Below are 142,455 nucleotides of genomic sequence, written 5' to 3' on the forward strand. Positions count from 1 at the left end.
AGGACACTTTATTTTGCACGTCTGAGTGGCTGGCTTTGGTTTCCAGGTAGGAGAACAGAGAGTAGATTTCTTAACTCAATCAACTGTATAAGCAGGTGCAAATTGTTCTGGCCTTACAGCACAGCAAAAAATGTATAGAGCTTTTAATGTCATGATGCCCAGAATGGAGCTGGAACTAGGAAGTATTGTAGGAGCACCTATGCAATGTCAGGGATTAGAAAGGAATGTTAGGGAATAGGATTCAAATCAGTCGAGACAAAGGTGATAGATTTAATCTTCTGAGAAATCAGAAAGCTGGGGAAACGTGCGTTTCTGGTTGTGAGAGGCTTCACACTTCATTTTTTCCTGGAAAGGGTGGTCAGGGTTTGGAAGGGGCTGCCCAGTGAAGTCCCCGTCCCTGATCTCTGGAGGTGTCCAAGGAACAACTGGACGTGGCACTCAGTGCTCTGGGCTGGGTGACAAGATGGGGATGGGGCACAGGTTGGACTCGATGGTCTTGGAGGTCTTTTCCAACCTCAGTGATCCTGTGGTTCTGTACAAGTCTATAGGGTCTTGCTTGGACTCTGTTTTACTGAAGAAGGCATTTATTTCCTTCCTTCAGGAAAGAAATGTGGAACAGGTAATAGTCTGAGCTTTATCAGAGCATCACACAGTTTAAACATGATCAGAAAGGAAGAATAATGTCAATATTGTCTTCTTCTCTGGCAGTTCTTTGACAACAGGCCTTAAAATCTCATTGTCCAGGCTCTCAACCTCCTTAACTGCTCTGATTCAGTAACATAATTTTGTCCTGCTGTATCCCTTCACCTGAGTCTTACATCCTGTTTTTCCCCTACAGTCATGATTTCCTTCTGGCACAGAAGTCCTAAATACTGCAGGGCTGGAGTGACCGTGTGTAACAGCTACACAGGGAGTAGCTCCCAGCAGCCCCTGCACCAAAAGGAGTCCAATAAAAAAGTACTTTGTTTGGCCCCAGCCACTGCTGCATCACAAAAAGGAGTGGAAGGAACGTGTGTCCTTGTAAAGCAACAAGAGCAAGAGCACAGCTCTCCTCTCCAGGCTGTCCTCTGTGTGCAGCCTCCCAGGCAAAGCACAAAAGCACGGGAGGTCAAAGCTATTTGTAGTTATTATAGTGTTAATTTAGAGACATCAATAAGTCAGAGAAATGCTTTCTGAATGAATCCATTTAGAGCACACGTGGTCTGAAAAGATGAAACCTCTATTACGGGAAATGCATGCAGCAAGAACAAAACCTCTCCAATCAGCTTTTAAACATAGTATTTTAGGGAAGACTTTTTTGGCCACGTGTTACAAAGAACAGAAAACAACCTTTGTGGTTCACACTGGACCATTATATTCTGTTACCTGTCCTTCAGAAAACTACAATCAGCTTCAGCAGCTGGGCTGAAGCTACATCATAACGGTCTGAGTGACTAAGAATTCAAATTCAAAAGGAGATGCAAGGAAAAAAATATCATCAAAAGGCATAAGTTCACAAATAAGTAAAAAACAGGCAAGTAAGAGAGATAATGTATATTCTGCTAAAGAACAGATTTCAGGCACCATAAAATGAAAGACAAATGGAAGATTCTGGTGGTAAAATGATTGCCCTAATGGCACATAACAAATCATTATGAAGTGTGTAAATCAGAGCAACTAATAGTTGATCCTAGAGAACATTTTTCAAAAAAACCCCTTAGCATTCAGGATCCCACTTGGCTACTTAAAACTTGCACAAATATAATTGCAAGTGAAACCATGAAGTTACCATTTCAATATTCTCTCTCCTTCCTTCAAAAGCACTTGCTTCCTTCAGCAACACTGGAGGACTAGAAAATACAATATGGATAAAATCCAGAAATATATCACCACAGAAGCATGAAATCTTTCAGATATTTGGTGTGGTACAGGTTAAATATATTAATTATTCAGTAGCTAAGGGGTGATCTCAGGGAATAAGCCACACTCTTGTTGGTTACAAGTGGCAGCAGATGCAGTTACCATCCAGTTGTTTTGTTTAATATTAATGAAAACAGAGCTGAAATGGGAACTGATGCAAAGGGGAAAGATCAAGGTCTGTCTTCTGGCTGAGTCTTACTACTGACCTGGGAGAAAAACCTGAATTTTGACCCTTCCTTCAAGTTTCATGGGGAGCTCAATTAATCTTATAGGTTTTGTTTCTGGTCTGTGGGGCCACCTCAGAAGGGCAGGGTATGATATGTCTCCGTGTGAGGTTACTCAAAACTTAACCTTAAATGCTTAAAAGTAATGTGTTTTTCTGCCTTTTTCCTCCTAATTTGGAAGAACCACACTTATATTCCACAACTGCTCTCTCAAGAATCAGAGAATCACGGAATCCCACAATGGTTTGGGTTGGAAGGGACCTCAGAGATCATCCAGTTCCAACCCCTGCCATGGGCAGGGACACCTCCCACCAGCCTAAGTTGCTCCAACCTGGCCTTGGACACTGCCAGGGATCCAGGGGCAGCCACAGCTTCTCTGGGCAACCTGTGCCAGGGCCTCCCCCCCCTCACAGGGAACAATTTCTTCCTAATAGCTACTCTAATAACTAATCTAACTTATCTAACTGTGTCAGTTTGAAGCCACTCCCTCATGTCCTGTCTTTGCAAGGAACGCATTTCTAATTATTTATTATACACATCTATAAATCTTTAAGAAAATTTATGGTGTCTGTTTGGCTTTTTATTAGAAAGATCTGGCAGTTGTATGTAAATGGGTTATTCAGTGTCCAGTGAAGTCACTGAGAGTCATGCACAGAATCAGGTTTAGTTTTGGAGGAGTTTCCTAGATGTTTTGTCTTGAATCTGTTCTCTGTTATGATACACTTGTTCTTTCCAAGGTAAATTTTCATTGCCACCACAGTAGAAATTTATAAAACTTGGAGGAATTTTCCATGCTCTGCCCCATCCCCTGATATGTTGGCGAAGGTGATCTGTCATTCAAGGATCGTATCATTTGTCTCCAGCAGCATTAAAAGGAGATTTCCCATTAGACTCCAAGACTCTGCCTGGCACACACAAATCTTTTCTTTATTTGTTTTTAGAGAAAACAAAAATCCTTTACATTTCATTATTGGAAGATTAGGACATTCAAGATTGTTTTTGTGGATTTCTTCTGCCTTTAAACGAGCTCGTATTCTGTTGGCACATCAATCAATTCTATGAAGAAAATATATAAAGGACAAAATTATCGAGCTTATATAAAGATTGAAAGGCTGGAAGCTGAAAAATGTAAATTCAAAGCCATTTAGCTCAGTGACATCAGCTGACTGTAAGTTAAATCTTTTATATATAGCCTGCATCTTACATATATACAATATATATATCTCCAGTAATATTCATCACTCCTCCTAGTTCTTCCTTATCCTAAAGGAGAAGGAAACTTTTCGTGCCTTTATATCAAAATTAGTAATAAGCAAGTGATTAGTGTTTCATTATTGTCTGTTTCAGAGTGAAATACTGGATGAAAAATCGCCTCTTAAATTTAAATATTTCTTCATTTCTTCCCCCAAACAGCATTTTTCAGTGTTTCTATGCAGTGTTTTTGTATTAAATACTTTATTTTGTGGTACTTTATTTTGTAAGTGATGCATTGCAGGCTGCCCCAAGCCAGGATTGGTTTTTCCCTCACCATTTTCTCTCTCTTTTCCATCCTCAAGTTCTGTTAAAAGTCAGCCAAGCCACCCTCTATTTTTGAAAGCTGGGCACAGAACTGAAACGTCCCTTTTTTTTTTTCCCACCTGTAGTAAATGTTCACTCTGGAAAACTAAGCTGGAGCTGCAGAAAAATGGGTTCGTTAAAGGTTATTTGCACAACAACGCACCACGAACGACTTTATTATTCTCTATTTAAATTACTGTAAGTTAGAGAAGAAACTGGATTGAAATATTCAGAACAGCTGACTGCAATGGTTTCGGCTCTGTATTGAGGGTGACAAAATGAGATGTTCGACTCGAGGGTTTGGGCCGGTCTGTGTGACACCAGTACCATCTTCAGGCGAGTCAGAGCACGACAGATGAATTCCTCAAAGCCAAAAGGCCAGAGGTAAATCGGTCTGAAAATCATTCCTTTCACCTTGTTCGGGTCTGGCGCTACGTTACAGTAAAAAATTTTGTATTTTCGCCCACTCTCGAACCTAGAAATGCTCGCACAATAATAGCAGGTTTTTAAATACGTGCACAGATGTACAGCCTTAATATTCGGGGGGCGAAAAAAGTGGATTAATTTTCGTTTTTTCAAATACAGGCTGAACGCAGACAGACTGAGGGGACAGAGGTGAAAATTAGTAGTCAGTACTCATGTATTAATTTAAAATGTCATAAAATTTGCCATTGACCTTGTTAAGCACTGAAAACCCCCTCTGCAGCTGAGAATTTATTTGGATTTTTATGTGGCTCAAAATTATGGAGAAGAAATCCACTAAGAACTGTGAAGTAAAACCACACCTGGCTGAGGAAACCCCTCGGTGTAAATTGCTGAGAGAGAACTTTGCAGCTACTTGTCCTTCCTTGATACTCTTTCCTAAACAACTGGTTGGAACTCTGAGAGCTGAACAACTAAAGTAAAGGGGGCTTTCACCTGAGCCAGCCCAGATGTTCTCATTTATGTTGGAAGTGTTGTTGGTAACCAGGTTTTTGGACAGCACTTAGTTAATATGGTGATTTATGCATTTTTAGAAGATTAATTGGACAGTGCACTAATATTGGAAAACCATCCTACCTCATTTTCCCCAGGACACACCAGGTTTAATTCCATCAATTCAAATATTTCAGATCGATTGCAGAATCAATTTTGTTTTCATGCTCCCTGAGAGAAAACCTTCTTCCACTTAAGTCTTTTTTTTCTTTCTTAATACTTTGTTGTCCCTTGACTTAGTAATTTTTTTTAAGTTTCACTAAAATCAGTGTTTAAATGCTGCTTCTAGAAACAATCTGACCTTGCCAATCACTTCTTTGCTGTTGGATAACGTGTGGTACCTTCCAACTTCTACCTATGACATGCCTTTGAAATGGTCACTGGGGAGTGTTACTTCAGATTTTTATCCTTCACCCCTCAAATTCAATATTTATTATCAATGTGTCGTATGTTTAGGGCATTTAGTACTCTGTATATTAAAATGCCATAGAGTAATTTTAAAATGTCGTTTTTTGAAGATTACAGTAACGGTAAAAAAGGTTGCACATAAAACGTGTTCTATTTTATCTGGCTAAGGCTGTATTTTAATGAAGAATTATGGGTATGATGGCTGTTATTGCTGTATAAAACTGCACTGTGGTTCCCAGGAGATTTAGGGAACCTTTTCAACAGTTGGATCTTGAAGTTTTATTTTCTGTTTCAGAAAGGGAAAACTCATTCGAGGCTTTCAGGGTTCAGTGATTTTGAAATTAAGCTGCTATACAGAGCTATCACAGCACTCCTTATCCGTGTGGAAGCCCAAGCCAGACGATCCAAGCTAGAATTGTGTGTCTATAGGTCTCATTTCTCAAGCTACTGGTATGTGGATTAACATGTCAGAGAGAAACTGTAGCACAGTATGAAATGCCTTTGTAAAAGTATTTGCCAGCCCTTCCCACTGTCCACTGCAAAGCAGGCTGGTTCCTGAAATCCTCATTCATTTTTCCTTGGCACCTGGGAACGTTCTGAAGCAACTCCATGCAAGCAGACTGGGAGTGCTTCTGAAAAGTTTTCAGGAGTCAGAGCTCTGCTGGGGGCAGATCCTGCTTGCCTTTGCTTACTCAACTTTGTATTTGAGCTCTGCTGAGGAAGAGGAGAAAGTTTGCTGTCTCTGTGATGCTTTGGCATTTGTTGGGTTTGGCACAGCCTGGTAACCTGCTCTTCCCTGCTGGAACTGCTCCTCCTTCAGTAGGAATTTGATACAAATATTTTTAACTGGGAAAATATTAAGGATGACTATATTCTATTCATAGTCCAAATCCAGTTCTTCAGTCACTCTGCAGCAGCAATTAAATGCAGTGCAGGGCAATTTTCTCTGAAATAAATTTCACAGAGAAGTCTTGAATACAGCAGAACTGCACTTCTAGCTCTGCACTGTGATCCAAACCTGTGTCAGTATTAGAAAGGGTAAGAAAAGCCTGTCCTTTGCTTTGGGTCAGTAGAAATGAGTGCCCAGTGCTGGCTGTGCTCCAGAGCTCGTGGGAAATACATGGATGACAGTGGGAATAGCTGTACAGCAAGGGCTGTCAGAATTTATTTGCCAGCAACATTTCCTATTGCCCTGGATCAGTAAGACAGCAGAGGACACATTACAGCTCTAAGTGGCATTCTGGTTTAAACAGGGCTATAAACATGACCCTTTACCACAGATCTACAAAAGTATTGCCTTTGGTCTAATAAAAAGGCCTAATTTGGGTAAGAAGCCTTCTTAGATGGAAACCAGCAAAAAGAATGAAGGTGTGGGCTGATGCAAACCAGGAATTTTTCTTTGCTGCTGTACATTTAAGTTTATCCAAGTTACCCTAATTCTGGGGGATGTTTATTCATTCAACAAGGATGGGAACAGGCAGTAACTTGATTCAGGGTGTCCCCAAGTGCCATCAGTGTCACACAGTTGTCTCTGGGACTCCTGGACTCAAGCCTTGGCTTCATGTTCTGAACAGGGAGAGACCATTAAACTCCTGGAAAGGCTCAGGTGAACAATCCAGTTTAATTATCAGATCTGCTTTTATCATGAACACTGGTTTTAAGGGTAATAGCTGGAGTTTAAATTTGTTGATCTGATGCTCAGTATCTTCTTTATGGCAAGTTTGTCTTCCATGATCTAAAATGATCTGCAAAGCTCTTTGAAGTCACTGGAGTTTTCTGTAGATGTCAAGAACCTTTGGGCCGAGCACTGAGAGTCAAACACACTTGCACTCATTTGTGTAAAGGCACAATAAATCTGTGTTAATGGATAAGCAGAAGAACAGATTGTGTGATAATTCTGTGGGCTTTATATTAATATATAAATGACTTTACATGTCTTTGCATTAATCTAAATCTTCCTTAACACCACTGCTAATCTAGTCATCAGGAGTTACAGCAATGCCCAAAGACAGAGAAAAAGCAGTCAGGTATCTCACTGTGTTAGTTGTATGCTTATTGCAGTCCTTGAACATGAAGGTATCTTAATTAAAACCAACCCTAATTCAAACAAATATTCTGTGGATGTATTATGAAAGCTCTGATTAATCTAGCAATGCAATGTTTGTTTAATCAAGATATTGCAGAGATACTTTTATAAAGCCTGATAAATTACACTGCAATCCAAGGTGGCAGCAGATATAGCTGATAGCTACCTAAATATTCAAATCCTTTTAGGAGAGATGTGTATACAGAAAATAGGCAGAATTGTTTACTTTTTAAAGTCACTAAAGCTGTCATTTAATGCAAATGAAATAAAGTTCCCAAATGTGAAACTAAATTATTTTATGACTACATATTTTTAATCATGAGAAAAAAACTGTCTAGACTAAAGTTCATTGTGATGAATATTATGATGATACAGAGAACAGAAGTGATGACACTTGCTATGAGTGCTCACTAAATATGCACAGAATTATTTTGTGTTATATGTGTGAATGCCTTTGAAGAAATGCTGAAATTCAAACTTTTAGTGTCATGTGCCAGAGTAGTGATTTTTTTTTTCAGATTTTTAAAATGCAGACTTGCTCTTGAACTTCATTATGTGAAATTTTGAGGGTTTCTGATGCAAATATTCTACTTTCTTTGCAGCCTGTACAATGCAGCTGTATGGTAATTATTGCTCTTGCCCTGCTTTTTCTAACAACCCTATTGCACTTCTGCAAAGTAAACTTACAATAAGTAAAGACTCCTCAGGAGAGTTAAGGAAAATAATTTTGCCAAGTAGCTCAAGATTCTGTCAATCACACAACTTTTCCAGGCTCACTTTGGAACAAGAAGTGCATATTCCTGTTGTTATCTACCAAGATCATTCCTGCCTGTTCTTACAGAAGAGGAGGAAGGAACATGGAACTGCTGGAGCAAGCCCAGAGGAGGCACCAAGAGGATCAGAGGGCTGGAGCAGCTCTGCTGGGAGGGAAGGCTGGGAGAGCTGGGATTGTTCAGCCTGGAGAAGAGAAGCTTTGGGGTGACCCTGTTGTGGTCTTGCAGGACCTGAAGGGAACTACAAGAAAGATGGAGAGAAACTCTTGACAAGGGCCTGGAGGGCCAGGACAAGGGGGAATGGCTTCACACTGCCAGAGGGCAGGGTTAGATGGGATAGTGGGAAGGAATCCTTCCCTGGGAGGGTGGGGAGGCCCTGGCCCAGGTTGCCCAGAGAAGCTGTGGCTGCCCCTGGATCCCTAGAAGTGTCCAAGACCAGGCTGGATGGGGCTTGGAGCAACCTGGGCTGGTGGAAGGTGTCCCTGCCCATGGCTGGGGGTGGGATGAGATGAGCTTTAAGGTCCCTTCCAACCCAAACCATTCTGTGATTCTATGACAGGAGGTTGAAAATGGAAAATGAAGCCAAAACCCATAAGTGATAATGGTCTTGGTACCATCTCAGAAAAAAAGTCCCTTCCAGCCTTATCCAGAGTGTGATTCTGTGGTGACACCTCCAGTAGGTGCTCTCCTACCCATAAATCGCAGCTCAGAAATTAAAGTAAATGTAGTGCCTCCAATTAATGCAGGGCAATGCCACTAATGTCCATAAAAAGCCATCTGAAACTGCCTGAAATGATGGCTTTTGAAAACAACTTGCACTCCAATCACCCAGCTGCAGACAATTTTAGTAAAAACATAGCTGAGCTGAGCTGTGGGTTGATGGTGTTTCCATTGGCTGTGGTTTGCAAACCTCCTATTAATTTCCCAACTGAAGCTGCACAGTCATTCATCTTCAGAACAGCTATTCCGAGGATTTATGAAAGCATAATATGAAAATAAGACTAATGTATTATCTGAAAAGGGCATTAATATTCGTGGTACTGCCAGCATAAATCACAGGTCAAATGGTCATTCACATCAGAATGGGGAAGATTCCCTCAAGCCCACTAGAATGCAATTTATGTTACCTGTATTAAGAACTGAGCCAAAGTACAAAATCCTGTGGCCTGAACCTAAGAATATAATCCAATATAACACCTCACAGAAAGACTGGAACTTGGGAAAGGCAAATATACTCAAAAGAGAATACCTCCAGTCTTCCTGTGGGTTTGATCATTTGGAGTCAAATGCTTTTCTTGTACACTACAGAGCTGGGTTAAGAACTAAGAAATGCTTTTTGTTCTGAGACAGTGGAGCAGCAAGAGTTTTTACGTAGTGGCTACTAGGAATGCTTTGCATTCCTTGGAGGTACCTAAAATAAAGAACATAGCTGATAGGAGTGCCATGGTTGTAGAAATGGGATAAAGCACTCCAAATCCCAGCTAGGTGAATCACAGGAAACTCCTGAAGCAGAGTTTATTCCAGGTCTGCTGTACATTAACCAATTGTAATTATGCTGGGTTCATGCTTTGTAGAATGATAAGAATGAAAACATTCTGAGGACATATTTTACAGAGGTGAAAAACCACCTTCTAATTTTATGTCTCTTTTCCTTTGAACATTTTGAGGTTTATTTTTGCTTTGTGAGTGCACCAAGGGAAAACTGTTCCCAGCATCACAGAAATCAAGGTGAAATGCAGCCACTAGAAGAGTGGCCAGCAAAGCTACAGAATGATTGTTGATAGGGATGTTAAGAGTATCATTAAAAAATTGTAGGTATGAAATGGCACTTGGTAGTAGATACTTCAACTGGAATGAGAGCCAAGAAGGTAAGAAACTTACTGAGCAGGCTTCAGTTTTCATATTATCTGTGAGAAAAAAAGCCTTTATAAAGAATCTTTTAGGTGTGGGACATCCAGGGTGAGAAGTGTCAGGTTTACACAGCATGGTACAACTCCCCCTGTGCACAAGAGTCAACCCCTTTCCATGAGAAATGCTGGGATCCTTTAGTGCTTGCAGAGACCATTCCTGCCCACATCCAGGTCAGGAATTCTCTCTCTTAAGAGCTTCACAAGCAGCTCTTCATGGCCCTTGTATTTAAACTGAGCTATTAGTTTGCTTCTTGGAAAATAAACAGTGAGTAAACATTAGTTATTTCTATTACCAGAAATTTCCTCAGAGATCTCATATTAATGTTCTTGAAGTTTCCAACTGACTTTGTTCATTAGATATAAACCCACACACACATCCAGAGCTGTCCTAACTTCAGGAGTGGTTTGTTCTAAAACCAGGACCAGTACTTGGCCAGAGTGAACTCAGCTGATTATTCTTTTGACTGTCACATGGAGATGCATTCAATTTTGGAGTCAAGGAGTGATGCTGGGAGCACTGGGAGGGAACTGGGAGCACTAGGGTGGAGCTGGGAGCACTGGGGAGAGTGAAGAAGTGATGCTAGGAGCAGTGGGAAGGAACTGGGAGCACTGGAGGGAGTCAAGGAGTGATACTGGGAGCAGTGGGAGGGAACTGGGAGCACTGGAGAGAGTCAAGGAGTGATACTGGGAGCAGTGGGAGGGAACTGGGAGCACTGGAGAGAGTCAAGGAGTGATACTGGGAGCAGTGGGAGGGAACTGGGAGCACTGGAGAGAGTCAAGGAGTGATACTGGGAGAAGTGGGAGGGAAGTGGGAACACTGAGGGGAGTTAAGGAGTGATACTGGGAGAGGTGGGAGGAAACTGGGAGCTCTGGGAGTGATACTGGGAGCGCTGGAGGGAACTGGGAGCACTGAGACAGTCAAGGAGTGATACTGGGAGCGCTGGAGGGAACTGGGAGCTCTGGGAGAGATACTGGGAGCAGTGGGAGGGAACTGGGAGCACTGGAGAGAGTCTAGGAGTGATACTGGGAGTGGTGGGAGGGAACTGGGAGCACTGAGACAGTCAAGGAGTGATGCTGGGAGCAGTGGGAGGGAAGTGGGAGCACTGAGGGGAGTTAAGGAGTGATACTGGGAGCAGTGGGAGGGAACTGGGAGCACTGGAGAGAGTCAAGGAGTGATACTGGGAGCAGTGGGAGGGAACTGGGAGCACTGGCAGAGTCACCCATCACACGGGGCAGCCCCAGGAGTGAACAATGAGGGAGATGAGGGGGCGGGGCCCCTCCGGGATCACCTGGGCTCAGGTGCCGGGGGGAGTGGCCGGGGGACCATCCCGGGGTCTGTCGAGGAACGACGGTGAGAGGGCCGGGGGAGCAGCGGGATGCAGCTGGAGAGGGAGCTCTGCCCAGGAAGGTGCCGGGGCCAGCGCAGGAGAGGGGACCCGCATCTGAGCGGGTGGGGCAGGGTGTGGGGGTGCAGGGAAGGGCTTCCTGCCTTCCAACTCCTCTTCCCGGTTCCTCCCCAGTAACCACAAAAAAAAAAAAAAAAAGCGGGGGGTTGGAAGGAAAAGAGTTTTAAATTGTGGGGGAAACCTCCTCTGCCATCACTGTATGTGTTTAAATTGAGGGGGAACCCCCTTCAGCTGAGATTTCAAATGAAGGAAAAGTTGCCTTTTGTAGGGTTTTAGGGGATTCGTTCAATTGACGGGGATTTCCCAATTTTCTGTTATTTTCAGGTTTAAATGGAAGGAGAAAACGCTCGTGGTGTCATTTTCTGGCTTTGAACTGAGGGCAAAAATCCCCATTTTTATCATCTTAAGGTTCAAGTTGAAGAGGACTCCCTGTTGTCCCACATTTTTAAGGGTTTAAATGGAGAGGAACCTGGTTATGTGCCATTTGGGACAGAGGGGATGGGGGTGATGGGGAATCAGGAGGCAATGAGGCTTCTTGGGGGCGACTTGGAACCCTGCTAGTGAAGGACAGCCCTGTCCCCCAGGGAAGAAAGGCTGTAGCCTCGGGGTTTCAGGTGCAGATGATGGGCAGCTCAGGGCACTCCTCGGGCAGCAAGACCTTTCTGTCCTGGCACCTTTTCTTACGGAGCAATCCCTTGATGTAATCAATTTTGGAGGTGGAAGGGAAATTTCTGATGTGGTCTCTTGACAGGGAATTACAGTCCTTTCCCATGGGAAGGAAAGCTCACAGCCCCAGTGTTTCAGTGGCAGATGATGGGCTGCCCAGGGCAGAAATAACCAGCCAAACCTTCCTGCCCTGGGAGCAAGCCTGGGATATATTCCATTTTGGAGATGGAAACCAAGTTTTGGTGGTGGTTTGTCAAAAGTGAATTTATGGTTCTTTCCCTTGAGAAGGAAAGCACACTGCCCCATGACAGTGTTCTAGCATCAATCCTTGGTTATTTTCTATTTTTTTTGGGGGGGGGGGAGGGGTGTTTCATATTTCTTTTGAGATGTAGTGTCATAGTTCCTCTCTGTGGCATGGAAACCAGTTTTAGATCCACACACTGGGTGATCTTGGTGTACTTAAGTTTTTTTTTCCTAGTTTACAATGCTATTGGTTAGAGCTTTTGATCCACTACAGGGGGAATGCAAAAACCAAGCTGTTGAGCTTTTTGTCCTGTTTTTTTACTCTCTGATCTGTTAGTGGTGGGATTTGGCTTAGGATCCTGACTCTGTGAGACTGAAGTATTATGATGGAATGTGGAGTTGAAAAGGAAATGCAGATCCCAGGGTGTGTGGTGCTCTTCAGTGGGTGCACTTGAAGGTGACCCAGCAACAGTTTGCTCCCCTGGCACTTCTGTGAGCTGTATGTTTTTCAGGATGTTTTTAATTTCGTAATCGGACTCTGTGAGAGGGAAAAAAATTATTAGTACATATAATTAATTGGGAAGGAGTTCGCGTTTCCGTTTGAGTGCGGTGCAAATAAGAGTTCGCACATGAAAGGGGAAGGTCAGCCAAACCTTTCTGTCCTGCCGCACGTCGTTTGAGAGCGGTGACTAAACCTTTGGATCCGCACTTCGGGGGTTGTTTTCTGTGCTTGCAGCGCCGTGCGGTGGAACTGTTGGAGGCTGGCACTGGGCAAGGTCCACTAGATAGCGCTGTGTGCTTGAGAAAGACGAAAATACATCAGGGTTCCCTCCAAACCACCGAACGTGACGATCCAAAGCTGAAAACGTCCTCCACTGCTCTCCGAGGAAATGTACGGGCACAGAAGGTTTCGCTGCCTTCCCCTTGGAGCGTGTAAACCACCGCGAACACCGTTTGCTTCTCAGCTCTATCTACCGTGACATTCTTTCGATCTCACAGAGTCCAGAGTTTAACCAAACACTTTCCAGCTACAACTGCCTCAGAGAAATGTGCCAGGACAGAGAAATGTGCCAGGACAGAGAGTTTTCACTGACCTTCCCCCTGGTCTGTGCAAACTCGTACTCGCAGCTCAGTCCCTGTCCCACACGTTCAGCGTCGCAGGGTTCAAAGTGTCCATCTACATCCCACAGAGAAAAAAGTGTCGGGACAGAAGGAGTTCCTAGATTACCCCTTCTCCTTCCCTAAATATATATATATATATATATATATATATATATATATAAAGAGGTCCTAGAACAAAAAAGACAATGCTGGGCACACTCTCCCCGTGCAGCCTTAGACTGCACAACATCCACTGGTGGTGTGCTTTTTTTTCCAGCTGTGTGCATTGTTACATTTTGGCTCTCTCGCTGAGCCCAGCTCCATAATTTTAATCTGAAAGCCAAAGGGGAGAAAACAGTTACTGGGTTTCACAGGCACATCGAAGGGTGTCAACATCACCACGTGCACCGGGGCTACGAGCTTTCCTTTCAAGCTCTAAGTACCACCGCAGTCCTTCAATCTGGCAGAGATCCTCTCCCTGAACTAACTGTATCAAGTGTAAATAGGTGCCTGCTGAGCCAGCTGTTGTTGTCTCCATATTTAGCTCGCATCCTTTGAAAAGAAGCTCACCCCCTGGAGCTGAGCACTTTCCTGCTCAGTTGCAGGTACCATCACCATCGTATTCTTTTCCTGTTGCAGAGCCCAGCTTCAAACCTTAATACATCCAGCAATTGCTCCCATACCAAAAGTCCTGGAACAAAAAGTCAGCTCTTGCCTTCACCTTCCCTTTGTAGTGTAGGTGTAGACCCACCCCGGTCTATGTGCTCAGCTCTGTGTACTCTCAAACACTTTCAGTCTCACAGAGCCCAGTTACAAAACTAAGAACGTCCCTCAGAAAAGGTTCTGGAAGAAAGAACCAAGTGCTGGAAATCTTTTGCAGCCTATAAACCGCACAGCAACCATGAGACGACTCGCCTTCCTTCCCGGCTGTGTGCAGGATCACATCCTTTCAGTCTGGAAAAGCCGGGATCCAAAACTGAACCCTTACGCTGCTCCCACACTGTGGGACAAAAAGCTTTTACCTGAGCACTTTTACCTCTCATAGAAACACCACACGATGGCAGTGTGGACTTGCATAAATTGAGCCTCGGAGCCTCCCTGTTATCTCGGGACTGTGCTGTCCCTCTTGTGGCTGCTTGGTCGTGCCAAAGAGGAGGACCAACAGTAAGTTACTCCCGTGCTTTGGAATGCATCGTGCTGTTTTCCATCTGACCATTCGGTCAGCTGAAAAATTAAGTGGAAAGAGAAAATGTTCTGGAAGCCGTTCTCTTCAGCAGCTTCGTTTCCCGAATGGTCTGTCTCAACCTTTCGCCGATTTCTAGGCTTTTGTTTTTCTTACCGTGCCTCCCCCCCAGCAGTTTCATTGTCGTTTGGAAGTCGGAGTTAATCTAATGATGTGATGTGTGTTTTGGCTGTCACTTGCATGAGCAGGGCAAGGATTGTGTTACTTCATTGCCATCTTGGTTCTGTTAGACTGGACGAGCTACTAATTGCTTGAGCAATTACCCTGTTTGAAAAAGCAGAGAAAACTAATTGCCTACGAATAAATGGGGATAGGGCTGGGTGTAAATAAGTAGGGCTGTGTTTAAAGTGTTACTTAAAGAACAGCTTTGAGTTGGAGAGAGAGCATTTGAGAACTGTGGTTTCCATTTATCGCGTTGTGTAATTCAAGGTCGGGGTTACCAGCCTTTCTAGGATGAAGGTGTGGATCAATGAGATTTTGCCCACGGGTCTGGGAACTATCCAGAATATTTAGCAGAAATTCAAAAGTTGTGCTGACATGTGCAAGTATCGCTTTTGTGAGTGCTTGCAATTTTTTTTAAGCGTATACTTTAGTAAGACAAGAAAAATTATTTCATTTTGATTGAATATTTCTATGATTGCTGGCAGAGAAAAGAGTGTTTGTGGCGTGTCTGCTTTCCTGTAACTATTCTTTAGCCACTAAACTGTTGAGGAACACACTTGGTCCGGGCAGCTCGGCTTGCAAACTGCAGATTGAACTGCAGATAGAGATGCAGATTGAACTGTGGGTGGGAGCCCGAGACAAGGGGCCACTTAGTGCCAACCTTTGGGATAATAAAGGGCATGAGGATGGGTGATGCCAACCAGGTGAGGGGCCACAGAGGCACAGCAGGAGCCCGGAATTGATGAGCTTTTGGATAACAAAGGAGATGAAGACCTGTTACCCAGCGAGGTGGATGGAGGAGAAAGAGCCAAAGATTCGGAAGGAAGTGCATAAAATCTGCTTACATATATATGTTAATGTAGGATCTGTTTCTTGTATTTTATTTTCATCAGCTACCAGGTGGGGGGTTTCTACAATGATCATTACCTCACATTCGTGCTAAGGGTAAATTCTGTGGCATTTAATTGTTCCGTAGCTCGGATGGCGTTGAGAAAACACACCTGAGAAATGAAGCTTTAGTTGATTTATCTTGTTTGAATGTAACTAAAAACAAACAAACCCATGAATCTGTGCTTCTGACAACTGTGCTTTACATTTTTACTTGATTCCCACTTTCCCAGCCTTTAACTTTTTGACAGCTGGTCTGAGAACCTGAGGACAGAGCAGCTCTGATGTGATATCTGTGCTTTCTGTGATGCTGTTAATAAGAGCTGTGTTGGTTTTTTCATAGTGTCATCAAAAGCATCTCGACACTGTTGCTGCTAAGTTTTGCCACCTTCATAATTGAAAAGTTCCGCTTGTGTATTTTGAGTAATTTTCATGCAGAAAACAAGACACTATAACATACTAGCAAACAATGGAAACAGCTTTGCTGGACACTGTAACCTGTCTTAGAAATCTTTTTTTATTATATATATTTAATGTTTTCAAGTACTAAAGGGTTGCAAAAATAACACACCAGTATGAACATAACAACTTAGCAAGTATATATACATATATATATATATATATATATATATCTGCCAAACTAAATCAAATCTACTTCAACCAGTACAGCACTTAAAAGCAACCTGGTAGGAAGAAAATATTTCATGTGGCAACTTCCTCTGGTGGAACAACTTCCAAAAGCATCTGGAGGTGCATAGTGATGGGATCTGAGGAAAAAAGTTATTGTTAGAGGCTTTATGAGAGAGAACAATATCTCAATTCAGACTACTGAGTGAGAAAATTATCCTTCCAAGCAGTTGTCCTTTTTCATTCCTATTTCAAACTTAAAAAATAACAGCTGGGGAATAAAAATAGTCTTAAGATCCAAACTACAGCATTCCAGGTTTCCAAACTTGCTCTTACTAGAGTACAATGCTTCTAATTGCATAAGTGCATTATAATTAGTAATCCCAGGGGAGGGGAGAGACAGCTGATGGGTTTTTTTGAATGTCTGTAGAACTACTAATCCTGTTCTATTCAGTCAGTTCCAGTTAACCTCTTACCTGTGTATCCTGGTTTCCCTGAAATAATTACAAGGAGTTTTTCTGGAGACTAAGCAAAATCAGTTTATAACAGTCACTGGGTTCTTGCAGCTTTCACTGTACTCAGCACTGTGATTATTCTTTTATCTTAATGCTGTTAACATTTACTTCAGTAAGTATAATAAAAACTCTCTTTGGCAGCATCAGAATTTGTGTCTGCTAATCTCTAGCTCATGGCTAAAGCAATGTTTTGAAACACAGATAACCAGAAAACCAACTTCACAGACAGAATAGTTCTGTTAACTTTAAAATTCAGTTTCTTTGTGCTACTACAGTGCTGTGTTGCCTTTTTGTGAATTAAATTTAATTTCTCCTCAAGTCAGACATCCCTTTTCTTTCACAGGAAGGAGTAAAATAGAGTCTTCAGTAAAGCTCAATACACATTTGGGAAATTCCTTCCCTTCCCAGGACCAGACAAGGAGCTTCATCACAGTAATTAACCTCGAGCTTAGCAGATGTACTCTTGAGTTTGGAGCTGCCTACCTGAGGTATGTACTTACTTGATATTTTCTGGGCCCAGCTGAATTTAAAATGAACAAAAAGTGCATAAACTATGAGTCCACTGAGTATAAATAAAATACAGTACAAATAGGCCAGTTCAGGTGCACTGATGATTGGTGCCAACACCAGGACAATGGAGACCAGAGTCACTATGACAGGAATGATGATGGGCACCTGCAAGGCACAGAACACACAGTCACTTCTCCACTCTTTGGCTGGTCTGACAGAAGCTGCCTGTATGACAGAATATTTTGATTGCCTTTTTTTTTAACTTTTAAAATTTCTAGAATCAGATGGGGCAGTTGAAAGAGTAGCAAGAATATGGATGGAGAAAACGCTTCTGCTAAATCACTCGCTAAGATCTCTTTGTCAATATTGCCAATTGCAGTGTAAAAATTTGCATTTTAATGAATCTGGGACCAAACTCCAGTGGAATGACCCAAGCTCTTATTTGGGATACTCTTGCAGTGTAGTCTGCAGACTGCAGGTTCCCATTCCTGGAAATTTGGCTTGTGCCCCGTGGTTTGTGCAAGTGAAAATCAACATAATGCACTCTTTCCTCAGCTCTTATGAGCTTTGTCCTGATGAATAACTACAAATAAATGGCTGTGTTTCAGGTGAGGGGATAAAAAGACAAGGAGTCTGCCCAAGGGTGCTGTTTAAATATATTAGAATGAGTTCATCTACAGCATTTATGGGAGTGGAGGAAAAGCCACGTGGAATGATGAACTTACCCTGATAGGCCTTTCAAGTTCCTTCCTTGTAAACCTCATGACAATGAGTGCAAACACTGTTAAACCATAAAATATCCAGACTGCAAAGCTAAAATAATTGATGAGCGTGTTAATGTCCCCGGGAATGATATAAATAATAGCAATGGCCCCCTAAAAATGAAAACAGAAATTAGTGCAGTCTATTACAGAACCAGGCTGAATTTTACTTACATGTCACTACAGGTGCTTAGTGTTCCAAAGTGTGAACTGGGAATGCTTTTGCTCGGCCATTGGAGTGTGAGTGTGTTGCAGCACCTTTAAAGGCTGTGCTCACATCCTGCCAGCACGTGCTTGCTTTTGTGTGCAATCCTATTCCATTTTAAGTCAAAAGACTCATAATTTCTACGCATTAATCTGTTTTATTGTTGACTGCTTCTCTTGAAGATACTAAATGTGTTTTTAGGTTTTTATTGTTCCTGGGGTTGAATGTATCTTGTTATGCCCTGAAGATAAAATAAAAAACCCCAAGATGCTCTAGATTTATTTTTAAACATACTTACAGACTAGAATTTTTTTTAGTGAGATGTAAGTGTATTCTTACATGGAGGAAACAGGGTAGTGAGAGCTTGCTTTTGAGCATCCTGGGAAAGGATTGCCTTATGGTAATCATACATTTAACTTTTTGGTTTCATGCTGTTGAATCTTAAACATTTTGATTTTTCAAATCCGGTTCTGGAATGAATATATTCAAATGGAGAAGCTGGGAGGGGGTAATATAGTCTTTTTTCCAATTTGCTTGCCTGGATACTCATGGATGTGTGTCAGGACTGCTTGTAAGAAACTGTGTTGCTGGAGAATTTCTGTTGGTAGTTTCTCTGCACTCAGAATTTCTACTTACATAAAACATGATGGCAGGGGCTGGTGTTAAACGTTTCACACTGATGTAAGACAACACCTTCAGCGTGTGCCCCTCACGGCCTGCAACATAAACAAGTCTGCCAAAAGAAAAGCAAGGAGGAGTGGTTAGTTTGGCACTTAAAATCAGATTTTACGTGGCATTACTGAACAATGGATGAGTACCATTCATTTTCAGGTTTGTTTTATTGTGTGGCTATACAATCTGATTATAATTTTGTCAGTATTTTCTTTTTAAATATGTTTGCAGTGGATTGTAAGAAGGGAAATGGCCAGTATTAAAGCAGTGAACTAGAAACTGAATCTTAACCAGTATTAAAATAGGAAATTTGAAATTAATTTCAGAATCATTGGTTCGCACATTTAATAGAAGATTATTTTGGAGAAATGGAAACTGCTGTGTCCCTTTTAATTAACTAATTCCTTTTTCATTTGCTTCTTATCAAATAGCTACCTTGACAACTTTTTGTCACCAAATGATTTTTACAGCCCTGTTGCATTCAGTTGGATTTGAAATTTTAAAATATTTGAAATAGTAAATGGAAGCATTGAATAACTGATAGAAAGGAATAGCTTCTCTTTCCAGTTTCCTTTATCTTTACTGGTGTAGTCGTGTTCTTACTGGTAATTTTTCACTGTTTAATTCTTTAAAATTGATCAGAGGTGACAAAACCCTTCTGTACTATACCTGCTTTGAATTAAGAATGTGACCTTATTTTCTAATTTGTCAAACCTGAATAGCCACTGTTTCTTTTTGAAAACTAAACAACATAGCTAGATTTACAGGTATTTTCAAATTACATTTTGTATAATGTGGATGGGAAGAATGTCTTTATGTGTGTGGGTACATAAATGTGAGTATAACTTTTTACACCCTTCAAAAACTGTCCTTTGGAGATATTTAGAACAGGAACTTACCTGCCTGCAGTAAAACAGGTCCCATTGGCAGATCCAATTGTAGAAAATGCCACAAAGAGAGGAACTATCCACGAGGCTGGATAAAGGACTCTGTCTCCAAATGTCTGGGATATGGGATTAAAATGAGCCATTTTTGTCATTTTAACAACTTATACTGAGGTATCTTTTATTTATATATGTATATATAGAGTGTATATATATATACATATATAGTGTGTATATATATAGTATATATATATATATAGTGTATATATATGTAGTGTGTGTATATATATATAAAATATATATATACTTGGTATATGGTTTACTATATACATGGTTTACTATATAAAAACGAGCCATTAAAATTATTAAAATGAGCCATTTTTATCATTGTAACAACTTATACTGAGGTATATTTTATTTTTATATATATATATAGTGTATATATATATAGTGTATATATATGTAGTGTGTGTATATATATATAAAATATATATATACTTGATATATGGTTTACTATATATATGGTTTACTATAAATAAAAACGAGCCATTAAAATTATTAAAATGAGCCATTTTTGTCATTGTAACACCTTATACTGAGGTATATTTTATTTATATATATATATAGCGTGTGTATATATATATAGTGTATATATATATATATATAAAAAATATATATTTATACTTGATATATGGTTTACCATATATATGGTTTACTATATATATACACCTATACTTTAGGTATATTCAGTAATGCTGGAGCCTCTTTGTGAGTGAAGTAAATGGGTATCTTAGACATTCTAATAAAAACAGGTTGTATATTTTGTGCAGTTCCTAAGGAATGCTTTGCCAAATGAAGACCTGGATTAATTCATGGACCACTCAATAAAATGGAGTGGAGTGCTGTTGTTATGATGTTTAAGGTGCAGCACCTGCAGGAAACACTGGAAGACAGATGTAAAAAGTGTACAGAAATGAAATGCTGTGAGGGACACCTGCTTTGGGCTGTGTCTGCCAAAACCAAAAAGGGCAGATGGCATTGCTACAGAGCACTGTCCATCCAACAAGGTGTTTGCAGCCCCTCCAGAGGGAGGAACAGCAGCAGTGACAGCCCCAGCCTGGGGGGGAGCAGCGAGGGACAAACTCCCTGTGGTCCTTCAGTGCATCGAGTTGTCACCTGTGCCGTGGGATGGGAGTTGTTGCTGCAGGATAGATTAGATCTCATGTAGGCACGTTGCTCTACTGCAAATTAATTTGAATTTAAATGCTTTTGACAGGAAGTTTTTGAGTTTTTAGGTGGGGGGTGGTTAACTTTTTTTTTTTTTAGTAAGTCAGGCATAAAAAGAGCTTTGTTTTTGCCCAGCTCTGACATCAGTGCTGTTCCAAAGGGTACTCACAGCTGTGCAGACCTCTCTGTCCTTTTGCTCAGTGCCAGGTCTGAGATACTGTCAGTTTAATCTGATGAGTTCAGTGCTAGATGTTTGTTCAGATTGTAAATTTAATGGTGTGCTGAAGAGGACTGGTTCTTAAACAAGATATCATTGCTGTACCCCCTGGTGCAAACAAGATACTGAAGATCTGAATTAGAAAAGCTTTCATTTTTAAACATTTCTAAGTATTTCAACATTAGTGTACTTCACTCTGCCACGCTGTGTTTTGCATGCTTGTCACATACTGTTTGTTTTCCCCAAAAACTAACATCATGAAAAATTGCTGCATGACCTCAACAGCTGCTTCAGAGACAGGTGTCCCACGGAAAATTTACTGAGTGGAAGTGAGGGGACAGGTGTATTTTTTTTTTTAGGATTTCAGAAATCTACGTCATCTTTAATTTTACCTATAACAGTATGTCTTGCAATAAGGTAAAAATTGTATCTTTCAGATTTGTTAAGGGAAAAAAAAAACAAAAACAAACAAACAAAAACAACAACAAAAAGAATAAGGTGAAAGTGAATTATGGACTATTTGCTGTTATCTCCAGAACAACAAACTTTGATCTACTGTCATTTGGCATGTGCTTCTTTCTCAGAAATCCTGAAAACGCTGAAAAGGGCAAAGCAACTGTCAGATGTTATTTCTCTTTCCATTCTTTGATGCCTGTGCAAAGCCCTCTGAGCTGCACTGTTTACAAAACCTTAGCTGAACACTGCAGTATTTTGCTGCCTCTTTTTTTTTTCCCCCGTTGGGATATGACAGAACTACTGTAGAAATTAAGCATTACTGAAATGTTAAGAGTAAGAAATGACAGTAAATAAGGGATGGGGGGGAAGGTGACACTGATAGCTCAGACTGAAATTAAGTGTAGCTTAAGAAGAATTCCAGGTTCCTAAGGAGGAGCTTCATGATTTGCAGGAGCTTCATGATGCACACCAGCCCTCTTGAGATGCTCTGTCACAAAATAAAGTGGCTTACCACAGCAACTGCCTGGGACTGCAGCAGTTCTGTTGAAGTCATGACGGTGAAATAGGAAATGTTGATCAGAACGTAACAAACTGTCACCAAGGGGATCCCAATAATTATAGAGAGCGGTAGATTTCTAAAGAATGCAAAAGTAAGACCCCATCAGCATTGCTGTATCATTTCTAGAGTTGTCATAGTACACTGTGGACTCTGCCATATATGCTCTTTAGGTGTATTTACATTTATTTTTTTTTTACTGCAGAGCTACGGAAATCAGGGTTATAAAAATATAAATTTATGCAGAAATACAAAGCCTGAAATACGTGCAAATTAGCTTTGTCTGTTTGTGCTCAAACCTTGAATAATTGCTGCTTTTTTAAAAAACAACCCAAGGTATATGCTTGCTTGTAGAAAAATATTAAGTGTTTGAATTTTGCCAATAGAAACAGTGCTCTCCTACCTGTAAGGATTTTGAAGTTCTTCTGTGATGTAATTGAGTTGATTCCTGGAAGGAAAAACATTCATATCTTAGCAGTTTGTTGTTTAAATACTTCTATACTCTGAGGTCAGGTGTTAATTTATGTTATTGCTTTTTACCTTTTCGGTTAAAAAAAAAATCCCGAACCACTATAACCAATCTTTTTAAGTGGGAAAACTGCAGGACAAAACCTATGTGAGCTTCTCATCCAAATGCCAGCCTCTTGGTTCACCATGTCTGTCTCCATTATCTCCGAGATTTTGAGATATTGGATAAAATATCCCCAAATAATGAAAGGAAAATTTGGCAGAAATCTCAGATTTACAAGGTTGCCTTTTAACTTCAAGCTTTGCAGTACCTGAGTCTTTTCAAATAAAACCACAAGGGTGCTGAGGGCAAGGGGTGAAGCAAATCTGCTGATATTTCATCATCCTGTCTTTAGAAAACTGGCTTTAAGGAAAACCTCTTTAAGGATCACACCTATCTGAATTTTAATTTCCAAATAGTCATTTTTGCCACAGCATGTAGACCAGATTGAAACAAGATTTTTACTCCTCTACTCTAAAAATGTGAAGAAATGGTTTTTACGGTTCAAAAGGTAGATTTTCAAATGTTAGTGCCATGCAAATCATTATTTAGGCACCAGCTTCTTTCCTCCTCAAAAAGTCCACATGAATGTCTGAATTAGGAGACTTAAACGCCTGAGTTGAGACACTCAAGTTTGGAAATAGAACCCAAAAGAGTCATCTATTTAAAAATAAATTCAGTTTTAAAAGCTTTTAAGTGGGACTCGTTTAGGTGTAAGTCAAGATACATATATATATATATATATAAAAGTCAATAGTATAATATATATATTAAAATATATCTTATATATATAAGATATATTATATATATATATATTCCTTCCAAACTACAGACCTATATGCAGATTTTTGCAGTTTGAACATTTAAGAATAGCATTAATGGATTTGTGCCAACAGAGCCCTGGGCCAACTGACATTCCCTAAGAAAAGATCTGCAAGTTGAGCCTTATGACTTCTGATACAATGTTCTTTTCTATGTGCTCTTGTACTAATCAAACACCACCAGATATTTCCCAAGAAATGGAATTTGGTGGGGTAACCTGTAGGGAAAGCTATTTTGCCCGAGACAATGGAACTAAATTGGGTTATATTTCTCTCATTACTAAAGTATGAAGTATAAAGCAGTAGGTCCTTTCAGGAATAATTTCAGAATAATTTCTTTCCCTAATAAAAGGGGGTGGAGGTTTTGATGGTTTGTAACCAGTGGTGTTGTTTTTCCAAAATTCACCATGAGCTTCTTAATAACAAGTCAGATGTTAACTTTTCCAGAGTTCAATGGGGAGAGAGTGAACTGGTTAAAGGCTGGTAAGCTGTAACTGTCAAGGCTGGTAAAGATTCCTCACCATCCATCATATGCCCAGAGTCCATTGTAAAATGCCAGACTGATAGAGCTGACAGAAATTTTACTGTCCTTGAAAGAATCTTTGAAGTTTTCAGTTTTTCCTGCAAATAAGATGTAGATTATGGGTCAGTGTTGAAACTAATTCTTGTAATCCCCATCAGATGAAGAAATATTCCATTATCTTTCTCATGTTTTTAAACTTCTCACTGTTAGAATACCAGAAGGTGTTAATTGATCTGTAGTGTGGCATTTCCCACCCAACCCCCTTCTCTAAGAGAAATTACCAAGAGATGCAGAACTAAAACCCTGAGTAAAGAGATTCAGGGCTGTGCCTTATTACTGTGCCACTTCCACTAGTGGGGAATTTATTAATGCTCACAGCAGAAGCTAAATTAATTTTTTCAAGGAATGTATATTTGATTACCTTGTGCAAGGAGAACAATGCCACTTACAATAATGATTGTGACAATGATCATTTTAGCAGCCGTGAGAAAATTCTGGAGGTAACTTCCCAGCTTCACACTCAGTGAATTCACAATTGTAATCACCACTAAAAGAAATAAAATGAGGAATTTTTGCATTAAATATGTCAAAATTGAAAGGAAGGTTGCCTCTTTAACCCAAAACACACCCCCCTCCTTCAATACTGTACTGCTTTTTCCTCACACTCTGACTATATTATATAGAGTTTTTAACATACTGTGTTTGGATAACTTGTAAAATAGTGAGGAAAAACACTTTTCTGAATTAGATTTTGAGAGTACCCTTAACAAAAAAATACATTGAAGCTGCACAGCATTCTGATAAGTACAGAAATAGCTTATTATTTCTTCCTTTTCTGCTACAGGTAAGCATTCATTATACAGCTGTATCTATCTTTAAAAAAGAATAAAAAAACCCTTGTACTGGGAGCAAACCATTTTTAAACCTACCCTTTTTATATGTTGTTGAATCAGTTATTATGGAAAGGACTGACTATACTGTGCCTTAAAGATTTCTGGTGTCTCTGTGAAGGTGAAGCTCAGGAGGTCTCAGGGCGCTGATGTGCAAACACAAGTCATTGTGCAATTTTGGGTCTGATATGTCTTTAAAAGACATATCATATGTCTTTAAAGACATATCTATATGTCTTTAAAAGACATATCATACTAAGACCTTAAACCACCTTGTCCAGGAGCTGCTTTATGCTGATGACGCCGCCCTTGTTGCCCACACAGAAGCAGCTCTGCAGCATTTAACATCCTTCTTTGCTGAGGCTGCTGAGCTCTTTGGGCTGGAAGTCAGCTTAAAGAAGACAGAAGTTCTCCATCAACCTGCACCTCAGGAAGTCTTCCATCATCCCCATATCACCATTGGCCACTCAGAGCTCAAATCAGTTCAGCAGTTTAATTCCCTAGGCAGCCTCATCTCCTCGGATGGTGAGATTGACAGAGAGACAGACAACAGGTTAGCAAAGGCATACAGTGCCTTTGGAAAGCTTCATAAAAGAGTTTGGTGAAATAAACACTTGAAGAAAAGCACCAAGATCAGTGTTTACAGAGCCATAGTGCTGTCTACTCTCTTATATGGATCTGAATCATGGGTCATCTACCACCACCACCTGCGACTCCCAGAACGCTCCATCAACGCTGCCTCTGTACAATCCTAAACATCCACTGGTCAGATGATGTGACCAATAGAACAGACTATGTGTCTGTTCTAGAACAAGCAGCAGTCACAAGTATTGAGGCCATGTTGATGAGAACACAGCTGTGCTGGGCAGGGCATGTCTCCAGGATGAAGGACCAACCACCCCCTCCCTAAGATCCTGCTCTATGGGGAACTTGCCACCGGCTGCCCCAAGAGAGGAGCCCCAAAGAGGAGATACAAGGACTGCCTGAAACAACATCTCAGCCTTGGCCATATTGATCACCAGAACTGGTCTACTCTGGCCTCCAATGGGGAGGTCTGCAGACACCCCATCTATAACGCTGCTGTCTCCTTTGAGAATGCAGCAGGATCACCCTGGAGGAGAAAAGACAACACAGAAAGAATCGTGTCTTGCAGAATTTACCACCTGAGGAGTCTTTCTGCTGTGCCTTTTGCAACCAGACGGGTCTATCTCATATTGGCCTTTTGAGCCACACACGTGCTTGTAACAAATATGGATAGAGCCCTTCCCAAATCTTCATTTGCAAAGCCTGGCCATGATGATGATTGATGATGATGTCTTTAAACAGTGGGACTCTTACCAATGGCTGCTGCTGCAAGACACTTGACGACAGCCTGGGGCGGATCACAGCCTGGGTAAAAAGGAGTTGAGGCATATTCTGCAAAGCTGAGACAAATGATGGCAAAGGAGCTGGGTTTGGTGACCAGTAAACTCGTCCAGGAAAACAGGAATGCTGGAATGGGGCCAAATGCCTCCATAAGGTAAGGATATTCCCCTCCAGATTTTGTGATCATGGTTCCGAGCTCCGCATAGCAAAGTGCACCTGAGCAAGGAGAAGAGCAGGTTGAGGTCGTGCCCTTTGTAACCTGTGACTGGCTAGATCAGATGATCACTTTTTAACAGCTAGAAAAGTTAAGGAAATTGATATCTACAGTGCATCATTACCCTCTTCATGTTTCTGTATATTTTACTGTATGTGCAAAAATCAAATTTTAATTACTTGTGAGCAATTGGAAAAAATACCCTGAAATTAATAAGATACAGTCAAAAAATTCCTACTACTGGTGTTTAAGACTTGGCCAAAACCAGCACAAACGTTCTCATTTCATATTAGATTTCATATTAGATTTCTGTTTAAGAAACCAACACTGCAAGAAGCATTTAAGTGAGAACAGCACTTGCTGACATTCCTTTTGGAAACCTGAAAAAAACAGACTTGCTGCACAGTTTTGAAGCAACACGTCTGCTAAGCTCATCATTAAAGTACAGGGACACTTCCAGATCTATTGCTGTATCTGGCATCCTGCATTAAGGTTTTTATCTGTGCTGTGTCCCCTGATACATTGCTCAATGTTTTACTTCTTGAAATATTTGGAGGTGCTTAGTCTAAATTTCCAGATAATAGAATTAGAATTACACAAGTAGAAAACCAGCAGAAGCACCCAGGTGACTGCCAGGAAATGTCACATTTTGACAGTGATTTAAGTAGAAGAGTATTCTCTGTATTACAGTCAGTGGATGGAGCCAGCAAAATTAAAAGTTGATTTCAAAATAAACTGAGAGTGCAATTTGCAATTTTAAAAACTTAATTTATCTTTTATAAACAGCACATTTTAAATTTATGGCCCAGTGCTGCTATGCATATATACATCAGTATTTCATTGATTTTAGCTAATTTGTGAAATGACAGTAGTCTGCAGAAGCAGTAGACATAAAGATTTAGGCAAAGATTCAGATTCTCTGTTGACTCCTTTACCTAATGTTGCCAGAACTCCACAGGCTGCCCAGACGGTCAAACAAGGACCCACAGCGTCAACATTGGCAAGGACTGATTTGGGAGAAACAAAGATACCTGACCCGATAATTGTCCCCACAATCATACAGATCCCGCTGATGAGGCCCACCTGGAAATGAAACCAGACGTTTTCTGTAAGTCATTTCTAGTTCAGTAGCAGAGAACTACAGTAATTGTCATTACTGACTTATTTTTATCAGTTTTTAACATGTAAGTTCTAGAAAGAAATTTATTAAACTATTTTGTGAAGTTTCACTCTTCCTTCCAAGATGCCCATGTGGCCTACCCCTGCTGTTTTCAAAAGAACACCTCTTTGTATTTTGCCTGCCTGTGTATTTCCTTTATTAAACTGTCTTTTGCATTGGGTCTCAAATCAAACCTTGTACAGGTGAACTTCCCCTTTCCTCTCTGATTAAACACCGAAATTCTTTTATGAGCAGTTGAGGAATTCTGAATTTTCTAAGCTTCAGAAATTGTCTTTTATGGATGGAGTCCCTTTTTTGTCGTTTAGCAGTTGTTCTCTTCTCCTTGCTTTAGGTATTTTTGCACAGGAGTTATCTCCATACTGATAGGTGGTGATAAGACCATGTTCTGATTTTGTTTCACGTTACATGAAACCACTGAAACCTGAGGCATGTTCTGCTAAAACAAGTGCCACAGGCTACTTATTTTTTTCCTGATATTATGGCTACTCTAATAACATCAGTATTTTTTCCAGTCTTGGCACCAATACTTAAATTTAAAGAGGAATTCCACCCCCTCCTGAGAGCAAGTGACACAACTATTGTCTAAAGCATCTCTAATTTTTTGGAGGAGACAGATTTTCACTTGTCTTTGAGTACCAGTGCCTATTTCTGAATGTTTCTTAGTATACACCAAGAAATGTTCAGAAACAATGAGCTGAGCAACCCACTGCAACCCCTGAGAACTACGCGGGGGAAAAAAATAAAAGTTTATGAAGTGCCTCAGTTGACCAGCTTCGAATTGTTATTCTATCTGATAACTTCAAAGACTTAAAAACATATTGTTAGTTTTCTATTGGTTTATATCACGGCTTTTTAACTACAGTAATTAGCAGTTTCTGGAAATGTAAACCAACCAGTTGAGATATTAGCACATCGTTGCTAAACTGGGACATAGTTGTGGTTTTTGTGCACAAATACCCACTTCTGCCTCCCTCTGCCAGCCCCTCATACGCGGACCAAAGAGGGAAAAGAAAAAGTTTTGCCTGTTTTTGTAGGTTCGTCCTTTGGGGTTCATGACTCTGAATGGATTGTTTGTCCCCTTTGTCCTCTCCTTTTCTTTTCCTCAAGCCTTCTTCACCCATTTGGTTTTTCTTGTTGAAATCTCTAAGGAAATAAAACCAAAATTCTCAACTCCAGCACATTGTTTGCTTGAGTTTTGCTGATACATCTGGGTCCAAAATACTGGAGGTAAAATATTGCCGGAAAATTAAAATAAAAAAAAAGCACACACTCAGAGGCAAAAGGACTTCCATCCAACGATGGAATCCAGTGAGGATTTTCCTCACACTCACCTGGCAGGGAATATCTGTGTCAGGTTACATCCAGTTTCCAGGAATGATCCTCACTGGAATGATCTCGCTTTTATAGCCAGTCCTTCCTTGAATTCCTCCAGCGGTCCAGTCAGATTTTATCTTTCTCCCAAAAGCTGGTGTGCTTCTTATCTAGGAGCTCTTCTTTCTGATCTTCATTAAATTAGGCCTTGTCTCGGTTCCTTGGAGATGCAAGGATCTGCTAAACCAAGTGTGGGCTGCTGTAATTCTCTAATTAGCAGCTCTTTGCACTCAGTGTTTTGTCCTGTATAGAATTAGAATTAGAATTTGTCCTGTATAGAATTAGAATGCAATGTTTGTTAGAACGAACTTTTCAAATTTAAATTTGTGATTTTTTTTTTCGCTGAGGGTTTTGCTTGTTTGTCCTTGTATTTGTCTGAAATACAACCGGAGATAGTGAAGGAAATGCATCAGGTCAGGTCCTGAGTCTCCAAAGTGGATTCAGTCAAAAGTCTCTTCTCTCCTAAGACATTACAACTATATTTGCTAGAATGTGAATGTTGAAGATCATTTAGCAGTTATACAGACAGTAATTCAGAAAAAATTAGGCAACTTAAGCTGGAGTGGTTTTGGAAATAAAGTAGTAATTGGCTACAAAAACTGTAGCATTTTAAATTGACAGAACACCTATCTCATTATTGTTGGTCCTCAGGAAAATTTGGGCTATAAAGACATCGAGTTTATGTTTTGAATCAAAGATTTAAAAAAAAATAATAATAAATCTAACTTTAAGACTAAACCTATGATAGAAAATTGCCCACATGAGGAATGCAGGGCTTGGGTCACTGAACTTCTTTACAGCTTTGTGCCCAAATTCCCTCTTTAAAGTCATGTTTCAATGATCACCTTTAGCAATTCTTGGGTTTGCTTACCTTATTTATTTATATTTGTTTGCTGTTACTCGGGTCCAGGAATCTTTGTCTTAGGATGTTTCTCCCATCAGATTTCCCAGGCAGTTACACAGCAAGGCACGGCCGAGTCTGAAGCCAGAATCTGCAGAAGCAGCAGCAGATTAAGTACAAAGGTTATAAAAGACAATCATTAAACCCATTCTCGGACAAAAAGCTTTGAGATAGGAACCCCAGGTAAACCCACAGCCCAATTAGTTTATCTTTAAAAAAAAGAAAAACCATCTTTGTTCCGTTTGTGAGAATGTTTATCCAGTGCCTGGTGTGTCACAGAGTGAGAGTGAACATTTGGAGGGTCTATTTTGATAATCCTTATACCAAGCAGTTGCTAATTTAGAAATGCTTTGGAAAGGCGATCTTGAAGCAATTGTCCTTTTATGGGTGTATTAAAACCATCTGTCCAGATGTTGGTTGCATCCTATAAAAATAGTTGACGTTTTTATCTTGAGACAGTAGAGAAGTGTGAGCAGAAATGTTTTTCATTAACCTGAGGCAGCTGAGTGGGCACCTTGTGTTCCCTTTGCTTGCAGTTACAATTATTTTCCATTTCTGTAAATATTTTAAAACCTTGCTTTAATGAAAAATGCCATTCTCTATTTCTATACAGTTGTATATCCAGGAAAAAAAGTGCTGTTATCCTGCATTCTGGAATAAGGTAACTTCTTCGAGCTAATCATCCCTAAAATATTTGCAAAACCACCCCTTAATTGTGTTAATCATTTGTTTTTAGCAACGTAGTTGTACAGACAGCTCCTTTGCTGTGTGACATTCAAATCACTAAGTCCTGATCCACCCCCTGGAACCGCAGCTGACTCTTTTCAATTAACATCAAGTGTTAAAAGCTAAGAGATGTTGTGGTATTGATCGCTGATGTTAACATTTGTTATAGTACAGGGCTGGAAACAAGACCAAACAAAACTATCCCGAGCACGGTTTGACAGTTGTTTTGCTCACTTTTTTTTTTTTGTTTAGCCTGTTTAAGCACACAGGCTTGATCACCAGGAATTCCCTCTGCAGTGATGATGTAAATCTGTGACTAAAAATGGACTCTGAGAACATGTGAAACACTTGTTTATGTTTGCTGTGTTTTGGGGTGGCTGAGTCAGACTGCACTGGGAATGTCTTTCTCCAAGGCTGAGGCTGCAGAGTAAAGCCAGGACTGAAAAAAAACCCAGAGGTGTATTTTTTAGTCACTGTCTTTTTCTCGTCTTTGGGGTTTTTTTTGTTTAATTCTCACAAGAATAGGGTTAAGCTACAAGAGAAGCTCTTCCATCTTAAATAACTTCTTGTTGAAAAATTACCACACGAAAAATGGTCAGATAAAAGTTCTTTTTTTTTTTCCCCCCTGCAGGTAAAGATAATAAAACATGTTAAAATTATAGTCTTAGTACAAGCATATGAAAAGGCAGGTATTTATTTCTTTTTTTGCATCTTTTACAAGGACTTTGACAATATTTTTCATTGCAATTCTGACATAGGGTTAAATAAGATAATGTTTTCATATCCTTCAACTTCAGCTCCCTCGTTTGGGGTTGGATATTATGTCATGTACTTCTGTGTTCTCTACAGCTGATAATTTTGAAATGAAGATTTATAATCTGTTTATCATTCCTGAAATGCCACACAGAGACTATTGAAATAGTTAATGTCAAAAAAGAAAAAAAGAAGGGGGGGGTCATATTATGGGGCTGACTTTGACCTCAAAATGAAGCATCACATTAAGTCTACCCTGGAATTTCCAGGCCAACAAAAAGAGGAAAAAACACATATGTAATTTTGATGAAAAGATAATGGAATATGTCATCTTTAATGCTGTGTTAAGTAAAGTTTTGCTTAGGATTTTTTTTTTTATTTGGTGTAACGATCTTTGGGTTTTTTGTGCAGATGTTTTGCTTGCCTTTTCTTTCTGCATCAGATCTTTATTCCACTTTTGTATCTTCAGAGACAATAGGGGCAACATTGAAAATATGGTGTTTGAGTTTTTGCCTAAGCAGTTGGCTTCTTTAGTTAACCTGGAATGTGGATCTGGAGAGTTCCCACCTGTTCAAGAGGTGACCAAAGTCTCTGCAGTGACTTGACCTTAACTAGTCTGTGTTTCCTTATAAAATAGGAAAGCATTTTCATTTATGGTCTAATTTTAAGGGTTAATCTTTTTGGAATGCCTTGGTAAACTTATTAAAGGAGTTGCAATTCTACCAGCAATCCTTCTTTTCCTCAGCCACTGAAGGAAAAAATAAACATTGATTTCAAGGATTCCAATGTTATTTTCTTCAAGGACAAGAGAAATGGCATTTTACAGCCGTGGGAAAAGACTCCTTCCCTCTCAAATAGGGATGGAGAGATAAGGATCTCACACAGATGAAGTGATAAGGAGTTCAAATTCCAAGGGACCAGAGAGGCAAACACTGTGCAGGCTGCTCCTATTTAAACACTGCAGTTTGAACCTTTTCAAATGCTATTTACCAATTAAATCGTAAAAAGTAATTTTCAACTTTAATTCAGGAAATGGCAACGGCACAGTGTATAAATAAACCTTTTATTATCACTAGCCACTAATAATAAAGGTTAATATTTGTCAGGGTTGGTATTTATTGCTTTAAAGCACATTCTGCTTTGACCAATACTAAAGCAAATGAGGATCATCCTAACCAGCAGCTTTTAATTGCAGCTTAGCAGTATCTCAGAGGGGATACTTTCCATTCTAACCTCGCTGCTCACAGGTTACTTCATCAGAGCACCAGGCTGTTCCCTTGCATTTGCTCTTCTTTGAATCCCACCGTTCACAGATGTGCCCCAAGATGTGATCTCACTCCTGTCGTCCTTAAAAGCATTTTTTTTTCCGAGTAATTGCAGGAATGCTGCAAGTGGAATTTAAGAAAACAGTCTTTTTTAATAGCTGTGGTGATGCCACTGGCTTGCAAGATTTTTGCATCTTGTAGGAGTCAACAGAAAATATTAGATGACTGTAGTTCCTAATGCCCACAGAGCAGATGGGATCTAAATACCCTTATTTTTTCCCTACTCAGTTCTTGGTTACAGTGTAGTTGCTTTTGTCTCCGTGACAAATAAGCTTTTGAAAAGCTTTTCAGGTTTGCTAAAGGTTTTGTACTGGACCTGCACAGTCCTTAGTCTAAAGACAGATTTTTGTTTGTCTCATGTATTTTTTAAGCACAGCTGTTCAGAGACTCTTGATAAACTTCTAAAGGCTGGGTATGGTTTTCTATTCAAAAGGTCACAAAAAATCAAGGAGTCTCTTCTTAAGGATGTTCTGAAGGAATTTTAATGGCCTCTGAAGAAAATTAGCTTGAGTATGTCATGCTGGTTTTCTTCAATTTCAGTTTTTCCCAGTGTCTCAAAGCCTGATCAGAGTCAGCAATTCCTCTCACGCACAGCCAGCTCCTCACCTTTTTCCCTTTGAGGAACCAGGCCTGGCTTTGATCTCCTTTTTGAGTCCAAAACTCAGGTTGCATTCCACTGGCCTTTCACTAAGGAGGGATTTCCAGATAACACTGGCTTTGGAAGAGCATCTGCCCACCTCCAGCTGAGGAAGGAAGCAGTGAATACTCAAGAGGTTGTGATGTTCTGTGCTACTTTTGAAGCTTCATTTTATTTTTACCAAATCCAGACATTTGAGGTATAAAACAATTTTAATTGCTAAAATATCTCTCTCTGTTATATATCTGAACATGTGCTTATATAGGTATGTTGAAATAAATCTAGTACAGGAAAAAAAACATTCAGGGCTAAAAAAAAATCTGGAGAGCTCACTCACTGAGAAACCATATTTTTAAAGGTAAAGAAGCCTTCCAAGTGCATCTGCTTTTCTAAATTCAAGCAGGTTAACACTGTGGAATTTTTACCATACCGATTTACATTAAATTTGTGGAGTAGGATGAGTGCTTAGAGCTCTCCTAAAATGGAAGAGTTAGGCCTGGCCAACCAAGGATTTGTAGTCCCAGGAGAAAAGCCCTTAGAACTCCTGATGTAATATAATGTGCCAGGATGAATTTCTCAGGGTGAAGAAGTCTTAGGAGGTTCTCTCTTCTGAGCTGCTGAAAGGCAGTTTTCTGGCCTGGAAGAGAACAGCACCTTTCTGGCTTGAAATTAAAGAGGTAGGGAGAAAGAACACAGCTGGGTTTAAATGACTTGTTAATGGACAGGGTGAAGTTACCTGGAAACTGGAAATGATAAGGATGCCCCAATTCCCTGCCAGTTCACAGGACATTAGAACACACCTTAATTTGACTGCTGAGTATCTGACTCTCCCTCATATTTACACAACAACTGAAGCACAGAAAATGAGATGCTCTGCTCTGCCAGTGGAGTAAGAAGTAATGCTGATATATTTTAGCAGTAGTTGGCAAATGCACTGGAAGTACTGAGCTTTACTGCAGACTCTCCTGTGGTTTTGCTTTTGGAAAGGTGGTAGCAATGCTTGTTTTTTGAATATATAATCACATTATTTAATCATTTAGTCCAAATGTTTTTCTAGGGAAAATTATGGTCAGTTATCATGGACGGAACACACTCTGTCCATTCAGCAACAAAACCTCAACGTGACATCCAGAAATCCTGAATTGTTTTCTCAGTTTCTTGGTAGGAATGGAAGAATGCTGCTGCATGTTTTTATGTTGCCTTGTGAAAAGAAGCTGGAACTATTTCATGGGCTCAATTTACAGACTGGAAGATGCTGTAATTGGAAGGCAGGTGGAACACATGGGAATCAGGATGCTCTGTCATGGGTAGTCAAGGGAAAACAGCAAGTTGCTGATGTTGGGTAACAGAAAATGATAATCTGGCATGGGTAGAGTTTTTGTAGTAGAATAAAACAGTCACATCATTTCTTTAGTGTAGTATCTATGAAACAAGGCAAAGCTATGATTTAAAAATCTCGTTATGTTCTGGGGGTTTAAGGTAGAGTTCTCTTCAATACCTATTTAGCAACCAAGCAAAATTCCAACACGTTCACACTTGAATGGGTTTTGAAAGTCTTGCTTCTAGTTCTGAGGAATTACCAGTATGATAGTTTTTCCTCATGAAGCTGCTTATTTTTACAAACTCTTGAGACATATTCAAAAGGGCAATTAAAACCATGAGAATATGTAAATAATCTATATGTGCAGTTCGGAATTTGTATTTTCATACTCAGAGATGCTTATATTAAAAAACATGGTATGAGAGGCTTCATTTTCAAAATCTGCCTTCAAAAACATGACAAACTGTGGGTCCAGCCATGCTGGATGGTCTTTCAGGGTCCCTGCAAGGACACCTGCAGACTGGAGCTTGTGTGGAAAGCAGGGAGTGTATTGCCTGTGTTTGTGTTGCCTGTGTCTGACTTGTCTGAAGAGGTATTTCACACCTGACATTTCAAATCAGTTTTTAAAAAATTCAAGGAAGACAGGAGACAGAACTAGTTTAGCAACAGACCATTCCCCTGACAACTTCACATATTAACAAAGGGATTTAAGGCCATGTTTAAAAACAGTTTCTGGGTGCTATTTTGAGGCACAGAGTCCTAAAACAATCAAGTTGAAAAAGCCAGGGGAATAAAGGATTTGAAGGTGGAGTTCTTGTTAAGTCTCTGCATGGACACCTTGAGATAGTGGTGCTGTGAGATTGTGGTTCTGATAGTGCCTGAGTGACCTTGGGTGCTGAAGTTCTCTCTTGATGAGCCAGTAAGGTTGTTGCACTTGTTTTATTCCTGTCAAAGAAACAGGGCTTTAAAAGCCCTACATCCACCCATCCCATCAAGGTGGGATAGATATGAGAGATAGATATGAGAGATATGAGATATGAGAGATAGATAGATATGAGAGATAGAGAGATAGATATGAGAGATAGATATGAGAGATAGATATGAGAGATAGATATGAGAGAAGGTGCTCTCTCCACCCTGCCCTGAATAATGCTATTCTGCTGAGTCATGGCCTTATCCTGAAGGAAAATACCACATGAACCTTTCTGGACACAAACAGTATGTATTCCTTTTGGTATTTAACTTGGTTTTCTGCTCTTTTCCTTAACTTTGGTCAAAGCCAATGAAATTCTTCGTTATTTTTAATATTACACAACTATGAGAGTTATAGGTTTTTTGTACTGCTACAGTTTCCTGGTACCATTTAGGTTTTGTCATGAAAATGAAGCAAAAGCAAAAAGCTGATCCAGCAAGTCATAAGTAAATCCAAAATAAAGTTATTTCATACTAATAGATAGTACTACAAAGCTGATGTGCAAAATTGTGAAAAATCAGCATTTATGAAAGCTCGGACAAATAGGCATCAATAATCTAAAGGCTGTCACTGCTGCAGAGAATGCTCTGGAAAAAAGGTGGCTTTTGAAGCAGAAGGAACAAGACAATCTGGAGAACTGCACCCTGTGCTGGCAACTCATCCCCTTGGTAGAACTCCAGCAGGAGCTTCCCAACACCTGGGCTCCTGTAAACCTGTGGAGTGGACAGTTGTGCATTCAGGCACCACCAGTTATCAGGAGGATGCTTCAGTCCTGGCTGCTCCACAGTCAAATTTTATCCTGTTAACTGGTTACTTGTCTTTTCATGTTAACTTAAAGCTGTATCACATTTTGTCTTAACAAGGAATAGCCTTTTCTTCAAGTATTAAAGTCATATTTCAGGCTAGATTTACCCTGTTGATGGCACAGCTGGAGAATATGCTGTTGTCACTGGTATGACCTTAAAAATCCAGTCATTTTGAAGGGGGGAAATGTTCCATCATATCTTGTGTCACTGAGAAAGTCAAATTAAGGCACTGAGTTCTCTTTTTTGGATGAGATGCAGATCCTTATCACTGAGACTCTTCTTGAAATTCATTCTTAGTAGGGGATGAAGTCTTCACATCACAATAGCTAAAATCATCTCTGTAAACTAGGTCCTTCTGAGAGCTTTCATCAAAGTGTGGCTCATGAGCTGTGCCAGCATTCCACATGGTGTTCTTCCTCAGGGATTTATGTAAGAGTTCTCTCATTCTCCTGTTTTCTTTGGTTGTGGCTTCCCAAATGATTTCAAGTTCCCCTTCTGTTTTCCTAGGGGAAAAAAACGAAGAGAAATCCTAATTTTAACAACGTTTCAGCAGAAGAGAATTACAGTATGTGGATAAGCAAATTAGAAATGGCCTGTATTTAAGTGCTTGAAATTACCTGATTAAAATTCATGCCTATTTTGCTTTTGAAAAAGCCCACTAAATGTAATGCTAGAGAGGATATGACCAGAAAAGAAACACTTGGACCCATGCAACAACTTGGATCAAGTCTCAGCTAATGCCTCTTTGTGGCAGCCAAACAAAGGTGGGGTAAACTAGGAGGGGAGACAAAGCTAGAGGACAGTCCTTAAAGCATTACAACCTCACAGATTCATTTCTCTGATGCCCAAGCATAAATGAATGAATTGTTTAGCATCTTTCTCAAGAATAGGTTATTTTTTAAGCATGGAAGTCAACATGATTTAATAATACAGTGTATTCCAGCACAGGCTTTTTATTTTAGTAAGTTATGTTAGATCAAGGTTAAGCTCTTGGGTTTCCCCTGACTTATTTCTAGTATGTATCAAAGTACAAAAAAATAAGGATATCAAGATAATTGAGGTGGAAAGCAAAGCTGTTGCATGGAAAATGAGCACACAAATTTGAATGCTATATAGACTAATACAGTCCCTTCAGGGCACTACCTGAAGCACTGGACAGAGCTACCCTTCTACACAAATTCTCCCCAATACCAGGCTCTAAAAATGAGAAACAAATCAATGCACAACATAAATGTGTTGAGAGCCCTTTGTGACTGATCACCCTGAGAATGAAGTGGTGAAAAGTGGCCCAGCCATAGTCCCTGCCCACTCTGTGTTTCACCTTATGACTTGATATACAGATGGAAGAAGAAAAAAAACCTCGTAGAGAAGGGCTTTAGATTATTCTTGCATATATTGCTTGGAATGAACTTTTGGTGGTGGAGGAGATCAGTAACCATTGAAAATGGAATTAAAGCAAAAGGCAGCAGGTGAAAGCAGTACAAGTGCTAAAAGTAGTCTAAGACTCTGCCCAAGAATGTGAGAGGCCACAGTTAATTAGTTGGACCTTTCCATTTCTGCCAAGTTGCTAAAAAGCTATTGAGAAGCAATCTCTCATTTTTAAAACACCAAAACTGTAGATGACTTTGCTCTCAGGAAGTATATTTCTCCTTGAGACAGGATGAGAGTGTCTAATATTTACCAGTGCTTGGAATATGCTTCAAAATGCTTTACAAAGGCAATTATCATTCTCCTCAGCCTACATCTGGGGAAGATGTGAGGCACAAAGACTGAATTTGCTCCCCCAACTAGCAGGTCTCAGTGTCACCCATTGGTTGACCCTGGCTCTCTGTATTGTGATTTTGGAATGTTTTCAAATGAACTTTTATATCTTGATAGGTCAAGCTCCTGTTCCCTGTTGCCCCTGGTCTCCAACTGGAGTCTGCAGGCACCGTGCACAGCACCCTCATGGTCAACAATTAATACACAAGAGCTTAATCTGGTTTACTGTTACTGTAGTGCAGAACACAACCCAAGCTTTAGTTCATCCTCTAATTTCTAAAACCAAGACTTTTTTGAAGATGACGAAACTAAAGATCAGCAAGTTCTGAATTGTAGTTTAATGCTGTCAGCATGCCTGACCAACAGGGTGCTCATCTTCAGTTCAACTGATTTTAGAAAAAACATTAGTTCAAAAAAACTGGTTTTAAAAGTGTCCACATGGTTCAAATTACTTGAGTAGCAAGGAAAACAGATGCCTTTAGAGACAGTGGGGTATCTGAACTCTTCTTGGAGGATTAGTTTTTAAAGAGATCTGAGAGATGCAGAGCCAGAGAGCACTCACTGACTTTGCTCTGGAGTGAGCAGTCACAGCATATTGTTGTTCAGGAAGCACACACAGCACTCCACAGTCACAGGTGAGGCTTCTCAGTGTGGCTCAATATCCTGCTTCATAGTTCAGCTGGTTTTCAGGTGAGCTGAGGAGAAGCAGCTGCATCCCAAGTGCAGGTTTTGTCTCTGCATGGTTTTCACCCGAAAATTCTGACCCCACCAAAACCTAAAAATGCATCCAGCAGAATGGGCTAGGGAGGGGGTGTCTTCATTCTTATTAGTCACAGCCTCCCTTCCCTTACAAACTTGGATTACAGAGCAATTTGGTTACTACAGCTGCTGATGGTCTGGGCTTTTTTCTTGACACTAATATTTCCCTGCCCATACAGCCAGTTCACCTCTTCAAACACAAGTCCTCACCACTTGGCATTTAAAACTAGATACATGCTCAGTTTAGATACATGTGCTGTTTCCAGATGTCTTCAGGCAAAAAGCATTAAGTTTGTTTGTTATTAATGTAGGCTGTTATTACTTAAATACGTAAAAATAAAAATTCCATTCAACTCCAACCTAGCCAAAATGTAAGGCTCTATACCTTGTTGAGAGTAAACAAAATGCCAATGCTGTACTGATTGATGTTTGAGGATGAAAGTTAACAGAAACAGCTTCTGAAAGCAGATTCTTCTTTACAAAAGACAGAGCTTTCTGCCCTTACTAAACCAAATTAATTCAGCCTTAATCTTATATTTGGGCTGCCGACTCAAGAACTAATTTTCATCTCTCCTGTGAGAGTTTATTTAAATATTCCTTATAACAAAGATCAACAATTTTTATCATGGTTACAACGTTATATGTCACCCCCCAGGTAAGACAGCTCCTCTCCCTTGCCTGTGCACAGCTGCAGAGGTTTTTTGCTGTTGACCCTCTCCCGAGGACAGTCTGAGGCACTTTCACACCCGCGTTCTCCAGCCAAAGCACAGCAGCTGTAACTATCTCCAAGGGCTGTTTCTCTGCAGAACACTTAGGCAATAAACTCTGACCTAGTAAACTCATAATAGAAGTGTCCTGTGAAATAAGACTGGAAGTATTTATGACCCTGTTTTTTTTACTCAAGGACCACATCATCAGCTTTTATATCTCAAACATGCAGCGTAGCTTATTTAAGGGAAGGTACGTGAGACTGATGACTCTGAGGATTACTCAGCAAGACAGATGCAAAAGGAAACAAAAATCTTATGTGTAATCACGAGATTCCTTTCATTTCCTACTATTCTGAAAACTGGTGAGGAGTGTGGATGGGCAAGTGTTCAGCCTTTAGCAGAAGACTTTAGTTTATTTATAAACTAACACATATCTTGATTTATAGAAGCCCCTCAAATCATCAAAGATTAGGCTCAGGTTGATACTCTTCTTAAGAAGAAGTCTTAAGAACAGCAGTTCCCCCCTGTGCCTCACTCACCTCTTCTGCTCCAGCACTTCATCCAGGGTTTCCTGCTTGTCTTGCAGCAGACGCTGGAGGTGCTTCATTTCCTGCTCATACCAAGCAGTCTTCCCAGCAAATTCCTTCTCCTGCTCAGTCATCTTCAGATTGATATCTCCAAGCTTCCCAGCTGCTTTCTTTTTATACACCTGTAAGGGGTAAAGATAATAGGGGAAATGGGATTGTGGGAGAAATAAGGACAAGTCACTACCAACAGAAGAAAGAGCTGGAGACACTGATTTGGAGTTTAATTTTACATCAGTCCTGCCCTGCTTAAATCTGTCAGGTGGGTTGCATTATGGATTTTTTTTAACCTGTTTGTTAATTCAAAGGTACTAAACTTCATTTTGTTCAGTATATAAAACTGGTGTGTACAGTGAATACCATGCTGCATGTTTGTCTTAGGAGTGAACAGAATTAGCTGCAAGAAAGGGTTTATTTTCCAAGATGCAAAGCTACACATTACAGCACCTGTTGCTTAGCACTTGTCCAACAGTCATATTTAGCAGTACATACCAAGAAAAAGTGCTTATGTTTTGTTAGTTGTTCAATATGAATACTAAGAGGAAGGAAAAGAATAGCTTTGTGTTTTAAACTAGCTTCCCGTCGTGGAGTTTATTTTTCTAGAGCTCATAGGACAATAATAAATAATAATATTTACCTAGAACATTAGTAATTCAATATTTAAGGATGACTTACACAGGGGGTTTTCCCTAGCTTTTCCCTGTCAGATCCAAGAAAAGAATTAGAAGCCTGCAAGTCAACCAGTCACATCATTCAACTTTTTAGATTCCCAGAGAAGAGTCCAAATTGCAGAGTCAGGTGCTTGCACTGTAATGCCGTGGGAGGCTAAAGGAAAATAAGTTCCTTCTGAGCAGCAGGTTGCTCAGAGCCAGCAGAGGAAGTGCAGAGCACAGGGAAACAGCGGAACTTTCCCCTCTGCCAAGAAATTCTCCAGCTTTACTCAGGTCCAAGAGGGCCCTGAAATGCTCTCTCCAGGGTAGGTGCCCATAATTAATAATTTCAGAGAACTAGAGAGACCTTCTTATCACAGCAAAGGCTGATAAAGCAGCCAGCAATGTTGGTGAAACCCATTTTTCATCTCGCGGTCATTGACCTCCCAGCTGCAGAGAGCTCTGGTTTAAGGTGAGTGTTGTGTTTTCAGCTGCACTCTGCCTGAGATGGTTCAAGCCTCTGGCTCCTGGAGAAGAGGAGGCTCAGGGAAGACCTCATCTCTCTCTACAGCTCCCTGACAGGAGGTTGTAGCCAGGTGGGGGTTGGTCTCTTTTCCCAGGCAACTATCAGCAAGACAAGAGGGCTGAGTCTGCAGCTGTGCCAGGGGAGGTTTAGGTTGGATATTAGGAAGAATTTCTTTGCAGAGAGGGTGCTCAGCCATTGGAATGGGCTGCCCAGGGAGGGGGTGGATTCTCCATCCCTGGAGGTGTTTAAGATGAGACTGGATGTGGCATCAGTGCCATGGGCTGGGAACCACAGCGGGGTTGGATCAAGGGTTGGACTTGATGATCTCGGAGGTCCCTTCCAACCCAGCTGATTCTATTCTGTGATTCCTCATCTCCCATGGCTGCCTCTTTTGGCTCTGCTCCTCCTTTGCCAACTGAAGCCGTGTGTAGAATGGTTGCAAAATCTGTGGGGCACAAAGGGCAAAAATGCACCATTTTCTTATTGCCTGAAACCAGATATGAGGGATACACAGCTCTGATCCTGCTCCTCTGGATGGATTATAACAACATCTACGGAAAATGCAGCCTGTGCAGGTCAGGGTGGTTCTGGGCACACTGACAGACGTGGCTGCTGGCACACACAGATCCTTTGAATTGTCCAAGATAAGCTATTAATGTTCCTGGAAGTGAAGCAGGGAGCAGTAAACAGACTGGTGGAGATATCACCACCAGGAAGAGGCTGATAACACACAGAGCTAGAAGTCGTAATATTTTCCTCTAGAGCTAGAAAGGCCCAAGGTCATGGCATCAAGTATAGAGTAAGCAAGGTGAGGAATGATCATGGATGCAGCTCTGGTACTGAAGAGGACATAATTTACACTCTTCTAAGTCATTTGGGGAAGGTGTACTCCTGGGCACCACAGCTCTGTTTCACCTCGAGTACTGAACTACAAACTGGCAGAGAATTCTGACTGCAGAGCCCACAAAACATTATTTGTACAAACAGAGGCTGCTGGCTATGGTACATGTAATGATCTGATCATTTGTTGAGGCAATAAAGTTATTTTCTGTCAATCACGTGTTGTTTTTCTCCAATCCTTTAACAGTAAAATTGGTATTGTCCATTCCAAAAGAGAGCAAAGGACCATCTGAATGAAATCTTCTCACTGCTCTTATAAGAAGTGCTATAATTCTCACAGAATAGCCCTGTAATGGGAACACTGATGGAATTTTTATTGTGTGCTACAGAACATTGCCAACTGTCTCCCATGGCACCTAAAAATACTTTCATTAAGATCACTGATAATTATCTTCAAGGCTGTGTAAAAAAATCAGTTTAAAATATGTAATAAAGCTGTGTGTATTATTGACATGGGTTTGGGGCTTATTTTAGCAATAACCTGTTATTTAGCTTTAAAGATTTTCACTGTGATTTTGTCTTTAATAAGAGATCTGCCAGACCTTGACTTAATTTGAGACTTCTCAATGAAAAAGAAAAACTACAGGATTTTATTAATTTTCTTTCTTCAAAAGAATTAATGAAAAAGTCTTCTGGACCAGAAGACCAGATCTATTTTATGTGCAAGGCACAGATGACCTGAGTTCAGAGGGAAGTGATCCAAAGGGAATGGAACTGCCAGCTTTTGGAACAACCTCTATCCATAGGGTGTCTGATGTGTTTCCAGTGGAGAAGGGTTGTCCCACATAACCTTCCTTCTTTCCTCCCCTCAAATAACAATTGTAGTGATGTAAAAGAAGCCCCAGAAAATCTTTTGAGACGCACATGGTGCATCTGTCCTGTAAGTTTGGGATGAGCTGCTTCCTGATGCAACATGAGGCAACAAACTCAGCAAAAGGGAAACCTAAGTAAACCTGGCTGTGTCTAAGAAGTAGAAAAAGAGTCTAGTTGTGTCCAAAAAGTAGATTCACACTGTAGGCACTTGGAAGTAACTCAGAGCTGTAGGCAGGAAACTTTTCTCTCCCCATACCCTGAGGACTCCATGCTCCGGTTCATATAATTTGTATTTCTTATCTTGTATCTTGAGGAAATAGCTGCAGGTGGCTAAAAGCCAAGGCCCAGTAACCTTTTGTGAGATAAGAAATAGCTAACACTCCCATTATCAATGGCTGTGTCACCCTGGCGGGAAAACGAATGTGTTTTAAGGACTGTTATCACTGGAGACAGATTACACCTAAATACCTCAGGAGAGGTTTATCCTGAAACTCAAGATACAGGGCAGTTACCAAACTGATTTCCCGAAGCAGCAAAGAAATAAATTATACCAGCTTTTAGCAAAGTTTATTTAATACAATAACCAAAGAGAATATGGCATTTGTAGGTGTTGTGTGACTGTTTAAGCCCTCTGCTTTACTGACAATAATAATGAAAAGGTTTTGCAAGTAGATTAGTCTTACTTCTGTTAAATTGAAACAGCTGTGTTTAAGAACTTTATTTACAGGCTTTTTTTCTGATTTCCATTAATAGTTGATGGGTTAAGGATTTTTTTAAATTTGGTTTTGCACTTAAAATTCGCTACAAGTAAATGTTCTTAATCTTATGCAAACCTCTTCTCTATCCCTTAGATACAGATCTATTAAATTGCATAAAATGTGTATTTAACACGAATATAAGCCACTGTCTTGGTAGGAAAGATAGACATGAATGAGGGTGAAAAGTGTTAAAAACATTTTATGGCTGTATTAGTATAATTAGACAATTCTTTTAGGGCGGTGTTTCATGTATTTAGATATTTTATGAAGTGAAACTTTTGAAACATAAGTGTTTCAAATTTATATAATGCTGTTATACTGCAATTCCACACTGTGCTTTGCATTTGTTTAGAGAGTTGTAAAGATAACCTAGAATGTATTCTCTACCTGGGCTGCATGTTTGAACATCCCCTGAGTTTCTAAACCTCCCACCCTTTGGCCACATGAAAGCACCTGATGGTAACTGTACACCTGAGATATGTTTTTCATTCTTCTGATTGGAATTGGAATGGACTTCAAGCTGAAGCATTAGTACAGCCTCAAAAAAGTGGGACTTGGGTCACAGTACAAAGCAAAACCGAAATACAAATAATCTTTAAGTATTTTTACAACTAGTCCTAGGTTCTCCAGGTGTAAATGCTGTGATCTGGCAGACATGCAATGTATGAACACAATGGTGAAAACTATATTGAGGATCTATTTTGCTTTTTAGAAACATTTTAAGATAATCTATAAGTCTTTCATAAAAACACTGACACAACTGTTGACTTTTCTCACCAGAAAACCCAAAAAACAATAAATATTTAGCTTAGAAACACTGCTTACCTTAACTTTCTCTTCCAGTCTCCCTAAGCGTAGACTGCCTTCTATCATTTTATTGAGAACACCCTGCTTCTCATTTTCCAAACATCTGGCCTGCAACCACACAGTATATACATAACTAAATGTAATCATTATGTTAGAGCAGACAAAACACTGACACTGAGCAAGACACAGCAATTCCATTTTGAGCTCCCATAGTCTGAAGAACCAACACGGAAAACAAGTCCTGAAAATTATTCTTTAATGGCTGGTTATTTAATAATTTTTCAACTGACTGTGAATACTGTGAAACAGTATTATTCTGAAAGGATACTAATACTGTAAACTCAACCTATTCTGTGTATTTTTCTACAGGTATATGTTTGTAGGGATCCCATTTTTCACTGTTTCATAGGCACTACATTCCCAGATGTAAAAAGTAAACCAAACGAAAATGCATAAGCTATGAACAGTGAAATAACTTTAAAGCTGTAAGAGGCTTCAATTGTTAAATCCACTGAAAGCATTCAAAAGAGAAGTAGCTTTTAGAATCAAAAATGTCTGACCACCTTGAACTACCCATATCACTGCAGAGACACATCTCCTTTCCCAGAAGTCAAAATTACCTGGCCCTGCTGGAGTCTGTGAACTTTGTGCTCAGTAAGTGATAGTTTGATTTACTGAGAGGCAGCTGAATCATACAGTACAATACAAGGACAATTTTGACAGCTGCTACCTCAGGATTACAGTTCATCATCACTGTTCCACTATCAGAATTGATTTAAACAAGTTTGTTGCTGCTCTGTTTTAGGCCGTCACTGTTCCTGGAAATAGTAAGTTTAATAATATCCCTTTATTTTTGTGGAGATGTGATTACTACAGATTTTATTTTAACCCTCAATAAGTAAGAATATAGGCTAATTTTTTAGTGCTGTACCATTCTGCTGACCCTCTTCTTCTGGATGAAATCTGCATGAAATGCATTTCAATGATTTAATTCAATGAATGAATTAAAAAAGAGTAAGGCAAGGATTAACAGCTGTAGCTGAACTGAGTAAATAAACTAGACATTACTGAATTTTGAGGTGGGGAATGATACTACATTTTAAACTTTGTCATAACCAGTAGTGATTCTTCAGAATCATTAGGGTCTACCTCTAACTTTTTGTTTGTTTGCTTGTTTTCTAGGTCTTCCCACTAGAAAACCTTATTGGAGTACCTGCTAAAAGAAACCTGTAGTCTAACTTTCTGCTAAGATTTAGCAATTAAAAGTAGGAACGGGTTATTTTGATACAGCTTTATGAGGCACCAAAGTAAACTGGGTATTTTGAAGTTTTTTTCTATTTCAGTAGAAAATTTAGTCTGAATATCTCTCTGCTGTTGGCAGACACAAATCAAGATCTAAGAATCAATTCCCCTAATTCCTAAGAGACATTTGTGCCCAGTTGTAAAATCCTGAAGCCTAATTTGTACTGGACAAGGATTTGAGTTGGGTCACCATAGTCCCTCTTGTAGAATTAGGAATGAACTGCTCTTTTGTACCCAATACTGATGACAACCTTTGTGTACAACTTGAACAACAGAAGACAAAAAAGCTTTGACAAAGTTTTGTGAAACAGTTTCAGGACCAATTTGAAGACAGAGGACCAATATGTCAAATTGAAATTGTTTCCAAGATCTTGTAAAGGAAAGAAAATGTGCTTATGAAAAGCCCAATAACCATGCCAGACACTTCCACTAAAGAGAAGTTGTTCCAAAACTCTCAATTAGCCTGTTAAAATGACTGCTAACCAGTAAAATGCAATACCACCAAGTGTATCCACAGGAGAAGGTCCATAGAGACCATTTCAAAGATAATGCCTTACCTTTAGATTAAGAGACCTGTATTAAAATCTGAAGATTGCAAGCTACTTTTACATACATGTAGCTCAACACCACTCTCTAAAATTAAGTTTAAAAAGTCTTACAAGCTTGATATATAACACTGCCATCCCTAATGCTCATGTGAATTAAGGCTGAATTATGTTAACTCCAGAAATAAGGGTAGTTGCTTTTAGTCACTCTTCTAGAAAAAATCTTTTGCTGTTCCCATCCTATTTGCTAAAGTCCACTCAAATAGCTAAATCCTTAAACTGAAATTATAGTTTTCTTTTTTGATAATTCAGATTAACAGCAAGTTGTGCCAGTAGGATGATAATGGTGTGAAATATCAATTAATATTAATTATTTCAAGGTAATTACCAAAGATACAAGGTGATCACGTTCCTGAGCCATCTTCTCCACCAGACCAGTAAGGTTTGTTAGATAATAATGGGCTACAACTTCTTTTTCCATCATTTCCTCCAGCTGCAGTTGTAAAACACGTATTTTCTTCTTTAGTCGCCTATAAAATGAACAGATTGGGAATTAATAATGGCATTAAAAACTTGCATCACATGTGCAAATCAACATGCACAAGTCTCAAACAATCAAACATGCTGCTAAAAAAGCACTGGCTCACAATATTTGCAGTGCCAAAAGTACCATGTCCCACTTTTGGGGCTGTTTTTCTTTACAATATGTTGTCTGAATAACAGTAACAATGATTCAAAAGAACAGTTTGTGCAATGGCTACAAGCTCATAATCCTTAAGAAATACAACAATAATATTGTTTTTATTTTTTAAAGTATTGTGACCCCATCTCTGAACCAACTGGGTGCATGAGAAGGTTTGCAAATAGTGTAAGGCCTTATTTCCAGTTCACGAATGATTCATTGCTATAGCTAACTGTTACTCACACTACTAACTACTACAGTAAAGAAATATTCTCAATGTGCATGTAGTCACAGAAAAGTGAGCATGAAAACATACAAAGATATGTTTAGGAAACATGTTTTTTCTGCAGTAGGTAGAAAACACTCACTATGGGAAGCCAGACAATTTTACAGATATTTCTGCTGTTATTGTTAGAAATACAAGTATTTCTGTACAAGAAAATGAGACTGTGGTGTGACCTGTTTGTCTTCTGTGTCACTTCCATTTCAGTTTGCAGGGCCTTGTTGTCAGCCAGGCAGCTGTTTTTCTCCTGGAGCAGTTTCTGGTTCTCAGCTCTCAGTGATGTGACCCTTCCCATCACATCTTCCACCTCACAGCGCTTCTTCTGCTGCTCCTCCTGCAACCGCCTGCAAAATCCAACAGCACAGGACAGGGGTCATGGACAGACCTTCCTCACTAAAAAGCTAAATTACAGGAAGATCACCCTGTTAAAGGTGTGAAAGATACACTGAGAATGCTTAATGTTCAGTGGTGACATCAGACAGGTATGACATTCTCAAATCATGAATTATTTAAATAATTCATTCTGACTGCACTTCATTTAAATTATAAAAATATGCAGCCAAATGTATTCCTTTTTTTTTTTTTTTCAAAGATGTTACTAGCAATGCCAAAATACAAAGTCTGAGAACTTCCCAGGACACAAAACAGTAACTTGCACTATCCAAAGGCTTGGAAGCAAATAAATTTACAGAATGCCTTCAGGGAAACAGTACTCTGCAGGCAGTGCATGGCAGCACTTTGGAGTTGTGCTGTTTCCTCTTATTTCTATATTGTAAAGACTGCAGAAACTCAGAACTCCTGGTTTAGAGTTTCAGGATCCTTTAGACATGTTCCCAAAGATGGGAACGAAAGAATGAAAACATTTAATTTATAGCATTGATAGAAATAAATAGATTTGACAAAAATGATATTTTTAATACCTCCTCTTCTACTATTTAATACAGTACAATTAGCAGTATGTACTCTATGGTAGGAACACTCCTACCCATGTTTCTAGATCTGGGATATCCTTGTTAAATTTAAATGTCCCTAAAAACCAAGAGATTATTTTTTAAATACTTCTTTCCCTTTCTTTGTACTTTGGTAATTGCCTTCCTGGATTACCAGCAGAAGTTTCCACTGGCCTCCTACCTCCAGAGTGCAGCTCTGTTCATGTCCATGCTTTGCAGAACTGTTTCTCCATGCACATGTAAATTCATACCTGTTTAAATCATTCACCAAAGCCAGGTGCTCCTCTGCTGCTATTCTGCTCTTCACTCTGGCTTTCAGCTCTTCACAAGTAGAACATAAAGCTTCTAATTGCTTCTGGTACTCTGCTATCTCTTCTTCTTGGCTTTGTTTCTTCCCTTCTAAGATTACTATCTGTTTGGTCAACTTTGAAGCTTTAGGGAGGGGAAAAAAAAAAACCCAACTGGGTATAACAGAACTAATTCAATCACCTAGTGAAACTCCAACTAAACCATTAATATGTTAATTCCTAGTTGTTCATAGCATTATAGAACAGCAGATTTGTCAGTTTGTTTGTATTTTATTTTTTGTTGTCTCAAGCAACTTGTTTTGGTAAAATGCTGAAACTTCAAGACTGCTGCTTTTCTGAGCTGTGGGATCATTGAAACGTCATTTTACACTGAAAAATTCTCATTCAGTTTAAAGTGCTCTTAAATTACAAAAATGAATGCTTTGATATTAACAGCTCTTGCCACTTTTTCAGAAGAAGTCAAAATGTTATTTAGTGGCAATAGGTGACACTGGCATTCTTTTCAGGATCAGTTGACATCCAGAGCTTGATCTCATATTAATGTCACCAACATTCAGCAATGTCTTTTAGGCACATATAAAGTTGCAAAAAAATCCCAACCAAACAAAAGCAAGACCTCCCAAAAATGACAACAATAGAAAATAAACAAAAAAACCCCACAAAAAAACCCCAAACCTGTAGTACCATCTTTAGTGTAGTTCAAATGACTGGCAACTCAAGCACTTTACCTTCTTGCACATGCTGCCTGTGACTATCTTTTGCTTTAGCTTGTTGGATTTTGAGCTGCTCCATCAACAATCCATTTTCTTCCAAGACCAGCTTGGCCTGAGTTTGTAGCTGCTGCCTGCAAAGATAACCAGCTTGTAAATAAAATATAACTCAAATGTTAGCTTTTGTCTCCATTGACATTCAACAGTGTTAAAAATCATATTTGCACCTCATTAAAGAACAAAGTGAAAACCCTTATTGGAAGCAATGTCAGGACCTATGGTAAGCTTACTGGAGACAGGAACTCACAACCATCAAAATGTAATTTATTTTACATAGTGTTTAAAACCTTTGAGTAACAAAAGCAAAAAATCCGTACAGAAAGAAGGAAAAATCAGTATGTGTGCATTAGGAGTGTAGCATCCTAGAATGGATAAGGTTTGAAGGGATTTCCAACTTTGGGAGGTCATCCTGGAGACAGCATCATAACTAGTAACTGAAGCAGATTTGTTATCAAAACGTGATAAAATCTTGGATAGCATTTGGATTTACTTGGCTTTGACCTCTAGAAAAATACTGCCAGTGAGCTTTATGAGCCTGTGAGGAAGATGGGCATTTAAAATGAACTCTCCTGAGAAGAGAACTCAACTCTCTGCTTTTTAACTTGTACTAATTCAGCCTTTAAGAAAAACAATACCAGTCTTTCTGATGTTAAAAAAAAGCTTAAGAAAGTATTTGCTGTTCTAGTAAGAGTTTAAAAAGTTGAGAAGTATTAGCCAAAGTGTTTTGCAATTTGTGGACAGTATATAAGCAGCCAAGGACACATAAAATATCCACAGTATTTTATTAAAGCACCTGTGCAACACTTTGACCCCTTAATAACAACCTCCTTAGCAAGATCTATGCAGAACTAACACCTGTAATTCTGCCTCGAGCAGGTGCTCATTGAAAGTCAGTCTGTGCTATTGGGTCAATCTGCAGAAAGACTTCACAGTGGAAGAGACAGCTGGAGTCAAAATGCTCCTCAGGTAGACACTGAGCCACCTGAGCCCTTCCACAACTACCACCTGTGCCATGGGTGCAGGAAGAGTTTTTATGTTCACTCACAGGGGATGCTGTTCCAAAAACTGTTACTCTGGTTAGGAACTATCTTCCAATTTCCACTTCGAGTTTGTTCATGGAGAATGAATACCCAGTTATTGTTCTAGTAACACTGCCCTGAGTCCCATAACAAAGTTCTTTGTACACTCCATGTCTCCTGTTCCTGCTGCTCCCAGAGAGCAACACTGTCCTTCCTCAGCCTTAGTTCTGGAGTGAGAAAGGCCCATGTGCCTAAGCTCCAAATAAAGGAGGCTCTCCACCCTTTCAGCTTTGATAGTCTGCACCTAAACCTGTGACCAGGACTCTCCAGAGATTTCCATACAGTTGTGTTGTTCCTGCCCAACCTCTACTGGGAGGACTTATTCTAAAATAGCCCAGGACTGTTCTACCTTTCTTTTTCTTTATAGCTGTTGCCTTAAAAAGCTCACAATCATCTTGCAATGAACCAGTACAAACAGTCTCTTCTCCATCTCAGCTATGAATGTCTCACTTAGGTAAATTGTTCTTAAGTCTCAAGTATTTTCTACTACTTAACTTCATTACATTTGCATTGTTTCATTTCTCAAGAATATTGAATTCTTCTAACGCCACACTCTGTTGCCATTTTATATTAACAGAAACCTGATGTCACTGGCACACTGTACAAGTATGTAACCTTCAAAATCTGGGACAGAATTACATGGGCTTCAGGTGCAGAACTGCACATTCATATTGAACCTTTACTCCAAAATGATTCCAGGCATTGCACATCAGCACTGTTCCATCAAGGCAATTGTGACCCTATTACCCCCTCAGCAAAACAATTTGCTTGAAGGGAAAAAAATTTTTCCTTAGAATCTGTAATCTTCAAAGTTTGCATGCAATAAGCAAAATAATGAGTAACTTTTAAATTAATTTCCAGTAATATAACTTGCCATTCTGTAGAGGTAATGAAGTTATTTTTATTTAATCGCTCATGCAGGTCTTCATTCTCCTTCACCAACTCTTCAACTCGTGCTTTAAAATTCTTCATATCCTCCTGGAAGACAAAGGATTTCACATAAAATTCTTTAGAGGTAAGTATTTTGTTTTAATTTTTACATCAAAAAAATCTTTACAAACATATATGTTTCTAGTTCCTGACTTAATAGCATATTATTTCACAACTCACTCATCTCTAATTCAGATGTGCATATTTTATTTCTAAATTGTTTCATCAATCCAGTAATAGCTGATTAAAAAGAATGTTGATATTTGATTTGTGCCACATTTTTGCAAGTCGTAGATCCTTAAAATACGTATTTAAAAAACAGAATTCTGGAAATTACTGGATGACACTAAACATTTTTAGAAGGAATGACATGGATTTGAATATGGTAGGACAAGACAGAGAATTTACAGTAATAAAATCCTTGGTGTTTTCTGCTCATTTTATGGCTTAATTTTTTGAAGGAAATAAATCTATTTTTAAAGCCTATGGAAAGCCTATGAAAGCCTATGCTTTCATACCCACAAGCAGGTGGAAGAGCAGCTCTATAGAGCACTGAATCCCCATTATGGATGACAGCAGTAAATTCTTTCTACCACTGTGTTTATGATTTAGTCTGTTCTTAGAGCCCATCTTCCACCTCTCAGTGTAGTGCCCACTTCTGAAGCTGAACAGGCTGACAAAAACAAGCAAGTCAAGAAGGATGAGACACAAGAACTATGCATGGAAAAGTAAAACAAAGTCACTTCAAATTTTAAGCAGAAAAGAGCATTGACAAATCCCTTCAAAAAATTTCAGTCATATATTTCCACTTCAGTGTGTATTTTAAATGGCAACTTGCCTCATGTTCAAGAATAAAATCTTCCTTTTCTCTTATTCTGTCTTCATAAGCCAACAGAAGAGGTGACAAATACTTCATATCCAACTTAAAAGAAAATTAAAAAAAAAATCAATAAATAGAAATTAATTACAAAAACTAATCTCCTCTGTATTTTTTACTTCTCCTGCTATAGATTGTTAGTTTTAAAAGCTGTGAACAGTTTTTGTATATGACTTGCTGACAAAAGGGCAGCTGGACACTATATTGGCACACTTCACTAAAAAGCAGCTCTAACAGCAGAATGTGGCTGCAAATGAATACAAACCAAAACTGAAACACTACAGTGATTATCACTAATTAAAAAATTATCCCAGATTCATTAGTAAGTGGGAAAGAAATTTCTGCTTTCTCAAACCTGCATTTTTAAAACTAAATAGTACATGATTACTGGCTATTATGGCTAGAAAGACAGAGCAGGAGGATTTTCCTGTACAATAGAGTTCTGAAAAACAATGAGGAAGGGAAATGTAAGATCTGATCAGCATTTCAAGGAGAAATTCTTTTACCTATTACAAATGCATAGAATCTCACAGACTATTTGCCTTCTCCTTGCCAGAAATTCATAGGCTACCATCAGAATGACTGAAACATTCTATTTTCTTTTAGTATCATCTTAAAAATAATAACAGCAGAAGATTGATAGTTAAGGAGATTAACAATTAAGCAGTAGAACTTGGGAGACCTTGAAGCAAACTATATGCTAGACAATGGTAAGTGAAGAAGGTATTTATATAGAATATATAGAATATTTAGAATATTCTATTAATTTATGATAGTTCAGCAAATTAGGTAAATAATATCCTGAATGTTTTGTTTCCAGTAAAGAAATTCTACAGCTTTATTTAGAAAGGAATAAACAGAGAAGTGAAAATACTATTTGACTTACCAGCCATGGTGGTGGTGGTCCTTTCATGGGTAAGTTTTTCAGCTTTACATGCTAGAGCAGATTTTTAAAAAGATACTGATATTATTTCCTGCTTTTTGAAGCACCAACTGCAGTCACAACAAAGCTTATGTTTCTAATTACATGTGTTGCACATCTTATACACACTCAAAGTCAACAAAACTGGAAGTTCAGTATCTTACTGATACAGGAGAATACTACTGGCTTCTTGAAGTTAGACTTAATGATAAAGGCTTATTTTAAATTTCAGGAAAAGCCTGTGCAATTTGTAGACTTTGTAATAAACTCGGAGAAAATAAAAAAACTCAAAAAATAAATAACAATGGGACAATTTAGTAGAAACTGCCTTTATAACCAAGACTCTCACCTCTTCTTGGGACAGTGACCTGAATTTAGTTTGATAGCGACTTAATTCTACATTTAAACGATGGACCACCATTTTCAAAGCATCATTTTCATCTACCAGTTCTTGTGCTTGTTGTCTGAGAGAAAGTAATTCTGTTGCCTCCTCTGTTAAAACAAATATCCAACAAGAAAGTTCAATCAACACTCATGAAATGTTCACAACAATTTGCTAATTGTAATGAAAAAAAATTTATTTCAATAAACTAGAATCATAAGAGAACTTATCTCAAAATACAGTTATGGAATAATCCCATGAAAAATTATAATAAAAAACCCAACCACCAAGTATTTTTTTTTCATGGTTATCTAAGTATTCCTTGACAAAATTTCTACAAATGTAGAAAACTTTCCAAAAGTTTGGAAACTACTTCTGCACAGATACTTGCCTAAATCAATGACTTGAAAGCTCCTACTACAGGAACAGGTTGTAAGAAATCAGAAGAATCACACCAGATAGCTACAGAATGGCTTGTGTGTTTCTCCCACCTTCTCTGTGTGAGTCCTCTGCAGCTTCTTTAAGCCTTCTGTTTTCTTGTTCTAGTTTCTTCAGCTTCAACTGCTGTTCTTCCACTTGCTGTTTTGTTCCCTCCAGCTGCTGCACCACAGCCTGGTATGCCTTGCTCAGAGACCAGTTCTCTTGTTTTAGTTCTCTGAACTTTTCTTTAGTCATATTTTCCCTTGCTTGCCTTGTCCGAACAGACACATCTGCAATGGCACAGCCCAAGGCATTCAAATGGTGTTCAGACCAGAATATGAGTTTCAGCAAATTACAATCAGTTTTTTCCAATATCAGCATGATGTATGAGTGATACTTTATAAATATAAATCAGCTCATGGCTCCCAAAAGATCAGATCAGAAAGAATTAAAAAAAGGAGGTTTGGAGAGAGCTGTGGAGTGGCTGCAAGCTCCCACCTTTTCTCTCAGACACTGAAAACATTCCTTCTTTAATTGGGAAAGAAAGTGTCAGCAGATCTCTCTCTCCCAAGCATCAGTGACCAGAGAGATGAGACAAAAATGTTCACTGCATGGACTAGTCAGTCTTCTTGATCCCTTCTTATTTTAATCACCTATACAATGAAAGCTTTACCTTCCTTCCCACAGTTTCAATGACCTGTCACTGAAAAGAAGTTACTTAACAATCCTTACAAAAGTAAAATGTTAGATTATCTGCAAAACCGTGGATATATTGTTGCATCAGTAATAATGGCTCACACTTCCAAGTTTTCCTTTCCATCTGTATGGGATAAAGAGGTGACCTATTAAAATGAATTTTAGCCTTGCCAGTATAACCTTATAGCACACAGGCATCAGTGTAACTCAGCACAGGACAGCTCCTTAGAATAAGATTTATCTGAAGCCAAATAAAGAGCTATCCCTTGTTATTGAGGAAGGCAGCCCATGGATCTTGTGTGTGTTCACCAGTTCAGCTGCAATGACACACTTAATAATGGTGACACCCTCCAGTGTAGATTAAATTTAAGGTATTGGAGAGGTCCAGCATGACTTTATTACATCATTTCACAATCATTTACTTTAGACTTCAAAAGTCACTCAGATTGGAAAATAAAAAAAAACAAGTCTAAGCCACCTAACACAAAAAGCCTGGGACTGTTGTTTTGATACATATTACAGAGCACTCAGCACTTTCTCATCTCCTGTACAGGGAAAATACTTTCACACGCACACAAACACAAGCAGAAAAATGTATTTTTATATAAAAATGCCTATTATTAAGTGAAGAGGTGTAGTAAAGGCATAGAAAAATCCAAAGTACCTGGGGATGGTGGAGGTTTTTCACTTATCAGATTTTCAGCTACTGGTTTTTCCTCCTAGTAGAGAAATAAAATATGAGATAATTTGCTTTAACAGTCACCCTTCCTGTAGTTCTCTGAACAGCATCACTGTTGGAGAACTTAAGAAACAAAACTTGAGAAGGAGTTTCTCTTATATCAACAAAATTTAAGGCTGGATTCACTGCTGATAATACACAAACTTCTCACTCATCTTGGCATCATTTTGTCACTTATCACTGCCTTCAGTCACTTGTGGACATTTGAAACTGTCACTATTATTTTTAGTTATAAGAAATGTACACTTCTCAAAATATTTTTTTTTATGGCTGACATAAAAGTCCCATAAACATAAGGCTTCTTGACCAAACAGGATGGATATTGTTCCCACTAAAATAAGACTTTAGACTAATCAATTATGATATGAACTTGAACTGCCAGTCCCTAACTGGGTATCAGCAAATAAATCAAAATGGAAAATGTTCTTTAAAGTTGAAGAATTTTGTTCTTGCTTTGCTGTAAAAAAAATAAAAGTACCTATTTTTACATTTCTGGAAGGTTCTTTCACCAGGAAAGAAATCCAGGCTCATTTAACCAATGTATTTACTTGAGGTGAACATGATTATATAGAGACTTTCTCCATGTTCCTGTAAAACAGCAGTGAGGTTTTGTAAGGATGTGATGCCATGAAATTTAACACAGTGATGACACTGAGTGACATTGATGACTAAGTGAGTCAAAACTTATGAACAATTTCAAAAGAAAACATATGTGCTCAAGAACTTGAAGGGAAAAGTTATGATAACCATGGAAGAATTGACCATTTCTGTAAATAATATTCCAGCAAGTTGAAACTGAGAAACTAAACTTTTGGGTATTCTTTTTCTTTTATGAAAGCAGCCAGACGGGCCCAGTTGGAAAACTGTAGAAAAATGTGGTGAAATCAGGCTCAGAATTTGAAAATTATCAGTAAGAGCCATGTCTTGCTGTAGTGTGATGTGTCCCATTCTCAGTTTCTTTCTTTCACATGAGAAATAACAGAAGACAAGAAAAAAACAATCCAACTTTTGTATGTATATTTACCTATATAGCTGTATTTCTTCAAAAGGAATGGTTAGCCATTCTTGTACTCTAAAAGAAAAAGATTCCCTAGTGGCAATAAATTAATTTTCTTTTAAGTGACTGCAAACTAACAGCTCTTTATGACACCCTATTTTCCAAAATACATCATAAATCAACCTTTATCTAAGTCTTACCTTTAAGTTCAAGCCAAGATGTTGGTCTTCTGCTAAAGAAAAACAGATCTTTCAGTCAACTGAAATAAAAACTGTTTGTAACTACAAAAATTATTTGTAAACTATAAGGGTTCATAAGGATATGTATGCACACATATGTACACTGCAAATACATGTAAGAAAGTCCTCCCCAACCCACACATTAGCTCACTAATTTTCCACTATCCCTTTCATGGGGTGTTAGGACACTGATGTGAGACCTTCCTTTCCCTCACTCTATAGATGCAAGTGGGGAAGAAATGATGCTGCACTGTTGGCTCCTGTTATCATTTTAGAATTTGACTAAAGGACAAGTGAAGTATTTTCATTGATTTCACTGGGCTTGAATCCTGTTGCATCTCTGAACAAAGCAAGTGCAGTTCTGGCAGCTTCCAAGACCTGCAGCACGTACTGTGTAGAAGAGGGATTAGAAATGGTGTATATATCCTGTTCTTTTCAGTTCAATGCCTTCATTTTCCAAATGGTTTTATGAAAGGAACTCATTCTTTCTGGATATTATTCTCTATAAAACTTCTCAAATATCTCACTGATACAATACTGAAAAAACACTGGGATCTAAAATAATAAAACTTATAAAGACAATATTTTTTAAAACAGACTCAGTTCTGCTTTCTCTTTCCTGTTCAATAGCTACAGAGTGCTGCCATCCACTGTAAAAACTGCATTTTCCAGCTCTGAAACTAATTATTTCCCATTTTCCTGATTTTAAAAGAACAGACGAGACAATTATGCAATAAAACTGTGACACAAGTAGATCGGTCTCGTTGTATTGTTTTAATTTTTTCTCCACAATATTGTATTGCTACAAGAAAACAGCTTAACAACAGGTCCAGTTACAAACCAAATGTCTCTGATCTAATGAAATTACTTATTGAAAAAAAGTTATTTGTGAAGCTTAACAATTCAGAGCTTAGGGTGATAACCTGAGCCTGACGATCAGGGTAATTTCTTGATTCTCTAGAAACATCCTCTGTGACCTGATGTAGAGTTTTAAGGCCTAGACCTTAAAAGACAGCAATAATGATTCAACTTCTATAGAAAGGATAAGCAACACTACTATCATGTCATTTGATTATTAAAAAACCCAGAAGTTCTTACTGATGGTTTTCTGTCATGACATTTTTTCATACAAGGAACATGACTGATTAAAAATGTTCTCCTCTATCTGCAGCTTTTTTTTTTTAACATTGGTAGTTTCTATAGTTCCTAATTTTTTCCAGTTTTTGAGCACAGTAACACTCCAGATTTCCAGAGCATAAATTGAACTGATTCACTGGATTTATAGTAGAGAATGACTGTACTGGACAAGACAGAGTTCACAAAACCTTTTTTTTCCCCTCTCTCTGAGGGGAGATATCCACCGGCTGATAGTGGATATTTAGGAAGTCATTCCACAGTGAATATAGACCAATCTTCCCTCTTTATGCATCTTTTCAATGTTCTATAATTACTTAAAATTATTGTTAAGTAAATAGTAGCATTTTTAATTGCTCTTTTAAAAAAGGGATATACCATTATCACATAGTATTACATTTATTTTATTCAAAAATTACTTTCCCCATGGTATATGGCATTTTGAAGTAACAGTAAGTTTATTTACCTTCTATTTGCAAAGTTGATTTATCCACCACCACCTGAGACTCAGCTTCATGGGAAGGAACCTCTTTCTTGTCAGTGTTAGAGGTGGGAGATGGTAGAAACTCTTCCTATGAAAAAACAAAACAAGCCTATTTTAATCATGGTATCAGTGTTAAAACAGCCCTTGTGCTTTGATATCTCTCTGAAATCTGTAGCCTACTACTGCCTCTTCACCTAGGGGTGTTTTTTGGTTTCTTACAATACAAACCACAAATCCAAAATGTGAAAGACTGATGGTTCCACTTCACCAGTGTTGGTTTTTTTGAAGAGGCATTTTTTTGAGAGGCATTTTATTGCCTCTCTCCTACTCAGGTACCTCTTCCTGTTTGTTAAATTTTTGTATCATTTTGGACTGAACTTTAAATATGCCTTAGGAGTATTAAGTTGTGCATTGCTGGTTAAGACAATTCAAAATTATAACACAGAAAAAGTTCCTGATCTTCAAGGTAATTTATTTCATTTGATTCCCAATCTCCCTGTCCCTATAAGGTCTGTGCTCATTAGCACAATACTGAAACATTAACTAAGCTTTCACCATTTAAGAGTAAAGTGCTCTTAACAAATCATCTACTATGTAAGTACCATGGCAACATAAATTATTGGGCATTTTACAAGAATAAATGATGCATTATAATTATATAAAATACCAGTGTTTTCCCAGTAAGAAAAGGCTCCCAATAATCAGAGAGAGGGAATCTGTGAGAACCAACAAACCTAACTCATGTAAGAGTAAATGAATCACGAAAATAAGCATGGGAAATAAACACTGAATAAATGTCTGAAGAATAAGAAGAAAACATTAAGCATCAGAAATATTTAACATGTGCATTAATATATTAAAACATGGTAAAGTAATTAACACACTTAAAAATCCTACCTTTTTATTTTTGCAGGGAACAGCATAAACAGCATTTGTGCTAAAGCTTTCTTCCCTCTTCTCATTACTCTGACAGCTGGACTCTGCCTCTTTATCAGCATCTGAGACATAGGTATCCATGTCCTCATCTTCACCATAGTGGCCTGATGTTTCCAGGGACTGTACAGGAGATTTGTCACAACCATCAGGTTTCCAGGTGGACCTGCAGGTAAAAAGCAACTTAATGCCACTTTTCTGCTGCTCACTCTTCAAAAAAACCAACATAGTAAAGTAGAACCATCAGTCTTACAATGTACACCACAAGTCCACACAGCTGACAGAGGCAAATGTCTGATCTAGGAATCTAGCCTATGTGTGTGCTCTAAAACAGACAATTAATACTGGAACTACCTTGTCCTCTCCATCTTAAAGAAAATGCCACATTAGAGATAGAAGGTTGCTAATTCTACCTAAAGAAATATCTGTCATGTAACTGTAATATCTGCCATGTGTCACTTAGCTCAGTTAATCACACTTGGCAGAAATAATATATGATTTTATTTCTGACTGCTGTACAATCCAAGTCTGCCTCTCTGAAGACTTCACAAGAAACAGCATAAAGATTGTAGACACTTCAGACTGAATTTATGATGTGGTGAGAAAAAAAGCAAGAGTGTGCTGTAACTCTTTGGTAAAATTGTATCACTGGCAGGTTCTATTTCTAACCTGAGACAGTAAACCAGAAGTGTACAGTACCCTATTCTGAGCTGGGTCACTGTTGCATATGGTTCAAACCCTTCCTGCTCCAAAGAGGTGGAATCACTCTCAGAAAGGGATCTCTGCCGAGGCTGAGGAATAGCAACAGTGCGCCCTGTGAGTGCTGTGGCAAGGATTGCTGCTGCCAGAGCAGACCTGCAAGAGAACAGAGAAAAACCAAGGAAGCAATGCTGCTGGCCTCTTGTGCTCTCCACATTTGATATATTTTCCTTTGCAAAACGTCTTCAATATTTAAGCAAAGCAAAGTGTTCACAGTTCAGAAGCATAAATCCCACTGAATGCCCACAGGACTGGTTATAAACTATTAACTCCCAAAGGAAAGCACAAAATGGGGCAAGCCATTGTAATGCAGCTTTCCAAGAGGAAAGCAGAATACCTACTGGTTTTCCCAAATCACATGCATGAAAATCATGACATATTCTGAGTTACTTTCCTAAAATTCACATCAACCACTTACAGCATTTAGCATTCACTTTAGTCATAACAATACTACCTGGCATTGTGTAGAAAAAGTGTTCCAAGTCCTGCTATTTTGCCTCCTAGTTTCCATTATTCCCTACTCTGAACCTTTTACTGATGACTCTGAAGTTGTTAATAAATGTTGGCACACTGCAAACCAGGACAAGTAAACAGAAGTGCCTATTTGTGGGACACTGTGGAGTATGGGAAAGGATATGATGAAGAGGAAAAACTAGTAGGAACTAAGATTAAAGCAAAGAAATGGCAAGGACTCTAAAAGGAAAGAAAACAACTGGAAGTCAAAAAGGAAGAAGAAATGAACTAGGATTAAGTAGGAATGTTATAGACATTAGAAAGGCCATGGAAAACAACTGGAACTGAACTAAACATGGAGAAAATATAGACTAAAAACTGTAAGAAACTACAACTTAGAAGAAAAACAGATTTGTGTTTTTTTCTATGTGACTTGCCTATATTGCTACATCCAATCCAATGGATTATGCCAGTTTTTTAAGTCCCTGTCATGGGACTTAAAAAAAAAATCCATAACATTTAATTTACGATTTTCTAGTGTGCTAAAATTTCCTGACTCACAGCACTAGTGCTGCTGCAGCTCTACAGTCTACTGTGGCAGCCAAATTAAAAATTGCTCTAACTTTAAACAGTCCATTTGTCTTTCATTGACTCAGACAAGTTCCATATTCCTAATGGTTATTACCCTAAATATGTAGCACACTTAGGAGTGGGAGAAAAATCTGAAAAGAGGGGAAGCGACCCACTTAAAAATATATTGGTTTTGTGAAAAGCTTTATGCAAATACTGCAGCAAGGACACGTGATTCTTTTAATCATGCATTTCTAGTAAGTTATAGTACTTGAGGAAGGGGAAAAAAAAAAAATCAGAACATACCTGGGCCTTTCTGGAGAAGGGTTTGGACTACGAGGGGGAGGGGTGCGGGGAACTGCAGGTTTAGGAGCTATGGTGGCAGCAGGGACCAGGCCATGAGCTATATGTTTCTAAACAATTTAAAATAAAATTAGTTGACAATGACTTTTAAGGATTACAATGAAAAAAAAAAACAACAAACCACAGAACTGAAAACGCACAAAAACTGACAATGCGAAATAATGTAAAAAGGAAGAACAATGACATGCAATTGATGCAAACTGAGGACTTGAAATGGTTCCAATTTAACTTTTTACATGTATGAACAGCTGCTAATGGAGGTTAGAAAGTAATTTACATGAGAACCATGAATGGAGGTTTTCTACCCACTATATGGCACAATCTGCAAAAACAGAATTTTAACATAATCATTTTTTCCTGTATATATATACAAGAAAAACAGGACTAGAAAATAACTTCTTTCAAAATATTCAAATGCTGCTTCAGAGTGACAATATTTGTCCCTTTCTTCAAGACTCTGTCAGTCAGAACTAACCCTCAGTCACAGCAGTATGAGATGGACAAATAACCCTGTCATTAAGTCTTGCAGTCAAAGGTTCAACCTGAATTAAAAAAAAAAATCTAATGAATGTTTTAGCAGCAAACACAGTAATTTTTTAAAAGGGATAATATTAAACACCAGCTCAGAAGAAGTGGGACCAGAGTTCCCTACAAAGAATGGAATCATGTAATAGTTGAGGTTGAAAGGGAGCTCTGATCTAGTACAAGTTGCTGCTCAGAGCTGGGTTAACCAGAGGGAGTTGCTGGGGACCCTGTCCAGTCACATCTTGTGTTTCCCCAACCTGGTCCAGTGTTGGAGCACCTCACAGTATTTTATTATCATGTTTAAGCTGAATTGTCTGTGTTTGAATTGGTGCTCATTGCCTCTTGTCCTGTCTCTAGGCATCAGAATAAATGAGGCCATAATAAAATCCATCAACTTTGGATGGAGTAAAACAGGCCAAGTTCCTGCTATTTCTTCTACAGAGATTCCCCCCACCCCAAATTATTCTTTAATTTACTACTCCAACAGGGGAATGAAGAGGCAAAATGGGAAATACTTCTGTCTTCACAGGAAGGCACATCAAATAACTAAACGGTGCATTACAAAGACCACATTTTTACTCAGCCTTATCTTACTGCATCTTAATGCACTGCTCCTGAACTCTGCAGGTCTGTCTGGGACACACCGGTGTGTTTGGTAAAGGCTGGTGACTGGAGATATCTTACTGTGATCAGGGAATACGGGGAATCAGGGTATCAGGGAATACAGCTGAACTAAGAGTAAAAAGCATGATAACAACAGAGGATCGATACTTTAATTCTAGTAACAAGAGTTCAATAGTTCAAGTGCGTTGGGAGATAACACTGCTGGCAACTCTGCAACCTGCGGCTGCCCTGAGCTCTCATTACGTTAATCTCCCGACGTTAATTTCATTACATTAATTCACTGTTAAGAAAACGCCAACGTGCTTTCCTGTAGTTGGTAACGGTAACATGTAAGTGGTTCCAATGAGATAGCGTTTTCCTCTAAGAGAAGGTAGATCCTGGTGCTTGCTACACTCACACAGCTGTGCAGTCTGCCAACTATGAGTAGCTACTGTAACACTAACTGGAACCACTTATGTGTTAACGTCACCAACTACAGGAAAGTCTGCTGGGTTCTTTTAACAGTAAATTAATACAGCAACTTGTATCAGTTCACTTTAGAGCAGTGAATGTGCGCTTCGAGGATCGCCTTGGAAGAGAGGGAGCGGCACTGCCAGCGCGGAGCCAGCCCCGGATCCAGCCCGGGGTCCAGACCTCTGGATAAGCCAGGCAGGACTGGTACCGAGGGAAAGAAGCACACCAGCCTCCGGACACCTTCCTGGCTTTGCCTGGGGTTTATTTCCCCCCGATTTTCACGTCCTTCAAACCGCTCAGCGATCCCCGGCACCGGCCGCCTTCCCCGGGGGGCCTCCCCTCGTCCCGCCCGCGCACAGCCCAGCGCTGCGCTGCTGCCCCCGCTCCCGGGGATACCCCGAGCGATACTCACGAAGGGGCCGGGGCGGCCTCTCCTGAACAGGAACGACATCGGGATGGGACAGGACGGGATGGGACAAAACGACCCGACCCCGCCGCCTCCCGGGCACCGCCCCAGACGCTTCACCCCCGCAACCCGCCCCGCAACAACGGCGCGGCGGATTCGCTGCGGGCCCGCGCTCCTCCAATCGGAGCGCGCCTTACTCAGCCGGTTGCCAAGGGCGAGCGGCCCCGCCGGGGGCGCTGGGGCAGGAGCGGATCGGGCTCCTGAGGGCCAGGCCGGGCCGGGCAGGTGAGCGCCGGGCCGGGCAGGTGAGCGCCGGGCCGGGGAGAGGGTCTGACTCCTCCTCGGTGTCTGTGCGCGGATCTGTGACCGGGGAAGTGATTCTGCCCCGTGCTCGGCGCTGGGGAGGCCGCGCCTCGAGTGCCGTGTCCAGTTCTGATCCCCTCGGTTTGGGAAGGATGCTGAGGGGCCGGAACAGGTCCGGAGAAGAGCAGCGAGGCTGGTGAAGGGTCTGGAGCACAAGTGCTGTGAGGAGAAACTGAGGGAGCTGGGGTGGTTCAGCCTGGAGAGGAGGAGGCTCAGGGGAGACCTCATCACTCTCTACAACTCCTGACAGGAGGGGGGAGCCAGGGGGGAATCGGGGTCTGCTCCCAGGAACCGGCAGTAGGACAAGAGGTCACAGCCTTAAGCTGTGCCAGGAGAGGTTTAGGTTGGCCATCAGGAAGAAGTTCTTTACAGAGAGAGTGATGAGGCGTTGGAAGGGGCTGCCCAGAGAGGGGGTGGAGTCCCCGTCCCTGGAGGTGTTTAAGGACAGACTGGATGTGGCATCAGTGCCACGGGCTGGGTGACAAGGTGGGGTTGGGTCACAGGTTGGGCTTGATGATCTCAGAGGTCTTTTCCAGCCTGGTTGGTTCTGTGATTCTGTGTTTGCAGCAGTACTGTCTTGTCTGTGGTGTCTCCTCAAATCATGCCTTGGCCTCCCAGACTCCCAGTTGCCCCTGAAGCCAGAACAGCATGTAAGGCTGGCAAACCTGACAATAATCTCTTCCAGCAATTCCCTTCTAATAATGTGTCTGGAGACTCCCACCAGCTGTGGCTGGAGGTGCCTCTGGAGTCGGCTTTGCAATTCCAGGAGACTTTCTCCCAGGAGGGTGGATGAAGGCGTGGGAGAGGCAGTGTGGGGTTTTCCACCGTCCCTGTGTTTTAATTCAGACATTTTTCAGACTTGGTGTAAAGCTGGAAGTGGAATTTGAAGCCAGCAGCCTATGTTCAGGTGAACAGAGCTGCTGACTGGTTTTGATATGCTAACCATAACTGTAAGGAGTCTTGGGGAAGGAGAGAAGTGTCTCTTCTAGAATATTGCATCTTAAGTTTATGATTAAAATGTATAAGTTTGCAACAGGTTTTTAAAATATGTTACTGTCCCTTCCACATTTCCTTCTAGGGTGTAACTGCTACTGAAGTAAAGATTTGAAAGGAGGCCTGATGACAACAAAAGCAAACTTCCCTGTGACAGCAGGATCTGTAGTTGTCCCTTATGGTCATGTAATTGGAAATGAGAAGTGGAGAGGGTCAGAGGTAGGCCAAAGGCTACAAGGTAAGCACAAACAAATTGGAAGAGGACAAACAGTTCTGACAAAGCATTGCCCATCTATCACCCAGTAGTGTTAAGAATGGCTGGAATATGCATTAATCTGTGTCTGACTGGTCCCAGATTTGTGGTCCGTTTTTTTTACTGAAGAATCCTGTGATATATCTGTGTGATCAGCTCTGTCATGTGCTCATGGGTGCAGAGCACTGAAGAGAAGCAGCAGAATCTGCTCTTGTGGGGCTTTGTGGTTGTGCATCTCCACTAGACATGGATACTGAACCTGTGCTGTCATCTCTTGGCACAGCAAACTAAACCAGGATGATCCTCCCAGAAAAGTGTGTGATATTTTTGTTCAAGCTCAGAGTTTACTGAGCAGCTACAGCACTTACAGATCTGGAGTGCTATTAATTGGCATTACCAAAGTACATCACACAGTGCTTTGGACTGCTTGTCTCAGTTTTACTTAAGGAGAAGAAAGGCTTTTACAGAATATAAAGTTCATTGTGAGGTCACTAGGATTATTGACACATCAGGAAGGTTGTGCTGTCCAGTAATTGTTATAGTAGTTGTATAGTATATATACTATAAATATACTACATAAAAATATAGTATATATTTCATATTATATATACTAATATATATTTATATGTTATATATTAGTATATATTTGTATTTATAGTGTATATATATAACTATAGTATATAATTTTTTTATTGTTATATATATATATATATCAGTAATTGTTTGTTTTTAACCACTGTATTTTTCCTTACAACAATCTCACCTTAAGGGAAAGTCAGACTCATCTTTGAAGATGGCTTGGGACTGGTGGACTTTCATCTTTCCAACAGAACTTGCATTTTATATATTTCTGAAGCAGATTTGGTTGCAGGGGATGAATTCAAACGAAGATTGGTGAGGTTTAGAAATGTAAGTGCTAAATAAAAAGGTTTCAGTTGATATTTGTTTATTCTGTGCTTCTGAAAACATCCTCCTTGTGTTATTTTTACATTCTAGCTGAACTTTTAAGATAGTTTCCACCAGAAAACTGAATCATTTTGAAGCTGTGTGATGGTGCTGCATTAAACCTCAGTAATGCTGCTGCAACTTCTGTTCTTCCTCTGATTTGCCATCAGGCAGCTCATACGTGAAAGAATTTCACTCTGTTATGTTGCATCAGCTTGTCATTAACAAGGTCTTTTCTTCTTTTTTCCCTTTCAATACAGGCCAGCAATCTCAGGGGACTTGTAATTGTAGAGAAAACCCAAATAAGTGATCAGTACTTCTCAGCAGTACAAAAACTCGTTGTACTCGAACTTGGAATGGTGTTGCTTCCTGTGGCAAATCAAGGAGAAGCTGCTCAGCTCATTGTTCAGCTGGTGAGTGTCTGTGTTAGTGGGCAAATATTTTTAAAATGTGGGGCATGTGGGAAAGCTCTCAATCTGGGATAGCTGGGATCTTAAAGGAGCACAACATTGTTTGAATGTAAGGAATATACCTCCTGCAACAGTGATATGGGAGTATAGCTCAGTGGGAAGAGGGCTCCTTTGGGAACAAGAAACAAGGAAAAAAAGGTTGAACAATATGATCCTGGTTTTCATGTGATCTTGCACCGAGGTACCACTAGATAGCATTAGGCAACCTCACTTAAGTTCTCTGTCAAAACCAACTTGAGATTTTGCTTTCTCTAAGGCTAAGGAAATTGTTCTTATATTGTTTAGCCTTTCTCTGCATCAAAAAGATGACAAAAATCATTGTTTTCATTAAGAAACCGTTCCCTAGTGAGACTTTGTGGAACTGCATCAAAATCAGGGCACACACAGAAGCAGGGAGCTCGTTTCTAAAACTTCCCGGTGATTGCCCTGACCGGCTTTGCCATGAAAGAACCAACTTTAAAGGCTGAGAGCAGAGCTCCTGCTCGGTTGGCTCACGGCTGTGCTTGGCTGCAGGTGCGGGAGCAGAGCCGGGATCAGGGCACCAACCCCTTCCTGCGCAAGCAGCGACCTCAGCTGGCAGAGCCAGCGCTGTTCCAGACAGCGCAGCACATCCCGGGAGTCGGGAAAACAAAAGCTCTGCTTCTCCTGCAGCACTTTGGGAGCATCCACCGGCTTTGTAACGCGTCCATCAGCGAGCTGGAGCAAGTAGTTGGACAAACAGCAGCACAACAAATTCATGCCTTTCTCTGTTCCTGACAGGCTATTTTGCAAAGACAGACTTTTTGTATGGGTTTTTTTTCTTGTGAATAATAAACTTTTGGTTTTAATAATCACGTATTGTGGTAGTTTTTATAATCATGGCTGGCAACTACTGGAGGGTGCTAACTAATTGTTACAAATATTCCTCTGCTCTGAGCAAGAACATAAGGCACATACTAATTTCCCTGCAAGTTGGCTACCACTCAGTGTAGAACGAGTCTTTAGTTAGCTGACAGAAAACAGAGAAGTTTTGACTTGAATTGGAGTGTTTTAAATTTAAAAAGACCCTCAGCCCAACCTTTCCCCAAGGACTGTGATGATGGGAGGAGGAAGGCAGTTAATGATGCAGCTAAGAGGGAAAATATCTGCAAGAGGACTGGAACAGTGAGAGCATTCAGGTGACTTTGCTAAAGATTTTGTTACTTGGAGAGCCATTTCAGCCCCACAGGCTAAGTGAATCTCTTGTGTATGGAATATCAGTATCTGCCCACTGGTGCTTGGGTGTGTAAAAGCAGCCCAACTACAAATACATGGGAAAGAGTATTAAGTTTTTTATGTAACCTTTATAGGGAAACTCTTGAAATATATTTATATTCTTTGTAAGGAAGCCACTTTTAAACTCTTAACTGTCCAGTATAAACTGTCCAGTATAAACTTTTAAGAAAGTTTCTTAGATATTTGTAGGCAACATCACAGAAACACACGAGGCACAGCAACAGTAAAGAGCAAAAACCTGTAAATTAATGCTGTATCATTCAAAAAGCTACTACTAAGTGACAGCATCTGATTTTTATTCTTAAATAAATGTCATCAAGATATTTACACCTACTAAGAAACACCTTACATAAGAAACTAAAAATAAATGACAGCTTTCAAGTTTACACCAAGATGCAAACTCTCCTTATTTAAGTTTTGAGTATCAAACAGCATATATCTACTCTGTAGATGGCAATGGTAACTAACACTACAGTGTTAGCAATTTTCAGTTAATTTAGAAAAGAGAAGAATCTCAAAGAAATGCTCACCAGTTGTTTTTGTCTCCCTCCTTATGTATAGCTGCTCATGAATTTTTCCAAGGGCAGAAGGATTTCATATGATAGTAAATAAATATTCTGCCACTTGCACAAGCACTCTTTTCCTCATCACTGCAATTTATATATTCTTGATTAATATACTATAATATGTCCATTTTGAGATTTGTTTCACAGCTAATTCATTTTATCAAGACTAATAAGATACAAGTCTTAAGGTAAGTAGGTTAAATAATGTCATTTGGAATAAAGCCTGTTTTTAACAATTGCATCAGCAGGCATTTAAAATGTAACCTAGAAAAAGAGCGGAGTACAAGCCTTTTGGAGTTCAGAAGATATTTTAAATTTTAAGCCTTCTAATTCTCTTCCAGAATTGAATTACCTATTCAGCAGAACACACCAAGTGTCTGCATAAAAACCACAATGCTATGACACCACCCTTGGCACAAGGTTAGTTTCTCTGAATAACATTATTCTCTCTCATTTGTGGTTTAAGATTAAAGTAGTGTTAAGCGACTTATTATTGACTCTAAGACTTTAAGAGCAAAATCATCCTTTAAAGTGTCCCCTATTGTTTTGCATGCAGCATCAAGTTTGTAATAAATAACTCCCATCTAGCCTAGTCATAAAAAATTAGTCATGATAAACTGTATTTTGAAATTCCAAAGGAATCCAGTCCTCGTGTAAGCAACTTATCCTCTACATCTTGTTATTGCATACCTCCCAAACCACTTCATTCTGACCTTCAAATACTTCAGTTTTACAGTCTTTGCCAGGCTCTGACCTTCATCAGTGTCTCAATGCACAGGCAAATGAAGTCCAACGGTATTTGTCTGGGTTTATACACACATATATGAAGATAAAATTGATTTTTATAAAGATAAAATTGATTTTTATATACATTTTAAACAGAAGCGTCACGTTAACAGATCCTTCTGGAAGATTCAGTACAATGAGCTTTCCGTGTTCAGAAGTGTGAAGGGTAAAAGCTTCTTCTTAGTCTGAGAACTTCCAGCCACAGCTGAAGGCAGGCAGAGGGTGCTTGCAGCTTTCTGTCTGTTTTTAGTTCCCCAACTCAGAAAAGGGAGTTTCAGCGGGGCTTTCTTGGTCTGATCGATTTTATCCTCGTCCATGGCTAAGCAGATTAAGGAGTAGGTCTTCTGCATTCCCACAGAGTAAGTTGCACTCTTGCTATGCTGTAGGAAAAAGAGAAGCATTGTAAGAACCGGTCACCCAAAGTGGGTCAGAATTTGCCAGTAACAAAAGGTTACTGTGCAGGCAGCTTTGCAGGGCAGCTTTCTGGGCTAATGACATGACTGAGCCCTTGGCAGTGCTGTGCTCCCGGGGTTTGGCACACGGACACCCAAGGGGATCCTCTGCACAGCAGAAAGGAACTTGGGAATCTTTCCAGGGGTCGTTAAGCATTTATTGCTTCTAGGGTAACTATATCATATATACCCTGGCCTCTCTACCAAGCTGAAGTATGTAGTTCTTGCACAAATCTGAAGGGGAATATTTTGCTGTCTCTGGACAGGTTCCATGGTGATCCCAGCTAGGACAACAAGAGCTGCTGTAGGACATTCTTTTGGGAAACCTGAAAGGCACAGCCTTCTGTGCCTTATCTTAGCTGTGCCCTGGAGCAATCTGATTATATCCCAGCCTTTTGTTTCCAGTTTGCAGCTTGGAATGGCAGGTGTGTAATTCCTTATTTTCAACAAGGAAAATCAACTTCTTAAAGTAAGAAAATCTAACAGCAGTAAGGGCACCTTGAGGGCTTCTAAGGCAACACTACTTCAATGCCTGGGTTTGCCAGGGAATGTCAGGAGCATGAAGTAGTGGATTTAGCTGAACTACAGGTTCTTTCACACATCAACTAAGTTATTTAGAGCTTAACATTTTTAAATCTTGTATGACCTTCCCTCAGTCTAAAGCTTCTACAGCAGTTTAGTAACTGACTAAACAGTTAAAAGTCCTCCAAAATAAAAAATATATACATTAGTCCATGATCTAATACACGACTCACAGATCCTTTATGTTAACAGTGCATAGAAAATAAACATGTGGTCTTGGATGTTCTGTTTCATCCATAATTGTTTCCTTGTGGTTCTTCCAGTGCTGAACAAGGTAATGCTACTTTCATCCTCCAGGACAAGTTGGAGGAACTAAACTATGCCTTGAAATTTGTAATGCAATTAATCTCGAGTAGCTTCACTACAAAAAACCCCATCACCTAACCATTCTTATGCACACAGACTACTTTGCCTTGCCAAGGCACAATGATTTAAACAGATTGTTTAAAACTGAACACTTGCCTGAAGGCTTTAAATATTCCCTAGCAGAGTGGGATATCTGACTACATGAAAATAAACGTTGATCAGGGACTGAAGGCAGGCAAGTAAAAAAAACTCTCACATCTCCAGTCTGCAGAACATATTTGCCTCATGACATACCAAAGATGCTGCTGTATCCTGGCAACTGATAACCTTAATCTCCAGGGCCTGCTCTCCCACACTCCTCAGTTTTTCCAGCACCTCGTTCACTCCGAGCCACTTGCAATCCACGCCACCGACTGAAACAATGTAGTCACCTTCTTTCAGGCCCATCGACTGTCAAAACATTGTGCACAGGTTATTGTCTTGAATTTGGAGATGCATAAAACATTTTTGTCATCATACAGTACCTGCCTTAAAGGCATTGCCCTCTTAGATGCTACAAACCCATTGTCTAGCCAGACATATGCAACTTTTCCAAGTACACAAACTACCTGTTGAGTTAGCATCGATAAATGTGATTCTGGTATACTCAAATGTTGGCTCTTTTTATGTCCTTTTTGCTTTTCCCTTAAGGAAATGAACCCTGGTTTTTGTTACCCTATCGCTGCCCATGAGATATTTTCTGCCCTGTTTACTTCTTCATTATTTTCATTTGTCCTTCTGTGGTTGCTTCTGCCTTTTCTAGAGCTAAACTGCGCTCATCACTGCATGCTGCTTTACCCCTTTGGATTTTCCCCTGAAAGAACAACAGGTTACAAGCCAATAAAATGTTCTTTCCTCTCTTTCTCTGGGCACATGCTACCTTTCCTTCCCTTCCTGATCCTTATTCTTGTTGCTATTTTTTAAAGCATTTATCCCTTCAACTTCCTGAATTAAACAGGGAGTAACATTTGCTTTTATTATTTGTGACTTTTTAACTACTAAGAGTGAACAGAGGAAGAAATCAACTCTAGTTTCATGTGATGTCAGGGATACCCAAACTTAATCTACAGTGTATATAGCACTGAAAATGTGTTGAGATGACATGAATTGACTATTCTAGTGTATAGAACTCAATAAATACTCCACACACCAGTATGAACAAGCTAAAGTTACATTTAAGGTATATGGCTATGGCAGAGTCTGCACAGAAACTGTTAATGTTGCCCCAGGGTACTTACTGCTGCAGGACAAACTGGATCCAGACAATAAATCTGGACTGGTGACCCCCCTTTGAGGTGGAACCCGAGCTCTCCTGCTCCCTGGGGGATGCGAATGGTGCGTGGAGCCGTCCACCTCTGCTTGGCTGAGAACACTGTCAGGGGGCCCTGCAGGGAACACAGCAGCACAGCACATTCACTGCCAGTCCTAAGGAAGCATTTCTATGAAGTTATAATGCTTTAAAGCTCATCTTGCACAGAGTTTACTCGTGTTAACTCCCAGCTACTCCCCCTGAAGTGCCAAGTCTTGCTTTATGGCTGTTCAGGTGCTACTCCAAACAGGGTGGGATAAACACAACGGCCAGGCTGTCCCAGGATCTCAGAGGTGTGCACAATCTTCTGGCTGCAGCGGGCTCTGAGATCCTGTATTACTGATCCCAACCAGAACTCCCAAAGCCTGGCTGTGCCACGCCCAGGTCACACACCCTGCAGCCCATCTCCAAGCACCACCAGCTTCTCCCCACCTTTAAGCTGTGTGCAATTATCTATTAAGACTTCATGGGACTTTTCTGAAGGTTATCAAGGCTGAATGCTGTGCAAGCCACATACAAATGCCACTTTTATTCTTTGCTAGTCTCATGTTGACTTATACCTCTAAAGCTAGGAATGATCTCTCCAATAAGTTCAGCGAAAAACCAGTTACTACAGGATCATTTTTTCAGGCTAAAATACTTGTGTCCCTTTTCTCACAGTAGAGTGAATTTATACTTGCTATCAAAATGACAAAGGTTGGTCAGCATTAGCACGTCACATACCAGCTTGTGAAAGAAGTCTTTAACTTTCACCTTGGAAAACTGAGGAGCGATTGTTTCTATTTTATGCTCTGTTTTAGCTAAAACAAAAAGAAAACAAAATTAATTTTCTCTCAGCTATTAGTTAAAAGACATTAAAATTTGTTTTTCTTGCATTCCAAGCTAGATAGAAATTTCTCCTAAGTTCTTGCCAGGCTGTAGAAAAACCTCATTTTGGTGGACAATTTGTAAGACAAATATCTGAATGGCCTTAAAAATATCTTCAGATGTCATAGTAGCAACACAGGAAACTTAAAAAAATCCATCCAAACAAAACTATGCTATTCCCCTTTTTATTTTATTTTTCTTTGAGAAGTATTTAAAGCCAGCACTCATACTTTCCTCCTGCTTCCAAAGAGGAAAAAGCTGTACGAGCTGGACTAAGGCAGAAAAAAACCAACAGCAGTAAAATTGAGTTAACAACCCAAACTAGTACAAGAGTTGTGCCTCAAGAAACAGCTACCAGTCTTCCCTCATGTGATTTTATCTTTCAAAGTTTCCCCATTTTTCCTAGTTCTCAAGACAGCCGCCATAAAAAGCTGAATTCCAACTAACCACCAATTATCTACCCCAGAAAACAGTGTTGGCTGAGACAAACACTGTGAAACAGCTGTAACAAAATTTATTTCTCTGTGATTGAGGAAACACGTGAAGAATCTGAACTCTACAAATGTACAGCATATACTTGTACATTATTTATGTTATGCATGGATGCATATTACGTATGTATCCTTATATCTAAATTAAGGGCATTACTGCCAGTCCTAAGGAAGCATTTTTATTAAGTTATAACGCTTTAAAGCTCATCTTGCACAGGGTTTACTTATTTAAACTTCCAGCTACTCCCCCTGAAGTGCTAAGTCCTATTTTATGGCTGTTCAGGTGCTACTTCAAACAGAGTGGGATAAACACAACGGCCAAGCTGTTCCAGGATCTCTGAGAAAGATGTGCAGAATCTTTTGGCTGCAGGATATGACAGCATGTTCATGTATGGCTAGATATCACAGAATCACAGAATCAGCTGGGTTGGAAGGGACCTCAGAGATCATCAAGTCCAACCCTTGATGCAACCCCGCTGTGGTTCCCAGCCCATGGCACTGATGCCACATCCAATCTTATCTTAAAAACCTCCAGGGATGGAGAATGCCCCACTTCCCTGGGCAGCCCATTCCAATGGCTGAGCACCCTCTCTGCAAAGAATCTCTTCCTTTATCCCTGGCTGTGCCCACTTACGAAGGATATCTGGAGCCTGGATTAGACTCAGAAAGTCATCTTCTGTCTCTTGCTGAGCATATTTGAGCAGTGACCGCTTGTGTGCAGCTGTCAGCACCTCCTGGAGCACGTCAATGTTCCGCAGCTTTTTGCACAGCCCACAGACCCTCAGAGCTTCCTCGTGGTAAACGATGGCCTGGCGCAGGTGTGCCTTCCCTGCCAACATCACAAACCACGGGCTGTCACCCACGGGCAAGAAACACAGAGGGATTTTCAAATGATAGCGAGCAGCTGTGTGAAAGTGGCAGTTACCTAATTGCTTTCTCCTCACTTTGTCCTTCAGAACAGCCAGAGCCATGAGTCCCTCGGGCATGTGGTCATAGAGCTGGGACAAGGCCTTCTCCTGCTGGTCCTCATCATCACCAGGCTGCACTGCAACAAGGGACACAGAACACCAACCATCACACACCTCCTGCTCCCCCTTCCTTCAGCTGCATTGTTGGGGAGTTATCACTACTTTCTCTCTCAAATTTTTTTTTATATACATACTGATAGGAATTTCAAGTTTTTAGGAACTTTATCAGTTTCATCATCTTGATCAGTCTTGCATCAATAGGCAAATAATACTTCTATGCCAGAATATGTGGATAAAAATGGAACTATTTAGTAGTATATAATTTTCCTTTTGTTTCTGCTAAAGTTGGTTTATTGAATTTTCAAATTCTTCTGTAAAAGACAACAGAGCATGGCCTCATGGTTGAGTAGGAAAATTTAACATATGAACACAATTTAACATATATTGAAGTGCCAAAGTTGCTGTCCTATTCACAGACCAAATTATAACTGTTGGTGTGTTTATTACTGTTATTTATGTGAACATAGAGAGGAAGTATGATTCTTACATTCATGGTCACACAGAATGGTGGCAGTGAAATAATGTGCCAGAGCTTTGTAGTGGTCTGACTTTATTTGTGCCAGCTTAGACCAGGAATAGGGAATATTCTCTTTCACTGGTTCCTGATTCATTGCAGTGTTAACCAGCATGTAAACCTCTCCCACCTGAAATAAAGCACAGGTATGAGAATTTAACATTAGCTATTAGGTGCTCAAGTAAGGGATATCATATTCAATCTTAAGATAACTTCACATGCAATCACATCAAAGAGGGAAAAAAATACAGTTAGAAAGGATTGGAAATAAGTTTGGAAAAAATCTGAAATTCCATCTCTGATTTTTCCCTTATGAGAAAGGTATACCTGTGTTGTACCCAAATAGATGGACTGAGTCAGTAAGCCTTTATGGGTTCAGAGTTAAATAAAAACACCATATAATAAAGAGGTTTTAATTTGTAAATATATCTGATTGAGTTAATTCAGTTGAGAAAAGGGGTGAAGCATATTACTTATACAGTAAGTTTGTGCTTCACTTTGAAACTGTGGAGTCACACCTAGTCTTAAGTTTGTGTGGTCTAGTTAAAACTGGGATGCTGTACTTCACATAGAGGAAATAAAAGTTTTCCAAGCAGTGAATTCTGGTTTAATGGATCAAACTTCTCCAGCTGACAGAACCAGCAGCTGATCAATCCTACAGGTAAGTCAGGGCAGCTTTGCAGGCTTGGTAGGAAAGGCTTTCCCTGTTTATCCAGTGTGGAACCAGCTGATCTGCTGCTCTGAAATGACTCAGAAAGTAGGTGATGTCTTAGTGGCAGACCCAATTTTTGGGATGTACTTCCAAGTAGGAGCACTACACCTTCTGGGCCTGCCTCATTGTCTGGCAAGTCCCAAAACAGTTCTGCAGGTACCAGTCTGGCTCTGTTCATCATGGTCCTTCCCTCGGTTACAATTTAGTTATTCTTTCAGACTTGGGCTTTTTAGGTTTGCTGGGAAACAAGACAGGTTGTGTTCAATACTTAACAGGGAACCACACAAACAACCCTAGCCTTTTGTGTGTAGTCCTGTGGACAAAATCTGTACTGTTTGCAAGAGCAACATAAATAGCTTGTAAAAAAACCTTCAGCAAATTTACTGCCCGAGTGTCTCAGCATGTTTCTGTTCAGCTCTGTGAATTATTAACTAAAAAACTGTAACAGTTCTAAAACAATGTTTAAATTGCAGCTATTCATGTTTTAATCTTCTGTCCCTTGTTATTTTTAATAAATGCTGAAAGTTTAATAAATTCCATTAATGCTACTAGAAGCTGGAGCTATTAACACAGCACTGTAAAAAGTTATTTTTAAGACTAGATTTAAAGTCCCATATTTCACCTTGGCAACTTCCTGTGTCATTTTTACAAGTGTGAAAAACTCATTGCGTATTCCAGAGAGACCAATCTGCTCAAAAACACACTCCTGAGCTTGGGCAAGCATCATCTTCACCAGCACATTCAGCATAGCTGGGCTCATGTCATAACTTGGGGTGTGAGTAAAAGTCTCCTTTAAGTAGCTTAGGACTCCTGAAACCACAAAAAATGGTTTTGTTAGCATGACAAAGAGAGAAACAAGTGAACTTAATTATCATGTACCATAATAATTAGGATTAAAAGCATATCTTCTAGTGTTCCACTGCAGCAATCTGAAGGGATTCTTGGTGTACATGGAATTAAACTGACCTACAGGTTTTGCTTTGTGTTTCCATCAATCATCCCCAGGCACAGTTCTCAAAACTACAGTTCAGAGGAGCGACAGAGACTGCAAGTTTTGAGGGCACTGCCTCCAGCTTTGTTTGGAACAGTTCTTGGGATGGACCATAAAACTGTGCTGAACTGGAGGTGACTTGTATATGGGAGCAGGAGGCAGGGCTTATACAGGGGACAGAAAGAAACCTGCATAGCTACAAACAGGTGACAGCAGCATGGAAGGAAAAAACACAAACCTATCAACTTAATTATAAATCTCCCTTTCAGATGCTGCTCAGTGCATTGTGTGCCCAGGGAAAGCTCCATTCCGTGCCTCTAAGTAAACTAGAACCTTTCTGTGTTTATATTTAATGGGGTAAAAATAAGATTCTTCTTTAGACATTTGTTTCCACCAAAATGTAATTTCTATTAGTTATCGAATTAAAAACAAACACTAAGTGCAGTGCAAATATTGAGTAACAGGTTCACAGATGGAAGCATAACCTTCAGTGTGCCTGTCATCCAACTGGTTTAGTGAGTTCTACCAGCTTGCTAATTGCTGATAATCCTGCAGAAGTGTAACAGTAAGGCCTCTGCCTTTTGAGTGTCCCAGCTTCTGTAACCTTCCTTCTTGCCACTACACTCAGTTCTGGCCACGTTGTGCTGTATTTTCCTACTAACAGTTTCTGTGGTTTTTAATGTTCCATGTTACACTTATACCTTAATTTTTAATATGCCCTCGCAGAAATTTGAATTATGGCCATCTTTACCTTTTTGCATTGAAAAAACTAAGGCCAAACTTGCCAGGTGCCTCCCAAGTACTGATGGAGTGCCCTACTGCAAGGAACAGGGGGGGAAATATGTGGGGTTTTTGTTCTTAACATATTTCTGCTCAGGCAGAGAGCTTTGCTGATGCCAAACTCTGTGCAGTGCCTTAGTTCAGCACTGAGAAACAGTTCATACAAGCTCTGTATCATGTCTCTGCCAACATAATGAGGTGTCACGGAGCCATGCACAGGTACAATGAAATGCCTCCTGAGCACGTTGCTCTGGGGCCCTGCAAAGGTTCTGGGGGAGCAAACAACACCTTTCCAGTTTGGAATTCATTCTGTTCTGCAAACACATTGAAGTGAAAAGCAGTGATTTTTTTTTTAATTATTATTTGCAAAATGGAAGGTGCAGCAATAAAATGGGAGAAATTTCCCAACTATTGTAATGTCTTTTAGATGAAACACAGAAGTTGAAAAAGAATTTTTAAAAAATGCATGAAGAAATGGTATAATTTTTTTTTTTTTATAGCTGTGTACTCAAAAGAGGGGGTTCAGGACAATTCAATTTGTGGTTTGCACCCATACAGTGGAAACCAACAGCCACAGATTGTTAGTGCAGAAATTAATCTTACAGTACATACTAATTACACAGGACATGTCTTCCAGCATTATGTGTAGCACAGATGATACTTCAAAAACAAATTAGAAAACCTACTTAAAAACCCCCAACAAAACAAAAGCTTTTATAACATGTTAGTTCAAGTTTTCCCTTTATTAGAATTTCTATTTTTCCTTGCTTGGGACAGAGACTGATTATTTTGAACCTGTTTGCCTTTGGAATCTCTGGAAAATAGGTAGTTGACTTTCAGTGAATTCCAACTTTTACCAGAGAGTACAGCAAGATGAATTTTTAAGACCTCCATCTGGAAAACTAGGTTTTAAGGCTTTTTATCAGAACTTTAAATTGCCTCTTGTACAGATTTGACAGATTTGACCTCACTGAGGTAAAAGCAGTCACACTGGTGAAACAGGGAATGCACAATGGGGCAGTTAATGCAGTTAATGGACCTTTGAACTGCAGCTCACTAATCACTAACCACAGGATTCACTGGCTTTATCTACATGTTCAGACTACAGCTGGAGATTACAGATCAAGAATTAAAGCTTGATCTGAGCTCCTCACTTGGCTTCTTGAATTTCTCTATTCCTCCTTTTTTGTGTAACAAAGTCAGTAGGAAATGCAGCCATCTGTAGGACATCTGAATGAGATCAGGAACATTGGCATAAAGACCCTCCCAGTATTTTAAAATGTGTACCTGCAGCTTTCTGAAAAGCATCAACAGCATTTTCGAGTCCAGCCTGGGTCTGACGGTTGCATCTTGTTCCAATCTGGGTGTAGAGAGCTCCAATGTTGAATAAAATACTTGCCTTCTCAAGCAACAGATTTTGCTGACACACTGGGACACCTGTGAAGGAGTCATACCTTGGGAAACAAATATCAGAAGTGTTAAGATTCACAAAGTCCATTGAAACAACAGGTAATCTCATTCTGTTTTCTGAGTGAGCAGAGTGGGATTCTAAGTGGAATCCTTAAGAACTGCTCTGCTGCAGTGAAAATGGAGATGAATAGAAACACCATCATGTGCTGCAGGACAACCCACACGCTGCAAGCCAGAGAGAAGCTGTGTTTGAGCCTCAGTGTTCAGCAGGTCCCACAGCAGTGCCTCCAGAAGGTTGTTCTGTCTCACCCAGAAGAGCCTATAAAACATCACAGAGGCCGAGAGCGGGAGGTACCCACGTGTGCTGCTGTGCTCTCCTACTCAGATGTCACCAGAGATCAACTACAGGCATGGTCAGATCTCCACTGCTGCTGGTTAAAGTTTCTATTTGCACTTATGACTAGAAATTTAGCAGTTCCTCCTGGCCACATGGTAGTTCATTTTTTTCGTCATAAATCTTTGAATTCAGAGTCGAATTTTGCTTACAGGTGTAGTAAATATTCCCCTATAATAAATTAAGTCACTCCTTTCTCTCTTGTGGCCCAAATGGTCTTCTTAACAAACTGAAGGAGGGGAATTAAGGTCTGACCCATTCCTCATCTGCTTTGTGTTAGAAGGTTTGGAGTTCAGGAAACATCTGTAGCTGTCCAAAATGATTATTTTCTGTCTTTTGCCCTTGAGCTAACCTGTAGCCCAAATCATAACCTAGCCAATGGTTTCACTCTAAGCATGAAAGGGGTGTATTGTGCTCAGGTTTACACTTAACTCTAAAAAAACCCAACAACACACACTGCAGGGAGTCAGGGGGAGACACACACTGACAGGCTTCAAATTCAGCACGAGACAGTTAATGATTAGCACTGGTCTGGGCAAGGAAAAAAAAAAAGTACTAAAGAGAAACATGAACTACACACCTACCATGTAAATAAAACTCCCATGTGCCTGGTGGGTGGGAAAAATCTGTTTTCTACGTAACCAAGTTGCAGGAAATAGCTTATCAACATCTCAATGCCAGCCTCGTCTCGGCTGGGAGTGCGGCAGGCCTGGGAACACAGCAGAGGAAAATCAGGTGTATTCGGGGGACTTACAGCATCAAGTGACACACCAGGGAGAAAGCCCTGCTTCCTTTGGACTTCTGCACAGCAGAGAAATGTGTGGAATCCGAGAACAGCAAGCCTAAGGCCATATGGATGTATTCCAAATAAGAGTTCTTCAGCTGCACAGAACCTCTAAGGAAGCAAACAGGATCTGTTTGTGAAGTCTCAGAGTTAATTACATAAAGATTGCAGGTGTTTTATGAAAGCTACAGAGAACACCTATGTTTTTAGTATAATACAGGAAACAAACAATACTTAGAAATACCTGCCATTCTACTACAATATTTTGCCAGATTCATTCACTTCAGCACTCTTCCTGCTAAATTTAAAATAGTTTGAATTAAAACAAACAAAGAAACAAACAAACAAAAAGTAGGTAAGACAAATCTCGGGTTTACAAGATTTGCAAAGCTTTATCACTTTGCATAGCTTCATATTTTCCTTCCCTTTTTCTTAACTCAGATTTTAAACCTCTTGGACAATGGAGATTTGTGTTCCACACCTCAGAAATGAAGTCAGTAAGAATATGATAAGCTCTAAGTAAAAGTGGCATATTCTGTTTCCATACAAATGTTATTATTTGCAACTGTAGACTAAAAAACCTCATGGTATGCCATACTTGAACTTACCTGTCTCAGATCCATGAGATCTGCTATTTCATCCTCATACTCAGAACTGTCTTCACTATAATGTTCCAGAATAAAGTCCTAAAAAAAGGTAAAAAATTGGAATATCTAAAATTAACTTATTTTTTCTGCAGTTGCAATCAGTACAAAATTGATTCAGTTGTGAACAGTGTCTAGTCCCTTCCAGTTAACAGTAAAGTAACATACAGCAATGAGACTACAAAAAGACAACAGAACTAATAATTTGATTTGATATCTGAGACAAGAAACTTCACTCCAATGTAAAGGAACCAAACACCTGTTACACCAACTCCAGTAGGTTTTAAAACAACAACACTTGGTGGTTTTGAAAGGGGCAAACAAAAAGCTGTTACCTAAAATGACAAGGGAATCAAGTGACCATAAAAACTTGTTAACAGAAACAGACTGTCAAATTCTTGTCAGTTCTATTAGGGCAATTCCAAGGTGGTTATCCACTGCATTATGTCCAGTAAAACCTTCAGTACTACTTCCCTTTACACTTAAATCAGTAATCAACGCTCTTAATTAAAACCAAAAACCATAGGAGGAATTTTTCTACTCTTTGGTTTAACTCTGCTGTCTCCAAAGTAGAATTTCTGACAATATTTTCTGCCTCCTTGTCCTAGTTAGAAAGGAGCAGTGACCCAAATAATTGGTAATGAATTTTTAAACACGTTGTGATCTTGGGTTTAGGGCAAAACAAACATTACTTCTGCTTCTTTAAAACAAATCTGAAATGGAAGTTATTTCTGTTAGCTGTTCATTCTGAGATGTGTATGAGAAACTTACCTTGAGGGGGAGTGTAAAGTCTACTTCCTTGGTTTCCTTCAGGCCAAGAGGTACCAAGGGAATACTGAAAGTCTCTCTGTGGAAACAAAAAAAAAAAAAGCAAATATATTCAGAAATATTTGTTTTCTGTTTGCCTGTTTTAATTACTTTTGTTTATTTGATGACAGGAAGTTTGTACACTGATGTGTGTTCCGGGAAACATTTGGTTTAACATTTATATTCCTTCCTGCCCAAGAAAATCTGCTTAATGGCCTGTGACTCCTCAAGAAGAGAGTGAAGAAAGCTATTTGCCTGTGCTTTTTTTTTTTTCCATTTAAGCCTATTTTTCCTTCAAGGAAAGAAAAGGTGACTCTCAAAGTCTCCTTACTGCAATTTAGCTCCACAGCTGCCAGGAGATCTGCCCCAGTAAGAGCTATGGTAATTATCAGGAGTTCTAATCAGTATTTTCCATGCTGCCAAGGGTTTCATATGTAGAAGTGATGTGTGTGCCTAATGCAGGGGAAAACAGGGCCAAAATACACCAATTTTCACAGGGAAAGGTCTAGGAATAAGAAATCCAAGAACTCCTTAGTTCCTAGACAATGCTAAGTGTTAACCTGTAGAATATCAAAAGGCTATAAGGATGAGAACTGTGACTTAAAGATCAGAACTGTTTCCAGATACATAGATTTCTGAGTAGGTTTAACAGATCACTATCAAGAAGTTCTAAGGTTTATTTAATATTTTCATGTTTTCTGAAAGCAACCGTTTGACCGTTCCACTACCAACTGCAAAATCCCACAGTTATTTATGGTCTTATCAGCAAAGCCAGCTTTCTTACTGGTGAAAATTACATCTTGGGAAGGTGGGATTAGGAGTGGAGCTTCCCCAGCAGAGGAAGAGTCTTTCACGATCCAGAAAGGGGCTCTGCTAACTTGAAAAAGACCTGCAGGGTGCAGAGCCAAAACACCACTGCAGGAAGTGCAAACGAGCTGATTGCTGCTGAGGCTTTTAGAAGAAACCTCAACGCTTTTGCTACAGATTATATCAAAGCTTTCCCCCCAAAAAGGAAGTGAGAGACATGCAAAAGAAATCCTAATCTCCTGATTTTGTGAACTCTACGTCACCCACTGTCCCTGTAGACACCAGCATTTGTCATTCGAAGGAATTGAATGTTTATTTTTAACATGGCTGAGGCATCACACCCACAGAGCCAACGTCATGGGAGCTCTGAGCAGTCAGGGAGGTGATCCTGGATTTCCAGAGCCCAGGAGAAATAGTATCACACTTGCCACTGCAGCTGAGGTGTGTGCAGGCAGTGGGGATGCCAGCCCTGCAGGGCAGCCCATAACCCAGGGGTGTGCCCTCACCTTAACGACTGCAGGCACAACACTCAGAGAACAGCTATTAATAACTGTTTGCTCTTAGAGGCTGCAGAACAGCTACAGATAAGTGAATTACTTCAGCTTTTGAAACATAAAAAGCATTTAAGGCTTAGACTGAACAACATCAGAGAGGTAAAATACCTTCAAAACAGACTGGGGAAGCAGGATTAGGAGAGAATAATAAGCATATTGCTGTCCAGCCTCAAGGATTGTGCCTGCCTTGGGGTCTGACCTACTGCTCACCCTGCACTGAGAATCCAAGTGTTTTTAATATTCCTTAGCTAGAAGAAGAAATAGTACTTGTGGAGTCCTGCTCTCATTTCCACAGCCATAACTTTCATAGTGCTCTCTGTGCTCAGAGGCATCTATGAACACCAGTACAGTCTTGAACAAAAAGAAAACCAAACAAAAAAAAAAAAAAAAAACAACAAAAAAAAAAAACAACAACCACACACACAAAAAAAAACACACGCACAAAGACCCCCAAAAACACACTCACAAAGACCCCCAAAAACACACTCACAAAGACCCCCAAAAACACACGCACAAAGACCCCCAAAAACACACGCACAAAGACCCCCAAAAACACACAAAGACCCCCAAAAACACACAAAGACCCCCAAAAACACACACACAAAGACCCCCAAAAACACACACACAAAGACCCCCAAAAACACACACACAAAGACCCCAAAAACCACACACACAAAGATCCCCAAAAAACATACACAAAAAAGCAAGCAAACAAACAAAAAAATCAAATAAAAAACCCGAAACATAACATTTTTGCATCGAATAGTTGTCAAAGTTTGCCATGGAGGTGGAAGGCAGGAACTTTAGCACAGGTTTCTTTCTGAGAAAAACTAAACATAGATATTTTTCATCAAGCCAGCATTCAGTTGAAAGCTGCCCCACTGGAAATGTGCTTTATCAGCCCCTCTACATTAAGAATTCCTTGTAATCCACCTGGAAGTTAACACCTAACTGAGGACAGTGCCAAGAGGGACCCAGACCTGCAGCATGCAGGCAATGAATACTTGGAAGTCTTATCTTTGAGGAATCCATTGCAATTTAAAAAATTCAGTGGAACCTTGGAAAAATCCAGTTTCATCTACTTAAAATTTCTCTGCTTTCAACTACCAAATTTGTCAATTTGTCACTGAAGGGCACACATTAAACATTACCTGGTCTGCTCTGAACAACAAACCAGTGCTGTACTTCTGTTCTGAAGAGAGGGCTGTTGTATGCACCACACTGGAGAAGAGAGACTATCATATCCCCAGGTTTGCTCACCCTGCACTGAGCCAGGGAGCCATTCCAGCACTGGGAATTCTGCTCAGTGCCATGTTCCCAAGTACAGCCCCAAGAGCCTTCAGCTCTCCCCTCTTCAAAGGAGCTCCATATCTAAGGATTGGTGGAACATTCCTTGCCCAAGTGAAAGGCAAATATGCAGACTAACCCTTAGTCAACAAATCTCCCATCAGATATGTTCTCTTCCTATCGAGCTCCCTGTTCTCTCACGTGGTTCTTGTCCAACATTCACGCTCCCCTAGAAACAGTTTTGTTTCCAAGGGTAAACAGAAGATCTGTTAATAATTGAGTAACTTGGCTTTATACTTACTCTGCATTTTGATAAACTTCGACTGAGATATTAAGTCCTTCCAATTCCTCCTTTAGGATCTGCAGGTCTGAGTTGACAAAGCTCAGTTCCAGCAGTACCTGCTCCCGTACTTTGTTGTTGGTGGTTGCTCTGCAGAAAGAGACACATCATTTTTTTAGTGCTGGGGAAGAGGTTTCCCCACAAGCTCGGCTGACCCCTTGCCAGCATTCTCAACATTTTTAAGATTTTTTTTTTATCCCCTTTACGAGATGATACAAGACCTCACGTTTCAGATTTTATTTTCTGTCAAGAGAGTGCCTGGGATAGTTTCCAGATAACTGCACATGCCACAGAAGGTTTGCTAAATGCTAATTTTTTGGGGGTTTGATTAAGGGTCAGGCTTCTTTTCAGATGCATTAATCAACAAAACTAAAGCATTAAACAGAATCACTATCCTATTTTCAGACTATGTGATTTTTTTTTTTTCCTAAAAGTAGACAGGAGGGTGAAGGTCAGGAGACATTTTTTTCAAAGATACTTCCCCACTTTATAAATTGAATCAAGATCTGTTGAGATTTCTGATCTTAAGAATAAAAGAACAGTTACTACAGAAAGATCTACTGGTAGAAAGATATTTCTTTTTAATACAAGACAACTTTCTCTATAATTTCATTTTGTTGCATGTAAATGATTTTTTGTTTCTTGTTTCCTTTGCCATTTGTGTATTTAAATCCCAACATTTTGAACTGCTGGCATGGTGGATGGCAGTATCTAGCCCCCCCGAGCTTTTCTGTGTATTCATATCACAATTTCTAACCTGATTCTCCATATAGAGAATTTATGAGAACATTGCTCTTTCCAAGAGACTTAAACCATCTGTATCCATAACCACAGATATGAGTTTAAGATAAAAGGTCTTGATCTGTACCCACAGATACAGATATTATACCCTTTGAGTCCAAATCCTAGACAATAATAAAATTTATTTTAAATTTGCAGCATTTTGCATTTATCTTTATTTTAAGACAAAATTCACCTTCATAAATATTTAGGAACAACTATGTCATAAATCTAGGCTGTACTTGGAACAGTCCTCCAGTTTTATGGACACCTTGGTGAAGAACTAGTTATTCCAAGGCCAAAATTCTAAGTTTGCACTTCTTATTATAAATTAATTATCTGTGAATTTTCTATGTTGTACTTTAATGAATAACTTGGATTGCTTAAATTAAGCAACGTTAACATTTATTACCATAATAAGACAAACTTGACACAAACACAGGGTGGAATGGATCTTCCTCAGTAAAGGCAGCACTAATAAATAATAAATATAAACTCATAATAAATAATATATAATAAATAAAACAATAAATAAATGGGCAAGCCTTGATGCTACAAGCATTTTAATCATGGCATATTAAGGCTCTGTGTTTAGTCTGGTTTACCACCCTCCACAGGAGGGATTCCAACACCTTTTTCAGAAACCCCAATGCTCCCTCCAGGTCACCTTCTCTGTTGGCTCTCTTGCTGTAACATCTATGTCAATTTAGAGTTCCTTTGATTACCTTTTTAAGGGTTTTTTTGCACTGTAGACATTCTTTGTAATGACAACCAGCAAAAGGCAGCAACAGGGGCAACGTGATATCCTTGAGATCCACATAACTCTACTCTGAATTCAATTTTAACTCAGATTTTCCAGAACAAAAGACAACGAAAAGGAGTGGGAGACTTCCAGAAATTCTAAAAACAAAAGCCTTTGCACTACATGGATCATTTGCCTCAAGCCTAGCATTTACTTTCAGCCAAAAGTAAAGAAAACTGCATTTCCAGCTTTTTCCCAAGTCCTACTGCAGAAGGTTCCTTGTGGACAGCAATTGTTTTTTCCTTTTAGAACCTGATGAAATTCAAATAGAGTCTGAAAACCTAAAGCTTGTTGATGTTTTTCCTTAGGAGACTGTAAATACATCTAGGCATGTGAACTATCTATTTTTAAAATCCCTTCTTTCAAAGAACTAGCAAGTTTTAATAGTCCAACAGATGTAAATTCACTTTAGATTTCTAAAAACTTAAGGAATAAATCTGATCCTCTTTCCTTAAGTAGGCTTAGTTCCCACTCTTGTGAACAGCAACTTCAGTATTTCAGCAGTTAATATTGGCATCAGAAGCTGAACTTTAGGACAGCTTTAAGTTGAATGTTCCCAGTGTCACTTTAGACACTGCTCATCTCCTCAGCCCTTACAAAACACTCCTCTCCTGAGCTGACAAGCAAAACCATGAGCTGAGTGAACAGTGCTCAGTTTCAGAAAATAATTTTGCTAAACAAACAAAAGGTAGCAAAAGACTCTAAGTCTTACTCCTGAATCAACTACCAGAAAAACAAAACAAAATTAAGTCAGTCAGAGGCTAAAACTACCTAAATTTTCAACCTGACCCCTCTCGTGCAAGAGTGGACATAAAGGGAGGTGACAAGCAAAGGGCAACCTATCAATTACAGCAGGTTTAAGCAAACTGAATTTATCCAAGCATTTTCACTTCTTTAAGTATACTTCCTAGATTTGGTTCTTGAAGAACCATTGTTGCTCCAGTTGCAGAGAAACAGACTCTACAGGAGACTATTGCAGATGAGAATTGAGAAAATTTCCAGTTCTTCTGTGCACCAGGGGGATGGACTGGCTGTTGGAAAGCCACAGCACTGTTTGCTAAGCAATTAATCAAGGGTTGTAACAGCCTTAAAACAGGGCCAACACAAGGCTATTCCTGTGGGGACACCCAAACAAGGAACCATGTCCTTAAAAAAAAAATTAGTGGACAAAATACAGTAGATGAAGAGCAGAAGCTCTTCCGGTTCCCTCCAACTTCAGGAGAATTTGGTGGCAAGTGTAACCCCAAAGTACATTTGTGCTACCCTGCTACTCCTGTGCCATCACTACATGGAATAAAGGAGGCAACTGATGGTCCTTTCCACTGTGGGGCACAGAGCTAAAGCATCTTGGAGAAGGCAACCGCACAGGGTTTGCTTTGATTTGAGGGGTAAAAGGACTCATTCCAACATTCACCACCTACGACTCCCAGAACGGTTCCATCAACGCTGCCTCTGTACAATCCTAAACATCCACTGGTCAGATTTTGTGACTAATAGAACAGACTATGTGTCTGTTCTAGAATGAGCAGCAGTCACAAGCATTGAGGCCATGTTGCTGAGAACACAGCTGTGTTGGGCAGGGCACGTCTCCAGGATGAAGGACCAACCACCCCCTCCCTAAGATCCTGCTTTATGGGGAACTTGCCACCAGCAAGAGAGGAGCCCCAAAGAGGAGATACAAGGACTGCCTGAAACAACATCTCAGCCTTGGCCATATTGATCACCATAACTGGTCTGCTCTGGCCTCCAGTGGGGAGGTCTGCAGACACCCCATCTCTAACGCTGCTGTCTCCTTTGAGAATGCAGCAGGATCACCCTGGAGGAGAAAAGACAACACAGAAAGAATCGTGTCTTGCAGAATTTACCACCTAAGGAGTCTTTCTGCTGTGCCTTTTGCAACCAGAGGTGTCTATGTCGTATTGGCCTTTTCAGCCACCAGCCTGCCTGTAACAAACGTGGGCAGAGCCCTTCCCAGATCTTCCTTTGCCAAGCCCAGCCAGGACAACATTCAGCGAGGTTCCCTGGCCACCATCACCAGCAATAAAGCTGAACAAAGAGAGCCACCTAAGGCAGTGTAACATCGAGCTGTTTACTACAACAAAGCAGCGCTGAAAGAGAACTTGAGAGCAGGTAAAGACCCCGTAGAGCTTCAGCTTGAAAAAACTTCAGGGCAATTCACAAGGCATCCAGCAGCGATTGATGCAGCGTGTTAGGCAGACCGGGAGAAAGAAACTGCTAAGAGACCTTTACAAAATTAAAAGAAATTTTTTTTAAAAAGCGTATCTCAGAAGAGAATTAGCAAGCCATGCCATTTACCTTAACAGATTTTCAGCACCAGCTCTCATTCTGACTGCTCTTAAGATCTGCTGGTTCAGGACAGCTCTTTGATTTTGCAGTTTGCTTCGTCCAGTCTCAGCAAGAGGATTGCATCCCTGCAATTAAGAAAACAAGTTTTTTTGTTGCTGTTGGAAGACACTTCAGAGGAAGTAACAGTGAATTTAAAGGAACGTTAGTGGCATGGGCTCTGTTTGAATATAAATTAACTACAATTACATCAATGACAGTGTTTCTTCTCAGACTTGGTCATTAGAAAGAAAAGAGACAGCACGACCACAGTATTTAACGTTTAAATCCAGACAGAAAATATTTGTTTTAAAGCTTAAATACAGGTGTGAGACAGTCTGTTCTCCCCTAAAAAGATTTTCAAGGTATTTTGCAAATACAACCCAATTTGACAGAATATTATTAAGCATCCTACAGATGCTCATAAAAAAGTAGTACCTGGCAAGGTAGGAACTCCCATCAAAACTTCTGCTTAACCCTTGCAAAAGATCTGAGTTCCATCCTGGGATATATGCAGGCTTGAAACACAACTCTGTCAAAATCAGGCTTTGGTGGCACCACTGCTCACAGTTTTAAGAACCTTTCAAAGGATCTCTGCCCTTTCCTTCTGGTGCTCAGACCTTCGGTACAACTCCTACCCCTCCTTCCATCTGAAACTTAGGAAAATAGAGCTTGACAGGGTGAGATGATGATTTTACCTTCAGACATTCGTGAAATTAAGCCCTTAAGAAGTGTGAAATCCAGAATTCCCAAGAATGCTCTGGTATATGTGCACAACTCACACAAGACTCAAACTACTGAAACCTGTGTTTGAGCAGGACTGAACCATTGTATTCTGGTGAGCACTGATAAGCTAAAACTCTTACAGATGAATAGGACTGCACGGTTGCCCTTTTTTGTAAGGGAAACACAAATTTAACACCTTTTTAAACAGGCGAGAAGTTTCCCTTCCACACTTTTATTCTTTGCCCCCGCCACCGCTCTTAAAAAAGAGACAGCCAGCACATCCCTGCAGCCTTAACTACTAATTCTGAAGCAATTATTTGCTTTTCATTGGTTTTATAACCACTCAGCTTTAAAGCCTTACCCTTAAATAACGAATGTGGCCTCACCCGATGTCATTACAAAGCTTATCAGTCCTATTGATTGTGTCTTACGCAAGGAGGAGGCTCAGATCTCTCAACACAAGTCTTGTCTCAACTACTCCAGCCACTAATTATGCACTATTTTGAACATCTCACTCTTATTTTTGATTAGAAAAACATAATTTTGATATGAGCCTTTAAAAATCTCTCGACAAGCTCTAACTATGAGTGGCCAAGCATTGATATATGAGCACAGCAAAAGCAAGCATTTAAATAGGACAAGAAATTCTGATCATCTACTTGAAGTTCAGTTATTTGGGTTGTCAAGTGAAAGCAAATTGACCTGACAATAGAGAAATGAGCTGATCAAACCAGATTACACTAGTTGGACTGAGAAAGCACACAGCCCAATACTGTTAATTTTAAATCACTAGTTTGAAAAGCCAGTAGTAAATAGGTAAAATGACAGGAAGCTTGTGCAAACATCTTCAAAAGCACCATTTGACAGACAACCTGAGAAAACCACACCACATTAAATTACTGATATTGCAGAAATGTTTCTGCATTGAAGTACCACTTGCAGCAAAGCCCACACTTGGGAGTGCAATGGATCCTCTCTTTGTTGAGAAACCACTCCCAGCGAGCACAACACAGGGCAGATGAACTTCTTACTGGTGGGGACACACACAGGGAGCAAACTCCTTCATCTCAGATTAAAAGCAGTCCTTTACCAAATACTTTGTGCTCCTTTACATGCCTTTATACACAGAGACATAACCAAGGCACACTTTAGTGTACACATGGTCTTATAGACACAAGTTGCTTTCTGCTCTCAGTCTGTTCCTTTTTCTGGGAATACCTACTGGTATTCAAATCCTTATTTCCTTCCATTCCATCCATGCCATTTTTCATTTGAACCTCACCAATTATTTCCTCTTGCTCTTAGGATTCATTTTGAATACTCAATTCTCATCTCAGGCCCGTCATCTCCATATTCCTGCACAGCTATTTTCTTCCACTTATTTCTTAACCATTCAGTCCAAGCATCCTTCTTAAACACATCCTTTCCTTGCCCTTTTTCTCATTTTTTCTGTAAAGCTGCAGCTTCCTTTTACAACTCCCTGCCCTTCCTGTGTGCCAAACATGTTTGATGACATCATTCAAATACTTTTTTACAGCTCTGCTTCTGGGAAATTTTTTCAGGAAGATCAACTGCCTGACTCCCAAGCCCATGAAGCTCCTGGAATGGGCTGTTCATTTTAGTGAACCTTTGATCAAGCTCCAGCCCAGAATTCAAACAAGCTCCTATTGAACAACGAGTGCAAAATGTCAATGATCTTAAACTCTGTGCAAAGAGAAAAAGAGTCAGAGAAGTTTCCCTGCATTTCAGGTTCAGGAATAATCTCTGTATGAAGCTTTAATGCAAGAACAGCCCTGGGCCCTAAGAGGACAAGCACTTCTTGGAAAATGTTGCTTTTTGCATCTCCTACACAGGGGATGAGGACACTCAGCCAGTCTGTGTTCATTTGCAGGCTTAAATTCTTTATTGTAATCAGGCTGCCACAAAACTGATGGATACAGGACAGTGAAATAATAAATATCTGGGAAAAAAAAAACAAAACAACAAAATCATGGGAAATACCCAATCTGGAAAAGATATCCCCTTGTGTAAAGCACAAATTCTGTGTAACAAAACGTTATTTAGCAGCCAAGTTCAAGCAAGTGCTTAATTTTGTTTTCCCCCATATAGAAGATCCCTTCTCCAGACAGCATTTCTATCTGGTTCACATTTAGACAATCCCAAGAATGTTAACATTCAGTTCATTACAATAAATGGAAGCCAAACTTCCCAGTGGTTTCCACACCTGCTGTTTCATTTCTTGTCAACAGGATACTAGATGCTTCATTTAATTACTGTTTATTGCTTTGCCAAGCCAAGCAAACCTGGAGAGTAAACTGGATTTTACCCTGGCTTATACTCTATCAGTAAAATTCTTAATTAAACAGCAACAAAAGAATGGTTATTACTAAGGAAGTTGTAAAAATAACCAAGAATGGAGTATAGTTTAAGCTTTCATTGCATGAAGGAGCCTTAAAATCCTGCAGTCTGAGGGGTTTAGCCAAGTTTGTGGTTTTCCAAGTTCCTAAACTCTAGGCCTTGAGAAATTACCTGCCACAGAGGGAAGACAGTGTGGGTCTGTGAAAAGTATGGGTCCCCAATAAAGAAACAGTTGTATTTAATTTGGAGGTCAGGAAGCTCCTTCTTCAAGAAAATGTCAGAAATCCAGTCATGATGGACACAAAAATCAGGACTCTGACAAACAGTGAGTAACAGCAGCAAGTATTTGACATTAACATAAATATTATTTATGAAGTAGTGGTTTGAACTTCGAGGGTGAGTCACTGTCTGAAGGTGACACAGAGTTGAAACTGGGTGTGCTTCCTTACTTAAAAGAAAGCATTCCTTTGCAGCCAGAGCAACCTGTGCTGCTTGTCAGTGGATGCAAATGGCCCTGTCCTCCAGCTACTCAAACATGTACCTATAGAACTCATGCACAGAACTTCTGTGGCTGTAACAGAAATGGCAGCAAACAGCATGAGTCACACCAGTGTTTCTAGGACTGATCCCAAGTCCTGCTAAATTGTTATTTCCTTACCTTCTTCAAGGATTATAATTAACGTTTCTTTTTGCATATTCCTACTACCACAATTTTGAAAATTTAGCTGTGTGCTATAAATCTTTCAGAAGCACAGGTTTTATTTGAGGGTTTTATTGTTGTGTTTGGTGGGTTTTCTGTGGTTGTTTTTTTTTTTTATCTTCTCCCAGAAGGGGAGAAGATCTGGTCTTCCAGAGCCTAATCTACTTGTACCACAAACAAGTATTTTATACTTCCAAGTGCCTGGCCCCAAAGATTAATATAAAGTTAAAGAACTAATTATTGTATTAAATTCCAAAGATATATTATTTCCCATACAACACTCCATCTTGTCACACCACTCACAAAGCGAAATTAAAATCAATATTTCATCAGAGACATCTGTCTCTGGGCTAACCCAGTTTCAGGTGATTCTTCCTTTCACATGAAGGCCTACTTTCTGGTTTAGGTTTCATGAATTCGTATATAATGAGTGGATCCGGGATGACAAGTGTATGAGTCACTGCAATATTGTTTCTGTCCTGCCAGACAAGCGGAAAGAGAACAAACAGGCAAATAAATATTCCCGTGTCAATGCTAATGGTGATGGTTGCCTGGCTACTAACGACTTAAAGAGAACCCCAGGAGCTAACCCACAGTAGAAGGACAGGTGCAGCAGGTTGGTAAACTGATACATTAACCACAAGTGGGGGGAAGCCCTGCAGAAATAACCCCAAAAGTTAAGGCAGAGAGTTAATGAGGGAAGTGCTGATTCACAAGCTGCTTCCCATACCTGTCATCTTCAGCCCGGTGCTTCATCCGTGGAGCTGCTCAATTGCTGATTTCAGCTTCTCCCCTGGCATGGGGGACTGATACACAGTCTGTCTTTCTGAATCATCAGCTTGGGCTACATGGTAAACATCTAGGCTCACAGATGGAACCAAAGCTTTAAGAAAGGGAAGAGAAAAGAAAACAGCATCTCCCTTTGACTGATCAGTCTAAAGCTTCATTAAGCCAGCTGTCCTACTGCTCTGCCTCCACGTAGCACAGTGCACTGCTGTCCAAAACCACCAAACTGAGCCAGAATGCTTCGTGTTGAGCCAGCAGATGCTGCAGAAAAGGTAACCTTGGAAAACGAGCTGTGGCTTTTTGTTAGCATTTATTGCAACTTCCTGACTGATGAGGGAAATTGGAGAATTTATGGTCAGTGTAGGGCATTACAAAGCAGTAAGCCAAGGTGGGAAAACATCGCAGAAAGAATCTTGTTAGACGTCTCTCCTTGCTCCTACCCACCCAAAAACCCAACCAACCAAGCAAAAAACCAGGCAGGCACAGCCCTACTGACAGGTCATCACTGATATTTATACCATGTTATAAATATCACGAGTTCTGGACGTTGATGTGTTTCAGGGATATTTACTTAGTGAAAACTTCCTGGTCAAGTGGAGTGGTTGCTGTAATGGAAAAGGAGGAAAAAAGAAGGGGAGAACAGCTTGGAGAAGAAAGCTGTTTCTCTCACAGGAATTCAAAGGTAACTAAAGGAACTAAAAGGTAACTAGGAAGAGGTCTGAGAGGCCAAACAATCCACAGACCCATGGCAGGCTTAAAGAATAACTTCCCCTTAGGTGGGAGAAGCATCTGGCATAAACAAAGCAGCAACAAGGACGGATCTGCTTTAATCACTGTTGGTCTGTTGAAAAATCCTTCCCATCTAAATGCCTTTTAAAACAGATGGTTCTTTGCTCTCATCATTAGTTTTGTCATTATTTTCATAGAGAAAAAAGACTGGGGGCAGAACTTGGATGAATGTGCAGGACATGCATGGCTGATCCTGCCAGTAACAGTGAAAGAATGTGGAACTGCACACAGAGGAGGTCAAGGTACGAGGCTGATGGTCCCAGAGCACAGGTACAGTTTGCCCTGGCAATGTACACTGAATTAAGCTACCCACATGGATGGCCAAGGTAAACTCAACAGAAGCAGAACCAATTTCCTGGTACATTATCTTCACAGAAACTAAAACGTTCCAGGCAGAAGCTCCATCTTCTTTTTGATGGAAAGTGAGGTGCTTCTTCCACTTTGCCATATCCTCTTCAGGATACCAGCAAGGATATTTTTGGGTGTTGCCTGCTTTGCTTCTAAAAGTAAAATGCTTCTCCCAAGTTTGGTTGCAGATGATCAAATGGTTTAAGAGGGTTGTTTTGGAGGGGAGATGTAAGGGGAAGGGAGTGGGAGCAACAGTGACTGAGTTATATGTACCCTGTGTGGTTCCACAGGTAATCTCCTTAAAATTAGACAATTAAAAACAAAAAAAAAACCCAAACACCAAAACCCATACATGCATCTGAGACAGCTCAAAACATCTTATAAGTTTAAGGAAAATTTAGTTTTGCCTATATAAATTGCAGGCCTTTGCCATGGAGATAATGGAAAGAGGTGGGGCAAGAGGAAGAGGAAAAAGTTCCTCCAGAGCAGCTGTGACATCACTGGAAGGGAATGGGAAGGGCAAGTCTGAGAAAGGGTGCAAGTGGACTGCAGTAGCTGCTACCCATCATATCTCAGACTCACCTGGCAGAGTCACTTTCTAGTGACAAGAGAAGTCAAAGCAGGAAACAGGACCATGCATCTGTTTCCCCATTTTTGGCCCTTTACATAGAGCCAGTCATAGTTTCACAGGGCCCACTCCCTACATAAAAAAAAGGCACCAAACAAGAATTAAGTAAATAAGTTGGTTTACATACTGCATCTTGGGGATACTGAGCCTTGCCTTCTGGTATGCTGTATTTAAAACTTCAAAAAGCACAGCACACAAAAGGGCACTGTAGAGACTTTAAGCATACTTCCCATAGTAATCCATTCATCAAAAGAAAATGTCAGGAGTCTAAAACAAATGGACACTGTATGAACTGCTCCATTTTTCTCAATTATAAAATTTCATTGTGCATATTATTCTTAGAAAGCATGGAAGGCAGCCTCATTGTGTAAATATTGCTTGGAAGCCCTTTTGTGAGCAGGATCGATGCAAAGTGTTTTCACCTTGCTCCACAGCTCACAGAATAAAAAGGCCAGTTAGGTATTTTGCCCTAAAAATACAAGGACTAACCCTGGAAATTGATGTGATGCCACACCAACAAGTGGTAAAACAACCCTCAGATCCTTTCAGGAGAACAAAAAGTGGTGTGATTTAAAAAGGGAGGGGAAGGTGACAGAGCCAGGGACACCCATTAACAGCTCCCTCACCAGTTTCAGTCACATGAAATCACCCAGCACACCATTCCCAGGGACACGTGAGGGATATTGTGTCCAAAGTGCCTCCTTGGGTTTGCAGCTTCCAGGAGTGCGATTGTTTTGGGTTGGGGTTTTTTTGGTGTTTGGTGTGGTTTTCTTCCCCCCCCCTCATCACTTAGAACTATTGAGTCAGAAAGAAAGCTCTACTAACCTTTGAGACCATACAACTAATGTATAACAGGGAATGCTGATTTCTGCTTACTTTTAGGGACAGAAGGCTTTGAGCATCTAGCCTAATCTGAAGTTTGTAACTATATTAAAGACACTCATGAGCTGGTTGAACCCTCGAAAGACCTGAGGGAAGAATGTTTCACTGCAACACTAGTTCACTCAGATTTTATCAGGTTCCTATCCATTTTCTACTGCTTTAAGACATAAGCAACGAAAAGTGGGAAAGATGTTCATGATTAGGTATAAAATTGATTTTACAGTATTTTCACGGACAAGAAAAACTTCATTCCTGTCCAATGGGCTTTACACTGATCTAATGTTTCAATGACCTTAACTGTAACATGGAACAATTTAATTTAAAATAAACTCAGTCCTTTAGCAAGTCTGAGCATAGAAGATATACTCCTCTTAGGACCTGAGGCACGACTTGGCTACTAAGCTTCAGTTAGTCCTTATCAGTAAAAACAAACAGGTGGAAGACTCGATTTATCTAAGTTCATGAAGTCAACTTTTTTACTAACGTGCCTCAAGGCAGCATGAGCTTCCCACAGCACAGAAAACACAGCTATGAAAACTAAGTAATTACAACTTTGCCACACTTCATGATTTCCTGCTATGGACTACTAAGAAAGAAGTGACTTATTCACCAAGTATTATAGTGGGATTACACAAATGGAGAACCCAGACAAATTTGGTCAAAGTCTTGTTTCAGTCTGTCTAGTTATTTACCAGGTGGTACCGATTCCTTGCAGCACGGCTGGCACGGATAAAACTTGGCTCTTTTCAGCCGCAAACAGTTCCTCTGCTAAAGGGCAATATTGTTGCTTAAGCTCCTGCAGGCTTATGAATTTGGTAAGTACTTGGGGAAAAAAACCAGCCTGTAAAGACGCCAACGAAGCAAAGCATCTGTGCCTCCCTACCATGTAATCCAAGTGGTTGCTAATGTGCGTCGTGGGGATGTTTTTGTGCAGAAGTGAGCCTCAACAAACTGATGTATGCAGCTTTTTTTTTTTTTCCTTTCACGGAACGGACATTTCATGGTCTCGGGTCCAGAATCTACACAAAAACCCCCGTGTACGTACACCCCGACTTGAAACAAAAGTTACAGGAGCTGAGAACTTAAAGCGAGGGGAGGCTGAATCAAAGCTCTCCGAAAGCGGCACTTACTGCCCTTTACCTCCGGTGAAGTTCACAGGAGCCCACAGGGCTGCGTTACAGGCGATACTTAACCGTAATTACTGTTTGTTGTGCAGAAAGAACTCGGGTGCTGGTTATGGCATAAGCCGCCCACTCAGTCTGAAGAGTAATTAGGGCAGATGTTCATTAAGAACTTCCTAACGAGTCTGTTAACTTACTCCAGTAAACTTTCTTACAGGTACGTAAAGGCAATTTACTCGAGAGCGAGCGAGGAGACGTAGTGAGGAATCGTAGGATCACAGAATCAACCGGGTTGAAAAGACCTCCGAGATCACCAAGTCCAACCCTTGATCCAACCCCGCCGTGTTTACCAGACCACAGTGGCACTCAGTGCCACATCCAGTCTCATCTTAAAAACCTCCAGGGACAGTGAATCCACCACCTCCCTGGGCAACCCATTCCAATGTCCGATGAGTCTCTCTGTAAAAATATTTCTTCCTAAAAGGAGAGAACAAGGAAGAGCGCAGAAAAAAAATAAAAATAAAGGCGACAAAAAGAACGCCGACAAGTGGAATTTCACTCATTTTGTAAGGTTCCGAGCGCTCCTGTTCTTCAGGGTGACGCCCAGCTCGGGAGCAGGGAAGGGCCGCCCGGGACCCTGAGGAGCGCCGCGACAGCCCCAGGTGCACCCCCGAGGAGCCCGAGCCCAGCTCCGGGCACGGCCCCCAGGGACACAACCCCTGTCCCCGGCCCGGGTCAGGTCCTCATCTCGCCTCCCTCCCCCGTCCGACCCCAGGGCTGCTCCCCAGGGCTGCTCCCCGCTGCCGAGGGACGGAGCCCGCGACGCTCCGCCGGGACAAAGAAGATCGTGAGCGACGGAGCGGGGACCGCCAGCCCCGAAGCGCCCTCGGGGGGAGCCCCCCCGGGCGCGGAGCCCCCCCCGGGCGCGGAGCCCCCCCCCCGGGCGCGGAGCCCCCCCCCGGGCGCGGAGCCCACCGCCGCGCTGCTCACCTTGCGAAAGTAGCCGTCCTCGGCCGGCTCGGCCGCCGGGCAGCCGCGGGGCGGGAGGGTTTCTGTCATCTCCGGCCCGGCTGTGCCTCCGCTGCCGCCCGAGCGCTGCTCCGCCGAGCCCGACCCTGCGGAGCCGCCGCTGCCCCGGGCACCGCCCGGCCACACCCCCGGCAGGGCGGGGAGGAGCCGCCCCGCCCCAAAACGCGGCCCCTCCACCGGCCCCGGCGAGGTCCAGGTGGGCATTATCTGGCCGCTGCCCGTGGTGGGAGCCCCGGGGGGGTGGCCGAGGTGCCCCCCGTGCGGGGACAGGCGGTGTCGGTGGCTGTGGCGGAGCGAGAGCGGGGCTCGGCAGTGGTTCTGATGCCTTCAGATCATTTTAGGCAACAGTTCCGCCCGCTCCTCCCCGGCCGCGCTCCGCCGGAGCGTGCCCGAGCCTGGCCGGCCGTCCCGCCGCTCTCCCGCTCGCCCCCCGGCGCTCCCCCGCCTCTGAGCCCGGAGACAGCAGACAGCAAACAGCTCCTGCCCCCGGCACCGCGGGGCCGCCGCCGGCTCTGCCCGGACCCGCCTCCAGGAGATGCGGGTCCCCGCGGGCGCTGCCCCTCGGCGCGGGCTCGTTCCCAGGAGAGAGGCGCTCCCAGAGCCGGCGGTGCCCCGGATCACCGGGGGATGCCCGGGGCCCGCGGGGCCACATCGCGCTGCAGCACCGGGCTTTGGGGTGCTGGGCACCTGCCGGCTCGGTCCTGGGGCCGCGGGTGTGTATGGACCTGCGGCTCGGTCCTAGGGCTGCGGGTGTGTATGGACCTGTCGGCTCGGTCCTAGAGCTTTGGGTGTGTATGGACCTGTCGGCTCGGTCCTAGAGCTTTGGGTGTGTATGGACCTGCGGCTCGGTCCTAGGGCTCTGGGTGTGAATGGACCTGCGGCTCGGTCCTAGGGCTGCGGGTGTGTATGGACCTGCGGCTCGGTCCTAGGGCTGCGGGTTGTATGGACCTGCCAGTCGGTCCTAGGGCTGCGGGTGTGTATGGACCTGCGGCTCGGTCCTAGGGCTGCGGGTGTGTATGGACCTGCGGCTCGGTCCTAGGGCTGTCCCTGTCGTTGTGGGGCCCGGCCGCCCGCCCCCCGATGTGTGGGGCAGGAGCCCAGCAGAGCTCCCAGAGCTGCGGTTGCTCCAGCCCTGGGTCCCTGACAAGAACTGCGGTATCTCGGTGGAAGGCAGGGCTGGCCCCGCTCGGGGAAAACTGTTGTGGGTTTGACCTCAGCATTGCAAAACCCTGCAGTGTCCGCTCTGGGGAGAGACCTCCTGTCCGAAACGCTCCCTTGTATAACCGGTTTCGCAAATGCTGTTGGACACTTGTGTGAGGAATTTGCCAGTATTGGTTCCTATTCCCAGCCGTGCCTAACCTGCAGAGCTAGATGGACATTTAGCCTTGAAAGGTGCAACACTTGAATTCGTAATACCAAACTTGGCTTCTTCCCCACCACCTCCCCGCCTTTTTTATCTTTTTTTTTTTTATCTTTCTTAGAATTATAGTATAGTTGTGTCAGGCAAAAAATCTGCAGAGACAACATTTTTTTGTCAAACGAAAAAATATCATCGGAGTTACGTCTTTAACAGAAACCGTCTTTGAAAATGCTGGTGTCTCCAGATAGTTATGCAGAGCAGGCCGATTAAACTGTGTATCTACTGCATATTTTTGAAGACTACAGTCAGCAAATGAGAAATTGGGATCCAAAGATTTGCTGTCTTCAAATCAGCTGAATTTTGTTCCTTGTGATTTTGTTCACTCTCGCCCCAGTACTTTTCTTTTTTCAATAATTCTAAAAATATTTGGATGAATGTATGAAAATATATGTCAAATATAAAAAAGTTAAAGTAATAAAGTGGTTTAAACTGCTCTAGTTTCTGATTTGAGGATGTGAAAAATGGTTTAAATTATTTTCATGATACCTGACAAAAAGGATTTTAAAATTCAAATCTTACAAATCAGGACAAAACTCCAATGCAATACGTAGGAATTAGTTTAAGATAAATGAGTAATTTGGCAGTGTAGGCTGTGCTGATACAATCTGGCAATTAAAATAGTATTAATGTGACCACCTTGTGAGTTCCTCTCACTCGGATAAAGGGCACTTTATCATGACTGTATTAGGGCTGAGACTGTGTTTCTTAAGTAATTTGCCTGCATACAGTGAATATGTTTGTGTTTTTTTTGCAAAAGCACACACTGATTGTATGGTCTCAGTAGAGCTGAGCTGTGTAATGACTGGGTAGGAGTGCTCTCTGCCCCTGGAATGTAAATTGCAGCTTAGAACATTCCAAAACCTGATTTACCCTCAAAAAAAACCATGTCCCTGCTCTTCTGACCATCTTGTCTCCAGTAGCTTTTTGGTTGCCATTAGAATTCCTAAATAGAGCTGGATTTATACCACAAACTTTCTCAGTTTCTCATGATTACATGAATCAGAAGGTTTAGCTGCAGCATTGTAAAGGTTGAGAAATACAGCCCAGAAATGTAGGCTCATGCAGTCAGAAAAACGGGATGTATAAATACAGACGTTTGGTTGACATTTATCTTTAATATCAGAGTAAAGTCAGTGATCTGGTGCACTGGGCATGGCACTATCTTTACGAAAGCATCAAATTTGCATCCAGAGAATATCGGTATGCTGTGCCTGAAGTGCTGAATTTGAAAGCAATGAATCTTATCTCTGCATCAGATCTCTCTCTTAGTTCTGTAGTACTGGGGGCTGTCTGGATTTGTGCATTTTCCCAGATAAACCAGCCAGGTGATCTGGACAAGGACCATGCTGGAAACAGGCACAGAATGGCAGAGATTGAGTCGCCCAAGATTCTGTCCCACAATAGTAAAGGTAAGAGGGACCAGAACTGGGACCAGAATCTGGACATATGTACATATTTATCATATGTTTGTATAATTCCACTTGTTCTTCTCCTCCATCTTGAAAAAATATGTGACTAAAGGAAATCCTATCAATAGTCTTTCCTTTGGCCACTAGGAAATAGCCTCAGTTTGGGAAATTAATTTCCTGCTGGGACACCTGTGGGTGCTCTGTTACATACTCAAGACAGGAATCTGCCTGCTCTCTGCAAAGAGAATGTTTCTCTTCTATGGTTTTACAGACCTTGTGTAGGTAAAGGTAGGTAGCAGGTGTCTCCAAACCAGCTTTTGTCCCAGAGAGAGCCAGGGGCTTACCAGAAAAAGCACTTTATAGAATAAAACTACAAAGCGAGAAGTGTGCATCAACTCCTGTTTCTCAAGGTAGGTTCCGAAGATTCCAATTCTTAATGAGCAAATGTTTGCCTGCTGTAGGGAAGTACTAGGTGAGGAGAAAGGAATCATAGGTCGATTTTTTCTTTTTTTTTGTGGCTTTGGATGGCCACAGTATGATTTGCTATAGATGTTTTGCAGCATTTCACTGCTTCTTCACCTTAACAGTGTGAGGCACATATTAACTGCAGCTTTAACTTCACTGAAAAAAAAGCCATTTGCTGTCGAATAGCAAATATGCTTTGCCTGTTTCACTGTGAAATCACACTGGAAAAAAGACACTGCAGCTTCAGTGAGAATTAAGAATGTAAGACCAAACAAGGGCAAAATCACCACTTTTCCCAGCTAATGCCTCGCCTTTAACTGAGATCCATAGATAAAAATCTGTGTACTTAAGGACAATATGTGTTACCTCTTTTTTTTGTTTGTATTTGTTTTTCTTGTTGTTAGGGTTTTTTTGTTCATTGCTTTAAAAATTGAAAATTAGCACTTTGTAGAAGCTAAAGCAATGCCTCAGGGTCTATACTTCAGGTGACTGTTTTGTCAACTGATCCAGCAGCCCTGTGATGATAGGAGGAATATTCAGGGGAACATTCCCATTGAATACAAGAAAATGCAGAGGTGAAGTCAAGCTGGCTGTCTCTTTTCATTGTTTTGGTTTGGGTTTTTTTTAACTAAAAAGGTTGTATTTTTATACTTCCTGTACTTAGGTCTTTTTTTAGGTTTTTTTTTTAATGTGATTTTTTAGGGTTTTTTTTAATGTGATTTTTTAGGGGTTTTTTTAATGTGATTTTTTAGGGGTTTTTTTATGTGATTTTTTAGATGTTTTTTTTAATGTGATTTTTTAGGGGTGTTTTTAAATGTGATTTTTAAAAACCCTGTAAATTAATCTTTTATATATCAATTATACCAGTTTTAGTCAGAAGTTCCATTGACTTGCATAACTTCAATCAACAAGAAGTTATGTGTTTAAAGAAGCGGTTTTAAAGAATATAACAAAAGGCATAGGAAGACACTTCTGTAGATGACCTTCTTGATGAACTAATACAGAACCAGATGTTGAAAACGTATTGGAAAACTAAAGTCTGAAGTCCACCTGTGGCTTAAGGGCTCAATTTCAGCCTTACAATGCACTAGCAAGGATATGAGCTTTAATTCAAAATTACTGTGGTTTTTTTTCTCACCAGACAAATTTCTGTAAAAACAGTATTTTAAAAGTAAGTCATTCAGATCTACTAATATTTTAGTTTCATTACAATTAAAGACATTGGAGTTATTATCTTATTTAACAGCTACAAATTGGAGTTGTCACTTGGTTTAACAACTGTAAACAAGAGAGAGAGTTAACCGTGGAGAAGGAAATACCACTGGGATGCAAAAGTAATTCTAATTTGATAAGAGCCTCAAAGGGAAAAAAAAGCTTCAAGATTTGATTACCCCAACTGTTTGAGCCCATCAGACAAGACACTCAAAATATTTTCTATTAACATTCTGCAAAAAAGGCCTGTGTGTTAAGTCGAAGTCACTTAGAATTGAGTATTCAGAAACTATTATTTCCTAAACAAAAGAAACAACAACTGTGTTAACAACTCATTTTGTGACCGTATGTTCTAGCTAAGTGCTTCCTAATTAGTAATGGTGAGAAAAGATAATGCACATAGATATGTGTCTGTGGCACCTACCCTATCGTTTCTAAGTGAATTAGAGACTTAAATGAAACAGAGGTTCCCTGTTTACATGGAACCGTGTAAATATTTCCTATGGAAACCTGAAACCACATGAAACTCTGCTGGTTTCGCTTTGGAAGGAACCAGTTGCATTATACAAACAAACAGAAATACCGGGTTAGGGAATACTCAGATAAACTTGCAGAATACTTATCTGTTAAGGGCAGGAATCTCTCAAGACTGTGTTTTATTTTCAAGAATTTCAAAGAAACTGGTGATATTTGCTTCCAAAAGTTGTGGATGTATAGTATCTTCAGCACATCTGAAGTGGGTTTGGTTTTGTTTTGGGGAGGCGGGGAGTTGCAATGGTTTGGGGGTTGTTTGTTTCTTTGTTTTAAAAATTTTATAATATATCGCGCTTTTAGTGAATCTGAGTATTAAGGTCAAATGTAAGCTTGAGAAATCAAATTAATAAAAATCGACAGAGGAGTTTCTCATGGGTAACACGGGAAATTAAAATCCAAATTTTGAACGCTTGGGTCCTACCGGGGCATACTGGTCTCTGTACAGAACATAGTCAGTAAAAGTTTCTCTTGCCATACAGGATTTCCCAAGGAGGTGCAGAGATACCTGAAAGCGTTCAGGGATGAAGCTCTTTGAGGGAAGGCTTGAACCTCCTCTGAGAATTTCTTGTTTGAAGTTTTGAGACGTCTGCCCTGATTTTTGTGCACATTCTTCTCGAATAGCTCGTAAAACAACGCGGTAAGGCAAATTTTGCCATGTGTAATTCGACGAAATCCACACCTCCCCCGATTTTGATTGAGGCTGGCGTTCCCTTCACTCTTGTTTTGGGTAAAATGTGGTTCCCGGGGTCGGGGGGCGCCGGGGATGGGGATCCCGAGGGTGACGGTGTCAGGGATGGGAGTGCCGGGGATGGGGATCCCGAGGTGACGGTGTCAGGGATGGGAGTGCCGGGGATGGGGATCCCGAGGTGACGGTGTCAGGGATGGGAGTGCCGGGGATGGGGATCCCGAGGGTGACGGTGTCAGGGATGGGAGTGCCGGGGATGGGGATCCCGAGGGTGACGGTGTCAGGGATGGGAGTGCCGGGGATGGGGATCTGGAGGGTGACGGTGTCAGGGATGGGAGACGGGGATGGGGATCCCGAGGGTGACGGTGTCAGGGATGGGAGACGGGGATGGGGATCCCGAGGTGACGGTGTCAGGGATGGGAGTGCCGGGGATGGGGATCCCGAGGGTGACGGTGTCAGGGATGGGAGTGCCGGGGATGGGGATCCCGAGGGTGACGGTGTCAGGGATGGGAGTGCCGGGGATGGGGATCCCGAGGGTGACGGTGTCAGGGATGGGAGTGCCGGGGATGGGGATCCCGAGGGTGACGGTGTCAGGGATGGGAGTGCCGGGGATGGGGATCCCGAGGGTGACGGTGTCAGGGATGGGAGTGCCGGGGATGCGGATCCCGAGGGTGACGGTGTCAGGGCGCTGGGGGGTCCCGGCGGTCCCAGGGTCGGAGGTGCCGGGGATGGGGTTCCCGGGGATGGGGGTCCCAGGGTCGAAGTTCCCGGCGTTGAGGATCCCGAGGATGGCGGCTCCGGGGCGCTGAGGGGTTTCGGGGATGGGAATCCCCAGGGTTGGGGGATCCCGGCGGTCCCGGAGTAGAGGAGTGCCGGGCACGAGGATCCCGGCGGTGGCGGTCCCGGGGTTGGGGGGTGCCGGGGGTGGCGGTCCCGGCGATGGGATTCCCGCGGATGGGAATCCCTGGCTGGGGTTCCCGGATGGGGATCCTGGGGATGGGGATCCCTGGCTGGGGTTCCCGAAGGCGGTTCCCGGGGATGGGAATCCCTGGTTGGAGTTCTCGGGAATGGGATTCCCGGTGTTCCCGGTGTTCCCGGGATGGTGTTCCCGGTGTTCCCGGTGTTCCCGGGATGGGATTCCCGGGATGGGGTTCCCAGTGTTCCCGGTGTTCCCGGGATGGGATTCCCGGTGTTCCCGGTGTTCCCGGGATGGGATTCCCGGTGTTCCCGGTGGCTCCGCCCCCCGCCCGTGACGCCGCCGTGCCCCGCGCGGCCACCGTCGGGCAAGATGGCGGCGGGCAGCGACAGCGAGGAGGAGGAGGACCTGGTGAGCTACGGAGCCGCGCTGCAGCCCCTGCAGGAGGGTAAGGACCCTCCCTGCCCCTCCGGGCCTTGTGGCGAGCGCTGCGGAGCGACCCCGCGGGAAGCGCTGCTGTCCCGCAGGGCCCGCGCCGCCCGGGCCGGTTCGCGGCCGGAGGTCCTGCGGCCTTGGCTGTGGGAGCTGTGGCGTGTGGGCCCCGCGCAGACCCCCCTCCCCTTCCTCCCCTGCCTCCCCTGCCTTCTCTTCCTCCTCTTCCTCCCCCTGCTCCCTCTTCCTCCCCCTGCCGCGGCAGCCGTGCTGGCCTGCAGAAAGGTCTGGCTCGGCCTGGGGACGGAGCGGGGAAAGGCCCGGCGGGCACCACAGCGGCTGTGCGGGGCTGGGCTGGGCTGTCCCTGCTCTGCGTGGAACTGGGGGCCAGCCTTTCGTGCTGTCCTTTCCTTAAGCCTCAAAAAAAAGAGAAGAAAATAGAGGTCAAGTGTAACACTTCAAGTGCACGCAGTTATGCTAATGTGATCGTCCTACACTTATATTCGCATATTCACCTTTTATATTCGTATATTCACTAGTCCAAAGACTAACTATGGCTGCGAGTCCCAAGTCTGTGCCGCTTTATGCAAGAAATACTGCTTAAAAGGTGTAAATGTTCTCGTCAAAGCCTATAGCTTTTGTGGTTCATTTCAGTTTTGGACACATCTGGTGTGTAATTTCTCAAGCAGTTCCTGAAGTGATGAAATCTTCTCAGGGGTCTTGCGTACCTAAAAACTAAAAGTGTCCTTTCACAGGAAAAGACCATTGTTCTCGGAATTTTATCAGAGTTCAGGGGTTTGATGTGAACACAGTGCTTTTCCTTTAACAGTGTGCATCAGCAGTGTATGCAAATAGTTACAGTGGGGTGGAAATAGATGTAAACTGATGCTTTCTACTTCAGGGTGGCCACTGTTTGATCCAGTTCTTACTTGCAAGGAAGAAATGGCTTCTGGTGGGAGTGGAGGGTCTCTTCTTCATGCAGTGTTGTGTCTGATTCTCTGATGTATTTGGTTGTAGGTGAACGAATTAAAAAGCCAGTTCCTCTGCAAGAACAGACTGTTAAAGATGCGAAGGGGCGATATCAGCGTTTCCACGGAGCCTTTACTGGGGGCTTTTCTGCTGGTTACTTTAACACCGTTGGCACAAAGGAAGGTTGGATGTTTTTCTGTCTTCTGGGAAGCATTAAATTGAGTACTTGAGTTTGATGTTAGTAAAAACAAACTAACTGTTGTTAAGCATTTGTTTTCCCCTGCTGTTCCTTACACTGTAAATAGCTGGAACAGCGTTGCTGAAGTTATTTCCTCTTGAGTTTTTGGACTGCAATTTTACAAATGTTCCTTTGGTGTATCTTTAAGGTGTAAGGTTGAAATGTTTGAATTGTTTTCAAATGCTGTGCTGCCTTAAGTACCTTACTTAAATATTTACCTTCTTTAAAGGATGGACACCCTCAGCTTTTGTCTCATCACGGCAGAAGAGAGCAGACAGAACCATTCTTGGGCCAGAAGACTTCATGGATGAAGAGGTAAATTTGGAAAGGAATAAAAAACTTTAGTAAATAGTTTTCATGACAGCAGTTTTTTCAGGCAGTAAAGTTTTCTGAAGAACTTAAATAGCAAAAATTGAAGTAACTTTGAAAGTACTTCTTGTATGCAGTGTTATGGTGCTAGGTCATAAAGACTGTTTCATAGGTTCACTTAAGAAGCTCCTGTAATGTCAATATTAAAAAATAAAACCAGAACTCAACCCTTTCACTTTGTCAGAAAAGGCAAACACTTCTAAAGCTGTTTAAAACATGTCTATTCAAAGTTATTCAAAAGACAACTGTATAAATGACTGAAGAAAATTAACCAATATGGAGGTCATATCCCTTTCCTTTAGTATTACAGTAAGTAGGAATTTGAGGGGTGTTTAATTTTCTTTTTGCATTTTGTGTGTATTTTCCAGGATCTTAGTGAATTTGGGATAGCACCAAAAGATATTACAACCACAGATGATTTTGCATCCAAAACTAAAGACAGAATAAAAGAGAAAGCCAGACAGATTGCAGGAGTAGTTGCTGCCATTCCAGGAACCACTGCATTTGATGATTTAATAGGACCCTCTAAGTAAGTGAATTTACATAAAGATTAGCCAAACAATTCCTTTTACTTGGAAGTGTTGTGTTGGTTAGAAAAGTAACTTTTGACCACAGTAGTCTGCAAAAGAGACTGGAAGATCTGCAGTGTTGCACTTTCTAAGTGGCCTCCACCTGGATTTGTGTTTTGAATGTGCAGACCTGTTCCAGGTAAACATTTACAACTGGGATGCAGGGTGTGTGAAAATGTTGATACATTCAGATTTGATTTTAGCTGGGGTATAAAAGCAGAAGTTCAAATGTTATATATGTACCTGGTTGATCAATAAATAGTAAAAGTGTTATTTGAAGTAATTTGGGGGTTTGTTTCCTTTTGTTTTCTTCTTAGAATAACAGTTGGGGTTGAACTGTTACGAAAAATGGGCTGGAAAGAAGGACAAGGAATTGGACCACGAGTCAAAAGAAAGCCATGCAGGCAGAAACCTGGTAAGTTCAGTGAAGTTCCTGAGCTCCTTAGTAGAAAGTTAACATTCACAGACAGATTAGAAAGTTAATTTTAAAACCTTCTTTTATTAATTTAATATGATGCTCTGATGTCTCTTACAGATCCTACAGTGAAAATATATGGTTGTGCCTTACCACCTGGACTGTCTGAGGGTTCTGAGGTATTAAACAAGCAAAAGTTGTTTGTTGATTTATGTAAGAATGTGTGTTAACACAGTAAAAAACTCCTGTAACTTCTTTAATGTCTTTGAAAGTATTTTAAAATGTAGTTTCAGGTCTTCTTAAAAGCATTCATACGTACTGTGCTTAATGTGAAGAAAGCTTTTAGTGTAACTAAATTTCTTCTTAAGCAGGTGTAGTTCATATATAATTTAGGAATTGCAGACTTTCCCAGGCTCATGTTAACTGAATGGTGTAACAGCTCAACATACAGCACTTTTAATCGTATTTGCTCCTGTAAACTTTTATTTTGTACAAGGAGGAAGAGGATGAATACCAGCCAGAGAATGTGACCTTTGCCCCAAAAGATGTAATGCCTGTTGATTTGACTCCAAAAGAGAATGTCCATGGACTTGGCTATAAGGGTTTGGATCCCTCACAAGCTTTGTTTGGTGTATCTGGAAGAGAACACCTGAATCTTTTCACAGGTGGTTCTGAAGAGACAAGTAATTTACTTGGGGATCTGAGACATAGTAAAGGAAGAAAACTGGGTATTACAGGTCAGGTAAGGACAATTTTTAATGCATTTTATTATTAGTGCAGTAAAATATAAATAAATTTGGGGTTTTTTTTAAGTGAAAAGCTCCTTGTCATTGCAGGGTTATTGTAAGAAATCTTAAATGTGGCTTGACAGTAGGATTTCTTTAAAACTTGTTTTGAAGATGTGGAAAAATCCTTAGGACTTTCAAATGCCTTCACTTATCAATATTGTTAAAGACAACTATACAAAATACCTGACTCTGAGTAGCTGGATGGAGAAAAGTCTTGTGTTACTTTGGTTAGAGAAAGTTTATATTCGGTATGTTTTTAGTTTACATTTTTTGGTCTGTTTTACTTTCAGTAACGCTGTATCTGTTAGCTCGAGAGGTTTTGTGTTGCTCCATGCTATTTGTAGTTCTTATCTAGAAGCACGGTCAGTTTACATTTCTGGGAATTCTCCTTGCTTAATTTCCATGCCAACTGACAATCTTTTCTTTCCCTTTTGAGAACTTAACCTGGTCTTAGACAGATTGCAAATGTTATTTTGTGGAATTAGTCTGCTGCCCTCCTCCTGTATATATATACTCTACATTTTATACAGATGAGTAGATATATATGTGGGTGTGTTCTGATATGTGACTTTAAAGTATTTGTACATTTCTGAGCTTTCATTTGTATTTAAAATGTATTTTAGGCTTTTGGTGTGGGAGCTTTAGAGGAAGAAGACGATGATATTTATGCAACAGACACACTGTCAAAGTATGATACAGTTCTAAAAGATGAGGAACCTGGAGATGGCTTGTATGGCTGGACAGCACCAAAGCAGTATAAATCCAAAAAAAGTGAGAACTGTGGGTCTGTCTAAACACCTAGTGTAATTTGGGGGAAAAAATAGCATAATGTAGTCTCTGTTTGCCAGATATTTTAGTTTTCAGCCTTGATACCTGAAACTTCAACTAGTCTTCCTTCTGTATTTTAGTGTCCAAATACAGAAATAATTTCAGAAGTCCTCCACTAAACCCAGTGTTGGTTAAACCCCCAGATTATATTGTCAAAACATCTGCTGCTTTCTGGGGTGCAGAATTCAGTCCCACTGCAGGAAATAAGTGACTGTGAGCAGTGTTTACAAAATATGACCCCATAATTGCAAAGGGAATTTTTTTTTTTAGTGGTACTTTTGTATTTCAAATAATTTTTGTAAGTTTTATTTTGATACCACTTTGGTTCTGCTCCAACTTGTAAGTGCTTGAAATACTGTAGTGATTTCTGGAGTGTCTGCTCACATTTATTGTGCACATTAATGACACTGATGGTGTGAGCTGTTCACAGTGGCTTCACTACAAGCCATGTTCACCTCCCAGCAGTCACTGGTAGTGGTTTTTTAGCTGTATAATACCAATCCAGAATCCCTTAATTTTAAATGAAAGGCAGTGAAGACAAAGAACTACAATTATGTCCTGTAACAAATCATGACAAATGGAAAATATTCAGAAAAAAAAAAAACCTTTTTGCCTAACATACATGTTTAAATATTTACCAACTCTGTGGTCACTTTGTAGGGCCTGAAAGAGAATTTAAATATATAGGCAAAATCTTGGATGGTTTTTCCTTGGCATCAAAATCATCAATTCCAATCAAGGTAAGCAAATAATGATATTTTTTGTATTAAGAATAACATGAAGAAATTGTCATGTGAGCTGTGTGGACTTTACTGCTGCTCTGTGTTTTTTCTGTTCTTAGAAATGAGTGTTCTGATCAGCAGTAAAGACTGATGAGTGAGCAAAATTATAGCATTGGGGGCTGTTCAATAGAAACCTAAAATCTGTCAGACTCCTTCAGGAATTTAAAACTTTGTCTGTGGCGCTGGCTTTGAACAAATGCCTCCCACACTATGTACTGTTATTTGCCATAAAGTTGGGGGAATGGTTTCATTTGACTTCAAAATAAAAAAATTGCATCTTCTGCTCCTGGACCTTTCAGATGTAACATTCAGTTCTCTGTAAAAATCAGGCCTCGTGCTTTGTCCACCTTGCTGTTTTGGTGACAAGTTTATTTGTTAGTCCTGTTCTCAGGTTTGTATCATTTATGCCATATATATTCACATAAATTAGGATGACAGACAGAACTGTATGACATGGTCCTCTTTCTAAGGAGGAATATTTGTGTGGTGTATGAAATTGGACTGTACAGGGAGCACAGGGATAACCTTTGAAGTAACAGCCTAAGTGAAGAATATGGGGGAAAATACAGTAAGCACACAAGTACTCAGTAGTACAATTAATTGATTAAATCAAGTGACTTTAGTTTAAAAAAAAAAACAAACCAAAAAAAAGCAATACCAAGAGCATTTTCTCAAACAAAAACAGTGCAAATTAAGACTCTTGTTAAGCTTTTTGTTGCTTGATGTGCTTGTTTTCCTCTTCTTTCATAGTCATTACATATTGTCAATGTTTGTTCCCAGAGTTTGTATTACAATGCTGCTTACTGACTGGGTCTAAAAGAATGGGTAGCTTGTAGTATGTAAATTGAGGCATTTTTAGGATGTAAGTGGAGGAATTTTTAGGATGTAAGTGGAGGAATTTTTAGGATGTAAGTGGAGGAATTTTTAGGATGTAAGTGGAGGAATTTTTAGGATGTAAGTGGAGGAATTTTTAGGATGTAAGTGGAGGAATTTTTAGGATGTAAGTGGAGGAATTTTTAGGATGTAAGTGGAGGAATTTTTAGGATGTAAGTGGAGGAATTTTAGACTGCGCCGCCTTTTTCTGAAGCACGTTCGTAAGTGTTAAATACAAAGTCGTCTCTCTCTCTCTGAGTGGCATTTTTTGTTCTGTGGCCCCAAAGGTTTACCCACCACCTCACCTACCCCGAAATTACAGACCAGTTCATTACTTTCGACCTGTGATAGCAGCTGGCAAAGAAAACTCCCATTTGCAGAAGGCATTGGAGGAATCCAGCGGGAAGCTCGGGAGTGATCCAGCACAGCAGGGCAGGCATGCTCTGGATGCAGCTCAGAGGAGGGAGCTGCTGGGAGAGACTGGGCTAAAAGGTACTGAGATCTGTGACCACACCTTTGCTTGTGTTTGTGTAGCAGTAAAAACTGGCCTTGAGCACTTATTTTCTAATATAAACATACCAAATCTAGTTCCCATAGCTGCAATACCATTCCAGTGCTTGGTTTCATCTTAACACTTGAATTGTTGGCATAGCTGGCTGTATTTTCATTTACTTAAATATTTTAAAACCAAAAAGTATGTGTTGGGTTGTGTTTTGTTGTGCTTGGTTGGGTTTTCCTGTGGGCTTTTATGAATGTAGGAGGCTCTGAGGATTTTTTCTGTAAAATGAGGTTCCACTGAAATACATTCAAATATGTAGCTGTGCCTCACGTTTGTGTCTACAATAGTGAACTTTATAAAGTTATATGTAAATATGTGGTAAATAGCATAAAAGATGTAATAGTGGCCAAATTTTTATCTGTCATCTCTGCAATTTTATTTTTTTATTTCTGCTTAAGAGCATTTTCTCTGAATGTTTACCCACAGTGATAGGGCTTTTTCCTCCACTAAGGTGGAAGAAATAGTTCTAGGAATTTCTCATTTCTGTTTATCTTTTACTGCTCTTTTCTACTTTAGGTCCAGCTCCTTCTGTTTTGGAATATCTGTCTGAGAAAGACAGGGAAAGACTCAAAGAAGTGAAGCAAGCATCTGAACAACAAATGAAAGCAAAACCAGTGGCTCAGCAGCCACAAACCAGATTCCAGCCAGCCCCCCCAGAGGATGCTTCTCCCAAATGGCAAATGCTGTTGGGAGGGCAGTTGGCAAATGCTGGTTCTAGTGACTTCAAACCATTTGCAAGAAATCCAGAAAAACAAAAAAGATATGAAAATTTTGTGAAAAGTCTTAAACAAGGAGAAAAAGGTAAAATATTTCTTGATTAATTATTTTCTTTTTTTTTCCCCCCCTTTCCTTTTTTGGTTCCAATGCATTATATGTCCACTGTGAGTTCTCTTCCTGAATTCCACAGTGCCTTGAGGTGAGTTCTTCAGTGCTGTGATTTTTCTGTAAGGCATAAAAAGCTGAAGCAGATCTAGGGAGTTCCTCAGCAGCCTGTGAATATAGATTGCCTTAAAATTAAAAAAAAACCCAAAAAGTGGTTGGTTTGTTTTTCAAATTTTTAAGTACAAAGGGGCCATTGGAGAAGAAGAAAATGGGCACCAGCAGAATGTCATGGAGGAAAGCATATAGTGACAGATAGAAAACCTGGGTTTGTTATTTTAGTTGTGGGTTGTTTTTTTGGGTTTTGGCTTTTTTTAAATAGTCCTTTTCATTCTATGAAAAAACATTTCCTGGTTAGTAGCCTCCTCTGGTTATCACAGTGGGACAGATGACTTGAGCTTTGAACCCAAAGTTCCTCTGTTCAGGACTGGGATTTTCCCTGTGTAAAATTGAGTACCCTCAGTTATGACTCTGTTATGGCTGTAAATGCCTCCTTAGTAATAATGATGAAAGTGCAGGAATATTTAAATAACTGGAATGATTAAAGTTCTCTTTTCCTGTAAGAGTGTTTGCTTGGCTGGTGTTATTTCCTCTTCCTTCTGGGAGAAGTGAACCTGCTGCTGTAAACAGGGTCTGTATTGTTTATATAAAAACCTGTGTCCAAACTCTGTATTTATCAGTGGGCACTTTATATACCAGAAAGCCCCTTAAAGTTACCAAAGCCTAACCAGGCTTACTCCTTGGTCAACTCTGTTGTGTGTTTTAATTATTTGATAAATCTTTGCATTATACTTTTTGTTTTTAAACACATTAAGTATTCTGAACATTCCTTAGAGGGCAGTGACTAAGGAGTCAGGTTTGCTAGCAAAATTATTTGAAATATCTGTTTTGCATTTGGCAAATGCCACCTTGAAAAACTACCTCCATTTATCAAGGATTAACACAGTTGAGATTAATACTGTCCTTAAGCTAAATACTCATTAAATACTTGCAAGGATGTTTGCTTATGACCTTACTGTTTCAGCAGTGTTGGAGCTCATAAGCTGTAACCTCTGCTGGGCATTTCTCTCCTTACAGCAGATGCACTGGAGCGTTTTTTAGACCCAAATATGACGGAATGGGAGCGGGGAAGGGAGCAGGAGGAGTTCATCCGAGCAGCTGCCTTCTACAGGTCCTCCAGTTCCACCCTCTCCTCCAGGTTCACACGGGCCAAGTATGAAGATGACGTTGACAAAGTGGAAGTTCCTCGAGACCAAGAGGTATCTGCTGTTCTTCTGGATACCCTGCAGCTGCAGCTGCTGCCTCAACCCTGACTTTCTCCTTCTTTCAAACCCTTCTGTAGATTTGTCACTGGTTTGTTGCCCTTCTGTTGAACCAGCTTTTGGTGTTCAGACATTCAGACATCCAAAGGTGTCGCCCACCTTTTGAAAACGCTCACTGCATGCAGAATAGTGATTTGTTAAACGGCACTTAAATATTGTGTTTCTGTCTCTTTTAAGTCTTAGAACAGTAATAGTTCAGTAAGTTGTGACTTATTTAGCAGCTGTAAATGTTTGACTTTTTCAGAATGATCTTGATGATAAGGAAACTGCTGTGAAGATGAAGATGTTTGGCAAACTCACAAGAGACAAGTTTGAATGGCACCCTGATAAGCTGCTGTGTAAAAGATTTAACGTTCGTGATCCGTACCCTGAGTAAGATAACTGATATTTATGTTTTTATATTGGAAAATCCTCAGTTTTTCCTTTGCTGATGGAAAATCTGGCTTGGTGTTTTCTTCTTGTGTCATAATGTGGTACAGAACTGCCAATATTTTTATTTGCATCGTGGAACATGGTGAGCTCTGACAAAACAGCATGCATTTGAGGGACTGCTGTAGGTGTTTCAGCTCGTTGTAGATAATTTGAGGCCTCCTGTGTGTTGAAAGCAATAACCAACAAACATTTTTATTTCCCTCTAGTTCTTCCATAGTTGGTTTACCAAAAGTGAAAAGAGACAAGTATTCTGTGTTTAATTTCTTAACTGTCCCTGAGCCCACCACGTCTGCAACTCAAGCAACAAACAAACAAAGCCAAGAGAATAACAGCCTCAACAGTAAGTTTGTTGTTACTTTATTAATTTAGCTATAAACCAGATAATAGTACAGAAAAGGCATCTTTTTTTAATTAAAAAAACCCAAAACTTTTTTTAATTAAAACCCCTAAATAAAGAAATTGAAAGAAAACTTCTGTGACGTCAAAACCGAAGTTAGTGATATAATGCTAATTTCTTTTACCTAGAAGATTTTTATGGGTCGAATATTCATTGGAAAGATTTAAAAAATGTCAAGCTGAAGAAGCAGAGTAATTTAAAATCAAACAGACAGTGAAATGCAGGATAATTTGGCATGCAACTGATTTGAATGTTTTGGATGTTTTAGAACCAAAGAAACCTTCAAGGTGGGATATGTCAGATAAAGAAAAGGAGAAAAAAGATTCTATCAGTGAATTCATTAGTCTTGCTAGATCAAAAGCTGATGTTCAGCAGCAGCCACCAGTGCCAGCAGCAGAAAAATGTGCAAGTGGGCCAAGTGAAACTCTTCCCACTGAGGTGAGTTTACAAGGTTTGAACCTTGACAACCCAGAAATAAGATTGGATAATACATGAATTGATTTAATACAGAGCAGTTTGCTCAAGAGCCAACTCAAGAGCAGAGGCATGAGATTGTACTTTGAAGAATTTTGAGGTTATAACTCTGAGATGTAAAATGTTTACAGCTTACAAGGACAGCAGGTTTGACTGTATTTGAAGTAGCAGCTTAAGAGGAGAAAAAATGTCGTTCAGCAGACTGGGAACTGAATTCAGTCGCCCTCACTCTGCTCACAGGCAGAATGGAGGAGGGTGCATATTCTGGGGAGGAAGGTGATATTTTCCTTTTGCTTAAATTTAGTATTATATAATTGAAGTTTGAAATAATGAATTAGATCCCCAAATATTACAAATTCTGTTTTCAACTGTGTAGCACAATCTGCACTCCCATTTACAGGAGACTTGCTTAGTTTTGCAGCATTTCACATCTTTACTGTTTTGGTTCCTCAGGTTGTGTATTCCACAGCTATTGTGATATCTGTAAATATCTGTAAATACCTGTTCCTTACCAGAGAGAGGTTGTTACTTTCTTTAGTGTTGAAATGCAGTTTGTTCTTGCTGTTTAGCAGGGAGCTAACAAAGGAAAGGATCAGGAAGAAGAAAGCAAACGACCACCCATGGATTTATTTAAGGCCATCTTTGTGAGTTCCTCAGATGAAAAATCATCTTCCTCTGAAGAAGAGAGTGATGAGGAACAGCAACCAACGACTTCAGTAACAGAGTCAGAAACCACCAAGCAAGTTGATAAACCAGACAGTTCTTCCTCTAATGTACAAGGTAGTACCTAATGGATGTTCATTTTTATGCAGCATAAAATAAATACCTTGTAAAAGGTTAACTTATGAATCACATGCTCTAGGACTGCACTCTTGTGCAGATCATCTGGAATTGGTGGGGCTGGGCATGTAGAAAATGAATAATACAGGACTGAATAAGGCCTTGCATGTTATAGTGTTATTTATGTTGCCATTTGTCTTGTGTAGATTTTACAAGCAAAGTGCCCTGTGGAATATGCTTGTTAAACAGTGAGGGGGAAGAAAACATCTAGTGCTAGAGCATACTTAAAATGGAAATACTTTGTTCACTTCCTGTCACAATTGGTTCTATTAACATTTAACTTTTAGCCTTTATTAACTTTATGCATCTCGTGGAGTTTTTTATTCATTCTAAGTAATGGAAAAATATTTCTGCATTAAAAAATAAAAGCAAACAAATGCACTGATTAATTAATAATTGTGTAGTGTGAAAGGCAAACTTTGATTTAAAGGAGAAAAAAACCCCACAGTACATTGACATGTTTCAGAATTCCAACTGTCCAGTTGGCCAGAGCATCCAGAGGTACAGGATTGCTTTCTTAAAGATTTTTAGAAAGCCTCCTTTAGCTTTCTTCTACACTTCCTAGAAAAAGTGTTTTCTTATTTTCCTTTCAAGTATAGAATTCTTTGGCTTTTTTCATAGAGAGTGTGGCTGCTGCAGCTGATCCTGGCACTTCCTCGTTGTCTGCTTCAAAGCAGGAACTGGATGCAGCAGAGGAATTTGGACCAAAGTTGCCTCCAGCTTTTTCTTCTGGTAGGTTCTGTGAGCTTTTAGAGTGTAAATTCTGCACATTTAATGACACAGTTTAAACACAAAGGCATTTAATTACAACAGGGATGTTGCAGTTAGGATTTTTAGACATTTCATTTCCATTTTAAAGCTTAGGAGTTTTGTTTGTTTGTTTTAACTATCCTGTTAGGTTAAAAGTAATACAGAATGTAATAATCAAATTACTTTTTTTGTCCTTCTTTTAACTGTTCATTCATTTGCTTTGTGTTTTAGGTGCTTGGCAACAGCAAACAGTGGTGCCAGCAAGCTTTCCTGGGCCTAGTAGGAAAGAAAAGCATAGGAAAACAAGAGAGAAACACAAGACAAAGAAAGAACATAAACGCAAAAAAGAAAAGGTATTTTATTTAAATAAACAGTCTGTTGATTCTTTGATCTGCCAGTCAGAATTTTATTATTATTTGTGCCAGGTTGCAGGAAATACATGTACTGGGACTAGAATTTAAGCAACAGAATTTCCTGGGTGTTTTGAAACCAGGAAGTTATCCCACTATGGTGCTGCTTTTTCCATATATACAACGTGGCTACAGACACAATACTGTGGGTGGGTTAATGTTGTGTGCTGGAGGTGCCAGGCATGTTCTGGGAACTGCATTATAATTCTTGGTTTATATACAAATAATAGTAATGAAACTTCTGTTTTAGAGGGAGTTGAGTGCTTAGATGAAATGAAGGGTCTTGGTTTATATTTTCTTTAGCTCAGTCTGAGTAGTGGAAAAGAGTCACTGGTAATTGTTCTGTTTTGGTCAAACTTTTTCTGTTGTTGACATCCAGAAAAATCCAAGTCTTTCACAAGGAAATAAGGGACTATTTCTCTTCTTTTTACAGAAAAAGAAACATAAGAAGCAGAAAAACAAAGGAAAACACAAGAATAAAAAATCAGAAAAAGACAGCAGCTCAGATACTACAGAGAGCAGTGACAGCCTCAGTGATATGGATACCACAGGCTTGTCACCCAAAGAACTTCTAAGAAGGTAAACAGAAAGGTTACTTAAACACTTGAAAATTTTGCAGTGAGTAACTAAAACATCAATTTATTAGTTGTTTAATGCTGCTCACTTTGGTGAGGAAAAATTACAAATGTTAGACATCCTAATCTACAGGGTAATTAGTTTTAGGATAGAGGCCTCTTAAGGTAAAGGGCACTAAATACAGAGCCCTGTTAGTTAATGGACATTGTCATTAAAGATGACTGATATTTTTGGATGGGATTTTGAATTGGAATTACAAATTGAACAAGTGCAGGTAGGGATTCATATTTTTATAACTTTATCTACTTCTCTTTACCTGGAAACATTGAAAGCAATGTTGTCTGCTAAGATTCAATTCAAATAGATCCATCTGACCTCATGGCAAAGTGGTTGGGGTCGAGGGGTGCAGTGGAATGGATGTGTGCCAGTGGGAAGACTGGCATTTGAATGGACTGTGCCTTCCATTCCTTTGCAACTGAGAGTCAGTTATGTCCTGGTGTTTTCTTATTAAAAAACAAACTACTGCTTGGATTTCTGAATAGCTAGAATATGGGTTTATGCATTTTGCACAGAACAGACTTCTTTGTACAGGCAGTTGTCTTGGAAATCTTCACATCTGCATGTCTCACATCACTGAGAAAATGTTTTTATCTCATATACTCAGATCTCTCTCTTAAACTAAGATTTAAGAGACTGCTCAAGTAATGAGATGTTCTTAATGTTGCATGTTACTGTTCAGAGTGACCTTTTCCTTTTTCTTTTTCCTTTTTAGATTAAAACAACTCCAGTATTGAAGAAGCCACTTGCTTTCCTCAGTACTGTGTGACTCGATCTCAAATGCTTGATCTCCTCCATGATGGTAGATCAGTGGTGTATAATGTGAAGCACTATAGATACAGTATTCATATTGAATGTCTTTGAAAGTATATGTGCATATGTTTTATTTTGTGATGTTTCATGTGTTCAAAATGTATGGATTATAGAACATTGAAAAGACCCCTTTCTGGGCAGCATAATCTGAAATACCACAGGCTCTGTTTTAATTCATTAAACAAAGCATTTTAATAAACTTAAATGTTGTTAAAGAATGGTGATATTCTTATATGCCTAGGACCTCTAAAGTGCTGGAGAGTCTGAGTTAAGAAGTTAAAAACCAAAGCAATGTAAAATTTGTATTGGGTGCAAGTATTTTTAATGAAGCTAATGCAGAATTTCACGTTGCAGTTTTGCAGTATCTGTCTGTGTTTAGAGTTATTTTTTCCTGTCCAAACTGTATATGGCATTTACTGTAACAGCTGTAAACCACTGAACTTTCATAGAATAGGCTGAGTTAGAAGGGATTCATCAGGCTCATCTAGTCCAACTCCTGGCCCTGTGCAGGACATTTGTGTCATTTTGACACAAATTATTAAGGCTAATGTGCTACAAGGTTAATACTATGATTAAAATTGCCTTATTTTATGCAGTTACAAAGAAAACTGTTTATGCCACTCTTCGTCCCCAGTTGTCATATTGTAGAACAGAACCACAGAGAAAGGTTGGAAAGACCTCTGAGATCATTGAGTCCAACCTGTGACCCAACCCCACCTTGTCACCCAGCCCATGGCACTGATCCCACATCCAGTCTGTCCTTAAACACCTCCAGGGACAGGGACTCCATCCCTCCCTGGGCAGCCCCTTCCAGTGTCTGATCATTCTCTCTGTAAAAAATTTCTGCCTAATACCAACCTAAACCTCCCCTGGGGCAGCTTGAGCCTGTGCCCTTTTGTCCTACTGCTGGTGGCCTTCAAGCAGAGCCCGACCCCCCCCAGCTCCCCCTCCTGCCAGGTGGTTGCAGAGAGTGAGAAGGTCTCCCCTGAGCCTCCTCCTCTCCAGGCTGAGCCCTCAGCCTCTCCTCACAGCACTTGTGCTCCAGTCCCTTCACCATGGACCTCATTGCTCTTCTCTACACCTACTCCAGCCCCTCCATGTCCTTCCTCAGCTGAGGGCCCAGAGCTGGACACAGCACTTGAGGTGAGGCCTCACCAGCGCTGAGTCCAGGGGCAGAATCACTGCCCTGGTCCTGCTGCCACACTGTTCCTGATCCAGGCCAGGATGCCACGGCCTTCTTGGCCACCTGGGCACACTCTGGGTCATGTTCATTATGAGCTCTGAAATAATCCTGACCTGCCTGATGGCAGTGGGGAGCAGCTGTGGGGACAGGCTGCTGCCCAAACCAGCCCTGGCACATGCTGAGGGTGCAGGAAGGCTGGGGAGGGCGGGCAGGCTGGTGCAAGCCGGGCTCTGTGCCCGGGGGTGGTCACAGGGCTCTGGGCCAAGGGTTGGAAAGCTCTCTTGTTGCTCTGTGTGTGTAATGCACGTGGCAGCTGGGGTTTGTTACCTCTGCTCACACCAACACACGTTGGACAGTCATGAGCAAACTCCCAGATGACTGAAGAGAAACCTTTTCAAAATACCTTCGACAAAATTTTTAACGGTCTTGTCTAAAATGTGTGGCCTAAGAGTTTGATGTGCTGCCCTTGGATGGACCAGAATCAAGGAAACAAGCATTAAAAAGACTTAAGAGAGACTTGAGAGGAAGAAGAATTGGGAAAACAAACCGAACCAAACCTCTAGAAAAACAAAACTACAATCCATATCCATCAACGTTTTTTTTCTGAACCAGATTTGGTAAATCTGCTCCAAAGTAGTACCAAGGAAAAAATGTCAACTTTGCACAGGCAAGTGGAACTGAAGGTACATTCTCCTCTGCTTCCTGCTTTTGTACTCCCCCTCATGGACTAAACTGTCAAAAATAATCTCAAAGAAAACTATTCCTAAATGTTGCTCTGTTCCTTTCCAGATTGGATTTAAAATTCTGAGAGGACACAGTGATCCTGTGAGCTCCTGCCATTTTTGCTTTGAAGACACAAAAATACTTTCATGCTCTTGTGCAGTGAAACTCTGCATGTGTTCCAAACACAACAACAAATTAAAGAAAAAAATCTTAAAGCTGAAATCAGACAAGGAGTGTTACACAGGCGTGAAGATGGACTGAATCATCAGAGAGCCTCCTGAGGATATTTACTGAAGTTAAAAATAGCAGCTGTAAATGTTTTTGCAGTCACAGATAAATAGAACTATTTCGTACTTCCAACACGTTCCTTGACATTAAAGTGACTCTTGTAAGCATGTGTAGCACACACCGAATCAGAGCTCCAGTTCATTAATATTTTAAAGCTGAAAGCTGATGCACAAAGCTTGCTCTTTTTCTCTTGGAAGTTCCTTTTTCTGACTTGTTTATGTGTGGGATTCTTTGTGGAGAAAGATAAATCAGGGATCAAACAGTTGTTTCCAGCATAACCGTGGTGTTTTCATACTTGTCACTGGCTTTTTCCTTTGATTTCAATCTCAACCTCTGTTTTCTTGCTCTGCTAAGTTTTGTGTTGTTAGCTGGGACTTCCTTAAAATTCCAACCCCTCTGGGCACAGCAACAGCGAGATCTAAATAGGGGAAGTGTCGAGGTTCCAGGTGATCAAATCTGAGTTAAGTCTATAAGAAGGCTTGGAGAGACACAGTTCTGTGTTATGCAAGCAAATGACAACATATCTGTGCTAAGTAGATTGCAGGTCTTGGGCTCTGATGTACATTAAGCAGTCATGACTTCATCTAAGAATTGGTAATGAGTCACAGTAGTGCCTTAATGTCATAAGAATTCAAATGAAATCATTTATAAAGTATCTAAAATGTTGGCTTCTTGCTGTGCAGTAGGTTTCTACCATAACCCAACCCTTTTTCCAGGCATAGTGAAAAAGCCCCAAAAGTGCAAGAAGTCCAGGCAATGTTCAGGTTAGCAGCATCATGTTATCCAAGGGATTGCCAGCTCAAAGAAACCAAGAAATCTGGAATGAAAAAAGTCCCAGCTCTTAATAATGAGTTCCAAAGTAAACAGACATCTGGCAGTCTTAAGCAAATATTATAGATAGGAGATATAAAAATAACTATCTCAGTGTGTTAGTCATGACATTTACAGTTTAATAACTGCCACATTGACAGTTCCAAACTTTTTTTGTCTCAAAGGCAGCTGATGTGATCTTTTTGGATTTCAGCAAAGCTTTTGATCCTGTCTCTCCCAGGGTCCTTCTGGACAAACTGCCCAGCCCACGGCTGGATAAACACATCCTGTGGGGGTGAGCAATTGTCTCAGGGCTCGGGCACAGAGGGTGACAGTGACTGGGGTGACATCAGACTGTGACCTGTCACTGGTGGGGCTCCATAGAGCTCCATCCTGGGCCCTGTGCTCTCCAACATCTCCAGCAATGCCCTGGACTCAGGACTGGAAGGGACACTGAGCAAGTTTGGAGATGACACAGAACTGGAAGGGGCTGTTGAGTCCCTCGAGGGCAGGGAGGGCCTGCAGAGAGACCTGGACAGATCCCAGGGCTGGGAATCACCAACCATGGGAAGTTCAACAGGGGGAAGTGCTGGATTCTGCCCCTGGGATGGGGCAACCCCGGATGGACGGACAGACTGGGAATGAGAGGCTGGAGAGCAGAGCCAGGAAAGGGCCCTGGGGGTCCTGGTGGTGCCAGTTGTCCCTGGGTCAGCAGTGCCCTGGCAGCCAGGAGGGACATCCCTGTCCTGGGGCACCAGGGAGGGGATTGTCCCGCTCTGCTCTGCCCTGGGGCGGCCTCACCTCAACATTGGGGCAGTTTGGGGGGACACAATGGAGGGAAGGGATTGAGCCATTGGAGAGAGTCCAAAGGAGGGACACGGAGATGGGGAAGGGTCTTGATTTGAAGCCGTGTGAGGACACTGAGGGCACTTGGTGTGTTCAGCTGGAGCAGAGGAGACTGAGGGGAGACCTCAGTGCAGTTCCAATTCCTGGGCAGGGGCAGAGGAGGGGCAGGGACTGAGCTCTGCTCTGGGGGGCCAGGGACAGCAGCCAGGGAATGGCTGGAGCTGTGTCAGGGCAGGCTCAGGTTGGATCTCAGCCAAAGGTTCTTCCCCCAGAGGCTGGTTGGGCACTGCCCAGGCTCCCCAGGGCAGTGGGCACAGCCCCAAGGCTGCCAGAGCTCCAGGAGGGTTTGGATGATCCTCTGGGGCACAGGGGGTGACTCCTGGGGCTGGGCCCGTGCAGGGCCAGGAGTTGGACTGGATGACCCTTGTGGGTCCCTTCAAACTCAGCATGTTCTGTGATTCTGTGAACTCAGACCTGGAACTTTCATTTTTCTGCCTTTAGCAAAATGCCATTCAGCTTGTCTTGCATATAAGTGAGCTGAAATCAAGACCTGAAACTAAGAAGATAATCCATTAATTTTTTTAAATACAATAAATCCATGAATGTTCATTTTGCTGGAAAGGCTATAGTGTGCCACTTGCCTGAATTGTCTAATTTCTGTTTAAGGAATTTTTGTAATCTTTATCTAAGAAAGGTTTCTTCAACACTTGTTGAGCAATGCTTATTTTTCAGAATCTATCTAAAAGTATTTGCCTGAGTATTGGGGACTTTATGATAGGAAGAATTATGTAAGATGTATTAAGACATTAATTTCCTCCCCTGCAGAAAGAGCTGAAGTCATTTTAGAATTCTGGAGAGTATGGTGGACTTGATCTCAGGTGGCTGGGCCAGCCCTGAGAATTTCACTTTGGGGTTCTCTTTTTTCCCCTTTGAAAGAGTGGATATCAAATGACTGAGTGCACTGAGAAAGTATTTGAAGTTCCTCTTGACAACAGCAGCATCTCTGTGGACTGACAGTCCACATATCTTTGGGAAAACAAAAATTAATAGCACATGCAGCAGACAAAGCCTGGGTAAGTCTAGAAGGGCAGTTTTGACTGCAAGACTTTTTTGACTCATAAAATATAGAACAAGAACACACAGTAGCTTTGATCTGTTTTGTTTTTTTTTTTTTCTTTTATCTTAGAGTCATTCCTAATGATTCTGGTGTCAGTTAGTGCATTGATACACACTGAGAAAATAAGTGAAAAAGTGAAAAATGAATTTACTTTCAAGTGTTGTCTGTTATTAGGAGCTGCCAAGTGAGCAGGACAACTTGCAATGAAAGTCCTGGTGAGGAAGCAGCTCTAGATGTGAGCCTTGATGTCGAGAAGGGCACTAGTGGTCAGAAGTACAAGGTTTTATTCTCATATTGAAGACACATGAACGAACACATAATAAAGGGAGTTTAGGCTTTCAGACAGATTCTGAAACCACTTGGTACTTACACAAACAAAAATCTGATTGAAATAATTGGGTTAATCATGGAAATAGAAGATGGTTTATCTAGAGGAAGGTAGGATGACTGATCTCGTGTTACTTTGAGATGTGAGTTACTCTGATGAATTAAACAGGAATCTTTCTGGCATCCTAAATGCATGTTGGAATACTTGGATAGATTATAGCCTCTTTTAGGGCAAAGGACTTTTTAAATTCTGCTTCTGAGTTACACAGGCCTGGAAGTCTCTCTTTGCCATATGTTCTAAAGGAGATATATAAACATATATCCCTTGTATAAAAGAACAACATTGAATTGGCCAAAGTTCGGGGGTTGGTTTGCCAGTGAGATTTATGCCTTCAGAAAAGTTCTCTTCTGTCTGTGTTTCAGTATTCTGTGGCCTTTCCACTGAGCCTCTCTCATCAAATAAAAAGAAATGCATCTTGATCCAGTGTCAACCTGTGGACACAATAATTAAAATAACAGCAGCATATATTAACATTTGGTTAAGTGGGTCATGCAGTGCCTCCAGGGATACTATTTATTCCATATTTTGTCACTAAGTCATAGATTAAATCAATTTTTATCAGACTGTAGTCTCAACTGATTCATTTTTTGATCACTGAGTAGTACACATACTACACTGCCCATTGCAATTGTGTTTATTTTGAAAAATTGCTGAACAGCAAGTAAAATACCTTTGTCAACAGCCCCAGAAACAACTTTCCAATCAAAAATGCTGCCAGTTCATAAACTTTGTGTGGTCTTTTGCTCTAAGTGTTTCTGTTTAGGAGCAGAGATTGTGTTGGTTACAGAATTTACACACATATGGAGAAAATAAGAAGTTTTTAGTAATATAGTTGTATTTTTAGTTGTTAGAATGTTAAGGCATCAAATTTCTCAGATGAAATATATAAAAGTGATGGTTCATGAACTTCCTGAAAATAAGAAGCCAAAATACTACTAAAATGTTTCTCACATCTAGTGACTTTCAGTATAAATATTACTTTAGATATTTGAGAATATTTTAATAAAACCATGGGAGGGAAAAAATTTTGAGCTCCCATTTAGTGGAAACCTGCCAGTTTTAGTAAACTTTATTGAATAGCTTTGATGTCTAATGGAGCTTTGTGTTTGTGCAGAGCAGGGTTTGTGGTAGAGGGTTACCCAGCAACATAACCACTAAAAATCAAAAAGAACCCACTGACAAGAGCACATTCATTAAAGAAAAGACATCATAAAGGCTTTAGATTTATTCTAATGTTAGAAGTAATTAAATGTATTGTAATGATGTAATTGACTGCTTGCACTGCAAGTTGTGTACATGACATTTTTATTATTACTTTCTCACTGAAACATAAATAATCCCTTTTTCAGCTAAGCTGTGCAGTAATTTTTGCTGTAGCCCCTAAGAATCTGTTCTTAATTAGTGGGTGTGAGAATGTCAAATCATTGTCAGAATTAGATGTTGTCGTTTATTTTTTAAATATCTTCTTGTAAGTGAAAACATCGATTTGCTGCTTTCATTCATGTAATTTTTAGAGTGGCAACATCAACCTCTGATGACACTGTCAGGGCCTGGGGTATGGCAACAGGAAGAATACTTGTATGTGTCCTTTTGAATGCATCTTGCAGAAGGTACAACTGCAAAGTTCCTATTTATTGCTTTGTTATTGATAAACAAGAACACACAACCTTCTTTGTTAGCACAATAAAATATAATTAGGGTAAGTAGCTTTGATTTCAGTCCTAGTTTTGCTGCTGCTAATTGCTTGAGCTCAGGTGAGTCTGAACATATCTCCCTTTTTTTTTGGGTACAAATGGGTATGATAATAATAACCAGTCTCAGAAGAGACATTTAAGATTGATTAAATTAACATTATAAGATTTGAACAGGGCGGCCTTATCTAATTCTAAGTTTATTACTGACACAAAAATAGAAAAATTGTGTATAAAGACATCCATCAGCTTTTACCAACACGAAGGACTAAGGCATTCTTTCTGAATCTGCTTATAGGTTATAGAAAATCTGCTGTAAAACTCTCTCAAACCCTCAAGCATGTTTTTAAAACCTTTTATTTTCTCTTCAGTGGACAGTAAAACACGGATGCATTGTAACTTCACGTAACTTCTTGTGATGGGAGGTGAGGGGTATCTGGTTCAGACAAAGAAAATAGCAGGAATGTTTTTGATGCAATCTGTGCAACAATAGTGGCACATCTCCAAGGTTAAGACTTATGACTTTTGCATCTTGTTCATGCAGCTCTTTTTTTTTTTTTTTAATTTCTTACAAAAAATTTGAGGAAATTAGTTAATTCAGCTTGAATATCCTTACTTGAGGAAGGCCAAAGGGAGTCATCTGTAAGACATTACACCCAGTGTTCCTCAGCATAGGCTTACAAAAAAGAGATAATGGGCCTAAATTAGACCAAGAGTGATTTTTTTTTTTTTAACAATAATTTCCCTTTTAAGGTAATTTTGCTACCGAGACCTCAGTTTTGTGAAGCTCCCACTCAGGTCAGGGAGTTTGGCATTCCTTAAGAACTGGCCTCAAAATATTTGAGCAGTCCTATAAATGTCAAGTTAGCTATAGCGAATCAGAGCCTGGTGATAAAGTGAGTTAGATTTAAAAATAAGAAGAGCAACAGATGGATTGCAATGATTAGAACTGTCTCTGTCAGGTGACACCATCCGGGGATCAGAGATTGTTTTTCCAGCTCCTTTTTCCTAGAGAAGGTCATGTCCAGTGCCAGAATCTTTGCTCAGAACCATCTCCTGAGCCTTCAGCTGATAAACCCTCTCTGAAGTCAGCAGTTCAGGAAAAGCAGTATATCAGTTCAGGGCACTGGTACCATTTTAAGTTTGCAACAGCAGAGATGTCAAATGTTAAAGGCGTCGATGGCATTAAATAAACTCCACCAATTCAGCTCTGCACTCTTAAAGCAGAGAGAGTCTGCCTTCAGACACTGGAGTGAAATTGTCTTTGAGGAATCAGGAATTACTTTGGAGGGGAAATTCAATCTGGAACGTTGTAATGTTTCTTTGAAATTGCAGCCACGGCTGCATTGTTTCCTGTAAGAGATGCTCATAATCTTTCCCTTTCTCTAGATTTCAGGAAGCACTGGAGTCCTCACACAGATTTCTTTTCTGACTGCTTCCAAATTTAGACTTTGATCTAGAAATGTTTAATCATTTTCCTCTGAACCTTTGAGTTGAAATTTATGCCCAGAGATAGGTGGATGCTTTTTATTTGATGAAAAAATGGCTGCCTTTTGTTTATTTGTGATTTATTAAAATGTGAGTTTGTTGTAGCTGCTGAACAATTTCTTATTTAAGCTACATTCAACAAAAAAAAAAAAACCCACCTGGTCATTTATCCCATAATAGCTCGGATTCAGTCCTGTGAAATTACCTCATCCAATAAGGGATTTAATCCTGTGCTGGCTGTGAGGCTTTAAGCAGCTCCAGGCAGTTCACAGAATCGTTAGTGTGGTTAAAATTCAGAATATGCTCGTGATGCTTTGCTGGCTGGAGACAGGGATCTCTAAGTTGCAGGTTTTGTAACCATTAGGTTTCCAAAGCTCACTCTCCCCGTGTTCCTCATCTGTGTTTCAGGGGCAGCAGTGACATCTCAGGGTGCTGCTTTGCTGATGGTCATTACTTGTGCACAGCATCCTTAAAAAGCGAGCTTAAAATATGGGATATAAAGACAGGAGAACTTCAGCGTCATGAACCTGCTCCCTTGAGCCAAGGACATGAGGATTCTGCTGGTTCCTGTGTTTTTAGCCAAGAAGGTGAGTTATCTTAATATTAGTGGCTTCCCTCAGCAGAGCCTGAGATGCCCCGTTCCACAAAGTCATTTATCCACGGCGCAGTAAAACAAAACCATCTCGAGGAGGGACCCAAACAAAGGGCCCCTGGGCTTTCATAGCCTGTAAGTCTCAGCTCTTCTCCCCAGCCCCGGGCTCCTGTTGTGTGCCAGGGTCCCTCCCCGGCTGTGCCACCGCTCTTCGTGCCCTTTGTCATGCAAAGGTTCTGTCATGCAAAGGTTCCCGGGCTCTGTGTCTCTGGGGTCCCACCCAGGGCTCAGCCTGCACCAGATGTGTTCCTCAGCATTAATGGAGCTTTTTTGGCTTTCTGCATATGCTAGTCAAGGCTTAGTTAAACACTCACGGACATTCCCACCTGGAGGAGCTCAGAAAAGACCACTTTCCTTCAAAACCTTGGGCTTAAAACCAGCTTTCAACTGCTGTCACGTGTAAAATCTCATTTTTATGTAGGAGAGCTGATAAGCCTGTGCCTCACACGTATTACCTTGAAGGTAAGCTGACCTACCCTCCAGAGTCTAACACTGCTACTCCAAATTTCCATCCACAGCAATCCTTGTAGCTAACTTGAGTTCCCATAAAAAAAGAAGGCATCTGTTTAAATGTTGATATCTTTGTAACTATGGAGAATTCCAGTTTAGTGTCTGTGCTTTGGTATAATTATATTCTGGGCTCCTAACTAAATTTAAAAACATGTTTTAAAGATTCTGCTACAAAACCCATGTCATATGTGTGCGTGTTTGATTACTCTGTGCTGGAAAAATGTATGTTCCTCTTGTTATTGTATTTCTCAGGTGTGGCATTTGCCTATCAAAATGACACTGTGCCTTCCTAAACTGTAGGAATTTTGTCTGTTAATACCATTCACATTTGGGTGGCCTCCCAGTTGGAGTAAATAATTAATTTTGTATTTTAACTTGTTTCTATTCTTAAGCCAACTGAATGCTGTTAACCTCAAACCAGCTGTGCTGCTGTTGTCAGAATGAGGATATCCAACACTTGCTTGGCTTGGCCTGCTTCCAGAAGGGGGTTCTTTCCCTTGAAATGGGGGGAAGCCACTGCCTGTTCCCACAGCTCTTCCCTCCATTCTCACACAATCGACAGCCCCAAGATTTTTTTAGGTACTGATCCAACTCCCTCTTAAAATTTCCTCATTAAATTGTTAAAAAGGTAGAAAATACCTATGTTTAAATGGAGCTTAAACCCAGAGGAGCTGTGTGGCTGTTGTTCTGTGTGCTGCTTACCAGGGATGGGAACAGCTGATGCTTTCAGGGAAGTATGAACTTCACAGCAGCATTTTAACTTGAGTGGATATGAAGCAGTCAGGTAAGAATTTTCTGACTGCTTTTCATGATGGATGTATGGTACAAATAGTTGCTTTTATTGTACTAAAAATAATAAAGGTCTTTTTCCTGGTGATAAAGTTAAATTTTGCGTTAGTGTAGGGTCAGTGGGGCTGGGTGACAGATGCTGTGATGAGGAAAAACAAGAAAGGGAGAGAAACAATTTATGAGAGCATGTGGGACAGGACAAGGGGGAATGCCTTCAAAATGAAAGAGAGGAGGTTTAGATTAGATATTAGGAAGAAAAATTCTCCCATGAGAGGGTGGGGAGGCCCTGGCACAGGTTGCCCAGAGAAGCTGTGGCTGCCCCAGCCCTGCAAGTGTCCAAGGCCAGGTTGGAGGGAGCTCTGAGCAAGCTCATCTAGTGGAAGGTGTCCCTGCCCATGGCAGGGTTGTGCAATTCAATGGTCTTTAAGGTCCCTTCCAAGCCATTCTAGGACTCTATGAAGGTAACCATGAATTCCTGATGTGGTTTCAGGATCCAACTTTTAAATGGGAGTGAAAATGTCATCCCTAGTTTTCAGCTTATTTTTTTTTAAAGGAAATTAAACAATGGTCAAGTTGCTCATAAAAGTGCGAAGTTGTAATCAGCATTTACCTCCAAGAAATACAGAAAACTTTTGAAAGAGTTTTCTAAGTATGTTTATTTGTTTATTTTAAAACATGTGGGCAGTTTGAGATTGCTACAGATTGTTTCCAAAGACGTGCTATGTAATTGTGAGAGAGTTTAGCTCTCATATTGGAGGTGCTCATCTGAGATAAGATTTCATCCTTATGGAAATAATGTCAGTCCCTCTTTTGGTAATATGCAATATGACACCTTTTTCTCAGGATTCTACTTTAAGGTTGTGGAATGTTGAAAAGATGGATCATATTCCTTCAGTGCCAGAAACCAGAAAAGCAAGAGGCTCAAAAATTGCTCAGTTCTATCACTTTGTTGTTTAATCACACGTCATAGTTTATGCAGAAAGGGAATATCAGTGTTAAAGGAAAGCTGGCAGGTTTCTAGTCTCAAAACACACATTGGTTGTGTTTTTCTCTCTGCAAAAATTGTCAAATACTTTTTTGGAAGTGGAATGTAGTAGCAACAGTTCTTTTTAAACAGTGCTTTTGGCAAGGACATCAATTTTCATATACAGGTGCATTTTTGTTTTTAGGAAGCACAGCCATGTGTGTACTTCTGAAAATACACATATTTTGGTTTTCTACACCTGATGCTCCTGCAGAGTAACAGGCCACTTCTCCAGGAGCATTACTAAACCAGGGCAGGTAAGAGTCATGTTCTCCTGGACAGAAATCAGCTTATAAGAATTCTGAGGAGTGTTTTGAAGCTGAGATTATGTATTCTGATTTCTAAAACATGAATTCTGAAGAGGTGTCAGGAAGGAAAGAATATTAAGCTTAATGCTATTGAAACATGCTTTTCATTACAGTCCCTCAATTTGTTTGGGGATGGGATTTGTGAGATCTTTTGTATATATTCCTCCTTGTCAGTAACCATTAAGTGAAACTGCATGAAAAAGAACTTATTTTTCTTATATTTCTGTAATATTTTTATCAGATTTTCTTGTTGAACAGCAGGTATTAAAAGCAGTGAGCAGCTTTTTAAGTTTTTAGATAAGTCTTATAAATGTGTCAGCAGTGAAAATGTGTACATTCCTGAAAGCATCAATAAACAGGAATTTGAGAATATGTTTAAAATTGGTACAGGAGTTGTTTGGTTGCATTTTGGTAATTCTTAAAGTATAGCAACTAGAAAAATGTCTAATTATTGTCTGTAAATAATTTCATGAATAGTAAATTACAAATCAAATTATGTTGACTGATAGAAGTGGGTTAATATTTAATCTAATATTATTTTTATGTATCCATCTGAGCGTTGGTTTTGGTTTGGTTTGGTTTAGGTTTTTTTGTTGTTTTGGTTTTTGGGGGGTTTTTTGGTTTTTTTTTGTTTGTTTGTTTGTTTTCTTTTAATTTTTCTTTCTATGTGTCTCCTTTAGTCAGACAATGGTCAGGTAAAAAACAGTAAACATGAGAAGCCCCAAACCACCAAGACAGAACAGCTCAAAACTGGACACCAATCAAGCCATCCAAAAAGTAAAGTACAATACTGTATTGGTTGAAAAAATAAAATCAGAATTCACACAAAATATGGTTTTATTCAGGAAAAAGACTGAACAATTCACCACAGAAATTAATTTATTATTAACTAAATATCAGGTGATGTGTGTGAGTGCACAAAGCTGTACCTGCACAAGTGAAATAATGCACATCAGGTACAATGACTGACTGACAGGCCATTCTTTGTTACATTTACACCAGAGTGTAAGAAACATTTCTTATGCCTGCAATAAAGTGACTCTGAAGCAGTGTCCAACTGCTCCTTCTGTCATCTGGCTTCTCCAGTGAGAAAAAATTTGCCATTTCCACCTTCTCCTGATCTTTGAATTAATCTGGTAGCCTTGGGACTGTACAGCTGTATAAAATAGACACAGAAAGCTAAAACTTTGCCCTAACTTTGCTCTACCCACAGTATTCTGTGTGAAGAATAATAAAACACATTGCACTAACCCATTTAATAGCTGTGATGCATCAGGTGAAGAATAAAATCCCCAGGAGTAGAAATATTACTTGTGCTGCATGGTGCTAAGGGATTGAATTGCTTACTTGTCCTTTGGGAAACTTTAAACAATTTTAAATGAATACACTATTTCAATCTTGCCAAAGAAAATACATTTCTATGCAAATTATTGACAGGTTTCCTTTTGTTCTCTGGATGACCCATTCCTCTTTACAACAACAAACAAGAATCTTTGCTGGCAGTGGACACCAGGAAGAGTTTTTTTGAGTAAAACAGTGAATAAGACCATGAACTTTTGTCCAATTTGTTGTCATACCCCTTACAGAAATCTGGTAAAGGAGCTTTCAGGCACTGAGAGTAAGTTCATGTCTGGCATGATGCAGCACAAATGAATTCTGTGGAATAAAGGCTCCCTCCAACGAGGAGTGTGGGCACAAGTCCTTTATTAGGATCAGCTCTATTCAGTATACATGCCAATTAATAAAAAATTTAATGTCTCAAAATATTTGGAAGCCTTATTCCTAAAAGTAGGGGTTTCAACCTTTTCATATTTTCTTTCTAAAAGGAACTTAAACTGGAGAAAATATTTGGGACTGGGCATGTGACAGCCTGGAATGCAGTTAAGCTGTGGAATACAAAGAAATCTTAGCAGCTAGGGTTTGTTTTTTTTCCACCCTTGTTTAAATTATGTGAAGGTTAAATGAAAATTATTTCTAGGGCATACTATTTTTGTACAGATTTATGGCTTTGAATAAGTATTAGGTGGTAAATTGTGTTATTTTCCAGCAATCTTTCCTCTCTTTGCTGCTTAATTAATTTTTTTTTACAGAGGCTAAAAGAAAATGTTGTGTCTGTGCTCCTCATGTTTGTTTTTTTTTTTTTTAACAGATCTCATAAAATATGCATATTTTATAGATGAATTAATTTGGCTTTAATGTAGTTAGTAATACAGAAGCAACTTCTGTATTTTAGAAAAGATTAGTCCCAGAATAATTAATCTTCTATTAGAATTGAAAGTGTTCTTTCTTTCTTTCTTTCTTTCTCCTTTCAGCTGGAAAATCAAAGCTCCAATTTTTCCCACTGAAACAGGAAAAGAAAAGCAGTAGCTTTGTAGAGGTTTGGTTCATTTCACATCAGTGGTGTGAGCAGGTTGGAAGTTTTCTTTTGAATTAATACTCTATTTCCCAAATTGAGAAAAATAAGGAAAAATTAATTCCTACATTCTGGTTTTACTAAAAGCAGCAAGTTTTACTTATTGCTGGTTTCTGCCCATTACCTGTTCAGTGCCATGTGAGTCAGCTTGTTTCCAGCCCTGCACTGCTCTCACCTGCAGCAGCAGGTTCACATCTGTGTGCAGGGTAGGTTTGGGGGAGAGTGTGGTAATTATGGACAATTCATAAGCAGGAGATTTATCTGCCTTTTTTTCTGGCTTTTGTGCCACTGTAGTTTGAGTAATTATCCCAGTCCCCATTCTTAGGTACCTGATGAGAAAGCTGAAAGGCTATTTTGGACTAAGCCAAGGGTGTCTGCTCTCCTCTGGGAGTTATTTGGAGACTAACACCTGTAATTTGGCTGTAAATATGCCTTGGGTGCCTGTAAAATTGCCACAGCAATTTCTATGCTTTGCAGGTTCTGATTACGCTCCAGGTGAGCAATTATAGAATCACAGAATGGCCTGGGCTGGAAGGGACCCTAAAGCCCATCCATGCCATGGGTATGGACATCCATGGGCAGGGACACCTTCCACCAGCCCAGGTTGCTCCAAGCCCCCTCCAACCTGGCCTTGGACACTTCCAGGGATCCAGGGGCAGCCACAGCTTCTCTGGGCAACCTGTGCCAGGGCCTCCCCACCCTCAGAGTAAAGAATTTCTTCCTGATATCTAATCTAAACCTCCTCTCTTCCATTTTGAAGCCATTCCCCCTTGTCCTATCACTCTTGTAAATACTCTCTCCATTTTTATTGAAGGCTCCCTTCAAGTGCTGGAAGGTCCCTGATGAGGGACCTGATGGGATCCTTCCCACTGACCTCGGGTTAGGGGCTGGCTCTAATGTTGGGGTTTAGAAATGTAACAAGAACTGATGGTATTTACAACACAGAAACTAGAGAAAACTAGAGATAGCTAAGTGATTTAAAGATAAAACAGCGAGGAGGGAACTGAGGCAGCCAGCCAGGAAACACCCAGTTACTCGTTAACCAGGTGCATTGTCCTGAAGAAGTTCACAAGAGGTTACTTAGAACTTTGGGGGAGCTTCAGACAGAAGGACCACTGAAGACCCCTGATGAAGACCCTCAGAGACCTTATAAGGACGTGCACATATGTTGGGAAATATCAGGAATATGTAACAGCAATGCGGGGAACGAAAAATGAATAATCATGTGATGTGACACACGAGGTGCAGCGAAAACACCCCGGCGTGCACCTCGGTGAAACGATAACCAGTGCTCAGGTGCTGATTAAAGAGTGCCTGGCTTCTGAACCTCACAAACTGAGCCTCCGAGGTTTCAGTGCCGCTTTCAGGCACCATCCCGTGTGCGATGCTGGCCCGGCTGCCCCGCACTGCCCGGTGCGGGCTGTCCTGTTCGCCCCGCAGGCACCGGGCTGGGGCTCGGCAGGGCTTCCCTGGGAGCAGCATCGCTTCCCTGAGGTGTGAACCGTTCTCACCAGCTCCCTAAAAACCACCCAAACCGCTTTTCCCGGTTATTTAGCCCGTACGAACACGCGCTCGTCCCGACCCTGCGGCCGGGTGGGTGTGCGGGTCACAGAGCACGCACAGGGCGGGGCGTGTGCACACCGCGGCTTCATTTCCGCAGCCCAAAGGCCGACATTTATGCACCTTTTCCCTGCGGTCTTTCCGTGTTCTGTGCCGCACCAAAGGCGGGCGGTCGCTCCGTCCCGGGCCGTTCTTCCCCCGCTCGCAGAGGGCGGTGGCAGAGCCGTGTTGGGGCCGCGCCGGCGCCTCGTTCACCGCCCGGCGCCGTGGCTTAGTTGGTTAAAGCGCCTGTCTAGTAAACAGGAGATCCTGGGTTCGAATCCCAGCGGTGCCTGCGCGGTGGCAGCCGCTGTTTTTTTTCCCCACCCCGCACTTGTTTTACCCGGGCGGGACGGGGCTGTCCCACAGGTTCAGAGCTGTAATGAATCTCTGGAATCACGCCAAGGCGGAACCAAACAAAAATTTAATTGCCGGTAGCGAGTGTGTTGTTGTTTGCTTCTGAAAATTCGCGATAAAGTCAACGGTATAAGATCTTGAGCAGTAACTGTTTGGGTTCTCTCTGTGCATATTAATTTAACCATGATTTTCTTGAATGGTTCCTAAAATGCACGGTGTTTCTCAATCGTTATTCGTGTTTCCCTTAATTTTCCAGCTCGTGTGGGCAAGGAGGAAATACATGAGACATGAATTCCCAAAGAATTCAGGAGGCTCTGGATTGTTCATGCATAGTCTGCAAACGGATCCCCATGTCAGTCATACAGTGCGGTCTCGAGCTCAGCAAAAAGAGTTTCAGCTTAGAAAAGCAGAGTTTTTATAACTAAACATGTTGCATTTAGTATGTTGTACATGAATACATGTTGTATCCAGTGGCTGTTCTTATGATACCTACCTTTGACTTGCTCTTGTGTGGTCTAAACACAAAACATGGAAAATACAAGCCAAGAGAACTTGCTCAGGCGACTCCAGCTCTGGCCAGAACATGCTTACTGGTTTTCATGTGACATTCTCAGTTGTTATGAGTTGAAAGCGAAGTCTAATAAAACACTTTCCATCTGGAATAGAAAAGATCATAGTACCGGGCTTTTATGAAAGCCTTAAAAATTAACTTGGGATGAATAAGTAACATATTTTTTATGTATGTAATTGGAAGAGAGATTTGTGTTCTAGCAGCTTTTCATGCTTTATCCTAATAATAGTGAATTTACTGAGGTGAAAAAGAGAGAAACAACGAATCTGCCTGCCTGTATATTCAAAAATAAAATATGCTTCCTCTTGTTGACTAACAGCAGTTGCATCAGTGGAAAATATGTTCTAATGGGAATATTCATTTTTTCATTAGGAGACAAAATTGTTAAAATAACACTGTTTTATAGAACCCTGATTGAGCCAAGTGACTTTTAAAGACCAGAAATTAAATTTTGAGAGGTGTCAGCTTAGATTTTAGCTTTGTTCTCAGCTGCTGCTGCTGCTGCTACAGCTTTTCTCTTTTGCTGTCTAACTGACATGCTGTGAACATTTAATAAATGAGTTGCATGTGTAAGGTGGTCAAAAAATATGATATATTGCCACACTTTATTTGACTTAATCACAGCAGACACAGTACCTCTGAGGAGCTGTAGGGTAATAAATTTAAGTTGTCCTAGTAGGTATATTTTTAATAAGCTTTTACCCTAGACAGTTGCCAAAACTCCAGAATCTGTACCTGTTATTGATTTATAGCTGAATCAGGAGCACAAAACTAACCTGCTCTTGAGAATCAGCTGCTGAGATTCCATCAAGGTGCTATGGAAGAACAGCATGTGAAGCAATATCTCAACAGCTTAGCATTTATATAAGGATATGAAGTGGTGAAATAAAAAGCCGATGTCTGGCATTTTAAGGAGTTCTCAAAGTGACACAGTTGCTCCAGAGGATCTTTAACTCCTGTGCTGGTGTGACTAATAATTTTCTCAGGAGTTTCATTATCGTGAAATTGGACCCAGAGCTTATCACAATAATGGCTAATATTACTTAACTTAAGAAAGTGCCTGGAGTCAAAGTGAATCAGACTGAAGCCGTATGTGGCCCAGTGTGCTCTCTGTAACCATGGCCCACAGCACACACCCAGGGCAGGACGTGAACACGGGGCAACTGGGGGGGGATGCTTTGCCAGAATATCCCCTTGGCCTCTGGGCATTTCCAGCTCGGGGTCTGCAGCTCTCACGTGCACACCTGATCGAGTTTGATTTTTCATCTCTCCGTGCCTGTGAAGAGGAAAAAGCGAAGTGACTCCTGCAGGCAGATCCTGCATATTGGAGACATCTTTTATCACAAGGGCAGTCGCCTGAAGAAGGGAGGTATTAGAGGCTGTCAAATATTTAGTAGCTCTTTCTTGCGACAGTGGCTATAGGCTCAGGGGGAGACATCTCCAGTTTGCCTGGGAGCTGGCATTGCTGCCTGCATGTTATTCACAGGGATCTGGGTGAAATCATTTGATAAAAACATCAAGTGAAGCCACAGCACCTGTTAACCCCAGTTTGTAGGGCTGCTCTCCCCACACGCTCTCCTGTGATGTGTCATGCTTCGACAGGCATGTCCAGCTACATGTGTCATGCCTGTATAATGTGATGGATGTGCCATGAAAGGATTTGCCAGAGTGTGACATGTCAGCTCTGAACTTTGAGGAGTAGGGGAACTGTTTGGGATACTGCAGTCAGCAGTAAACAAAGACATTTCCCAGTTATTCCTTTGCTGCTTGTAGAAAATACTGATAGGGGTGGTTTAATTTGTAAGTAATTTGCAGAACTGATACCTGCTGCTTGCAGGCTTCTTGGAAGGTTTTCATTATCTGTTCTTGCAAAGTCAGCAGTGACATCAGAGTGTCTGACTGAGAAGACAGTGACTTGCAGGGAAGTCCCTTGTACATTCTGCTTGCACCTGGAGGGGCATCCAGTACACCTGGAACCAACACACCAGGGCTGGAAACACAGCCCTGCAGTTTGCCATGGATTGATCCAGACTGCACTGGAAACGGGTGAGGCTCCAGAACACTTGGAATGCATTGATAGCATCATTGTGTGGGGCAACACAGCAGGGGACGTTTTTGAGAGAAGGGAGAAGATAATCCAGATCCTCCTGAAGGCTGGTTTTGACATAAAGCAAAGTAAGGTCAAAGGACCTGCCCAGGAAATTCAGTTTTCAGGAATAAAAAGGCAGGATAAAATAGCTGCTATGTCCTCACCAATCAGCAAGAAGGAAACACAGGCTTTCCTAGGTGCTGTGGGTTTTTGGAGGATGAATATGCCAGATTACAGTCAGATTGTGAGCCTTCTGTCACATAACAGACATTTTGGAGGGACAGCCATGGACTAAGGGAATCATACCTGTGCTTGTGTGTGTATATACTATATACACATCTATCTATCTATCTATCTATCTATCTATCTATCTATCTATCTATCTATCTATCTATCTATCTATCTATCTATACTGTCTCTATATATAACACTATATATATAAAAAATATATATATATAAAACTATATGTAAAAAAACCTATATATATATAAAGCTGTATATATATATATACATATAAAACTCTCTCTCTCTAAAAAACATACCATTCCTAAACCACAACATGAGGCCTCCTACATGTAGCATTCCTTTTTGGCCAAAGAACCTTTCAATCCTCAAATGAGTTGAAAGTTAGTATATTTTGAAGGTATTTGTTAATGGCTGTGGTCTCTCTGCAGTCTCTGTACATCTCTCATTGTGATTAAAGTTGTGAGGTGCAGATGTTGCACCTGCAGCATAATTCCTGCAGGTAACTGCTTTTTTCTAATTCTGGAGATGTTAGATTGCACAGGTTTAAATGCACAAGGATATTTTCAATATTGCTTGGTGAGGTAATCAAGCCGTGACCTCACTGATGTCAAAACTCCCACTGCCTGTGCCGTACTGAGCTTTTCATTCAACAAAAAGGTAATAAAGAATCTGACTCATAACAAAGGGAGGAAGGGATGAATCAGCCCAAGCTGTGTGGGTAGAGTTTTTCCTGTGTTATTAACTGTGCAGTGCCATCAAAACAACAAGGTCTGTCCTTATCTGCTGCAGTATTTATGGTTATTCTTTACTTACAAATGACTAAACACAATTAGTCCTTACATTATTCTTGCCACTGTGTGTGTTGAGCTCTTTGTTGTCAATGGAAACAGTTGAGTGATGACTTTTTCTGAAAATCTCTTGGTAATATTTTAAAACAAGAAATATTTTGAAACTGTCTGAATTACAGCATTTTTAATGATGTAAATGTTGACCTGCTATTGTTTTCAGATGATTTGTTTTTTAAAACAAAGTTTCAGAAATCTTTCTCTCTTTTTCTCCTCTGAGAAAATGTAATAATTAAAACTATCAAAAATACAAAGAATATGACCATTCATATCTATTATTTAGTTTGACACATCTCACTGAAGGAACATACTACAACCTCACAGCCTAGAATTTATTACAGTGTCCCTAATTATTATGAATGTGGCTTAATATTTGAAAAAAGTCTGATATAAACTATTCTTTTAACTCTGCATATTTATTTCTGATGAATTCTATTACAACTAGTACTTTTCTGTTAGAATAAATATTTCCTGTCAGTAACAGAAATTTGCAAATAAGATGCTAAGTCAGGTCTCCTTGGCCAGCCCTAAGTGGCTATTATTTTCAGTACTAGAGTTTAATTTTTTTTTTAAATTAACATTTTATTTTGCATGCCATTTTCAGGCAGAACAGAACCACTCAGTTTTTTCCCTGTTATGGGTTATGCTCTTTTATTACGTGTTTCTCGAGGCAATTTATCTTTGTATGATAAATATGTATTGATGCCATTTCTTAATTGAGGAGGGTACCAATATCCCACTATTTCCCTACCTTTAAAGCAAATCAAACCCAACTCCTGCACAGTATTATCTATACTGCCTTGGTTGCCATGGCCAAAAGCTGCCCCTGTTCCAGGATGGCAAGAACAGGGTGAACTTCATGTGCTCCTAAACATTGTTTCCCATGAGGTTAATTGTGATTTCTTCTGGTGTTCTCTCTGGCTGTGGTCTGGGGAAACAGAACCTGGAAGATGAGGGGAGAATTAATGATTTAGCAGTTGCAAACACAAGTTTGGAATTGTTAGAGGCCAAGGCTGTTATGAGGTACCACATTTCCCCCAAAAAGGTGCTGGTAAGACCCTTAACACCATCATTTAGATACTGCAATCCAAATTTAGTGTTTCATGACTAGAAATAAGAGAAGCATTCAGTCAGTTCTTTTGATACCATTTTGTTGAATCTCTGACAATAACTTCAAAACAATTTCACATAAATTGATTATGCAGCTGCTGCTGGCTTCTGTATTTCAGCAGTTCTGAATGCAGGGCCCTCAGGAGAGCACGAAAATAGATTTGGGGCTGTCTTGGCACCACTGGCTTTGGGCCTGCCTGGCAGTGATCATAAGTAATGTGGCCACAGAGCTCTTGGTTGGTACTGTGTAACCTGAAATTCATCCAGATCTTTGCTCTGCATCTGTTCTTCCCCGTGAAGAACTTCAGGAAGAACATTCCTGACCGCTGGAGTGAAAATGGCCTGTGAGGAAGAAGAGCATACTTCATGCAGTAAACACAAATATTTTTGAAACAAAGGTATATTTTGGTAACATTAAAACTGTGAATGCCTGCACGTCAAGATTTACGTGTCACTGATGTGTTTTGAATTACCCTTTTGTTTTGAATTAAGCCGGGAGTGCGTGTGGAGCTTTGCAGGGATCTCTCCAAGCCCTCCTGTGCCGGGATGCAGGGAGTGAAGCGCCGGCAAACAGCGGGAGCGGAGCCGAGCTGAGCGTGGGCACTGCGGGGAGGGATGCAGCTGTTCCCAGCTGGGATCGCTGTGCTTTCAGTAAACCTGCGGACAGGGGATGAAACATTAAAAATTGCTTGGCAGTTAAGCCAGTGGGCCTTGCTTTTGAGAGCTTGGCAGCCTCTGTGAGTCATCCCTCCGTGCCACTGCCGTCCATGGGCACTGCTGTGAGACTGTAACAGGTTAACTCAGCACAACACAACAGTTCCCTGCAATAGCAGAGACAAGGAGAGCTGAATTTGTGATTCTTAGTCCTGTGCCTGTGGAAATGGATCGATGAAAAAATGGTATTAACTATCTCTTTGAATCATTATCTTTGTTCAAGCTATTACAAAACCATTTTTATGGGCATACCTACCACAATTTTTTGGCAGTTAGAGCAGAAGAGCATGGCATAGGTAAGATTAGAAAATAACAATTGTTGTAATTATTGCCATTTATGAAAGCTGACAAGTTACAAGTTACTATAGTAAAGGGATATTTTAAAATGTATAGGTTTTCCTAAGTTACATGATAATTGTATGTGAGCTGCCATATTTTTAGTACTCGGCAACGCAAATGAATACAAATACTTTTGTTCATTTGTACCAAGATGGTCTGTGAATAATTACAGATTCATAAAAGCTAATTACAGCAAACTCCCAAAACAACTGGTTGGGTGAGTTAGTAACTGAAAAATCTATAAATGTCTGAAGAGTCTGTAAGTGACTCTGACACCCTGCATACAAATTTAAGTACAAATAAATCTTGTTCTTTTATTCAAATAGGTTTTAAAGCTGTTTTAATCTTTCCAGCACCTCCCCTGACATGGACAAACCAAATAATGTGCTGCCTTGGGACAAAAGTGCTCTAACGAAGGACATTTGAACACTGATAGCTGTGGGTGCACATGCCAGTATGGGGATCACGGGAATTTCTGTGCTATGTATATTGCATTACCCTGGGCTCCCCTCAATTCTGTACAAGATCAAAGAAGTTTTCTATTAGCTACTTCTAATTTAGAACCTGTGACCCTGCTGGTTCTGTCTACCAGCTTGATTGCTTTCTGTTTATAAGAATTCATAAACGTGTAATGAATATACATGTATAAATTGGGGTTTTTTTATTATTGTTGCAGGATTCTCCCCTAGGTCTTCGGGAATATCTGATTGATCTGAGATTTCCCAGAGTGAGAACTCTGTACAGAAATTATTTATTCAGGAAGGTTGAAGTTACCTTCACGTAATTCTGATTTTAAGTAGGTACCATTTTGTAACACTCCTGTTCATCTGCCTCCGGATACTGGTGGAGATTATCTTAAGTGGTTCTATTGCAGTTCTTTTTTCAATTTTATTTCCATTGAAATAATATTTTTCATTAATTTAGTTGGCTTCTCTATCTGGCACCTTCATCTGCCGCTCAGCCGAGGGAATCAGTGGCTGTTCTGACGGTGGCACAAAGGCTGTGGGAAGGGCTGCCCTCTCGGGGCAGCAGCGCGAGCAGCCCCGGCACCGATGCCCTGGAGGATAAATAACCAAGGTCAGCTCAGGGGAGCGCCCTCCATCCCCTGTGAGGGCTTGATGCCCGGGAAAGAGGAGCTCAGACGACTCAACCTTCAAAAAAAAGGGGAGGTGCAAGGGCAGAAATTGTCTCACATTTTTCTTGGCTTTGTCTTTGGGTTTTTGACAAACCTCTTGCTGCCTGTCTGGCATCGTATTTCCATGGGACGTTGTATCATAACGATATGAACGGTCAAAGCTTTGGGAAAGCAAGAACCAGTGCTCCCCTAGAACAGTTTTGATCCTCTAAATCACTGGAGATCCTCATGCTCACTGTCTTTTTTTTCTTTTTGTTTTCTCTCTAGACACACAGCCTACGTGTGTACGAATCCACAGGGCTGCTGCTCTGGCTCATTCATTGTTCAGATGCTGCAATGATTTTCCCTTCACCTTCTTCAGCCCACTTACCACAGACTGTCCTTTTATTTTCATGCTTTGGTTAGAACACACAACTAGGATCTGCCCTGCTGCTCAGACTGTGTCATAATTACAGGGTACCTCAGATCAGGGGCTTTTCTTTATGCAAAAGAAAATCTGACTATTCATGGTTTTAAGCTCTACTGAAGGTTGAAATAGCTCTGATTCTTCTGCAAATCTCTCAGTCATTTTGTTCCACGGTCTATGCTTATCCTCTTTTTTTTTTATTTGTTTGTTTGTTTTCTTCATCTCTTTCAGTAATATGGTCTGAATTAGCACGCTCATCTGTCGAACTGGGTTTCATATCAATCAGAGTTCACTTGCATCCTTCCGACAGCTTTTACTTTTTAGAAATTTTGTACACTGTATAATAATAATAAAAACAGTCTAAGCAGCAAGGAACAGAGACGAAAACATTACACCTTCAGGGCAGGGATAATTTCTTATCCCTAGTTGCCAGACCACCATCCCTGATGACATGCTACCGGATTTTGGTTGGGACACTGTTTACACAAAAAATACCCATTATTGTGTGAGCCCAAAAATCACTGTACTATGAATTTGTATTGAGAACTTTGAGAAAAAAATTTGGAAGAATTGTAAGTAATAATGATTTTAGCTGATTTCAAGGATACTCTCATACTGTAAAACCATGAGGACTTTTAAAACTATTTAGGGTATTGCAGTGAATAAGAAGTGCAATGCTTTGTGCAGAATGGGTTTAATGGGCATTTATACTCACAGACATACCACTAGAACTTTAAAAGCATAACTGTAGTAAACAAACAAGGGAAACAAAGGCATAAATCAGTCTTAGTGACAACCCCTGG

The 142,455-nt window shown here is 40.7% G+C and overlaps 6 protein-coding genes and 1 non-coding gene across 11 annotated transcripts; 4 read left to right on the top strand and 3 right to left on the bottom strand.

Moving 5' to 3' along the window:
* Positions 1-16,021: 16,021 nt before the first annotated feature.
* Positions 16,022-36,056, bottom strand: SLC7A9 (solute carrier family 7 member 9). The gene is made up of 14 exons (XM_064671281.1): positions 29,915-36,056; positions 29,004-29,286; positions 28,695-28,813; positions 27,428-27,575; positions 26,252-26,494; positions 24,445-24,570; positions 24,022-24,121; positions 22,575-22,619; positions 22,127-22,250; positions 19,731-19,834; positions 18,796-18,892; positions 17,919-18,068; positions 17,184-17,358; positions 16,022-16,308 (listed from the first exon to the last, which is right to left on the bottom strand). The coding sequence occupies exons 3-14, from the start codon at positions 28,791-28,793 to the stop codon at positions 16,244-16,246; spliced, it is 1,476 nt and encodes a 491-aa protein (XP_064527351.1). The 5' UTR covers positions 28,794-28,813; positions 29,004-29,286; positions 29,915-36,056; the 3' UTR covers positions 16,022-16,243.
* A 130-nt stretch (positions 36,057-36,186) lies between these two features.
* CEP89 (centrosomal protein 89) lies at positions 36,187-63,723 on the bottom strand. 3 transcript variants are annotated; one of them, XM_064671277.1, is made up of 19 exons: positions 63,585-63,723; positions 61,514-61,620; positions 60,125-60,280; positions 59,390-59,591; positions 58,475-58,580; positions 56,836-56,864; positions 55,564-55,618; positions 54,275-54,493; positions 53,751-53,893; positions 53,366-53,416; positions 52,441-52,524; positions 51,543-51,650; positions 49,552-49,663; positions 48,767-48,947; positions 47,742-47,909; positions 46,989-47,130; positions 44,772-44,861; positions 40,255-40,424; positions 36,187-36,988 (listed from the first exon to the last, which is right to left on the bottom strand). In XM_064671277.1, exons 1-19 carry the CDS (start codon positions 63,621-63,623, stop codon positions 36,751-36,753), a joined length of 2,400 nt encoding a protein of 799 aa, XP_064527347.1. In that variant the 5' UTR covers positions 63,624-63,723; the 3' UTR covers positions 36,187-36,750. The 3 variants fall into 3 exon arrangements, with proteins under 3 accessions (XP_064527347.1, XP_064527346.1, XP_064527348.1); XM_064671276.1 differs by having other exon boundaries at positions 56,836-56,867; XM_064671278.1 differs by lacking the exon at positions 61,514-61,620 and having other exon boundaries at positions 56,836-56,867; positions 63,585-63,691.
* Positions 63,724-63,727: 4 nt separating this feature from the next.
* Positions 63,728-67,432, top strand: FAAP24 (FA core complex associated protein 24). 2 transcript variants are annotated; one of them, XM_064671283.1, is made up of 5 exons: positions 63,728-63,863; positions 65,020-65,172; positions 65,957-66,096; positions 66,393-66,545; positions 67,116-67,432. In XM_064671283.1, exons 2-5 carry the CDS (start codon positions 65,061-65,063, stop codon positions 67,356-67,358), a joined length of 648 nt encoding a protein of 215 aa, XP_064527353.1. In that variant the 5' UTR covers positions 63,728-63,863; positions 65,020-65,060; the 3' UTR covers positions 67,359-67,432. The 2 variants fall into 2 exon arrangements, with proteins under 2 accessions (XP_064527353.1, XP_064527354.1); XM_064671284.1 differs by lacking the exon at positions 63,728-63,863 and adding an exon at positions 64,485-64,921 and having other exon boundaries at positions 65,028-65,172.
* Positions 67,433-68,079: 647 nt separating this feature from the next.
* RHPN2 (rhophilin Rho GTPase binding protein 2) lies at positions 68,080-97,906 on the bottom strand. The gene is made up of 15 exons (XM_064671280.1): positions 97,560-97,906; positions 88,205-88,320; positions 84,268-84,396; positions 81,283-81,358; positions 80,476-80,553; positions 79,668-79,792; positions 78,567-78,733; positions 76,131-76,318; positions 74,770-74,926; positions 74,180-74,299; positions 73,889-74,083; positions 72,620-72,696; positions 71,826-71,972; positions 70,843-70,998; positions 68,080-69,588 (listed from the first exon to the last, which is right to left on the bottom strand). The coding sequence occupies exons 1-15, from the start codon at positions 97,800-97,802 to the stop codon at positions 69,337-69,339; spliced, it is 2,226 nt and encodes a 741-aa protein (XP_064527350.1). The 5' UTR covers positions 97,803-97,906; the 3' UTR covers positions 68,080-69,336.
* A 6,661-nt stretch (positions 97,907-104,567) lies between these two features.
* GPATCH1 (G-patch domain containing 1) lies at positions 104,568-118,013 on the top strand. Of its 2 annotated transcripts, none has more exons than XM_064671271.1 (20): positions 104,568-104,687; positions 105,689-105,823; positions 106,108-106,193; positions 106,616-106,776; positions 107,134-107,231; positions 107,352-107,410; positions 107,728-107,973; positions 108,643-108,790; positions 109,508-109,587; positions 110,790-110,994; positions 111,578-111,862; positions 113,018-113,199; positions 113,507-113,634; positions 113,901-114,034; positions 114,360-114,529; positions 115,135-115,345; positions 116,027-116,137; positions 116,387-116,508; positions 116,999-117,144; positions 117,914-118,013. In XM_064671271.1, exons 1-20 carry the CDS (start codon positions 104,612-104,614, stop codon positions 117,933-117,935), a joined length of 2,805 nt encoding a protein of 934 aa, XP_064527341.1. In that variant the 5' UTR covers positions 104,568-104,611; the 3' UTR covers positions 117,936-118,013. The 2 variants fall into 2 exon arrangements, with proteins under 2 accessions (XP_064527341.1, XP_064527342.1); XM_064671272.1 differs by having other exon boundaries at positions 115,138-115,345.
* Positions 118,014-119,579: 1,566 nt separating this feature from the next.
* Positions 119,580-131,802, top strand: WDR88 (WD repeat domain 88). The gene is given in 10 exon segments (XM_064671367.1): positions 119,580-119,877; positions 119,984-120,175; positions 121,201-121,310; positions 124,842-124,944; positions 125,429-125,466; positions 125,468-125,565; positions 126,393-126,412; positions 126,910-127,132; positions 129,272-129,436; positions 130,828-131,802. Coding segments are annotated over 10 exon segments (1,110 nt in total). The 5' UTR covers positions 119,580-119,844; the 3' UTR covers positions 130,956-131,802.
* Positions 131,803-134,061: 2,259 nt separating this feature from the next.
* TRNAT-AGU (transfer RNA threonine (anticodon AGU)) lies at positions 134,062-134,135 on the top strand. Its single transcript has one exon. It is a non-coding gene; the product is annotated as a tRNA-Thr (tRNA).
* The last annotated feature ends 8,320 nt before the right edge of the window (positions 134,136-142,455 follow it).

Source organism: Pseudopipra pipra, chromosome 14 (genome assembly GCF_036250125.1).
Source record: "Pseudopipra pipra isolate bDixPip1 chromosome 14, bDixPip1.hap1, whole genome shotgun sequence".
NCBI lineage: Eukaryota > Metazoa > Chordata > Aves > Passeriformes > Pipridae > Pseudopipra > Pseudopipra pipra.

Coding starts and splice junctions, on each gene's coding strand:
- SLC7A9 (XM_064671281.1), bottom strand. CDS start 28,793: ATGGGTGAAGAAGGCTTGAGGAAAAGAAAAGGAGAGGACAAAGGGGAC. Junction 24,571..26,251: donor TCTTGCAGCAGCAGCCATTG/GTAAGAGTCCCA, acceptor TATTTCTTTTAG/TGGTGATTACAATTGTGAAT. Junction 18,069..18,795: donor CCCCTGCCATCATGTTTTAT/GTAAGTAGAAAT, acceptor TTTCATTTTTAG/GGGGCCATTGCTATTATTTA.
- CEP89 (XM_064671276.1), bottom strand. CDS start 63,623: ATGTCGTTCCTGTTCAGGAGAGGCCGCCCCGGCCCCTTC. Junction 53,417..53,750: donor GGTCACTGTCCCAAGAAGAG/GTGAGAGTCTTG, acceptor AATCTGCTCTAG/CATGTAAAGCTGAAAAACTT. Junction 48,948..49,551: donor CAGGCAGCATGTGCAAGAAG/GTAAAGTGCTTG, acceptor CCCTCCCTAAAG/CTTCAAAGTTGACCAAACAG.
- FAAP24 (XM_064671283.1), top strand. CDS start 65,061: ATGACAACAAAAGCAAACTTCCCTGTGACAGCAGGATCTGTAGTTGTC. Junction 66,097..66,392: donor GATTGGTGAGGTTTAGAAAT/GTAAGTGCTAAA, acceptor CTTTCAATACAG/GCCAGCAATCTCAGGGGACT. Junction 66,546..67,115: donor CTCAGCTCATTGTTCAGCTG/GTGAGTGTCTGT, acceptor GCTTGGCTGCAG/GTGCGGGAGCAGAGCCGGGA.
- RHPN2 (XM_064671280.1), bottom strand. CDS start 97,802: ATGCCCACCTGGACCTCGCCGGGGCCGGTGGAGGGGCCGCGTTTTGGG. Junction 74,927..76,130: donor TGACACAGGAAGTTGCCAAG/GTGAAATATGGG, acceptor GCTTTATTTCAG/GTGGGAGAGGTTTACATGCT. Junction 69,589..70,842: donor AGGATACAGCAGCATCTTTG/GTATGTCATGAG, acceptor TTTTTCCTACAG/CATAGCAAGAGTGCAACTTA.
- GPATCH1 (XM_064671271.1), top strand. CDS start 104,612: ATGGCGGCGGGCAGCGACAGCGAGGAGGAGGAGGACCTGGTGAGCTAC. Junction 114,530..115,134: donor GTGAAACTCTTCCCACTGAG/GTGAGTTTACAA, acceptor CTTGCTGTTTAG/CAGGGAGCTAACAAAGGAAA. Junction 115,346..116,026: donor TTCTTCCTCTAATGTACAAG/GTAGTACCTAAT, acceptor CTTTTTTCATAG/AGAGTGTGGCTGCTGCAGCT.